The sequence below is a fragment of the Seriola dumerili genome, unplaced genomic scaffold (assembly GCF_002260705.1).
Source record: "Seriola dumerili isolate Sdu_G_001 unplaced genomic scaffold, Sdu_1.0 BDQW01000088.1, whole genome shotgun sequence".
NCBI lineage: Eukaryota > Metazoa > Chordata > Actinopteri > Carangiformes > Carangidae > Seriola > Seriola dumerili.
The window spans coordinates 6,963,388-7,107,566 of NW_019174343.1; the positions used below are offsets into that span (position 1 = coordinate 6,963,388).

The 144,179-nt window shown below is 40.5% G+C and overlaps 4 protein-coding genes and 1 non-coding gene across 5 annotated transcripts; 4 read left to right on the forward strand and 1 right to left on the reverse strand.

Moving 5' to 3' along the window:
- The first annotated feature begins 1,845 nt into the window (after positions 1-1,845).
- Positions 1,846-89,725, forward strand: LOC111221456 (inositol 1,4,5-trisphosphate receptor type 1-like). The gene is made up of 61 exons (XM_022744810.1): positions 1,846-1,894; positions 2,953-3,066; positions 7,223-7,293; positions 17,091-17,206; positions 17,328-17,414; positions 18,281-18,439; positions 20,395-20,493; positions 20,680-20,763; positions 20,939-21,085; positions 21,220-21,324; positions 21,528-21,572; positions 22,225-22,379; positions 24,813-24,912; positions 24,992-25,152; positions 25,354-25,495; positions 25,586-25,744; positions 25,837-26,009; positions 26,440-26,559; positions 27,110-27,301; positions 27,656-27,907; positions 28,002-28,143; positions 28,234-28,387; positions 29,134-29,327; positions 29,419-29,557; positions 29,665-29,719; positions 29,820-29,985; positions 30,131-30,298; positions 30,408-30,479; positions 30,565-30,702; positions 30,814-30,939; positions 31,077-31,277; positions 31,462-31,713; positions 33,017-33,142; positions 33,316-33,444; positions 34,510-34,630; positions 34,732-34,916; positions 37,040-37,188; positions 37,748-37,859; positions 39,580-39,615; positions 45,905-45,940; positions 46,966-47,013; positions 47,859-47,988; positions 50,590-50,774; positions 58,398-58,581; positions 58,904-59,166; positions 59,844-60,044; positions 61,270-61,380; positions 61,965-62,060; positions 62,132-62,266; positions 62,784-62,891; positions 63,233-63,425; positions 67,094-67,216; positions 74,159-74,334; positions 74,854-75,018; positions 75,353-75,542; positions 75,897-75,989; positions 77,021-77,169; positions 78,347-78,512; positions 79,603-79,763; positions 86,768-86,929; positions 88,430-89,725. The coding sequence occupies exons 2-61, from the start codon at positions 2,975-2,977 to the stop codon at positions 88,514-88,516; spliced, it is 8,286 nt and encodes a 2,761-aa protein (XP_022600531.1). The 5' UTR covers positions 1,846-1,894; positions 2,953-2,974; the 3' UTR covers positions 88,517-89,725.
- Positions 89,726-92,183: 2,458 nt separating this feature from the next.
- Positions 92,184-95,093, forward strand: LOC111221937 (class E basic helix-loop-helix protein 40-like). Its single transcript, XM_022745533.1, has 5 exons — positions 92,184-92,577; positions 92,699-92,759; positions 92,856-92,963; positions 93,318-93,441; positions 93,600-95,093. Exons 1-5 carry the CDS (start codon positions 92,501-92,503, stop codon positions 94,460-94,462), a joined length of 1,233 nt encoding a protein of 410 aa, XP_022601254.1. The 5' UTR covers positions 92,184-92,500; the 3' UTR covers positions 94,463-95,093.
- A 6,560-nt stretch (positions 95,094-101,653) lies between these two features.
- On the forward strand, positions 101,654-105,000 carry naaa (N-acylethanolamine acid amidase). The gene is made up of 11 exons (XM_022745288.1): positions 101,654-101,894; positions 102,411-102,575; positions 102,710-102,833; positions 103,036-103,126; positions 103,218-103,303; positions 103,384-103,556; positions 103,634-103,696; positions 103,778-103,844; positions 103,946-103,974; positions 104,298-104,367; positions 104,490-105,000. The coding sequence occupies exons 1-11, from the start codon at positions 101,719-101,721 to the stop codon at positions 104,508-104,510; spliced, it is 1,065 nt and encodes a 354-aa protein (XP_022601009.1). The 5' UTR covers positions 101,654-101,718; the 3' UTR covers positions 104,511-105,000.
- A 6,802-nt stretch (positions 105,001-111,802) lies between these two features.
- Positions 111,803-111,874, reverse strand: trnat-cgu. The gene has a single exon. It is a non-coding gene; the product is annotated as a tRNA-Thr (tRNA).
- Positions 111,875-113,609: 1,735 nt separating this feature from the next.
- On the forward strand, positions 113,610-120,106 carry LOC111221898 (ADP-ribosylation factor-like protein 8B). Its single transcript, XM_022745490.1, has 7 exons — positions 113,610-113,811; positions 115,267-115,347; positions 115,560-115,633; positions 115,925-116,018; positions 116,482-116,549; positions 116,895-116,965; positions 118,121-120,106. The coding sequence occupies exons 1-7, from the start codon at positions 113,689-113,691 to the stop codon at positions 118,168-118,170; spliced, it is 561 nt and encodes a 186-aa protein (XP_022601211.1). The 5' UTR covers positions 113,610-113,688; the 3' UTR covers positions 118,171-120,106.
- Positions 120,107-144,179: the final 24,073 nt, after the last annotated feature.

Genomic DNA, 144,179 nt, shown 5'->3' on the forward strand with positions numbered 1-144,179 from the left:
ATTTGCAATATAATTTAATAATGATGACTAATTCCAATTCAAAACAGAGGAGAGTGTGAGGCAGTACAGAAAGTGTCGTTACATGCATATTAAGTGTTTTTTCCCCCCTCCTGCATCATACCAGAGCTAGATTTTATGTCAATACCAGAAATATTGATCATTAAAACATGAATCAAAGCGTAGATGTTTTTGGCCTCAGGCTTCTGTATAACGTTACAATCTGCAGCCATTTATATCTTAAAGAGCTACCTGTGCCCTGTGCAAGCAGATTGGGAAAGCAGAAAATAAAGAGAAGCACTCTTAACATTTGTGTATCCCCACTTACTCCACTCTTATTATCCCTGTGCATCCTGTAGCTAAGAAACCAAATTAACAGCTCATCAGTGGTTGATGCCACTGGGCCCATTTTAGGGATGAAAGTGCTCATTCTCTTCCTGTCTATCTCCGTCTCTCATTCACATTGCAATTAAGTATGAATAATCAAGCTTTTACACATATCAAATAACCATCTACTGCATGTGGGCTTTAATGGAGAAACTGAAAGTGTGCTTCTTCACTGTTTTGGAGGAATTACCAGGATCATTGTTAGGATGGTCTGCCTATTCTCTATTTTATGCCAAGTTATTGGTGAGTTTTGTACCGTACAATGCTTCTGAATAGTTCAGTGTATGGAAGAGTCTGTTCCAATTCCTGTAACTGAAAATGTCACACTGTGATTTTAATGGGTCAACTGCTTATAAACCAGATCACTCAAAGTTGTGAGACTAAGATTTCCAAAGTTTGTGTTACAAACTTGGAAACTCGATGGTCCATGGGCCAAAACCACAGGATGTTATCTGTCTATGTGAATATGGTTCAAAGACCTGCTAATATTTAAAAGTAAAGTAAAAGAAAAAGAAAACACATATATACAAACATGGCATCACATAAACAGACTCCAAATGTGTGTCATCATTACAAACCCAGGTACCTGACTGCCAGTAGCGGAGTCAGTGTTTCTGACAGGAGACTGCACACACAACTGATGTCTTTATCTCATGTCCTTTCACACTTTGACACGCACAGCAAGACCCCCTCTTTGTGAGGCAGTGTGCGTGCTTCTGTTTTTGACATTATATACATCAAATAATGTAGACATTGACAAAAACCTCCAGTCAGATGGATTTTATCATTCAGAGTCATGTTCAAAACAGTCCACAACATGTGACATGTCTGAAGCAGCTATTTGTACATAGGAGTAGACAGACAAGCAGCACATGATCTTGCTGTGATGGGAGTTTCTATTCTATTCTATTGTGATGGAAAGAATTGATTGTCAGATCCCATTTGATCAGTGAGATGATTGATGAGTCAAATAAAAATGAAGAATATTATTTAATTATTTCTAGGATTTTATTAGTCAGCCACTTGCAAATAAATTGATCATTGATGATAAAGGTATTAAATGCAATTAAATATAACAGTTGAAGAAAGTACATAATAATAATCATAATCATAATCATAATAATAAATCATGAACCATAAAAATTTCTTTTACTGTCATGAAAATACAGTTTCTTTGAACTGGAGTTTCAGTTTCACATTATGACAACTCCACGGCAGTTTAAACGCCTAAAGAACTACATTACCCAGAGAGCTCTGCTGCAGTATAAATAGCAACGAAAGGGGCGTTCCCTCAGTGACATGTGGAGGAGGTAAGAAGCGGATTGTTGCCGAGGACGCATTCAGCTGTCAGAGATAACGCCGCTCAGCCTGCTCTTACCTGGAGTTTGACTACCATGGACTTAACCGAGGATAGCGCTGTGGAAATTATCCTGTGCTGACCCACTTCTCCACACATATCTTTCTCTCACTCTCTCTCTCTGTCTGTGACGCCTTCTTTCATTTCTGCCAGGTAAAGTCCTTATCTGTCTGTATTGTTCATTTTGTCACAGAGCTGCAAGCATCCCTGTCAAGGAAGTAGCCCACGCGCTCATTTGTTGCTGTTTTGCTGTAGCTCGTGCGATAAGAAAAAAAGAAGGAGAGGAAAAAATGAGACGACATGACATTTAATTTTGCAAGACGAAATGTTTGTGTCCCGTTTAGATTTCAGAAAATTGTTAAAATACGTCACAAAACGTACAAATTACTTTAAATATTCTGCCATTAGTCTCTGCAGAATAATGCAAACTAAAAACTTTATAGTGTATGTTTCTCAGTTGTATGGAGTTGTGTGGGACATCTGAGTCTGGGAAAATTTACCCATCATAGGCACCAATCAATATTAGTCTATAGAAGTAAACGTATGTCTAATTGAACATGCCATACTTTATGATTTTCTCATTTTCTTTTGATGCTGCAAAGCTACATACTGTGAGTTTGGTTGAGAACAACATCTATGTCAACAGAAAAGGGACAGACCACATAGATCACCTGACCTCTATAAGTGGTGTTGGCTCCTGTCACCCAGGCTTACATATGCTCTCTACCTGGTAACAGACTAAAGAATGGTGACCTTAATTCAAAACTGGCTTGACACAGCTAACAGCTTTTCTTTGTTATCACTTGCATAAGCTGTAAAGTTAAGCAGTTTAACAACTCTACCCATTGGTGGTATTTATGTCTTTCAAATTCATCCTATAAATTTTATTCATGATCTCTCAGTAGGAGGTGCTTTGAGGATGGGCAAAAAAAAAAATGGTCTGGAACCAAATGACGACAAAGTCCAGCAATAGCGAAGTCATTATCATAAAAGTAATAGTTCCCATGTATGATCACAGCTAACAGCTATTGACAAGCCATTAAAAGATATATTCTGCAAAAAGCCAATGTTCAGTATAGTGACTTTTATGGTATAAAGAATATGTCAAAGTGTCTGGTGAATCATCTGTGATTGTTTCAGATAATCTATAATGATTCGATTGGGCCCTGCTTTATGATGCTTTAATGACCTGTGTTATCCATCTTTTACAGGTGTAATCAACCCTGAGCGACCATGTCGGACAAGATGTCTAGTTTCCTCCATATTGGGGACATTTGTTCCCTCTATGCAGAGGGCTCCACCAGTGGATTTATCAGCACTTTAGGGTAAGTCTGCTTTTTGTATGAGGGTTTTCATGACCTTTTCACTACATCCACTTTCCCATCTGCCTCATGTTGAACAATCCCAGGTGAGGTTGGTAGATAGATGGAGCCTCAGACAATATTGTCCTATAGTACAATAGAATACACAACTATAACTCAGAACAGGCTACCAAAAAACACAGTAACACATGTAATGATTTATATGGTTGCCGTTTTAAGCCAAAGAGTTGGTTGAACAAATGGGGTAGTATAATGGATGGATTCATATAGTGGATGGATGTAATGCATCTGTTTGGTTGGTGGCAGTTATCATCAACGTTAGCATCACTCCTTTGTTTCTCCACATTTTATGGTGAATAATAAGTCACCTGATTTCAGTGAAACAGGAAACTAGGTCTTTAAAAAAATAACTTAATTTGAACAATGTAGGTAAACATAGTAGGGTTATACAGAGGCAGAGATGCACCCGAAGTAAAGGTTGATCTAGAGAGGTAAATGGAAGATTAGATCTGCAAACACAGTCACCAAAATCCACCCCCCATGAAATGTATCTGGACTATCGTCTCCATTTTCTCTTCATTACTAGCATTGTTAAGCCTTTGTCAGTGGTTACCGTGAACTAAAGATTTAGTTTTTCCCACAATAATAAGCACAACTAATTGGCATTGTTGTAATTTTGTTGCATAATTTCACACCTTGCTTTTGAGGGTATAAGGACAGAGGGTGTCCTCCGTTGTATAGGTTGTACAATTTGTGAATCTGGGCTACATAAATAAAACTGACTGAACTTGACCTCTTAACACTATGTTGTATTTTTTAAGGAGCTATTTGTAAATTTTGCTGTTGCTATATAGCTAGCATTAGCATTAACAGCTGTTATCAGTCTAGAAGAAATGTTGCGGGTTCAACATCAAACTTAAGCCCTTTACTCACCAAGAGTCTCCAGCAGTGAAAAGCAGCCCCAATGTTAATTCTTGTTTCTAAGCTGTCTTTTCTTCTACTGAAGTTAGCATGCTAACCAGCTAGCCCCGTTCTGTCTCCACACTTTCTGATGGCGAGTCATGGTAGCCTCCAATCTGACTTGAAAAAGTAGCAGATGGCGTATTATAACATCTTTTCTTGTAAACGCAGCGAGGGCTGAAGCTCTCAGCAAGACTGGAACGCTACTGTTGTTTTGCTTCTATTTCTATCACTTCTTCTACTGAAGTTAGTATGCTAACCAGCTAGCCCTGGCCTGGTCGGCCCATCTCGTCACTTTCTGATGCCGAGTTACTGTTACGTCCAGGCTGCCCTGAAGAAGGGGCGCTGCTCAGAGGGCGTATTCTAACGCCTTGTCTTGTAAACGCAACAATGGCTGCAGCACTTGGCAAGACTGGTAAGTAAACAGCTGTTAATGCTACTGTTGGCTATGTAGCGATAGCAAAACTTACAAATAGCTCCTTTAAGTTTCATTGCTTGTCTTGTAAATGCAACAATGGCCACTCCTGGCAGGAAACCACGTTTGGTGGCAAAGAAAACTTACAGAGCCCCTTTTAATGTATCTTACAGTAAGAAAAGCATAGTGGGAACAATACAGCTCCATATATGGGGTATGCTTTCCCCTGCATTAACTCTTTTAAATAGAAGCCTGTACAAGAGAATCAGATGAGGCTTGTTTGTCGAGTCTCAAAGACAGTGACTCAGGGATATACAGGTATGTACCTCTTGAATGGTCTATGGTCAGTCAGTCAATGGGATGACTGATTGCAGTCAAATGTAAATTTCCTCTTAATCTGATGGGTTTTCTCTTATGCATGTAGAGCAGTGTTGTGAGTCACTTTTAATAACAGTGTCTGCCACATGTTATGAATTTTAAGACCAAGGTAGTCTTATTTGAGAAGTGGTAGGTCCAGTAGAATTTCTCTCCTTATATGTCCTTGATATTCTGTAATTCTGGCTTCAAATTACCCTGTCTCTTCATGCTACATGCTGAACACCATTTATTTAAGCACTTGACATCTTTCCTCCTCCCTAATCGTAGGCAACGAGTTAAAAATGCATCTCATTATGTGCGCAAATCTTGACGTACAGTTGACAGTCACATAAATAACAAAAGGCCAAAAGAAGACGAAGAGGAAGAGAGGGTGAGGGTGAAGAGAGCGTTGATGTGAATGTCCTTATCCACCATATCTGACATTAGATTTCTGTAGAGATGGACTTTATTCTTTTGCATCACGCCTGTCTCTCTCCTCTGCTTCCTTTCTATTTTCTACCCCGGGGTGTTTTTTGTTTTTTTTATCCCACTGTGGAAATGAGCACAGCAATCTGTGTTGTCCTCTCCTTTTTAATTGCTGCAATCTTCCTCCTCTTGCCGTGTCACTATTCTATTTGCCAGTCACCAGAGGCTGTGCCGAGCCCTCCTCCTTGCCACCTCTCAGAAACCATGCTTTCACAGTTTAGTGTTCTACGTCACCCACCATGGCAACAAATGTGTGCACAGCTTTGAAGACTGGCGGCCTGGCAGAGCTCATTTGTCAAATTTACCATCTCACACACACACGCACACACAGGAGAAGAGCTTAGAGGACGTAACTATAAATAGCATTATTGTATTGTATCAGGTGTTTGTTGTCGGTATACTGAATGTGACCCCTGACAGATGCCTGAAACCACCTGGACCACTGCTAGCTCAGAGAGGGTGGCAGCTTGACAGCAACATCTTGCTAGGAGGCTGGGATACAGGCATGAAGCCGTCTCCCATAATGCAAGAGGAGGTCTTTCCTTGACCTTGGATAACAATGACCCTTGAAACTCCTGCTCTTATTGGAACTTGGCCCATCAGTGCATCAGTGTGATCAAGGCTATGGTTCCTAATTCCTCTGGAAGAGAATCTCACACCATGTGCTTTCTTCCCTCATCATGACAGTGCTCATGCGGTGCAGTGTATACTGCATGAGCTATAAAAAGATGCAACTGACTGGACCAGCCAGAGCATCCTACTGACGCTTTGTATTTGTGCTGATCTACTATCTCATAGTATTCCCTGGGGTTTCCCTAGATTTCCTGTGTATTATATTGCTACCAAGTTCAAAAAAGTTTCACCAACATCCTGTGAACGTTGTTTGGAAACATTGCATGACAAGTTGGAGTAATAGTGCTACAGCAGAGTATAATGAGGCAGCACAGGTGATGCATTCTTCAGAATAAGCCGTGGTTCCCCTCTTGGTAAAATGATAGTACAATCTATCACTAGTGCCCCAGTTCAGAAATCTATGTTGTTATTCTCTCATTCCTTGGTTGATAGCTGCTGTACACCAAATATTTCCCTTCATAATGCTCCGTGATTATTAATTTGTTGTGTTTGTTCTGTTCATTTTAAGCCTCAGCTAGCTATGTTATCGTTGCCTTTTTTTAAGCGTGGTGGATTGTACTCTCTGGCTGAAGAGATTTACACAGTTTTGGCTGCATGATATTAGACCAACACTTTGAACTCAGGCCTGAGCACAAGATTCTCCCTGTGTCTTCAGCGTGATGTTTGCTGTCAGTACGATGAGATATGTCTTTATCATGCAATTCATGTGTTTCAAATGACCTGACATCTCTGATTAAATCAAACAGTTTCTATGTGTCAGTCGGCCTTTTTCACGCAGCAGGAAAAGCACAGATGTTACTAATACTGTAAACGGTGGCTCTGTTCCATTTAATTGTCACAGTTAGCCAGGCAGTGAGTGAGAGGAGAGATTCACAATGACAGGACCCTGGAACTGGCACATTTAAATAATGTAATTAATTACACCTGTGATTTTGCTACCACGGCATGTCAAAGTGCCCGCTGTGAAAAAGCTTCTGGGGCAGAGTAATGTCTGTTTAAATGTCTGGAATTGGACACTGATAGAAAATAAATACAGAACTTACAATTTCTTAATAAAAAGCAGATGATTGTATTAGACTTTAGACAGTTTGAGGCAGTTTGGGATTTTGGGTACACAAGCTGCATTAGTTGGCAAAATAATGCAGATTGGGTGTCGGTTTCTAATAGCTAAATTATTACCTTCATTATGATGGGGTTAGGGTTAGGGTTAGGGTGGTAATACCATTGTCATTGTTTTGGGTTTAAGGTCTATTTAAGTTGCATGTGTCATGAATATTTAACTCATCATGATAATGGCTGTCTCCCCAGGCTTGTGGATGACCGTTGTGTGGTACAACCAGACACAGGTGACCTCAACAACCCACCCAAGAAATTCAGAGGTAAGGCCTCAAAATCACTTGTTTGAAAGTACAATGTTTGATTCCCTTGATGTGCAGTAAGTGTCTGCTGCTGCTAGTTGCGGCCATTGCTGCCTATTGCTGCCAAGATGCTTTTGAAAAGGATATGTTTAATCTCAGTGATGTTTTGTCTGGTTAAATAAAGCTTTGGCCACATATAAAGAAATGCTGCATAAATGTGCAAGACCAGATAAGGCAGACATACTGTAGATCAGTGACATTATTTTCTGCTATAGGAACATAATACAAGTATTGCATTAGTATTTGATAAAAAATGATCCAAACCATGGCTACCCAGGTAGAGAGGATAGGTACTGGCTTGTGTGACTCTTTGCAGTATGCAGCTGTATGTCTTGCACTTTGTTTTGTTTACTGAGTTTTTTGGCCGAACTTATTGTTTTGTGTAATTTTTTGCTTTATAAATGTTGGTTAAATGATTCTCTTTTAGGTTGTTTGGAACATAGTTTGTGTTGAATGAGTACATGTGAATTTGTAATTTTCTCCTTTTGCTGTTAGATCTTTACTAAAAAGCCATTTATTTAAAAGATGTGGAGTAAGTGGCTGTGTTGGGTAAGAGTCTCCTTTTGCCTTCAGAACAGCCTGAATTCTTTGAGGCACTTTTTGTTAAAAAGGTGTTTGAAATGCTCTGTGGAGGATTTCCTTCATGCTGGTTCAAAGTTGTTGGTTCAGCAGTGCTAAGTGCTTGCATATTTTAAACCTCCTCCATCCTCCATCAAAAGGTGCTTTTACTCAGTTTAAATTCAGAGGCTGGATTAAAATAAAGTCACTCTTGCGTTCCTTAAAAGCGTGTTGAGATGGTGATGGTTCTATTGTGTGGTTTGTAGCATCTGTTTGAAAAAGGTTTGACTGTAGTTATGATCACCTGGTTAGCAACCGTGTCTACGGGTGTTGTTGCATTCAGATATGCTCAATGGTAACAAAAGGCCTAAGGCACACCATCATACGACCAGCAGGAGTTTTTATGACAAATTCTGACATGAGCGTGTCACTACAGAAATGGACTATCATCTAACCAGAGGCCAACAAGTGTAGCTAAGTGTATTTTCACATTGGCTGCCAGGTCTGCTGGCAAGTTCCTTAGCGAGGTCTTTAGTAAATGAATTAAGAGTGAAATGACGCAATTGCCAATTCAGATCCATCAACTTGGAACAGTGTTCCTTCCAAATTGATTAAATTCAATTGAGCGTTTTTATATATGGGAAGCCTCGTAGGACCTTATCTAACATTTCCCTGTCACTGACATAATTGATGCTCTCTTGTGTCATCCTTGAGTGATGATAAGCAGGAAGAGGATAAAGCACACACACACAAACACAAACACAGTTAGAGGGGGACTCACTGTAGATGTAGATGACTGTATTCTCTATGATTCGTTTACTATCCATAAATGTGAACATTAGTTAATTTTAGTCACAACCTGAATTGAATCTCTGAATCAGAACTCTGCAGTATGAAGCCATTTATGACTGAAAATTCAGATAACTGTAGCAAAATCAATTGGCTATTTGGTTTAAGAAGGCCAATAAAGAGAAGAGAAGCCATTTTTTGACAGCGTGGTCTCTCACATAGTTTGTTTATATCAGTGGGATATATATCAACACCAATGCAATGCATTAATCAGGATAAATCTTTAATAACAAGTGAACAGAACTGAGAATCTGAAAATGTTATCATTAGAACCCTGTAATGAAATACAGTTGTAAAACAGCTTCTGTACCCCGCAGCAAGAAACAGCAGAGCCCCCCAACTGTGTGTTTACATTTTAACTGCTTTCGATAAAGGAGGAAATTTTATTTTATGGCCCACAGAGGGCAGACCTTTTTAGATTGATTTATCTCTTCTAGTCTGGAAAAACTCACAGTCATGTTGTCCAGACACAAGTAATACCCTTCTACCTTCTAGCCTTGTGTTGCTGGATCTCAGGATGAAAGGTTTCTGTCAGGTGCAGTTAAGCACCAGCCCCATGACTGCAACCTGCCACTAAATCTTAACATCTAATAACAGGCTTTAACCTGCAGCATGAACATGATGTTAACATGATGACAACACAGAATAGCTAGTAGCCATGTGGCTTAAAATACAATATCTTTTTTTGTGAAGACCAGGAGCATTTGTATTGTTGATTTGTTTCAGCTTCTCTCACTATTTAAACTACGGCTGAACGATATGCAGCAAAGATCATACTGCAATTATTTTGGAAGATTATGCGATAGCGACGAGTCAAGATTTTAGTGGGAATGCTAATTTTTGCATTTAGTTTTCACTGACAAAAAAATATAAAAATGATAATGGAGTAATTTTTGTTGGGTCTTTTACCAAACAAGTACCTTTATCAAAAAAATTGCAGCTCCTGCAATTTGGATATTGCAACATATTGCGATTTCTATAATATTTCAATTAATTGTTCAGCCCTAAACTAAACTATTATACAAGTTGTAGAGGAGGTCACCGTTGTATGCCTCTGAAATGAGACCAGCCATTGAAAGAATGTTTCATTTAAACAACAGTCCGAAAGAGGTGCTCTCAAGACTGTTTAGTGTATCTCAAGAAAAAAGCAAGAATTTTTTAGGCACTTCTTCTTCTGTCCATCTTCTGTTCCATATTGTGACTCCTGAAATTTATATGTGACTCCTTTTAAGGTGTGTAGATGCAGGTAAATATCATCAGCCAGTAAATTTTATACAGGTATAAAGACATGATTGATGGCGACTATACCATGTAGACACTGCCTTAGCATACAGTAGGTGAAGGGGAGGATAGCAAAAACAACCTTTTTGAAATGTAAGTTTTGAGCTGTTGCTGACACTGTAGCAGAAACATGCTGAACTGAATGGTAATTTCTTTTTAATTTTAGGGTATAAAATGTCGTTTTCTAGTGTTTTTATTGGATCACAGTGTATTCTAACTTGTTTCTAACACACTTTCAATGTATTGTGGTCCAATACAATAGCACCACAAAATATGGCCTCAAAAAGTACCACAGAGTTGATTCAATAGAGAAATAATAAGTACAAGTCTGAGTAATAGCTATAATTTATGCAGGCTTTTGTTGATTGCAGAGCCATTGTACTGCATCACATTAAATAGCACAGGTGCTTCTGATTTTATGTGTATATCTAGAAATAGTGATTTGCAGTGAGGCAGTTGTTCTATTGATTGTTCTCTATCCAACATTGTTTATTGGACAGTGCGTCTGGGTGTGCCTTGTTGATATGATTTTGCAGTTCCAGTAATTATGCATTAGTTGTTTCACAGCAGGTGCAGAGTGTGGCTGTTTATCAGAAGCAGGATTATTACACATGGATTTTTCTGAGAACTGAAACAACTCTTACATGTCTGCCAGACCAAGAGACAACCTTGATGTTTGAACAGCACAGTGTGCCCTGCTGGAGCTTGATAAAGGCATGACCAATAAAGGCTTATTCAACAATGTCAGAGTGAGTTCATCATGTAAAGTAAGAAGAATCCCTTTCTCCAGTCAAAGTGATGGTCTGCCTCACAGAAGCCACAGTTTAAAACAAATTAAAACAGGAGCAACTTGAAGGTATAGCACTGTGGAGCAGTGTCTTTACCTCTTAAGTAACTGAGTCACCATTGCACACTCCACGGCAAAGGCGGGTCCTATTAAGGTTCATACAAGGGTGTATTTTACATATCAACCCAGAAGTGCTCAAGCCGCTTCAATTATAGTGGTACCTCGAGAGTTACCACCAAGAGTGGATTGTGTGTTTATGACACACACAAAGTAAATATTACATCCTGAGCTGAAACCTGCATTAAGAAAGGGGCGTGTTAGATGTAATTAACCAATTATAAGTGATGGACAAAAACAAGTGTGCAGATTCTATTTATTTATATCTATATGGATATAATAATAAGACAAATGAATGACTTAAGGCCTAAAATTGTAAATTTGAATTTGATGTAATCCAGTTTACGATGAGAGTAGACATTGTGCCCACTGTATGAATGGCTAATTTAAGAAAGAGTTAATGGCCTCCCTATGAGATGACCTCTGTGTGTGCTGCGTGGTATTTGACAACCCTCTACATGCTGTGTAGGTTTGTCATATGCTCTTTCACATCTGTCACTCTTCTTCTGTGTTTGCATTTGCTGACTATTCTACTATAGACAAACTAAATAATTAAGAATTTTTTTTTGACCGATGCTCGAACACAGGGGATTTGGCTTCGTGAACCTTTGTAAGTTGCCTCATGTTTCTTTGAAAACAGCAGACACATGATGGTAATTTACATTTTGTTTTAATAATGTAATTGTCATTACAATACTACGGATATCAACCCTTTTTCCATTACATGTTCACAGTAGTGTGTCTATATTTTATATAACTGGCTCACTGTAGTAAGGTATGTAATTGTGACTCTGCCTTTTTTCCAGTGAAACCAATTAGCAGATAAGGCTAATAGAGTAAATTTTCATCTAAGTCAGTATTGTTTTACTATATATATATATATATATATATATATATATATACACACACACACATATTCTCTACCACAACTGATGCTCTAACAGTCCAATTGCAGGTTTATTCATTGTGTTATATGCTGTTATGCTACATGCTGTACTAGCTTTGCATTCAACAGTGTTTGTGCCACTCTCCTGTGCCAGCAAGTGGTGTATAAACTGAGTGGTTAACAGATAGGTAACTGTATTTTATGGATTTAAACATGCCACCGCCTTTCCAGTTGAGGATGCAAAGAAACAACTTCACTTGTCAGTTTCTAACCGAGCTATTCAAATTATATTCAAAGCTGCGGTTTAACACCACAGAACTGCAGTAACAGCAGAGTGACACTGGCCAAACTGACCTAGCATATAATTCACAATTGCAATAGCAAAAGTAGACCATCTTAAGTAGGCAGCAATAAATAATTAAAACTGCATCGTGCCACATGTTTCACTTTTATTTTATTTTGAAAATTCTTTTATTTAAAAACATAGTTTTCACATTACATATACCGGTAATGGCACGTTTAGATGTGTACAAGAGTCAAGTCAGTATAATAAAGATTTAAAGGTATTGTAAGGTTGTAGACCCTCTCTCTTATTAATACCAGTGTTAGACAGAGGCAGAGTGTACCGGGACTAAATCCTAACGTCCCTGTTGAGTATTAATAGCACACTTAAGCTATTTAAAAAGTCTGTATTGTACTGTACTGTAGCACAGCATGTTAAATCTGAATGAAATGATGTAATGTGTATTGAATCTTGGCAGTGATACAGCTCTGGGTTCACAGATACCTTGTTAGCCAAGCTTACAGATTGTCACTTGTGTTGGTGCTATGTGCTGCGTATCTTGTTGTGTGCGTGACTCTGTATGTACTGTATTGTGTGAAAATTGAAGAGATTGTTTTGTGCAAAGGGATGGAAAATTAAAGCTTTTTATTTAAGCAATATTCAATTAATCATTAAAGGCTCATAAAATATAAAATAGGGATAATTTCTTTGGTATAAAGTAGTTCCAATGAAAACTGTTGACACTGTGTTCTGTGGATTATCCAGGACATTGTCTCTAGTAAATTGTTGCTAAATATTTTAATGTGGTGTGTTGCACTGTGGTGGTGGTGGTGGTGGCAGAAATCTTAAAACCACGTTTTTAATTTTGGTGAAGTGGCCCTTAAATGAGGTCACCCAGTAAGTAAATGTACATAAATCTGTCATAAATTAGATAATACAAAATAATAACATCACTCAGAATTACTGCTCTAGCTGGCAAACAGAATTCAAAAGATTAAATATATATATACATTTTTCACAATTAGCAGGTTTTTCAAGACGACACAAATTACTGAGGTGCAACCCATTCTTATATCAACCAAAACAAATGACTGTCTATCAGGTGGAAAACCAAAATGAGCTTCCCTGTCTTCCACATGATGGACTACATGCTTTTTATATAAAAATATGTTTGTTCTTAGTAATTCCTTGCTGGTAAAGTTTGTCAGAGATGCTTAGGAGTAAACTTCACATCACAGCTTCATACATCGTCTCAGACTGGACCCAGTTAACAAAGCCAGCTATGAATACATCAGCATCATGAAGATGAAAACTATTTGAAGTTTTCAGCTTTATTTGTATTAGGGATTGATTTAACGGTACAGTTCATCCAAACTACAAAATTGAATAAATAAACAAATCTCTGCTCTAAGTCATGTAGATAGCTCCGTTGTTTACAGAGATTTCGAATTCTTTTTCACAGTTAAAAGAAAAAGAAAAACAAAGAAGTTGCAGTCAGTAACAAATCATCTTAGGACATGTATAAACAGGAGTCTTACAAGAACCATGTCTGTCAACTGTTGTCTACACCTCATTGCTAATGAGTAGTTAGGTCTTATAAAGAAATCAGAGCGTGGCTGAGTAGAAGTTTTTCATCACAAAGTTAGCGAAGAAGGAAATGGAAAGTAAATCAGGTGTGAAAAAACAGCTACCATGAGGCTGGTGTTTTGTTTCATAGGGGAAGTAACTGTTAGAGTGAGAAGCCTGGGAGCCAGTCAGTACATTTACATTCACATTTGGCAGATGCTTTTTATCCAAAGTGACTTACAAGTGAGGAAGTAGATTACAACAAAAAGCCACTGACTGACACAGGATAGAGTGGTTGTGGCCAATGGCAGAACAGGAGGTGGGTATGTACAAAACAACGCACCTGCCGTCTTGCAAGCTTGAAAGGGTCAGGCTTGGGTGGAAGCTTGAAAATATTTTTCAGAACATTGAGAATTATTTTTTCTTTTTTGCATAATTGCACAGTCTGCCTTGCTGCCGAGTCCAACCCTCATGTCACTGTTTCGCTTACTGTACATTGTACCTTGGCATGTGAGAAATAAAACTTATAAAGCTGTTTAGTGGCAGCATCACTTATACCTGAAACATAAAACACAATAATATAGTCATGTATTATTAACAACAAAAACATCTGAAACAGAAAATACAACAATATATTATTATATTGTTTTATATTAATTTATATCTTTATTTATCTACCTTTATTTAATTCATTTACCACTACCTGTACAATAAACACTCATCACTGACAGGTGAGTCTCACTCAGCTGTAATATTCACCTGTTTAAAATGTGACACAACAAACTGTGGGATTGTAAGGAGAAAGTAGTGTACACGTTGTTGAAGCTACTTTCTCCACTCCATGGCAGACATTTTTCAAGTCAGTATATATATGACATCATTTTCACACACATAAATAAAATGAAGGACAGTGAGTATAGTGCACTGCACTCAGTCACAGCCCTTTGCTACCTTCTAGCTGCTCAGTTAATTAGTTAAATATGCACCATTAGTGAAATGGTGTCAGAAGTTTTTGAGCAACAGTACACAGTCAAAATATTGTAGAGTACACATAGAAAAAAAAATGAATGGGAGCAAAAGACAAAATTTTATTTGTCACTGTTGCGCAGTAACAGTGACAAATAACTCAGCACAGCAGCATAGTTGTTATTATTATGTGTTTCCCCTGCTGGATCGTGTGTGTTTTTATTTGTATTTTTATTAAATTGGGTGAGCCATAAAATAAATTTATACCCATAGTTGTTGTAAAAAATATTATGAACATTTATTCTCTGTGCTATTTAACAAATAATTCATTAACCTACATTTCCCCCTCATCCTTTATCCCCTGGTCAGTGGTGTACACTCATACCCCAAATACCTCATTCCCCTCATTTATTTATTTTTGCCTTATTTATTGTCTTCTTTTCTCCTTAACCCCATTTGCTCATTGCTACCAGGCAGATGTTCTCCCAGTGCCCCATTTTCTCCATAAGACCTTGGGCTTCTCTTTTCTTGTCCTCCTTCTTTCACCCTGTGCCCCTTGAGGTCTAATCCCTGGACACTCTTGTGTTGGCTGCATTTTTGACAGACGATGCCAAAGTGGCTATTTTTACCCTGGTTATGGCCCATCAGGTCCCATGTTCCAGTTAACATATACTTACACTGTGTGTGTATGAAGCTGCTGAATACAAATTAATGAAAAATATTCATATCCTGTATGTAGTGATTCTTAGTAGCCCTGATTCCATCTACATCGTTCTCTTCCCGTTGAAACAGATAATATAGAGCCCCAAAAAGAGGTCATATGTGCGTATATCAGTCTTTCTGGCAGATATGTGTTATATGTGTGAAATGAGGTGTGTGGTTTTGGCAGGAAGTCTGGACTGACTGTGTGTAGTATGTCTGTGCATCAACAGTGCATATCAGCTGGCCCAGTAGCTGCCGTTGTTAACCCACAAAGTTTTTGTTTCATCAGTGATGTTGCCATTGTTAATCTTCTCTTATCTCTATAATTATTTTGTATTAATATGTTTTGTCATTTATAATTAGTATAACAACATTAAGTCATGATTAAGAATCAACATTAATACATTTACATGTTTGCAAACTGACTAGTTAGTAGGAACAGAAATAAGTTTAGCATGAAAAAGGGAAAAAAAATACTCTTGTCCAATTCAGCTCCTTGGACCAAGATTCTTTTGGGTCCCCTGGAGGAAAGCTGACTGCTCTGCTTGTTTGGTATTCCACGCTTATGATCTCTGACGCTGTTACAACCAGATCTGCACCATTTCATATCATATATTCTCATTGTAGGGCAGAGAAGAATAATGTTTCCCACAAAATTTTGGAGGAAGTAAGCACTAGAGGAACGCCCACAGAATACCCTGTACGGAGAATGATTGAGCTTTTTGTAGTAAATTTAAAAGCAGCATTTCTATTGGATTTTAGTTTCTTGTGTGCAGGTGGAAATTTTTACCTAATAGTGAGCAGGTACATGGATATACAATATAGTAAATTTCAAGGCAATCTGGCCTGTAGTTGTCAGAACTGACCAACTATCTGACCAACACTGTAAGCCATACAGCCTGCTGATGATTTATAATAATAATAAATATTGTACAACAAAAGTATAATCAGTGCCATCACTAATATTGATATAATATTGGACAAAGTGGATTATGTAGAGCCTGACGAGTGGCAGGTTGAGTACTATTATTGCCTGAAGCTTCAGGTTAACTAGCTAATCAAGGCTTGCCCAGTTTTGTTTTCATCAGAATTTGTTTTACTGTTTTACTCTTATAAAAGTTCTCATTTTGTTACAGTTGAGGTAAAACTAGTGGCCTTCTAGCGGTAGTTAAAAGTGATTTTTATATCTGTTTTCCAATTTTCTGTTTTCCCAAATTTTGGATGTGGTCTTTTGAGCTGCACCTCTATATGAGCCATATGTAAGTCTTGCTATTACTACATAGCCAGCGTTAGCATTAGCAGCTGTTTACTTTCCAGTCTTGCTGAGAGCTTCAGCCATTGCTGACAACAAGGCAAAAATAGTAATATGCCATCTGAGCAGTGCTACTTTTTCAGAGCAGCCTGGACGTTACAGTGACTCGGTATCAGAAAGCTATGAGATGGGCTTACTGTGCCAGGGCTAGCTGGTTAGCATGCTAACTTCAGTAGATGAAAAGAAGTGATAGAAATGGAAGCAAAACAATAGAAGCTTTCCACCTCTGGAGACAGCTCTTGGTGTGGAGGAATAAAGGAATAATTTGATGCTGAGCTCATAATATTTCTTCTGTACTGAGAAGTAAACAGCTGCTAATGCTAACAGTGGTTATGTAGCAATAGCAAAACTTACAAATAGCTCCTTTAAGATGGGCTCTGTAGAAATAAGCATTAATATTATATGATGAGGTTTGGATTTTGACTTTTCTCTTCTTGTCTCCTTTCCCCAGACTGCCTTTTCAAACTGTGTCCTATGAACAGATACTCAGCACAGAAACAGTTCTGGAAGGCGGCAAAACCTGGAGGCAACAGCACCACTGACACAGTCCTCCTTAACAAACTCCATGTAAAACTAATACCATTCTTTCCAGAGATATTAAATAATTAGTATGTGGAAACACATACTATGCTGTATGATTGCTGTATGATTGCTTTCTGGAGCATCTCTGTGCCTTTTTCTATGTTAGCATGCCGCTGACCTGGAGAAGAAGCAGAATGAGTCTGAAAACCGCAAGCTGCTGGGAACAGTCATCCAGTATGGAAATGTCATTCAGGTGCGTTAAGGAACCCGTTAGATAAGGTGCTTTGGTTAACAGAACTGTTGCAGTATTTAACACCATGTATGACACTGTGTGCTTGATAATACTGACTGTAATTCCGTTTTAATGAGCCAGTTTTAAATAATTGCTACAGCACAAAGGTGTGCTATGAGCTTATCTTGTTTTGGTCATTGATCACAGGAGTGGTTTGCACACAGGTATTAGATCATCTGAAACTCAGAATGGTCGTGCATTCCTGCTATGTGACATGCACCAGGATAATGGCACATATACTGTAGAAAGTTCAAGTTGTCATTCCAGTAATAAAGTGAACATTAATTGGTTCCTGTCTTACTGTAGGAAATAATTTTACACATATATTTAAGAGAATGTCTTTGCAAAGGTGGTCTTAATCCATAAGATACTGTATAAGCTTCATGAAGTCTACTCTTCTGTCTAAACTCACTGGTTTTAACAAGATATATCATGTTGTAGGATGAAGTTGAGCATTAAGTTAGGTAAACTGTGGGCCTCAAAAATCTTTAGAGCTTATATGATTATAGGAAAGTTGGTAATAGATTATTTTGGACATGTCTGGGGACTGTTGATTAAATGGGTGAACAGCAGAGGTCATGAGAAGCATTTAGATAGAAAGTTTCGAGTACTTGAATAATTTAGAGAAGACATAAAGATACCAAACAGTTCCAGGGATGCATATTTTCACTGAAGTGTTCCCTTGGGTCTTGCTGTGCCAGCCTGTGACATATTTCCGTCTTTGTTTATTTGAATTACTCTAACTCTTTCCACTGTCAGCATTATGACACTGATAGTAGCTGTGTGCCTTTGGAACCATGTAAGTCAAACTCTTGTTTTGCCAACAGTTGCTGCACTTGAAAAGCAACAAATACCTGACAGTGAACAAGCGCCTACCTGCGCTGTTGGAGAAAAATGCCATGAGAGTTACTCTGGACTCGGCGGGAAACGAGGGATCCTGGTTCTACATCCAGCCCTTCTACAAGCTGCGATCCCTGGGAGACAGTGTGGGTAGAGGGGGGTGTTGTGGGATTCAAATTAATTGTGCTCTTCAGGAGAAATTAAGCATGTATTTTTAGACTTTCAACAGGGTTTGAAAACAGAAGTCACATGGACTGGCAATTAGCTTGGTTTTATAAGACGAGGTGAATTTTAGATGAAATATAAATGAGACAAATAATAATAATGGGCACCAATTCAGGCTACAGTTTACCCTTCCTTATGTTGTGTAAGCCTCAAGTAAGCCCTCTTGAACTGTCCTTTTAAGTACAGATAGATAAGATACAGTGCATTCACAGTGTCAACAGTGTATTTTGAGATGCTTGAATTCATTTGGCACATGTTGTATTACCTGCCCAACAAGGCAAGAGAATATAAAACACATGCACAAAACATGACGGGGTATCTAGAATTTCCGTGAATTGTAGATATGAAAAACCCTGAACGATGTGTTTGCATCATGAGTTTCCTTGCAGATTGCAGGGTTAGTTTCATAAATAATGTTTGGTAACTAAGGCATTAGGATGAAGATCCTCATATCAGTTGTAGCAAAGTATAGTCTCATAAGAGGTTTATGTTGATTGATAATTAATAACAATAAATAAATGATCTTTATTGAGTAGGATATACATAACCTCTGCTCATCATGCTGCAGTTTGTGCTTGTGGCTAATGTAAATTGACAGAGTTTAAGTTGGCTAAGTGGCTAATGAGGTTATATTTTATCAATTGCCATCGGAAAACTTGCCATCTGCGTTTGATCCGTCTTAACTATTAAGGAATAAGTGGCAGCCCCAGTGCAGAGCTTGGTGACAGAATGATTCTGTGACCAGTGTCTGGGTCAAAGGCAGAGGTAGTAGAGAGGCAATAGGCTGTGTAATGACTTTGTGAAAACATGAAGATTTTCCCCCAGGGTCCAAGTGTGCACTGTTTCTTAGCTGGAATAATTACACAGAGTAGAATTTGGCTTGTGTTGCTTGTATTTGAAGCCAATACGAGATTAAGATTAGGGCTGACTCCAAACTGCTCCTCACATCCAAAAGTAATATACTTGAGATTCTTGCCTGTACACTGTGGATCTCTTGAAGAGTTCATCTTAAAATGTTGTGCATACAGCGGTGTGAGCAAGCACTAATAAATCATTGATGATTTTTTTTATTCATTGTTGCTGCTTAGACCGCCACATATTTGTTTGTGGTTGGTGCATGATGCTCAGGGTCAGGGCAACACTGTCAATGATTCTGTCTGAGCCAGTTGTTCACACACAATATGGTCCACTACTCCCCCTAGTGTCCATCTAGAGACTAGCATGATCCAGTGTTCCCAGATCTCCCACACCTTCATGTTATGTTCATCTTGTGAGGAAAGGTAATAGCAGTTTTGAAGAATGATGGCTGATATCTTGGGAAGTGACATACTTACTGGTTGGAATTTAAATGTAGTGCTCAATCCCACACAGTTTCCCCTTAGAGCAGCAGTATTTCACTGGATGAGTCTGTATTTAAATGTTAATTGGAAGGACACTTATGTTGTTGTTATGTTGTTCACGCTAACATGCTTAAATAGCACTTGTACCCCTTTACTTGATCTCCTTGCACTTATTTTTAGTAATAATAATAATGATGATGATAATAAAGATACATTTTATTTATCGGCACCTTTCAAGGTACTCAAGGACACTTTACAATACACAGTAATAGAAATGAAATAGCAAGTACAATGCATACAATACAAAATAAATTACAATAAATATAATTGCATAAAGTAAATGATTGTATTGAATGCTAGTGTTGGAGTTAAACAGAATAGGCAAGTTTGAAGAGATGTGTGTACTAAATGGATGTAGTACTTAGTAGTTCCACGAGGTCTCCTACTGCACTGAAGCTTTAGTAATGTCCCTCACTGATAAGTGGCTTTGGATAAAAGTGTGTAAATGTAAATGTTTATATTTATTCCACCTGCAGGTGGTGATTGGAGATAAAGTGGTTCTTAACCCTGTGAATGCGGGACAGCCTCTACATGCCAGCAGCCACCAGCTGGTTGACAACCCAGGATGCAATGAGGTACATGAACACTTACAGGGCTGTACAGTAAATAAGACAACGGATGGGTTGCACATTTGCTTCATTAAAGTGGAAGATGAAATGTTGGTTTAACAGCCTACATTATTGACAGGACATAACAAAATCCAAGGTGAAATGACATTTCTTAACCTTTAGTTTTTTTTTTCTGTCTCCTCTGTCTATCAGGTTAATTCTGTAAATTGCAACACGAGTTGGAAAGTTGTTCTGTTCATGAAATGGAGTGACAACAAAGAAACAATACTCAAAGGGGTAGGTACCCTCATATTTTTATAGAACATCAATTTATAACATACAATTTTCACATATATTTGCATATACCTTAATTATCTGGCTACAAAGACGTTAAAGAAATTAAAACACATTAAAGATGGTAAAAACATACGTTGTGAAACATAGGTTTATGTGTGTGTGTGTGTAATTGCAGGGTGACGTAGTGCGGTTGTTCCATGCAGAGCAGGAGAAGTTCCTCACATGTGACGATCACAGGAAGAAGCAGTATGTTTTCCTTAGAACCACCGGCCGGCAGTCTGCCACCTCTGCCACCAGCAGCAAAGCACTGTGGGAAGTAGAGGTTAGCACAACATGTTCTTCAGATAAACCCTAATTATGTTTTTGAAGTTTATGCCATCGTGCTTTTACTAAGTATAGTTAATGCAAGCCAGGATTAATTCATGGCTTCTTTTCCATGTCTTATATCACTACCAGGTGGTCCACCATGACCCATGTAGGGGAGGTGCAGGCTACTGGAACAGCCTGTTCAGGTTTAAACACTTGGCCACAGGATGTTACTTGGCTGCCGAGATGGGTGAGGTGTGTGTCAACTTCTCTCACCTTATCTGATATCGATATAATTCCTGACTCGTGCGTACAGTTCATGGGCTCTCATATGTGTCTGACATAGCAGCATGACTTTTAGTTTAAATCAGCTGAATACTCTGACAGGGTTGGTCTAGAGCCATGAGCTGTAGACGTACAGGGATGTTAGATATGTAACATGTGGGTGTGTTTCCCAGGTGAACCCAGACTTTGAGGAGGAGAATGCTGAGCAGCGGTCCTCGGTAAGTCAGTCTGATCTTCTTCCATCTGAGTGTGTAGCATCGTCACGCTATCGATCTAATCTGTTCTCTTCTGTGGTGGATCTTTGCTTTCTGCTCTAGGTGGTGGACTTCACACCCTTTAATTTCCAGGTACCATCATGTAATCTTTATTTGGCTGCAGTAAACTAGCCCAAGCGCCTGTCATTGTCTTCTTGTGTCTGCTGCTTTATTGTCCACTTTATCTTTTGGCACCCTCAATTTCCAATAACTTAACTAACTTTCATTTTGGTTGCGTGTGACCTCCTTTTAGTAGCAGTAGATTACCACAGGGTGCCACCATGCAATCACCTCATCTGATCCATGTCTCACAATAAATCACCACTAGGTGGCAGTGTTGTACAAACCAATACCGACCTAATCTGAGCTTTTGTGTGCAGTTGTAGTTTTCAACTATGTGCTAACAAGGCCCAATGGTCTGTAGTGATGACTGAAGCTGAGCTCTGATTTGTATAACATGAGTCAGGAGGAAGAACTGATAAGTGGGGGCTGGTAGTGTGTACCCCCCTGCCTCATCATGGTTTGGGATCAATAATGTATCTATCACTGGTCTCGAGTCATTCACTGTATGTAGCCAGTGCTCTGCGCCCTCTCACTGCACGTTTTCCTGCTGCAGCTGGATGCAGATAATGAAGCACTGCGTGGTCGTCTGCGAGCTCCGCAGGAGAAAATCATGTACACCCTGGTGCCAGTTCCCGACGGCATGGATATATCCTCCATCTTTGAGCTGGATCCCACCACACTGAGAGGCGGGGACTCTATGGTGCCCAGGTATAATACACGTAAACACAACCATGCATATGGAACTCCTAACTCCCACATAATATTCAGATATCACAGAGGAAGTACGTGACCTATGTGACAAACATGATCTTCTTCCTTCTGCTACAACTGCACATAGTGGTTTGTGTGTGTACAATGCTCAAGGCTGATAAATACCTGAACCATTAGTGTGCAAAGAGACAGCAGGAAAGTGTCAGTGACCCCTCAAAGGGAAACTTGTTTCTGCTCTTTAATGGAAAAATAACATCAGGTATATTGGAAAATATTGGGGGCAAATGGGTGGAATGACAAATAACTCACCACCACATTGTCTAATCTGACAGACCACAGTGATGTCAAGACTATCACAAATCAAACAGTGGCAATGGTAAAGTTTTGACTCATGTGTAGAGCTGAAGGGGAATTTGGAACATCAGTAGGTAGGGATTTTTTGAAGTGATGAGAGTCTGTTTTGCAACTATGGACAAAACCTTTGGTCTCTGATGTCGAGAACCACAAATAGCAGGAGAGAGGAGACGGCGAGATTGTCTTGTGTGTTAATGTGAATTTCCTCGTGCTGGTCACAGTGAGATGGTACAAACATGAGCCAAGGAAAGTCCCTGCATGGCATGAGACAGGAAACCATTGTACTAAAGAGACATGGATAGAAAATCCTTGAACCAGATGTGTAAACAATGCGTATGTCTTCACACATCATCTAGCAGATAAATGCATTATCAGGAAATCCGCTCAGTGCTCCTACTACGTACTTAATTATGAGATATTTCATATACTTGCGGGTAAAAGCAGGGTCTTTGTAACGCTGCGTGGGCTTACCCGTGTCCCTGCTGTATACTTTCAGGTTCACTCTATAATAAGCCTCTGATTTGTTCCTTTATTCTTGTTGACAGTATTGTGTGAGAGGGAAAGTAAGTTCTAAAATTACAACAGCGTATTTGTCCCTGTCACTGCACATCAGATAAGAACAGAACCTCTCCCCCTCGTGTCAAAGCCCCTATTGTGTCATATCGTCAGGTGCGTGCCTGTAAGCTGCAGGCTACTGGTGCTAGCCCCTCCCACTCCTACCTGAAATAACCCCATCCATCAGACTTTAGCCAGGGCACTAATTAATGCCTGGAAGAACCGGTACACAAAGGTAAGCCTGTTAGCTTTAGTGGGCGGTTATGTAATACCTGCCATGAATATGGCTACTGTCTGATGTCTGTGCTGAGGGCCTGACAAGCAATACACACCTGCTCACACACACACACACACACACACATACACACACACACGGAGCAGGCCAGATGCTTTGAGAATGAAGGACGGACGTAATTGGCTCAGTCTTTACTACATGTAAATTTTTAGTGTTAAATGGAGAGATGATACTGTACAGGTCACTGCTGGCTAATCTGTAGTCATGCCACTCACTCTGCTGATGATGGCCATTTTAAGCAGTATCTTCCCTACCCAGGCAGTTTGTTTACATACCTACATACTTCACTTGTTACTTCTGAGAGAAACGGATACACTAATATACACTGATGTACCACTTTATTCACCTGTATCATATATACAATGTGCCATAAGTCCTGTCTTTATGACGCACATAATCTTCTGTTTGTGCTGACGTTGTTTCACAGAGGTGTTGATTTATGAGAATTTTATTATCATTTATGAGGCCTTAAGAATTGGTGGTGGATGACAGGTTGTGTTATTATAATCTGCCACTTTCATGTATGTAAATGGGGGTATTCATCATGCTTGTGTTGAAAATACTGCAAATCAAGTGAATGTTATGAAGTTGGTTAAATGATATCATCCTCAACCTCATCAAAACACATACTGACACTACTACTGCTGCTGGTAAAAAAATAATAAAAAAATATATATATAAAAATTAAAGTTTCCTTCTTTCCTCTAGTTCAACTTTTTATGCACATCAGTATATTTTAACTATGACAATAGAGACAAAATGTCATAGAATCATTAAAATTGAAATGTTTTATTCCCTTGGGAACATAAATATCTTCAAATGTCTTAGGAACTGGACCAACAGACTGTGAGATGTGTTCTGTGCTAAAGTTTATATTTTTAGAGGAAATGAAAAGAGTTCATCTGAGCCTCCTTTCACTTGTCTCCTGATTACTTCCCCACAAACACAGGTGTAAATGGTGCTAAGACAAAGCTCTGGTTATCTGAACAAATTATTTGAAAAAGGAAGCAATCAGTTTCTCACTAAAGGATAACGTAGACTCTGAGTCATGTCCAGTAGCCAAGAGTTAAAACAAATCCAAAGTAGTTACCCATCAGAAAAGACACTTTGATGAGACCAGTGGCTGTTGATGGCCATTCGTGTTTTTAAAGTGCTTTGACACTTTTCCTGCTCCAGCTTGATTTTATTGTTCTGCCATCTCAGACACTTTCCACTTTTACTTCTAGGAGCTCCTACGTCAGGCTAAGACACTTGTGCACTAACACGTGGGTCCACAGCACCAACAACCCCATCGACAAGGAGGAGGAGAAACCTGTTATGTTACGGGTGAGTAGCCGATGACCGGGGTCAAGATGTGTAGCACAGCCAAGGTTCTCTGAACACTAAAAACTATTGATATTTCCAGATTGGAACATCGGCAGTAAAAGAAGACAAGGAAGCTTTCGCCATTGTACCAGTGCCGCCAGCAGAAGTGCGTGATTTAGACTTTGCTAATGATGCAAGTAAAGTGTTGGCATCTATTGCTGGCAAGCTGGAAAAGGGTACCATAACACAAAATGAAAGGAGGTATGTAGGGGGAAATATCCACAGCAGACTTTTTTAATTCTTAATGATTATTTGTTTTGTATATAGTATTTCATGTTAAGTGTATATATTTCTTTGTAAATATCTAACGGAAGGAAAATCACTGAAAGAGCTGCTGAATTTCTGTTATTGAAGTACTCTGTAATGTTTTACCGAGATGTTTTGACTTGTGCACTTCTCCAGGTTTGTGACAAAGCTTCTTGAAGATCTAGTTTTCTTCGTGGTGGACATCCCCAACAGTGGGCAGGATGTTTTGGAGATCATGGTTAACAAACCCAACAGAGAAAGACAGAAACTCATGAGAGAGCAGAATATCCTTAAACAGGTTGGTTTTAAACTCCCGGAGACTGTAACTGTTTTGCAAGTTTGTGTTTAACCACATGTTGGGTGTTAAAATTTTCCATTTCCATTGCAGATTTTCAAACTTCTCCAAGCCCCCTTCACAGATAGTGGCGATGGCCCCATGCTTCGATTGGAAGAACTTGGAGACCAGCGCCATGCTCCTTTCAGACATATTTGCAGGCTGTGCTACAGAGTGTTGCGCCATTCCCAGCAGGATTACAGGAAGAACCAGGTGGGTGGACACAACAGCACCACTCTGACCCTGACACTTAATGAGTTTTTCTTTGTAATAACTATTTTCGTCTTCTTTCTGTTTTATTACAGGAATACATAGCCAAACAATTCCGCTTCATGCAGAAGCAGATAGGATATGACGTGTTAGCAGAGGACACAATAACAGCTCTGCTACACAACAACCGGAAGCTGCTGGAGAAACACATCACTGCTGCAGAGATAGACACATTTGTCACTCTAGTGAGGAAGAACCGGGAGCCGAGGTGAGGCTCACAGGACGGGACAGGCCCCTGCTGGTATCATAAAACGGGCGGTTGTCAGTTTGGGTCAGATGTGTTTGTATAACATCTCCTAAGGAATTTAAATCTATGTAAATATATTCAAATTTGTGCAGAGGGGTACAAGTGTAACTGCTTGTGACTGACCTTGGCGTGGCAGGCTATTTGCAGTTGGTGTGTGATTCTGCTGTCTTGTCAAGAGTTTTCAATAATATGTGAATCAGGCTGATCCAGAAGGTTGAATAAAGGAGGCCTTCACATAGTGTTAGAGAAGTGGAGTGCACATTAGTATTTCCATGTACTTTTTTTAACCTTTACTTTACTTACCTGACTTCAGACTGTCGTATAATCTCTTAACTCTTATCCCTATAATAGTGTCTATATAAATATTTCATGTTTTGTGATCTGTACCCAGGTTTCTTGATTACCTGTCAGATCTCTGCGTGTCCATGAACAAGTCCATCCCTGTGACACAGGAGCTAATTTGCAATGCAGTGCTGGACCCTACCAATGGTGACATCCTCATTGAAACCAAGTGAGCTCCTCATTTTTGTCAAAGGTCCCATATTGTATAAAGTGAGATTTCCATGGCTTTTTGATTATAAAGCAGGTCTAGGTTCTATGTTGATACTGTGAAAGTATCAAAGCGCTCAGTCCACAGAGAAATACACGCAGTCTGAAACTGAGCCTTAAAACAAACTGTCAGGACTTCTGTAACTTTGTGATGTCACACTCAACCATTCCTCAAGCCCTGCCCACCTGGACCCTCCGTCCAACCTTGTAGGATTCACCTGAAATCTGCTATATTTTTATTCAAACACTCAGAAAACAGGCAGCCAATTTGAAGAGAAGCTCAGAGCCTCCTTTCTTCTGATTGGCTCACCAATCTGTCGTTACAAGAGATCCAGAGAGAAGCCTGAGAGAGGAGATGTAAAACTACACTGTGAAACCATAAATATATCTTCTTATGGATCAACACAAATAAAACATCAGCAAAGTGTTAAATATGGGACCTTTAAGTATCACGGTTTTAGCTGCTAAGCTGAAATGAGCTGTTTTGCCGTAACTTTTGAGCTGTTACCCAGGTTGGTCCTGTCGAGGTTTGAGGTTGAGACGACAACAAATGGAGAGAACCCAGTGGAGGCAGAGGATGAGGAGGAGGTGTGGCTGTTCTGGAAAGACAACTGTAAGGAAATCCGGAGTAAGAGCGTCAGGGAGTTGGCCCAGGATGCAAAAGAGGGCCAGAAAGAGGATCAGGAGGTGGTCAGCTACTACAGGTGAGATGTCTTTAGCTATACACATATGAATATATTGTATATATGCTGTTGTAAAATCATATTAGACTGATTTTAACATTAATCTGAAGGGGAATGTTTTTCAAAGTAAGCTTGTATAGTGCATTACAATCCAAAACAACTACATGTCTGGTCATAAAGTGTAATTTTGAAATATTGCACATTTAAAGTTTGACTTGTACCTGATGGAACTATGACCTTTTTTTGAGAAAATAAAATAATAACACCACACAGGCACAAAGTAATATTCAAGAATAATGAATATGACCATAACTAATTTCTGATTAAAAAGACAAAGCTCTAATAATTCCGAACTCGCATGATATTTCCTCTCAGGTGCCAACTGAACCTCTTTGCCCGGATGTGTCTGGATCGTCAGTACCTGGCCATCAACAAGATTTCCGGTCAGCTGGATGTGGATCTGATCCTGCGCTCTATGTCTGATGAGGACCTGCCATTTGACCTGCGGGCCTCTTTTTGCCGCCTGATGCTGCACATGCATGTGGACCGTGACCCTCAAGAGCAGGTTACGCCCGTCAAATATGCTCGTCTTTGGTCTGAGATTCCCTCCAAAATCGCTATTGATGAGTGAGTTCATCTCTGGAATTTAATTGACTTGTATTTCCCTTGTGAAGATGTCATCTCTTAGACGTGTTTCTCCTTTAATTGTATAATTACGCAGCTATGACAACGATGGTACCACCAGAGATGAGATCAAAGAGCGGTTCTGCCTCACAATGGATTTTGTAGAGAACTACCTGAGAGAAGTGGTGTCGCAGAACATTCCCTTCTCTGACAAGGAGAAAAACAAGCTCACCTTTGAGGTACTGCCTCTTTGTGGATAGTATGAACTGAATTGGTCACATTGGTTTAATTACATAATAAATCATGGTTTTGACTTCTCTTGTCTGTAGGTAGTGAACCTGGCAAGGAACCTCATATACTTTGGTTTCTACAACTTCAGCGACCTGCTTCGACTGACAAAGATCTTACTGAACATTTTAGACTGTGTGCATGTCAGCACCATATACCCCATCAATAAGATTGAGAAGGGAGAGGAAAGCAAAGGTAAACATCCATTTTCATGTGTTGTCACTTTCTTTCCCTTAGTCTCTGACTTTTCTTGCAGAGACATATCATTGAGTGACCGTAAAAACTGGTTAACTGGTAGCAATGAATCACAACTAAATCTTCATAGATGTGTTTTAAAAAGCAAAATGTCAAGAAACTGAATCTGACACCGAGATTCCAGTGTGGTAAAGTTCTGTAAAAGATCATTCCACACGAATATCCACCATTCCTATGAATTTAAATGTTATGCTGGTAACACACTGCCTGCACTCCGTGTGCGTGGCAGCTGCGTCACTGCTACTGCCAGCTTTATCTTTCTACATAGAGTTTGCCTTGGATAATGACATCAGCTGGTTACTCGAATGTTCTCGAATGAAATTCATTTCTAATTTATTTTTGACAGAATATGTCACTATAATGCCACTGTCTCCACATGCAGTTGCTATTTATATTTTTTTTATGTCAGTGTCATTTTCAGATTCAGCCTAGACATAGACAACTATAGTGAAAGGTGTCAATCTTATGTAATGTTGCTCGTATAATGTCAATAGGTGTTTTCCATGTCTATTTTTGCTGGGAACCGCGTGTGTCACATATTACAAATTGGCGGGATGCAGGAAGTCTGTCCGTTCAAGCCCGTTAACAATGGGTGCTGAAATGATAACCGACGTTCTGTAGCCGTCAAGCACATACCACGCAGCCAGTGTGTTCCCAGCCTTTACTCCTTGGTTTATTTGCTATAGGTGGCAGCAATGTGATGAAGTCCATCCATGGAGTCGGGGAGCTCATGACCCAGGTAGTGCTGCGAGGGGGCGGCTTGTTGCCCACCACACCAACTCATCAGCCAGAGGGAGACGTGGTGAAAACCCAGACTGAACCAGAGAGAGAAGACATCATGGTCATGGACACAAAGCTTAAGATCATTGAGATTCTACAGGTAGCGGTGCACAGGAACACTGCTTCTTCCTCAAACCCAAACACTGAGCCCTTTTGTCTGAGTTGTACCATTTTTTTCTGTTTTCCTTCAGTTTATTTTGAATGTGCGGCTCGACTACAGGATCTCCTGCCTGCTCTGTATTTTCAAACGTGAATTTGATGAGAACAACCCACAGGGAGACAACACTGCCAGTCAGAATGGAACCAATAATGTCACAGGTCAGATGCCAGGTATGGATCCACATGGTTTTATTACTTACACATTTTGACCCATATGAATACTAACATTGATTTATTTGAAGTTTATTTATTCTGAAAACTGCTTTGACTGACTCTAGGAAATCTTGACTTTGAGAACATTGAGGAACAGGCAGAGGGGATCTTTGGAGGAAGGTAATCCTGCTAATCTTCGCTAATCTTTACAAAAGCCTTTTTTGAAGCAAGATGAAGGAAGATGAAAGTTTATGTAATTTTTGTTCCACTGTCTTCACAGTGAGGAGAACACTCCACTAGATCTGGATGACCATGGTGGTCGTACCTTCCTAAGGGTCCTGCTGCACCTGACCATGCATGACTACCCTCCTCTGGTGTCTGGAGCACTTCACCTGCTCTTTAGACACTTCAGCCAGAGACAGGAGGTCCTCATGGCCTTCAAACAAGTACGCCCCACCACTCTTCAACACTCCCTTTTAATATCTGACTATGCACACATTTATATTTAAGTGCAGGACTAGAAACCTAAAAAGGTATGGATTTCTTACCTGAAGTTTGTACATATATACATCTCCCTTCACTTCATGTTAGGTCCAGCTGCTGGTGACAAGTCAGGATGTGGACAACTACAAGCAGATCAAGTCAGATCTCGACCAGCTGAGGTCCATTGTGGAGAAGTCTGAACTGTGGGTGTACAAGAGGCAAGGAGAGGATGGGATGGACGGAGATGGACCTTCAGAGTCTGACAACAAAAAGAAGGTACAGTGTATGATAACCTGAAAACATGACAACTCATGAAAAGGCCTCAGTATAGATCGTAGTGGAGTAATGCTATAAAACTTCTTCTCTTCTGCTTCTTGTTTTGCAGGGAGATTCACTCTGTTCTGACAAAAAGAAGACAGAGAGCACCAGCAGTTACAACTACAGGGTTGTAAAAGAGGTATGATCATACGTTTATTAATCTTGTACGTTCATGTTTGTGACCTGTTATCTGTCATTAAAATCCTCCTGCTGTTTGTCTTCAGATCCTGCTGCGCCTCAGTAAGCTGTGTGTCCAGGAGGGGAGCTCAGGGAAGAAGAGTAAGAAACAGCAGCAGAGGCTGCTGAGGAACATGGGAGCTCACAGCGTGGTGCTGGAGCTCCTGCAGATCCCCTACGAGAAGGTGCCACATCACATGCAAAATAATTAGGATTTACACTTTTACACATTTACATTTTCCCCATTCATTTAACCTAAATGAAAAACAAGTCTCGCTCCGTGTTGTCTGCATTAGGGTGAGGATGTGCGAATGCAGGAGATCATGAAACTGGCTCACGAGTTTCTGCAGAATTTCTGCGCAGGGAATCAGCAGAACCAGGCTCTTCTCCACAAGCACATCAACTTGTTTCTTAATCCAGGGGTGAGTAGCACAGGGTTACTCTGAGTGATTGTTTTCTACAGTTGTTACAGTTCTGTTTTCACAATGCTATGTGAAATGTGAAACTCACACATCATTACTAATTTTGACAGATTTTCCTTTTGCTCTCTCTCTTCCAGATCTTAGAGGCAGTCACCATGCAGCACATCTTCATGAATAACTTCCAGCTGTGCAGTGAGATCAACGAGCGTGTGGTCCAACACTTTGTCCACTGCACTGAGACTCATGGTCGTCACGTCCAGTATCTGAAGTTCCTGCAGACCATAGTGAAGGCTGAGAACAAGTTCATTAAGAAATGTCAGGACATTGTCATGGCTGAGGTCTGTTCTATGATCTTTATTAGAAAAAACAAGTTAGTATTGATAGTAACACCACGGTCATTGAATTAAAGCAGAAAGAGAGAGAGAGAAATGTTAGTCACACTAATAGATAGAGAAGGTACTGGTGGAAGTGATTTACTGTAACACTGACTAGACGTCTTGTTACTGTGATGTCCCCACTCAGCTGGTGAACTCAGGCGAGGATGTCCTGGTCTTCTACAACGATCGTGCCTCCTTTCAAACACTAGTCCAAATGATGCGCTCGGAGCGGGACCGCATGGATGAAAACAGCCCTCTGATGTACCACATCCACCTGGTGGAACTGCTGGCTGTCTGCACTGAGGGCAAGAATGTGTACACAGAGATCAAGTGTAACTCCCTGCTGCCCCTGGATGATATTGTGCGGGTCGTCACCCATGAAGACTGCATCCCTGAGGTGTGAATTAAGAGTTTTATTTATCTATTTTAAAGTCAAATACATTATTTACATATATTCTGCATTTTTTTGCACTTAAACAATGTTCAGTATCTTGTTCAGTATCTTGAAAGTTGAAATGAGGTTAAAGTGCAGGTTTTCAACTTTGAAATGATCAGCTGTTGTCATCAGTGTTATCATTACTAACAAAATAGGTCACGCTATGTGTGGTATTTGCGTTTGGATTACGTAGCTTTCATATCTGAACAACGAATAACATAGTAGACCTGTACTGGAAAACAGGAGAGCTTCACTTGTTAAGATGAAACCCTTTTGACATTTGAACAGATCAATAGGGCATAAATGCATTAAAGCCATGAACAGAAGAAGACACTTTCCATGCAGTGTTCGCCGCAAGTTACAAAATATTGTATATAGTAGAGTATTTTTTATGGCACATATTAGGCCTGGAATCAGTATGTGTTTCAAATGACAGTTTCATATCACTGAGGATAACCAGACACATATACTTAACAAATACATATCTACAGAATTCATTGACTAACTCCTGTTGGCAGTAGATGTCTGTCTAACATCTACAGTAGGGCTGAACAATTCATCAAAAGTGCAATATCAAATCACAGAGCTGCAAATTTTTGATAAAAGTAAAATGTGTCACAACATACCATAAATGAACCATTGTGGTGTTACAGAGATGCCCCGGGCCTACTTATCATATTCTCCAGACGTAAAGGAACATGCTTGTTTGGTACAAGCCCCAACAAAAATCACATCATCATTTTTATTTTTTTTCAGTGAAAGTGAAATGCAAAAACAATCATTCAAACTGAAATTGTGACTCATATCACAATCACAATATCTGCCAAAAAATTCCCAATTGATTTTTTTGCATATCGTTCAGCCCTATTCTACGGTCATATTCTTTGTTTCTGACATGTTGTATCAAAAGAAAGAAATTGTTGCATCAAACAAAGTCCTTCCCCACAAGACAATGATCTTTTCCATCGCTGAACCAGGTTTCAGTAGACTCCAGCAGCCTGCACACACTCCAGGTGCAGCAGAGGCAAGCAGTATGAGTTGCATCATGGTGTTCAGTAAGCATAGACTAAAACTACATCACCTGCACCTTATGAAAACAAAAAGGGGTTCTCAACTTGAAGTAAGGAGATGTGCCTGTCAAAACACTTTGGAGTTGACACATGTTGCTTGTGTGCATGCTGTGTGCCAGATATATTTACAGTTGGTGTTTTGACAGCACATTTCTGTCCATGGATCTCCAGTGTGTTTGTTTGCGTTCTGGCAGGTTAAGATCGCCTATATCAACTTCCTCAACCACTGCTATGTCGACACAGAGGTGGAGATGAAGGAGATTTATACTTCCAACCATATGTGGAAGCTGTTTGAGAACTTCCTGGTGGACATTTGTAGGGTAAGCCACAGTGTATCTGACAAGTGTGATCAATAAAGGGAAAATGCTGATGTTATGTCACACTGATTATGTCAACGCAGCATGGAGCGAACATATGTTACCTGTCGCCCACACGCAGGAAGTGTGATCCAGTGGCTGTGCGTCATGCTGATATCTTCTCTGTCCCTGCCTAGGTGTGCAACAACACCAGCGACAGGAAGCATGCGGATACCATGCTTGAGCGTTATGTAACAGAGACAGTCATGAGCATTGTCACATGTTTCTTCAGCTCTCCTTTCTCTGACCAGAGCACAAGCCTGCAGGTAATCTGGACTGTGGAGTATTAACATTCGCAATGCATATTACAAACAGTCTTGCAGTTGTCTATAAATCATGTTATATACTTGAGTTTAGCTGTTTGAAATAGAGGAACCCTGCTCACACACATGTATATACTACAAAATACATTCTTCCCTTTGCGTAGATGGCTCGCCATATGTATGTAAGTAACGGTGACTCTCCCCCACATTTGTTTCCCAACCTTTGGGTGTGTTAGTTCTCAGCAGGCTCTGAATGTTACAACGTATCTTCACTGTGTGGGTTTCCACATTTTTATAGCTTAGTCAGCACACAGACTCTGTTGTTCCTAGATCTGTGGGTGTGTTGCACAAGGTTTTGCTGGGACATGGTGCAGATGATGCACTGTTTCATCTTGGTCACTCCGTTTCTTAGACCTCAGTGTAGCGGTGTCCTGTTGCCCACGACTTTCCTTGTAAATCCTGACCACTACCCTAAGTAGATTGCCAAATCCCTTGTGCAGCAACTTTGTGGTGTAGTTTTACAGAACTTTCTGGAGTTGTTTTGTTTGCAGTTGGCTCCAGTAGAAGTTGTTGATTTTTTTTTCTTAATGTAATCATTTTACACATTCTGAGAATTCTGCTTGCTGACATTTTACCAAATATATGATGACATCAAGACCCTCTTTCTCTTGCAACAGGCCGCCATTCTTGGAAAGATAACTGAGGTATTTATTGTACTTTAGGGCTGTGGCCAGCTGTTAGATTGCTCTTTCATCGTGGTGGTAGAAATCAGTTGTGCTCTCTGTTAAACCCTGGTTTGGATTGTTATGTTGGGAGTACACATGATTATACACAGCTGGCCTTCTGGACCTGAAGCTGTAGACCCTTCCACCATAGGTGCCATAGTATCCTTGCACTGACATGTTTAGCACAAATGGGGTTTTGAGTCCAACCTAGTGAGGGAACACAATAGTCCCTCAATGGTTGTTCAATTCTCATTCACCGTTTTCCTGCTGCTCCTTTCTTTACCTTCTTTATCTTGTTTTTTTTGTTTTTTTTTTTACTTATTTGTTTTTTCGTGTATTACAGACTCGTCAGCCAGTGTTCGTACAACTGCTTCAGGGAGTGTTCAGAGTATACCACTGTAACTGGCTGAACCCTGTTCAGAAGGCCTCGGTGGAGGCTTGCATTAAAGTGCTCTCAGACGTGGGTAAGATACTGTTCCCACCACCAACGTCTAGCATTACATTAGAAAGAGCATTGTGGCACACGTTAAAAACATGAAATATCTATCTTCTTCCCTCTACCCAGCAAAAAGCAGAGCCATCGCTATCCCAGTTGACCTGGACAGTCAGGTGAACAACTTGTTTGTCAAGTCCAATAATGTTGTGCAGAAGAGCATCCTCAACTGGAGACTGTCGGCTAAGAACACCTTCAGACGAGATTCCGGCCTGACGACCTCCAAAGACTACAGAAACATCATTGAGAGGCTGCAGGTTGGTAGCAAGACATGCTCTATTTTGTTCCTTATTCTTCACAATTTCAGTGTTATCATTTCAATTATTTAAAAATATAGTAATTTTAATTGATTTAAACCATATCATCTAACAGTGATCCCTCAAACAGGAAGGTGGTGCCATGGCAAATATCAAGAGGAAACACATATATTATAAAGCAGTTTGATGGTAAAAGCAACCAAAAACCGCAAAGCAGCAAAAAAGTGAAAACACGGGTTAAATAAAACATTGGTAAAATGATCTAGTTGGTTGAAAATCAGCTTGATTATTGAAATGTTCTTGATTCCTTGAATTGTATCTAAAGACAGTCAGGTTATAGAGGAGAACAGGAAGCAGTGAGCTATTATAAAGAGGACCAGTGACACATGTAATAGCAGAGTGGTACAAGACAACAAGTTCTTTCAGTAGTGACAAGGTGTTGATTTGTGCCATAGTCAGTCTAACAAAAAGGAATAAAGAAGGTGCAAAAACTCGAAACCACCAAATGAACAGTGAGCATGTGCAACAATTGTTGTTGTATTGATTGGCTAGATGACGAGCTACTGCAGTAGCCCTGTGCCTATGCTAACTGATCATCTTAAAATACAAAAAATACAATATGAACAGCAATCTTTCATTAAATAACTGTGTTTGACAGTTTACATTCTGTCTCTTCTCATGGATTGAAAGCATATGAAAAAAAAAATCACCTTTTCCTCAATCTCAATTTATTGCTAAAAATCAAATGTGTGAAGCAAAGAAATCAGAGGGAATTACAGTGAAACATCTTAATCATCGTATGTTTTATTGTATAGATCAGATCTGGTTTGTGAGACGTGTTTTTCAGTGATGTAGCCGTCTGGTGTATCTGACCCACATATATCTCTTAGACCGCGGGAGAAGAACAGTTCATTTCCTCTTCCTCTTTGGGACTACTTGGCAGGAAAAGGGGAACAATAAGCTATGACACCCACAAAAGCTATGTGTACATTTATTATCAAGTCATGCTACATGATGAGGAGTAATGCAAATATCCAAACTTTAGGGACCTGTGAATACAAGTGTGATCCAAATGCCATGGCAGAAAAAAAGTGACAATTAGAATTAGCTCATTCTGCCTTTACTTGCATACTGCAAGTATAAAAATGTGGTGTGTGTGATCAGCGTGGGGCCAGTCAAGACTCCCCACTGTTATCATTAACTGTTGTCAGTGCCAAGAGTGATGTAATGCTTTTGGTAACTGTGTCGCAAACAAATACTGTAGAACTGTGGTTCCTAATTGCATCCTGGAATTAAGTGTTTTTTAGTGATAGGCCAAGCTGTTACACCCTGTTTTCTTGTAACAAATGACTCAGTTTGAAGCGGAAGTTCTGAATTTCTGACCTATTTCACGAGGCCAACCTCGTCACCGACCCAAGAGGGATTTATGTGACTCCCAAACATGGTTTCCTTTCCATGTTTTTTCTCTCCTTTATTTAGAGAAAAGAATTTCTCAATATCTCTGCTTCAGTGCTATTCATGGTCTACTATGTTTTTTTTTTTTTTACATGCACATGTTTTTTTTCCACTTAACAGCCCACACATCTCATACTATCATCACTACTAGACTATCAGTCTTCATGATGCAACTTCACTATTTGCATCTTTTCACACTAATTATCACCAGACGTGACAGGAAGTGCGCAGAGAAGTGGGACGTGGTTGTGCGCCATACATATGGTTTGATTTGTTTATGCACACAATACGTAGTGTACCGGATTTGTAATCTTCTGCTTTCTCTTCCATTATTTCATAAACCAATAACACAGATGTTTTGATATCAGCCACAGCTGGATTTCTTGGATGAAATAATTCAAGTGGATGCATGTACAATAGATACTGACAGATAAAAGTCTGAGGGAGGAAGTCTGTACATTTAAATGAAAAATTCAGGAGTAATAAATATTCAAGACCACGATTTCATTAGACATGTAAACGTGGAGATTAATCATCTGAGAGGATCTTGTTTTAACCGTTGACAGGAAGTCAGTGAACTCTTCAAAGAGCATGCTTCAGTCTTTTGTAGTAAAACCACAGTTTCAGATCATTTCTAACCTCTGGCTGTGTGTCACTATGCTCTGTAGGACATAGTGTCAGCGCTGGAGGACCGCCTGAGGCCGCTGGTACAAGCTGAGCTCTCGGTGCTAGTGGACGTCCTGCACCGTCCGGAGTTGCTCTTCCCTGAGAACACGGATGCTCGCAAGAAATGTGAAAGTGGAGGTTTCATATCAAAGTGAGTCCGAACCTCCAGCCACCAAGATCAGAGCTGAGTTAACAGACACCTCAGATAATACGTAGTTATGGTTAGTGGTGGAGATGAGACAGCCTGTTGAACTGCAAGTGTGCATACTAGTGTTATTGTAGTGCATATTGTAGCACAGCAATCAGCTTGAGATAGATCTGCCATAGATGTGAATCTGGAAGCTTTTTTGTAGAGGATACACTAGGTACATGTTCACACACTCACAAAAAGACCACAAATAAATTTGGTGTTCTCACTTTGGTGAGCTCACTGCGCTCTTTACAGTCCTCTGTGCACTGCCAGGATGTGTAGGAGTAGTTTTCCAAATTCACAGCTGAATAACCCCTACTTCACGTCTGCTGCCAGGCCCTTCTCCTCCAAATCTGTTGTTTTAGGCTTAGAGAAGATCATTCTGTGAAGGAAATAAGCCAGAATTATTTGGTGCGATTATCATGGGTATGCTCTGTAGTGGTGTGAGGTGATTTGGAAAGCTGCAGCTGCCATCAATCCATGTTTATGTGCTCACTTTTCCTTTTCTTCCCCTGACCAGACTGATCAAACACACCAAGCAGCTGCTGGAGGAGAATGAGGAGCGTCTGTGCATCAAAGTGCTGCAGACATTGAGGGAAATGATGACAAAAGACCGGGGCTATGGGGAGAAGGTGTGTACCTTTCTGTGTTTCCTGTTTCTCATCATCTGCGTGTAGACATGCCCAAGATTCACCCACACATGATAAAACACTTTGCTCACATCTCGGGATGCAGCGTTCCTGTCCCACTTCAGCAAACTTACTGGAAGACATTAGATGAAAAAGCAATAGAATCAAATAATAGGCTGAGGTCTCTTTGGTGGCGTCTGGAGCCTGAACAGCACAATGAACAGAAATGATCCATATGTACTGTGTGTCCTCACGTCTTTTATTTGTAACCCAGGGCAGTTTGTGATTTCTCACTGTCATGTCTAATTTTCAGGTTTCACACAAACTAATTAAGAACAAATTCACTCATTGCTTTCTCTCAAAAACACTTACTATCGAACAGCAAGTCCAAATGATCAAAGTAATGAATGTTCACATTATTAACACTATTAACAACATGCATGCTCCAACTCTCACTCAGCTACTTTACACAACATTCATTGGCTCTTGTACTAATCTCCAATTAATCACTTCAACTCTTGTCAGCTTGTTTTTCCAGTATGAGGCTAAATCAACAACAGCACTGAGGCTTCACTGGTTGAAACAGAGTCAACAAAGTCAAACCACAAACTAAACAAACTCAACAAGTGCCAAAAATTTGTGTCGGTAATGTTGCAAGAAAAAGTGCAGAGCTATGGCAAAAGGCACAGGAGAAGAAGAATGTTAATACTAAACATGGAGGTCAACAGTGTAGACTTCAAAATATTTAAACAAAAAAAAGTGTTTTGGTGGGAAACACTTAATGAAATATGCATGTGCTTGTTTACAAAAAGTCATGTACGATTGGACCAGGAGCTGCATCTATGACTGCTGTGACTGTGTGGTTTAGGCAGCTCTGTTGTTTTCTGAACGCCTGTTGTCTGTCTGTCGGCTTGGACTCAGCCCACTCTTGTCTTTGTTATGACAGCAAACTGAATACAAACAAAGGTTTTCTGTAGGGTGTTGGGGAGGTTGAAAAGACTTTAAGTATTTTCCCCTCGGACTCTTTCATGTTTTATTGTGTAACAACATTTAACCACAATTGATGAAATTGGGATTTTGTTTTATGCTGATCAGCAGGAAGAAGACTCTTAAATGTCAAAGTGGAAAAAAAAACAGTGTGCAATCAAGATGTGACAGGTTATTTTAGGTTAAATACATCTGCATTTGCGAGCTCCAATCAGGGAAAGGGCACAAGGAAAAGGCTTTGAACATGTCTGCAAGTAAAGTAATGTAAATTACAGGTTGTTGCTGTAATAAATTCACTACCGAAAAAGGTCACAGTGATGAGGAGGGAGACCAATACAACAACTGTTATTGTTGCAGCTTTAGCTGAAGGGAAAGATTTCAGCAGGTGTTTGCCAACAGGTATGAAGGAATATGTGTAAATGTTAAAACCTGAAATAAGTTATTTTAACATTAAAATCTTTTTCTGTTGATCAGTGTCAGACGAGCTCAATATCGTCTGTGATCTCAATGTTGTAAAACGATGAAACATGAAGGTGGGAGGGTGTTTTTACTATTACTAATTTGTTCTGGTTTTGAGTTTTATCATGCTGTCCTTTCACTGTTTCACTGTATGTATGTGTGTGTGTGTGTGTGTGTGTGTTTGCGACGAGCTTTACATTTGCACACTTGTGACCGAGCTTTACCTTACTAATCGAGCTCTACTAACTCTCTGCCCCCTATACTTCTTCTCTTGCAGCTGATTGCCTTTGATGATGAAATGGATGTGGCTGAGGTTGATCATTTTACTTACTACTGTGATGTACATTTGATTTGTCTCCAACTAACAGCATAGATGTGCTTGTGCTGCGAGTAGATCACATTCTCACCTGTGACGCCTGTCGGCAGCTCAGTCCATCCCTCCCTGTCGCGTGCCTGTTGAGAGTCGCTCCTGAGCTCCATGTTAAAATGTAGCATAGAGCTAGCATGTCATGCAATATGCTTATCTGTGGTGCTTGTACGTGGTCGTGTACTTACTTCAAGGAAGAAATGGGATTGTAGAAGAAGACTCATTTACTGAATACATTCTGTGTATGCAGGCGAACATTAACATTAACATTACGGCATTTTACCACTGCAAACCGATTTTAATTGTACAGTTGTTACTCCTTTGTTGCAGCTTTATTTGAAAGTCTGTTTGCAACAGACCAGTCATCTGTAACAGCAGCTTTACGCAGCTACGATTGCTCATCACAAATGATATGGGACTTTTGGGCCATGGAATTTCCATTGAGGGAGATTTTTATTTTTCTTCTTTTTTTCTCTCTCTCTCTTTTTCATTTAAATCACATCACGTTGGAATCTTTTTAAACGTCATACTCCTGTTACATTCAGGAGATTTGTACCTTTTAAGTCACACCTTCTAATTTTTCATAATTAATTACTTCTTCATCTCGACCTACAGATCAGAAAATAGATCAATAAAATTAGAGGAGGAGAAAACCGTAATAGGAAATGTAGTGTACACTGAGATAGAAATACCTGTAGACTTTAATACAAAATCCTAATTTTTGGCAATTAATCATTTCAAATTAAAAACTTTAATTTTTCTAGAGATATAGGAATGTTTGAGGCTGTAGTTTGTGGTATTGTTACTTTGAATTGCAGTACTTTAAATTGTAAAGTGTTTCTAATAGATAGATACTATATTCATCCACTTGGGGAAATTCAGTTGTCCAACGGCTCGTACATATGCAGTTTAGATTTAAAAAAAAAAAGCAATGGATAAAGCATGGGTTAAAGATGGGTTAACAAAGATTGGGTGCATGTGAGAATATTTTCTGTTCCAAAGGAGGACAAAATATACGAAATATCTCGTACAACACAGATTGGATTTTTAATACTTTATAGTATACAGTTACTTTCCAACATGATGGTTTTCAAAGTGTCCTCCATTTTTCCTATTTATTATTTATTTATTTATTCATGGTCCTAAAGTTTGATTTAAATCATGTTAAATAATAACACTCATCATGTGTAACTTAGCCCCAGTAAAACACACAAATTTGCAGTGTTCCCATCTATGACTCTGCCAGTTGTAACATCACACTAAATCAACACATCAGCAACTTGGTAGTGTCAATAAAAGCTTAGCGTGGTATTTATTAGGGTTAATGTGTTACACTACATTACATCACAGAGCTCTTTCTTTCTTTCTTTCCTAATGATGGATGGTGGTGAGAGAGTGTATTCTTCCTCCAGGCCATTTGTCACCATTACAAGAGCAGGTGTGAGTGTATATATATATATATATAGCCAGGGATATTCCATCTAACAGATAGTTAATAGCACAGGGGGCCAGGCAGACTGCATTGCAAAAATATGTGTGTGGTCATGACCTGTGGCCTTAAGGAAATGAATAAAATTGGTGTCTCATTTCTGTTTGTGATAGTGAGTGGACCTCACGGGGATTACAGTATGGGTGTAACTACAGAGGAACCGTATCACTGACATTGCTGACTGAACTCTTAAGACGGGACGTAACCTACACAGATCTGTTTATATTTACCAGCTCCCAGTAGACACTGTCTGAGTTTTAGAGTACTGTAATAACCACAGGACCACACGTTGATCTCCTCTCATCTGGACTACTGCAGTTCTCTTTATTCAGACCTGTAGTCCGCCCACAGACCTTTATCTTACTCAACGTAGCCACTGGTCTTTTGGCCATTTCTAAGAGACAGGAACACACTGGCCTTGTACTTGTCTCTCTCCACTGGCTGCCTGTGAACTTTAGAATCTAATTTAAGACTTTATTGATCCCAGGTACATTTTCAATATATTAGTTCCTTATGTACTAAAGCACAGCCTGAGGTCCTGTCAGGGTCTCTGGGTTGTTTCAACACCTCTTTTGATTACCAGGGGCGACTGAGCCATTGTGGTCTGAGCTCCTGACCTGAGCTGCTCAGTATAGAATCTTTTTCATGGTGCCCTGTGCCATTTTACTCTTCTTTTTTTTTACTTAGCTTTTTTTGCTTTCATTTTATGTTTTTCTTTTTTATTGCTTTGTTCTTTAAACTGCTGTTTTTATTCAAAATTTTATTACAACATTTACTTAGTTGTTTTATATAGCCATGCAATAGAAAGGCTCAACTCAAGGTTCACTTCCTAGTTTTTTTGTGGAACTTTCAACGAGTTTAGCGTTAAACAAGCACCTTTTAGAGAGTAGTTTGACAAAACAGTCTCAAGTCAAGGTCCACTTTCTAAGTTTTATGTCCTAAAGGTGCTATGGATAAAATCATGTCAGCAGATTCATCTCCAGAGCAAGTGAGCAAACTCCGTCCATTGATGAGTGCTTTGTGATATGGTTGAAAGCTTTGGAAAAATCTAGTGAGTGGGTCTTGAGTTGGGATTGTTTTACGAACTTTACTCAGCTCAGCACGTGCTGATATTTTCGGTCTGTGCAGTGGTTTCTCTTGAAATCAGTAAATTTGTCAGAACTGAAAGTACACATTGTCAGAGCAGGAGAATCTGTGGCACCAGGAAAATAACTGTAGAGTGAAAAACAGGCGCGAGTTACTCAATCAAGGTGGTGGTGAGTGCGAGGGAAGTGAACAATGACCTGGGGAAATGGAGAAATTGTTGGAAAGGGTCTTTCCAGAGTTGCCAGGAAGCAACATGCTCTCATTTTCTCTGTTGTGTCTCTCTTATGTTCCCTCCTTCCCTCCCTCCTCATACATGCCGCCTGGTACTGTAGCAATGGAAATCCCCGGCTTCCACAAAAGCCGAGCTGTTCTTCTCAGAGACCAGCGCTTTGTTTCATCGACTCCTCCCATATGCAGCATCTCAAGAATGCACACATACTCCCTTAACGCCCAGCACTTGCTGTGTGTCACTCATTCACGCACACACGCTCATGTTAACAGCAGCGTGTAGTCCCCTGACCGATGGTTGGCAACATGTGTGTGTAGATATCATTTAGATGGAAGACAGACAGGCCAAAACCTCAACTTCCCCTTAGCAGCAGCAAAGATAAACTGCCATGATAGCTGTTATGTAACCCCCGCTGCTGCTTTCTGACCTACCACAACACCCACCCAAAGGTCTCTAGGAATCAGCGCAGCTGTCAGTTTCACTACTGTTTGACAGACCCCATCATACTTCTAGTTGCCGCATGCCAAGTCTGTGGGCTGGATTTTGCATAGCCAGACAGAGTGATGAGAGAGCGGGATAAAGCGGAGTGACGGTTCACCCATTAGCAGAGGTTATCTCAGTCTTCCAGAAATAGAAACGTGATAAAATGTGAGCCGGGGGAAAAAAAACAAGACATGACCAGCCTGCCACCCTCCTTGTCGGGCCTGATCATATCATCTGCTGCATGTGTTTGTGTTTCCACAAAACACACATGTGCATGTGAACTTCTTTTGTTTGTGAGACTACGAGAGGTTAAAGGGCTCAGATGGAGATGAAGTCTCTTGTCTTTTTCTGGTGATGTAATACAGTTTGCTGAGGACGGTGGCTGCGTATGTAACCCATACATGAAGTGTTATATAAGGGGCTGTTTCTATGCAGGGAGAGTGTGGTGGTCTGTCTATCGATTTGAGAGTGCGTGAACGTGTCACTCAAGCTCCGTATGTTCTGCCAGCCCATCATAATCTCCTCATTATCCTGACTAATGACTATTTGTTTAGCTAAACATTCGCTGTGTCGATTGCTGTGTTTTTTCTTCTCATGCATTTTTCCAGCCACACCTTTTCCAGCAATTACTTTTTTGTCCATTTCACTTTCACTTTCTGGTCCACTAGTGTGCAACTTATCCAAGCTGCCACTCCTATCACTACCTCTGCCAATTTACCTCAGATAGACTCCTCTTGTCCTCATGAATCCTCCTGCCTCTGCTCCTCTGGGTTAAGTCAGGAGACTCCTGGCTGCTGTTTTTCTTCTCCGTCAACAGGGGGAGCTGCTGATGTTCCTCAGCAATGCACAGCACTGTCCCTGTTTCCTTAACTTAATGCTGCACGATTCTTGGGCTCCCGCCAGCTCTCAGGCAGCAGTTACATAAGAGCCAACAATTTTCTTTTTTCTTTTTTTTTTTTCCTCCTCTGTTTTCCTGGAATGTTAAACTCTCCACTGATGTGTGACCTTCAGTGGTAATTGGCAATAAAAGTGCAGCAGAGATACCTTTCAGGAGACAGTAGCAGTGGTGCACCTCCATCTAGGCAACGCAGGGTGGACAGAGGAAGGGGGGAGGGGGTGGGGAGCATGGGAAAGTTGAGGTTTTGGGGTTGGGGGGCAGTGAGTATGCACTTCAGCCAAAGTTAACACCTGCTAATTGTTTGTGGTCTGCCTCTGTTACAGGGCAGAGGGCCAGTTTTATATTGTCAGCAGAGTGTTTTACAAAAACCGCCCTTCTGGCGTTTTCCCTGAAGACTCGTTTTCTTTCATTATGAACAGTCAATTTCCTTTATGACTTCTCAGCGCGATGAGGTATATCAGTGCTCACTGTGTATGCCCGTTTTGGGATATGGATTAAGGCTCTTAGCTATGTTATTCTAAACTGTATGATTGCTGGCAGCGACTCAAGAAAGGAGCCGCATCTACGGAGGAGTGTATAGATTTGCTCGTCAGTGAGATCAAATAACCTCAACCGTCTCTGTGTCCACAAATGCCCTGAATCTCACTGTGTTTGTTTTTTCTGGCATTGCTTCTGTGGAAATTTTATCACACGTTCTGGGAAGTAAAACAAGAGGAGCCAATTCTGACAATTATGGGGTCAAGGCACCCAGCTGATGCATTTTTTTTTTTTTGTACACAAGAAAATTACAGGCGAGCTGTTGACAGTAGTTGATGCTGCAAATTAGGTCAGATCACACATATGGCGTTTATTATGTTCCATCAACAGAAACAGTGTTCGTTTTTGAGCTGAATTAGCGGTAGATGTTGAATCTAGCTTCAGTGACGTTTGATGCATCACCATTTTTCAGTGGAAATTGCTATGTTGACTTAAAAGGAGGCCCGGTACTGGGAAATTCCAATTAATCAGCAAAGACCAACATGTCTGGGTCATAGAGGGAGACGAGTGCCCGTGTTACAGCAGGTTGCACGTAGTTAGTTTCTCCTAGCTGCTGCCCGCTGTGCAGTTTCAGTTGTTTTTGTCAGTTTAGTTTTGTAAACAGCTGTAATTTGAAGGCCTCTCAGCTCTGTATCATCAAATTCTACTTTATTTTGTTTTAAATTAAATTTTATAAAATTTGAATTTTGTTTTTTTTTTTTAATTTATTTAATAATTTAAATCTGTTTTATTTTTATTATTTTACTTTGCTCAGATTTTATAAATGAACTGCTATTAGCTACAGCAGCAAACGACAAAGTTTAATGTTGATGTATTTGTTTATTTTTTCTATTTAACCCACTTTCTGCTGAATTGTTAAACCTGTTTTGTCAGTTCCATCAGATTAGAAAATGACAATGAGTTGTTCTTATGACCATCCCTGCTCAGTTGTATAGTTGTACAATTTAGGTGCTTCTTAATCAGATTCTGGGGAATTTTTTTTACTACTGTTGCATCATTTAAGATGTTTGTTACATTCCAGCAGCAAAAGTATTTCTCTGTGTGATACCACCAGGTGAAAAATCTGCTGGATTACAAAGAATAATTCTCACATGGCCTTTATATTAACCAACATGTATGTGCATATCGGTACTCGGATTAGTATGCATATCTTACCATTCTTGGCATGAATGCAATGTCATGTAGGAGATAGGCAACAACACTTTGCAGCAGGAGGTTAAAAAGGAACCACAGAATGCTAAACACAGTGTAGCATCATAGACAGTGGTCTATAGTGTGGTGAAAGCATAGCTACTTTTTTTTTTTTTTTTTTTTTTTTTTTTTTGTACACAGAGCTTCTGCTTTCTTGCTTCAGTAGGTTACTGCTACACACCATCCATGCTGCACCATAAGGCTAGCTCTGTGAAAACACATAAACATGAGACACACATTGTAATGAAATACTCTCCTACATACTGCTACTAATTCTGCATCTTCTAACTCTGACTAACACCAGCCTTTTATTTCCAATCAGCTGGCACCTCCGCCCGAGCCTGAAGTCCCTGCTGAGGTGTGTTTCAGACCCATATTAGCCTGCTCCCCACTAATATGGGTCACTGCTGATCAGAGATCATCTGTCATGTTTATATACTAACTGTCCCATTACACTTGTGCTTGGTGACTGACATCTATTCATCTAAATAGATAAGAGTCACAACCCATTCCCATGTGTTTCCTTTTTCAAGGACCCCCCCTTGTGCGTATTGCTCCCTCTGTGGAAATGATGCTACATGTCGGCCCCTGTATGTGCTCCGCCTCCCACCTGTTTGCTCATCCTTCCCTCCCTCCCTTCAGCTTTCCTTCCACCTCTTCGTTTTTTGAGCAAAGTGTCCAATTTCCTGATAGCGTGTTGGGGCACGGTGGGGTGTGTGTGGCGGGTGGGGTGGGGGGGGTTTGATGTCATGGTTGAGGTGTTTTTTTCCATGCCAGATTGCTGCTTATAGTGTGTGTCAGTAGCTCACGGCTCCATTATGTAACCTGGACAGAGCTTTTTTTTGTTTTTCTCTCCTCATTCTCATGGCTTGTGTTTCTCCCCCATCGGCAGTTTGTCATTCTCTTATGTAAATAATTCAGGCACTTTTGCCACTGTGACTGTAAAGTAATGAGGGATTCACCACATGCCAAAGAGTACAGTGTTTGAAATGTCCCACACTGAGCATCTGAGTTTTTATAAGCAGAAGAAAAACTAGATGTTGACATAAAATTTAGGTGTTTGAGATCGGAGATCGGAACTTTTTCTTAATAATTAACTCTATGTAGATACATAGGATCTTTTAGAGGGAATGTCAGTCCTCCCCTGCAACAGCCTTGCATGATTTTGACTTGACCTCGCATCTCCTCACTCACTTCCTTCTTAACTGCATGAGCTAATTTACACCCAATTTTCTTGCATGCTGGTGAAGTAACTAATTTGCACTGTATTAACACCCTGTTTTGTTTTCTAATTTCTTTTCCAAATTTCCCTTTGGACCTTTTTTCTTTATTTTTTTTGTTTTCTTATTTTATTGCTTTTTGCTAACTCACCTCACCTTTAAGGAGCTCGATCCCAACCAGCCACAGAAGCAACTGGAGGATCACAGGAGGGTAGGTACTGAGTTTGGTATTGGTGATCGACAACTGACTGAGCGACTGTCATGAGGCCCTCGCAGTCACACTGCTTCCCCAGCATGGCACTTACTCACTCCCTCCCCTGTCAGTTATGTGATATGTAACATGTGAGGCAGATCAACAGATGGACATTAACTTTGGGCGTTCATCTCGTCTTTGATGGCCTGTGACGTATTTGGCCCAGAGGGAGCATGTAGGTCACTGTGCTGCACTGATTTACACCAAACCAACATGGGGCAACACTGAATGTCAGCATATGTTGTGGTGGGAGAGGGCACAGTGTGGCCTTTGAACATCACTGGTGGAGATCAGAGGGCAAAGATCAAATAGGAAGTCATTCCACAGGGGACATCTTATTATGGTTAGACTTCAAGGCTATGGCTTTTTTTTTTTTTTGTGAATTTATTGTTAATTATTATTTAGACAAAAATTCTGTACAACTGCGGTAATTTATAGATTTATTTAATTCCCTTGATCAGCTCAAAATAATGTGAAAAACACAGGGAAGAGCTCTCAAATGGAGCAAATGTAATTTGAATAGATGATCAAGTATTCAAAAATTAATTTGAACAGTTTTTTTTTTTGTTTGTTTTTTTTTATACATGCAATTTTGTAACTTTTCACAGCCTTCCATTTTGTATTTTCTGTTGTGAGATGTCAAACTATTAGTGTGATTAAGAGTACTCTGGCATTAATGTTGTAATCTTGTACTGTACTACATTAGCACAGCCACACTGACTTTGGGTTCCAGCTCCGTTTTTCTGTGACATGGTGAAGCTGTAACTGGACTCAGTCTCCTAACATCTGATTTTCACTGATAGGGAGAAGCTCTGCGGCAGATCTTGGTTAATCGATACTATGGGAATGTCAAACCTGGCCAGAGGAGAGATAGCCTCACAACCTTCAGCAACGGCCCACTCACTCCTGGAGCGCAGGGAAAATCACCTACAGGTGTGTGTGTGTGTGTGTGTGATTGTGTGTGTGTGAACAGTACAGTATCTCATGTTTATAGGGTTTGCTTATAAAGATAAAGGGTTAGATATCGAAATGATTTCCTCTGGGGAACTGGGTTATTGCAGTGCTAAGCCAAGCATGCAGCTCAAAAAATTAAACATTAAAATAGTTTAGTTTATAGGTTTCAGCTACTTTAGGGAGTCTGGAACAGATTAGTTATTTTGACCGTTCGTGAAAGAAATTGCTTAATGGTCCCATATTGTAAACTTTTCCAGTGTTTGATTTGAAGTTTTGATATCATAAGAAGATATATTTGTGGTTTTAGGAACCAAAAACCAATTCAATGTAGATTTACATCTCTGTCAGGCTTCTCTCTAGTAACAACAGGTTGTCGAGCCAATCAGGAGAGAGGAGGCTCTGAACTTTCCTGAGTGATCAAAAAAAAAAAAAATAGCAGATTTCAGGTAAACATTCAGACAAACCAAATCCTGCAAGGTCAGACAGTGGGTCAGGCCGGGCCGTGCTTGGGGCATGGCTGACGGCAGTGACTGTATAGTTGACATCACAGAGTTACAGAAGTCCTGACGGCTGGTTTTAAGGCTCAGTTTGTGAAAACAGGCTGTGTGCATTTCTCTGTGGACTGAGCGCTTTGATACTTTCACAGTATTAATATAGAACCTCGACCTGTAAGTCTCACGTTATACAATATGGGATCTTTAAGTAAAGTTCGATAAGGGGAATGATGTTCTTTATGATAAATTTGTCAGAATTAAGATTTTATCAGCATGAATATAGTCTGTGTCTGGGTAAAAATTAGGTTAAAATTTTAAAATCATCATAGGAATATTCACAGAAAAGTGTTTACAGATTATACGGAAGTTCCACTGAGGCCAGAAACATTTGTTTCTGTTTGTGTTTCATTACACAGATTACAAAGAAATAGTCATAGTGACACAAGTCAGTGACAGTTTCCACTATTTATCAGTGAACATGAGTTGTTTTCCTGTGGGTCGAGATCGCCCATCAGGACCACACTGTTAGTCCACAGCAGTATGCTTCTTGTGCATTAGGTTCATTTACAGAAGACCGCACATTTGCTCAGAAAACAGTCGTGATTACAAACAAATGATCTCTCCATCATTCCAACTCAATCTCTGCAAATTGGACAGATTGTTCATAAATGACATTTATTCATTCCAGCGAGTTGCTCCGTGTCTCTCATCACAGAAATGACTCATCGTTCATCTCTCATGCTTCAGAGCAGAGAGAAAAAAAAATGAGATCTTATTCACAGCCTTGTGCTCCCTTTAAGCCCTTGGACCTCGGCTCTGCCACTGAGCATACCGGCTCTCTCCTCGGCATAACGTAGGCCGTGTTGTTGCCAGGCGACCAGAGAGCCAAGCGCTGTCTAGAATAGGATGTGTTGTTGATTCAGTGGCTCGCCCAGCCAGAGATGGCTCTGATGGGTGCTGTTATCTCACCACCACTGCTTCACTGGCTGGCTGTGGTAGCCAGCAGCAGCAGCGGTAGCAGTTAAAGAGTGTCCATGGATTAAAGTCACGCCTCATGTTGTATTGTTCATTTCTGTGCAGTGGCTGGATGGATAGAAAATATACCTGTGTCTTATTCTAGGCTTCACAAATATCATGTGGTCTCTTCATTAAAGTTTCATGTGACAGTAGCATCTCTCTGATTATTATTTGTGTAAAAATAAATAATCCTTGTGAATATAGGTGCAGTGTATGGGTTGTCCTTCCGTCTCAGTTTTAGTGGGTTTGATTCATATAGGGGAGATGGCAGATGTCATTACCGTTGACTACAGTTGTATATTTTTTGGTTGCTTTTTGATATTGGTCACATATGGGCATCAAAATGAGAAAATTTTACACAGTGGCTTTAAAGGTACTTTACAGTCTTTACATTGCTCATTTGATTAATTTTCCTCACTAATCAGTCGGAATTACTGCCGTTTCACTTTTTGCATCTTTTCAATTCTGTGTTGGTTCATGTTGTTCACTTTCTTGTCTGAATTTTTTTTTTTTTTTTTTTTTTTTTTTTTTTTAGGTTTGTTTGTGATGTTATCAGCCATTTTCAGTTGACTTGGTAGCTGCGGTAGTAGTTGCAAGGGGCAGCTAACTTGATGATTCTCACATGGATCACATGTGGACCTAAATCAAGTTGTACATTTCTATCTCATCCACACTTGTCTACATTTTTTGTCACTTTTTCCTACATGTAGCTATTGTAGCTAGCTATGTAAATAAATGACTTCCCCATTCTTAATTCTGTCTACTATGATCGGTTGATTAGGACAATTCATGTGTCTGGATCCTGACTAGCAAGGTGTGTGTTTAGAGTAACCCTGAGTATTAATGCTCAGTATCCTTTTCTCTTTGTTGGCTAATCTAGCTTAGCATCTTCCTGCAACTGAAATACTGTACTTATTTATTACATGTATTTATTACATTATTACTGAAGTATATATGTATTTAATAATGGAAAATGATAATATGTTTTTACCCATGTTCTATTATGTAACCTGCCTGAAATCTGAATAAACCTGTGTTAATGATAATGATTTCATGTCTTTGACCACAGTTGTCAGCTCCGGGGTCGGAGGTCGAGGGGAGCTGAGTTTGGCTGAGGTCCAGTGCCACCTGGACAAAGAGGGGGCTTCTGATCTGGTCATTGACCTCATCATGAATGCTACCAGCGACAGGATCTTCCAGGAGAGCATATTGTTAGCCATCGCACTGCTGGAAGGTGGAAACACGGTCATCCAGGTGAGTGGGGGTCACTGGGTTCAAGAGTACACAGTGCAAACAGGGCAGTGGAGGGTGGGTGTGAAGTGTTAATGAGGTCCCAGCACTCACACGTTTTTCCTGCAAATGAATGGAACTACTAAAGGCATTCCCCTCAGAGAGGCATGAGCAGAATCTCAACAAGGAGATGTTATCTTAGGAGTTCAACGCTGTGGTGTCAAGAATTTTAGTTATTGCCCTGGAGCTGCGCTGCTGTCAACAGAACAAAATGAAGTGACCGAGAATGACTTCAAATGGGAAAAGGAAAGATACTCAGCTCTAGGTGCAGCATCCGGGGTGCGTTGTGAAAGTGAGACTTCACAGTTGGGTACAGAAAGCATCCTGGCATGTTTGTTGTGCTTATTGACATTTTTGAGTCGGGGGGGGGGGGTAGATAGTGAGAGGACAAAAGGAAGTCAGAAAGGAAGAGGAACAGTAGTCCGCTGGGAGAGGTCCAAGCTGTGCAGCCAAACACGTCATCGTCTCCCCACAGCCAGCCAGGGGTTGCTATGGCAACGCTAACTCTTTGCGAACCTCACAGCAGGCAGGTTGAGAGTGGAGAGAGCTGCTGTGTTTGCAACTGCATTATTTCGGCTTTGCAAGGTGCCGTGTGTGTGTGTGTGTGTGTGTGTGTGTGTGTGTGTGTGTGTGTGTGTGTGTGTGTGTGTGTGTGTGTATGTATGTATGTATGTACTAGACCAAGTCTTTTGTGACCAAGTGTGTGACTTTGTGCTGCTTGTAGGCTGTCTAGCAGTGTATTCTGGTTTTGAGGTTTGTGTGTGTGTGCTCTTGTGTGTTGTCTTGCATAAACAGGCCCGTTGCATAATAGGCTCCTATTTGCATAGTGTTGTTACCTGACAAGGCCTGACTTCCCAGAGTGTACACAAAGGCACTCACATGACTCCTGTTACATAAGCTGCTGCCTGCCTCCCTGCCTGGGCGGATGACGCCCTGAGCCCCGGGCCTCCTGACATTCCAACTGGACTCTTAACTGGGTCATGCCATGATGTTGAGGGCACTAGAGGGCAATAAAAGGGACAACCCCTCAGATGCCTCAGGGGAGATCAATAGATTCCAGCAGCTCTCTGGTGCTACCTGAGGAAACGCTACTCCCCACTGCTTCTCTCAGGAAAGAGAGGACTTATTGACTTCGCTGCCATTTCGTGTGCTGATTGACCTTTTTGAGGTCAGGGTGCAGTGACGAAGCTCTATTCCCTGCTGAGTAGCCTGGGGCGTGCGTTTTGCACTGGGTGTGGAGGGTTTTTTTTTTTGTTTGTTTTGTGCACCCCAGGCAGTTGTAAATGTTTGCAAAGTTTTTTCTTCTGTTAGAGTCACATTGATGAATGTTAATGTTATATATTTATATATTGTAATATAAGAGAGTGCTTAGGTTGCAAATTGGAGCCATTAGTTGCGTTATTGTAAATTATAGGGAAATTGCACCAAAGTTATTTGTGACACAGCAAATATCTGAATGTCTGCATCTGACTCTGCAGATTTCCTTTGCTGCTAGAAAAGAACCTCAAAGTGAACTTGATAAGAAGAGCAGTAAATGGCATAAAGAAGAACGAGGCACAATTATACAGAAGCTTCTTGTTTCAGAATTTAAAGTTAGGTGTTTTTCTCTTCCTTTGGCATGACACGGGGACAAGTGAGCTTTGTTGAAGGCTCATGTATGGTCCAGAGAGAATTTTCAACATATCAGCAGATGCATCACATTTCCCTGTCTTACATAACGATGGGTTGCCTGCCCCCTTTTCAGGACAGAAGGGTTCTTGTTGTCTAAATGAAAAGCAGGACAAAAACATGCCCACAGATTTCTCCAAGCAGTGTGTTTGTTTGTTTTTGAGGTAATCCAGGGTCGTAGCCTAGCCAACTAAATTTCTAGGGGAAAAAAGCAAGTATAAGAGAGGGAGATGGAGAGCTGTTGGTTTGCTTCAGAATGAATTCATCCAGGGCCCACAGCTAGACTTGATATGGCAGTGCTGGGGGACAGGGTAAATGTGTTAGTGAATACAAAAAGATATAAATAAACTATTTATGAATAAACTATTTAAAAACGCTCTTGGATTAGCTGTGAAATGCATCATCACAAAGCTAAAAACCGTTTTTGTTTTTTTTCTGAGCTCATGAAAAGCAGACTATTAAGAGATATGTGGTTCTCACAGGACGGTGCCGCTGCAAACATGATGATTTTATAGATTATGATGCATTGCTGCAGATTAAACCACCCAGCAGTGTATATAGACCTTAAACATGTACAGCAGGAAAATGCAACATACACATTAATGCAACAGTAATATTAATAACAAAAACATCATATATAAAACTATAAACTATAAAACACTGACAGGGAACATTTTCCATTTAGCTGATAATACTTACAAAGGTTTGGAATGAAGGGCTTTTATTTTCACAGTGCGGTATTAGTACTTTTAGTAAGTGATTATTCTTCTTCCACCACTGCTCAGGACACAGCCTTTCCCTGGCTTTAGTCTTGCATCATGTGCAAGAGTAATACAATGAAGAAGAGACTTCGTCATGACGCCACATGCTGGAACATCAGGTGAAGAATATTAAAGGCTCATGAACTGAGTTGAAGGATTCAGGCCTTTCTTGTTTATCCCCTTCAAATCTTAATAATTGCATTTGTAAGGGTTGGCTGGTCACATCCTCTACAGCCACAAACACGTTGTTCAAAGACTAACAGAGACTTGGGTTTCTCTCACACATCCACTTGTCACAAGTTTGTTCGTTTACCTGTAAAAACCCTCTTCATTAAGCAAAGCAGCTACAGTCACAGTGATATCTGGATCTGTTAGTACAGGCCAAAAAACTGGAAATCTCACCAAGCATCAGTCATTGAGTCATTAGGGCCTGTCTCGCCTTGCAGAGATACGATACCTTTGAACAGTAAAGATCAGACTGCGTCTCATGCATTCGTACCCACCGTTGGGTGAACAAGAAATGTTTTTGATGCAATCTCTGCACTTGCTTTAAATGTAAAGGCTTTTTTTGTAATTGCTTATCTAGGCATCTTCCCATGCTCTGAAAATGATTCACTAGTGGTGTGCTCAACACATCATATCTCGTATGCAAGCATCTTCGAAAGGGTGCAACTATCGTGTATGTTTAGTATGTTAAAATACGAAAATAAAGCCTGTAGTATGGTGACAGTGTTTTAATTCTGGCTTTAAGAAAGAGAAATCTGGCATCAGTGACGCTCTACTTATAGAACACAGTGCACGCATGTCAAACATTAATTATTGACCTACATAACTTTCCATAAATAACGTCAGCCTGTGAAGAACATCATGGACTACATAAAATGTTGTGCGACACGTATGCTCACATCCTCCAGGTTGTTGTTCGGCGATACTGTGGCACTGCGAATGTAACTCAAGCCAGACACGTAGCTCACATAATGTATCATAGCATAAAACGACACTCTTGCACACTCCGTCTGTACGCCCCATTAGCGCACGCACACACACACACACACACACACACACACACACACACACACACACACACACTCCGGGATATACTTAGAGGCTAGAAAGCTTATTCCAAAAACAGCCCTAAGAGAGAAAGTGTGTGTTATGTAAGAGAAGAAGTGTAGAAGCTCCACTCCTCCCAGCCCCACCGTCCATCCATCTACTCAATGCCGCCTCCATGACCTCAGATCCTTAACTGTCACAGGAGCAAACAGGTGCCACAGCTCTTACTCAATAGGCTTGTTGTGACATGCCGCCACTCTCAGCCCCTTCCGAGCATGGTTTACCCCCACCCTCTCACCCCACCACTTCTGCTCGTTTCAAGTTCACTTTACAGCTACCTCTTGGAAAGCTTTAAAAAGATTCTGCAAAGTGAGTTTCCAGGCATCAGCGTCATCGACATACCAGTTCTCCTCTAACTACAGAGTGGGCAGGGGATTCTCCTTTTAAATCCCAGTTTATAGTTTATGGAAGTTTAATTAGCTCAGTCCTGCTCTCTGCAGCTTATGTTGTTGTTGAAGTCGCTGGATTCACTTTAGACTTTGTTTGGCTAGCTGCCTGTGCAGCATCTTGAGGACACGAATGTCACTTTCATTTCAGCCTCCTATCTTGTCGTAACTTCAAAGAGCAGATCTCCTTAGTTACCAGCTGGGCGGTGGTAGAGCACGCCACCGAAACTCTCCAATAAGCACAGAGATGGCTTTGTCACTCACCAAGGTGTCAGGCTGGAAAGGTGGGAGATGGATAAAAAGAAAGAGAGAGCTGGTGGTATAAACAGGCGTTACATAACTGGCCCGTGTTGATGCCAGGAGCCGGGGTGGCAGCTGAAGGGGAAGGGAAAGAGAAGTAGGAGCGCAAAATAATCAGGAAGGAGGTCTCGCTGTGCCGCCATGTTGAATCTGTAGAATAAGAGAGTCGACCTAAAACCTACTGTGCTCAACCTGACTGACAGCGGCAGGATCAACACAGCTCCCAGGAGGCTTAATGGCTCTGTCGCGGGACACGTAGCAGGCTAAACCGCCTCGCAGGAAAAGCTGAGGCTGACTGGCTGACTGACCATTTTCTTTAAAGAATGACTCAGCGGTCAGTGGGGGGAAGTGGGGGCTAGATTTGGTTCAAAGTGGTCTTTAAAATTGTGTTTTCCTTATGTGACATAGGGCATCTGTGAATTCAGACTTTTCACATAACATTATCTCTTGCCAGCTCCGACAGGAAGTGGAGTCATATTTTAAACAAATACAAATACAGCATGGTAATGTGGCTGGGCCTCTACTATTACTCACTGACTATTGACCAAGTATTTTATTCATTTATTTGATTCAGGCCTGTCGAGTAAATTACCTATAAGACGTGTTTCCTGGGCATTTCCAATCTTTTTTTTGGAGTTTTGATCAATAAGAAGATAAAATTTGTGGTTTTAAGAACCAAAAATCATCTCAATATAGTTTTACATCTCCTCTCTCAGGCTTCTCTCTGGAGCTCTAGTAACAACAGGTTGGTGAGCCAATCAGAAGAGTGGAGGTTCAGAGCCTCTGATTGGCTGACTGTTTTCTGAGTGATTGAATTAAAAAAAATCAGATTTCAGGTAAACACTCAGAGAAACTGAATCCTGCAAGTTTGAATGGTGGGTCCAGGTGGGGCTTGGGGCATGGCTGAGAGCGGTGACTGCTTTGTTGTGACATCACAACGTTACAGAAGTCGTGACGACTCATTTTAAGGCACAGTCTCTGAATACAGGCTGTGTGCATTTCTCTGTGGACTGAGCGCTTTGATACTTTCACAGTATTAGTATAGAACCTAGACCTGCTTTATAATCAAACAACACATGGACATCTACCTTTATACTATACGGAACCTTTAAGTTCATTTTCTTGATAGAATTGGCTATATTATTTTATACTCGTGATGCAATACCTGTGCTCCTTACTTTTAGAAATAAGTATACATTTTTTAAAGGTTTTATAGAAAATTAAAACCCTTAAGAAATCAAACTTCCTAAAGAATATATGTTTTCTAAACAACTCTGCCTAAATGAAGTACAGTCAAATTGACAAAAGTGTGATTTAAACCATCAGCATAAAGTTATTCCCATTGCATCAGTTTTTATGGCCAAAGTCATGAGGCCTGTTTGATATTGTAATCTTGTAAAACTGCTGTCCTGGAGCTGGTGTCTGGAGAAGTCGGCCTGCTTGCATAAGTCTGATTCGTAATCAGATCACTATCAATGAATGACCCTCTCTCTTGTCAACAACATGATGTTAACAGCTTGAAAAACAAGCAGGAACAAACTGTTGCATAAAACAGAGGAGGAAAAACAACTTAGGTTTGTTAATGCATTAAGTGTTCTGCGTCTCTCAGGATTCAAGTCATGTGACTGCAGAGATTTTCACTAAGTAGGTTTCACAGTTTTCATATTTTTTCAAAAGTTTTCCATGCAGGTAAAGTCACATCTGTGCCGTGCGATGCACTTGCATTTTGTACCACTATCAACATGTCTTTCCCCACTCTCACAAACTTGAGCTAACAAAGTTGAGCTAAACCTGGAAAGAGTCTTATGTAACAGGCTTTCAAAACTGTCCCAGAATCTATGTATGTGATAACTCCTGCTTGCATTGAACCCCTGCACCCCCTCCTGCCTCACACACCACACACTCACTCCGTGCCGTTCTGGCACTGAAAAGTAGGGCAGGGTTTTCCTCTCTCCCTCTCCCTTTCCCTCTTTCCACTGCTCGCCCTCCGTGGGCTGATGTAACAGTGTTAGAGCCAAGGCGCTGTGTGCCCTCACTGTAACCACTCAGCTGATTACAGGTCTTATGTAAGGAGGGATTATCGAGAGGAAAATGGGACAGAACATATGAGCCTGTTGAAGAAAAACAACAGCTACATGCACACAGGGCCCTTTGTGTAGTTCCTATAGGCAGAACATTTCCTTTCTTAGCTTCACTTCACAAACCTCTTACTCATGCTGGAGCAAACTTTCAATGTTGCACAGTTGAAAAGCTCAGAAAAGAAGAAATGTGTGTGGTCTGTTGCAGTCACAAAAATGTGAATTTTTTTTCATTGCAGCACGAGTTAGCCCAATTCTGTGAACGTGTTTCTGCAGCAGTGTGTGTGTGTGTGTGTGTGTGTGTGTGTGTGTGTGTGTACTTACCAGCAGGTGTAAATGTGTTGTGTTGGCATGCCTTTGTGTTTATGCACATGCACACTCGTACAGTAGATGCATGTACAGCAGGATGTGGGACTGTTTGCAAGTTAATCCCAAAGCTTTTCTCTTTGTTTTTGCTGTTGATTGTCCATTTGTAAGTGTTAACACCCAGTCCTCAGGGTGCCAGAACTGTGTTGTGCCTGGGGGGGGGGGGGGGGGGGTCAGAGAGCAGATGGTGTAAAATCAGGTGAGCACGATGAGGCCTTACAGCATGTTTTCCTGCCACCGTGAGAGAAGGCTTATGTAACTGCATCTAACCAAACCTCTGGCTCTCAGCGCTGTGCAGAAACTTTAAGAGAGGCAATAAGATAATGATAAGAAGTAGCCAGTAAGAGGTTACTAAATGACAAATGGCCTCTGACATTGAAGATCTTGTTCTCTGATCACTGTGAATTTTGAAAAGCAACATTGCTGGTACATTTGCTGGTGTTAAGTTGAAAGTCAACCACCTTGAGTCAGCATTTTGGCAGAAAATTTGTTCGTAAAAATTAGAAAGTGGTGAGTAAACTGAACAAGTAACCATTCTCTGAAACAGTGGTTCTCAAACTTTTTCACATCAAGGACCCTAAACTGACACAAATTAGACCACATTTGATCATATTTTGTCCCATGGTCCCCGTCTGGTGAGATTTTTGCTTTTATGATGTTTTATTACAGATAGTGTTTGAAACCCATGACCAAAACAGTCGTACATTCTGTCATTTTGTTACTTATGGATGGAATTATAGTGAAAAAAAATGATTTCCCTTTTTGCTGGGGACCTCCAGGAACCCCCTCAAGGACCCCTGGGGATGTCCAGACCACACTTTGAGACCCACTGAACTAAAACACAGTGTAAGACTTGAATATAGCTGAAAGTGAACACGTGCATTGTCCTCTTTCCTCTCCTTGTTTCCCTTTCAGCGGTCCTTCTTCCAACGTTTAACAGGCGACAACAAGTCTGAGAAATTCTTCAAGGTGTTTTACGAGCGCATGAAGCTGGCCCAGCAGGAGATCAAAGCCACCGTAACTGTCAATACGAGCGACCTGGGCAGCAAGAAAAAGGATGAGGAGCCACCAGACAAAGACACACCAGCACGCAAGAAAGGTCAGGAGTCAGGAGTTTAGGTCACCAACATCATATTCTTAAGGGAATCACACCTGACACTGTTGACCTCTGTGTACTAAAGGCCTGTTGTATTGAAACAGCAAAGCCACCTCATTTATTCAGATTATTTATTCTTGTGCATTCTCTCTCATTTAATACAGTATTAAGTCATAAAATCTTCTTCTTTATTAAAAAAAATCTCAATGCATGTGACTTAATGACGCTACAAGAATTTATGACTTTTCAAATGAACATTGTTTATAAGACTGTGTCTTATCTGCAATGGCCTGTGTTTGACTCACTCTCCTGTACCTGTGGTTAGTCAAAGATGTGCCAGTGGTAGCAGTGGTGACCGAGGAGGTGAAGGAGCAGCTGGTGGAGGCCTCCGCTGTCACCAAGAAGGCCTTCACCACCTACCGCCGCGAGGCTGAAGCCGAAGAGCACCAGGCGGCCGCCGATGGCACTCCCGTCCCGACCACTGATAAGAGCCAGGAGGAAGGCGAGATGAGCGTCATCATCACCATCATGCAGCCCATCTTGCGCCTCATGCAGCTGCTCTGCGAGAACCATAACAGAGACCTGCAGGTCAGCCAGTGCACCAGTTTGTTACCCCCCCTCCTCCTCCTCCTTCTCCTCCTCATGACATGCTAACATTTCCTGAGCTGTGTTCTAAATTTCAATCACCACACTCACTTATACAGAAACGAAACCATGTTGAAAATAGGCATCAGTTGCAGAACTTCCTGATGCAGCTGTTTCCATATCTGGGGTGACTTGGTCTGGTTTCACTATGAGGAGTGTGTTAGTGTTTAGTAATGGCTAGCCCCCACCAGCCCAGACAGAAGACTTCCTTCTTGCACTGATTCTGTTTACACCCAGAACTGAGGCAGGCCTTCATTAACTGATAGCTGGCTCAGTGCTGAATCATTCTGTCTCTCCCATCCTGACCCAGCGTGGGTGCCAGATATTGATTTACTGCTAGCCATGCAGCACAGATGATCAATTCACTGAGATGTTTCTGCCTGTTTCTTCCAAACACGTCACAGCAGTAATTGTGTGTATAAGCTTGCATGCTTAAAAAGAAGAAGAACAAAAGTAGAACGAGCCACCAGATTCCCTGAGTAGAAGCTGAAAGGAGCCTCAATCGTAACAGAAACGTAGCCATGCTGACGAAGATATATCACAATGCCCAATAGTCATATGAGTCTTCACAAAGACAGATATGCCTAACAAGACTTTATTTTATCTCCATCCATCTCCAGAACTTTCTGCGCAACCAGAACAATAAGAACAACTATAATCTGGTGTGTGAGACTCTCCAGTTCCTGGACTGTATTTGTGGCAGTACAACAGGAGGACTGGGGCTGCTGGGGCTTTACATCAACGAGAAGAACGTAGGACTCATCAACCAGACTGTGGAGAGCCTGACTGAGTACTGCCAAGGTCCCTGTCATGAGAACCAGGTGATACATGTGCACACAGATCATGATTGTGTTCATATAGATGGTCAAATATGGATTTCTTCTAACACTTTATCAGATTAGCTTCTGTTTATGTCACAGTGACCTTTTCATTTTAGTAATCAGACATGTGGTTTTGTTTGGGTGGTACTGAATTAGTCCTGAGCATTTCACTTATCATGCCCAGCACTCACTCACACCGCGCTGAAGCTACGCTGCCGACTGGAATGACTAAATAAGCAACTAGCTAACTGCAGTAGCTGTTTGAAATGATTTCAGTTCCTTCAAACAGCACTTGAAGGGCGTCTGCCAGACTAAACAAAGCTCTTTGTTCATATCTACTGAGAGGGACGAGATTAGGAATTATTTCTGTTCACGTTTTGCTTGTGTGGTATTAAGTATCTTTAAATGGTAGCAGCATACTACTTGGATGCCACTGGCTATTGTGTAGTTTTGGGGTGTGGCACATGATTTCAAAATAAACAGTACTTACAAAGCCAATTCTCATAAAATCTGAACAATAATTACAAAATGTGACCCACCCCTTCAGCACATGACTGCGCCGGCTTGGTAAACTAAAGGGAATTTGACCAGTATGGGGCACCACACAAGAAGAAATATTTAACTGTCTGCCAGATTCAAATCTATCTATTCAAATCTGTTATGAAGTTTTAAGTCATGTTGATCACGGCTGCTGTTAACTACAACTGAAAAACACCACTTTATCACCTGGTCTTCTTAAAACTCAGCTTGTATTTTGCTGTTGTTCAGCCACCACTTTGAGGATTGTTTGATGACTGGCCAACATGAGGCGCTGGACAAGAGGCCATGAATTTCCAGTCAGCACTCAATAGATAAACGCAGCATATTGTATTTCTCTCCTCTCATCATTTGAAGTGTATTTATAATTTTGTAACTATTTTTGCAATATGTTTTATGCAGCATTTTGGACTTCAATGACAAACATGTGGCAGAGCAGCTCTCGGTCTACCTAAACACCTCTGACTGTTGAAAGCATCTGTATTGTGATTTAAGTTTGTTAAAGATAATGTTGGTATTTTTGGATCAGTATGAATTGTGATTAAAAATAATGGGATTTTGACTTCTAGATTAATTGATTACTGATTGTATTTATCTGCTTTAACTGCTGTTAACTACTGGTTAAAACTGGTAATGCTCCTGTTCAGTTCTGTACCATCATTTATTTTAAATTTCCTTTGTACCTCAGAACTGCATCGCCACTCATGAGTGCAACGGTATTGACATCATCATTGCTCTCATCCTCAATGACATCAACCCCCTTGGCAAGAAAAGGATGGATCTGGTGCTGGAACTCAAAGTGAGTGGTTATTGGTTTCATCGCTGAAGAGGGAAAAAAAAAATACTTCAACATAGATGTAGTGTTACATAACAGGTTTGGCTTTGGTCTCTCCTTTTCTGATTGTTGGTGTATTGGTGTATTTTTCTTATTCCTCCGGAAAACTTTTCTCACGTTGACGAGGCACTGAGGTATTTCTGTAAAAATTAAAAAGACTAAAATTAGTGAGAGTTTTAAAACATAAACATCAGACTTTCCATTCAAATCCACACAGAGAAATAAAGTTAATAAAAACATTTTTTTTTAAAAGTTGTTGTACCAGTTACATAACAATTGTGATCAGAGTCACACCTAAGTGTTTATGAGCTATTTGAGTTCCTGGACTTGAGACATCTTTGTCTAGAGATTATCATTGCAGGAAATCACTGACTGAAGGAAATCTTGAAAATATGGTGCAAAGTAAGAATATTCATGTTTGGATTTCCCCCCTTAATGGTTGTTGATTTTCCACCTGCGTTCAGACTGCAATGCTGAACATCAGGTGGAGAAAATGGACCTGAGTTGATTGTTTGCACTTTTATCTGTGCTCTCTCATCCTTCTGTAGAATAATGCCTCCAAGCTTCTTCTCGCAATCATGGAGAGTCGCCATGACAGCGAGAACGCAGAGAGGATACTGTACAACATGAGGCCTAAAGAGCTGGTGCGTATGGCATCATTCAAATCATCACATTAGCCTAAGTGGATGTTATCTCACAGTCTGTATTCTTGCAGGTGGAGGTGATAAAAAAGGCCTACATGCAGGGGGAGATAGAGGTGGAGGAGCCACCAGAGGGTGAGGACGGAGAGGAGGAGCACTCTGCATCTCCACGCAACGTCGGTCATAATATCTACATCTTGGCACATCAAGTAAGCCATCAGCAGAGACAGTCACAGCCTTGAGTAAATGCTGTAACACATATACATTATATAGTACATGACCATAGGATATTCAATGGCTTTACCGTTACTGTACCTCTCTGTCATTTCCCGTGGTTGCTGAAGACATGTGATACCCGCCATTACACACTCATCTCCTCTTTCTCAGCCCTCAGGCTGTGCGCAGCTCAATAGCAGAGTGTCTGCTCAAACCTTGATTTAGGTTAACAACAACAATTAAAGTTACGTATCAGTCACTGCCGGTCCACACCCTGCAGTCTTGTGGTTGAACGGGTGGAACATTGTGCATCCAGAGAAAGAATAAATGGCATGTAATGTTCCCAGCTGCTAAATACCGGTAATGTTACCTCAGTGCTGCATCATGTTGAGCTCATACAAGGATACATTTAAGGCAAACCTGTATGAAAATCAAAGAAATAATCTTTGAGATGACCGTGAGTGTGTGTGTGTGTGTGTGTGTGTGTGTGTGTGTTTGTTGTCGTTCCAGTTAGCCCGTCACAACAAGGAGCTACAGGCTATGTTGAAGCCAGGGGGGACGTATGGAGAAGGGGACGAGGCCCTCGAGTTCTATGCCAAACACACAGCTCAGATTGAGGTCAGTTGTTATGTACATGTCTGACGTACGCTGTGGTTGACATCTATTTTAGCAGAATGTTTTGGTAATGAAATTGTCTGGAGGCGTGTGGTACTTTTTTAATTGGCACGCTTTTGAATGTCATCGTGTACACTTACAGAATGACGAGCACCTTTGGCATGTTTGCACATTTTTGTCTGTGCGCTCCAAGTTGTTGGTTCGGTAACCCTTTTATTTAATATCGAAAGGTACAGTTTTCTAAAAGTTCCCAGTCAGATCATTTGATGACTAATGAATGAATGTTTATTAAGCCACAGCAGTGACGGGGAGTGTGTGTGATTCAGTGCTGTGGTTGTGTCCAGATTGTCCGACTAGATCGCACCATGGAGCAAATAGTCTTTCCTGTGCCCAACATCTGCGAGTTCCTCACCCAAGAGTCCAAGCTGCGTGTTTATTACACCACAGAGCGGGACGAGCAGGGCAGCAAGATCAATGACTTCTTCTTGCGCTCTGAGGACCTCTTCAATGAGATGAACTGGCAGAAGAAGCTGCGAGGTACTCAAGAGGCTACTGGTAACACAAACACCGTTCCCTGTGCGTCTTTCTCCTCAACTCTTTATCTTGTAGTGCTTGGTTTACACGCTTTCCTCCTGCATCTCTCCAGGTCCCTGTGAGCCCCCCCTGAGTAGAATAAAGATACTAAAGCCCCTTTCCCACGTACTTGCCTTTAATGTTGGCATCATTTGTGAGCAAGAACCAGAGACAAAATTTCCTTACAACTCTGTTAATTCCCAAACTCTTCCTCCACATGTGTATTTTGATCAAAAGTCATGACATGCAGCACAATAAAGAGCTCAGTTGAGATTTCAGTATTAAAACCAGCAGGAAATATAAAGTATTGAGCTTCTCCTTTGATGGTATTTCTGTGGTGTCTGACATGTTTACAACACCAAAAGCACCATGGACGACCAGCTGCAAATTAAAAACACAGCCACACAGAGCCTGGCACAAAGATATTACACAACAAACATAACAGATGTTACAGGTCTAGACTGTAACTCTCAGTTCTGCCAACCACAAAACTCTCAGGTATTAGATGATTGATTTATTCACAGGGAAACAAAGTGTTCTCTTAAAATGTCTTCCTCCTTCAGATTGCTGCTATTCTTGGCAAGAAAAAAAAACTTATCACTCTGTCATGGTCATGTCTTTTCCAAAGAAGCTCAACACATTTTTTTGTATACCATAATAAATGGTAAACAAAGCCCACTGCCTCACACTGATGATTGAACTGGTTCCGTGTGTGAAAGGGGGCTGCGCTCTGCTCCTGGAGGGATGGAAGTGGGGAGAGCATGTAAACTTTGATAAGTAGCTTATTTGAATTACAATATAGTGTAAGTAAGTTAATAATAAGCTAAGATGGACTAACAATATACAGTATGTTCTACAAAGTTGTAAATGCATGTTTTCAAGCCAGGAGAGAGTGATGCCTGATGTCTTTACTGTGAAAATGAAACATGTTTCCTGTATCCTATTTGTCCATATATTTTGTGTGGAGATTAGTGTGTCAGGTTCTTGTATTTTGGAAACAGCCGAGAACAGAGAAAAGTAAAGGCAAAAGATGACCCTCACACAAGTGTAGAAAGCTATGGATGGAGTTTGAAGCCCGTCCTCTGTCTGTCTGAATTAGTATTTTTATATATTTCTGCTTCATTAAAAGCAAAAAATTGGACGGGAAACTCCAAACGGGCAGGACAGATGTGACATGAGATAAAGACCCTTGGCTTGACACACACTCTGGAGGTTGTGTTTACTTCTTGCATCGTGGCCAACTGAGTTAGCAGGATGCTCCAAGTCTGCCTCATCTTAATGGGATTAATGAGTCGAGCTGATTTACCTGGCTGTCGGTTTGAGGTCATGCTCAGTCACACATCCTTTACTTCTGACATGGCACAACCTCACTGGCGACTTATCAAGGTTGGGTGGCGGACACAGGTTAGCTTCAGAGTCAGCAGGTATTGGATCAGGAAGAGAAAATCAAGTCAGTAGAAACTGTTCACAGGTGACCCAGAAATATTGATATGTGAAATATTCAAATGAAAACTCTTCATTTTAAACTTTTATTTTTACTAATGTGAAACACTTTTAGTCTTAAAGGCCAGAACACTATTTTGGGTTTCAGTTCCCCGTAGACCCCCTCACTGATTCTCTGCAATGAAGTGACCGCTCTCTTTGTTTGGTTTAGCCGCGTGTTGTGGCCTGTCCCATGGTCAGCCCTGAGGGAAGATGGTTTGTCTATAATGTGAAAACACGTGACGACAACCACCTCTCTCCTATCTAAATGAATCAGCACAGCTGGAGACCATATTGTTCCGCTGGTGCTAACCACTTGTCATGAATATCGTGACTGTTGCTAAAAGCCCCCACCCACAGTTCTTCTTTCTCTGATGAACTGCCGAGCTCAAAATAGTGTTGGTCATGCATGTATGCATGCAAATTTGTGTGTTTTTACTCTCCTAAAAGTAGAAAATCATTTAATGTGTGTGAAATGTGCCTGACAGTTGGTTTTGTGTACTTAAATCGGTTTAAGTTTGGTCTGATTTTACCCTTCAAAGATGGTCCTTTGATTGCAGTTATGGTGCTTAAAATGGCACTTAAAACATCACAGGCCCCTTTTGATGTTTCACCCCAAATTTAGTACATTTTTGAGATTACCAAAATAACCTAATTTTGGCGTGTTCAGTATTAAAGTCTGGTCATAAAAGAGACATAACAGAAAAGTTTTATTGCTGTGAAGACATGACAGATTTTTGCCAATGAGTTACTTATTTAAAACCAAGCACAAAACAAAATCTGTCGCCACAGGGTATCTCAGTATCTCAACCCATTATCCAAGGCATGACATCCAAATTGGACGATTCCTCACCTCCCAATTTATATCCAGTGCCATTGCAGGGACTAGCATGCCCTTCTGAAGTGGAATGTAAAGATGTGGAGGTTGGGACGATAACTAATTGATATAGTTGATGAACCTTAAAGGTCCCATATTTTACACTTTTCCTGTGTTTTATTTGAAGTGTTGATCCATTAGAAGATACAGTATATTTGTGGTGTTAAGAACCAAAAACCAATTCAATGTAGATTTACATCTTTGTCAGGCTTCTCTCTAGTAACAACAGGTTGTCGAGCCAATCAGGAGAGAGGAGGCTCTGATCCTTCCTGAGTGATCAAAAAAAAAAAAAAAAAAGCAGATTTCAGGTAAACACTCAGACAAACCAAATCCTGCAAGGTTGGACAGTGGGTTAGGCCGGGCCGTGCTTGGGGCATGGCTGACGGCAGTGACTGTATAGTTGACATCACAGAGTTACAGAAGTCCTGACGGCCCTTTTTAAGGCTCAGTTTCTGAATACAGAAACAGAAATGTGTGCATTTCTCTGTGGACTGAGCGCTTTGATAATTTCACAATATTAATATAGAACCTAGACCTGCTTTATAATCAAAAGACATGGACATCTCACTTTATACGATATAGGACCTTTAAACAAACCTTAATCCTAGTTTATTTGCAATAACCATCATCTTTCCCTAAAATTAACCATGCCATAGTTACAATGTTCAGATATAGCAAAAAGTTAGAATTTTAAAAACATTGGCCCTGGACATCAACATTTGCTGTCACTGAATACCAGTGTTATCTCGGTACGTTCCAAAGTGATTCATCCTTATCTTTGTTGACTACAGTTAATTGGAGATGACATTCATATCACCAAAACTACCCAGATAGTGAAATAAATCCGGCCCATATGCTTGTTTTCTTGTTTTCTGGCCAACTATACACCCAGTTCCACAGCCCGAATCTGGCCCATATACAGTATGATTGTAAGAAGCTACTTCCACATCTGGACCAATTCTGATGCACACACAGAACATTTTCCGGCTGTCTGTCAATATTGGCGGATAACAGCCAGAATCTTCCCAGATGTGGAAGTATATGGGCCAGACTCCGGCCGAGGGACCAGGCATATGTTGGTGTGAAATACAGGTCGGTCACTGTGTGTTTTACTTGAAGTGAACTGAAGTGCTCTGTGAAATTGTTTAATAAATTGTGTTTGGTATATAGCACAGGTACTGTAGAATTGTCTGCATGATGTTAGGCTGCTGCAGTGCTCTCTCTCTGTGGCACAGTGACCTGTATTAATTTGCTTCTGCACCCTGACCTCCAGCCCAGCCCATCCTGTACTGGTGCTCCAGGAACATGTCATTCTGGAGCAGCATCTCTTTCAACCTGGCTGTGCTCATGAACCTGCTTGTGGCCTTCTTCTACCCTCTGGAGGGAGTCCGAGGAGGTCAGTCACCTTCAGTCTCTTCTTTCCTTTCTCTCTCCTTTGGTGTTTTAACACCAGCTGAACTGGCTGGTGAAATGTGCCCTGATTTTGATCGTGTGTGTGTGTGTGTGTGTGTGTGTGTGTGTGTGTGTGTGTGTGTGTGTGTGTGCGCATGCTCTGTGGTTTTCACTATGAATTTGATTATTACAGCATAGGAAATGGGAGTGAATGGCACAAACATCATCTGTTCAGGGAAGGCCCTGGGGCAGGATGGATATAGTACATACCGTTCATTACCAGAAGCCTGTGTGCCAACAATGATTAATAAAAGAAACTGGGTCATGACTCGTTGACCTCTTATTTTAAAGTATGGAAGGCTAGCGTTACACCCTGCAGGTGCAGCTCTTTGCCTCCAGGTAAAAAGAAACATTCAGCGGTTCAGTGCAGATAACTACCTCAGGCAAACAGTAGAGTTAAGGCCAACATGAACTCTCTCAGAAGTTCTGCCTAGATCAGTCTGATAGCAGCGAAAAGCTTCTTTCTCATATTTGTAGAGGAAGAGATATTTTGTCTGCTAGTTTGTCTAAGAAACCAATAAATTGACAGCCACACCCACTGTCCTCAATAATTGCCAGAAGTGAAAATGGGCAGAGCTCTATCACAGTAAGTTGCTGGGTTTCTTTTGCAGTTTGTTTTTTCTTTTTTTTCTTTTCTTTTTTTTTTTTGAGAAGTCGACAAAACACATTGTGAATGGTCAGTGTTTCTATTGAGTGATGTTCTGTGAATAAAGCTGAGTTTTCTCCTTTCGCGATATTATTCCAATTAAACGATAACGGATTTCCAGCATCTGCCTCTCTGTTGGAAGAAAGTTAAGGGGGGGAAAGTTGCATTGTGGGTATCATAGGCTCCTGGTTTTGACAAGGGAGAAGAACGTGTGCAATAGAAAAAACAATGTCTCTGGTTCTGCTGCGTCAGTTTTTAATGCTTTTTTTTTTTTTAAACTGTCCATTGTGAGTTTAACAGCATTATAGTGCAAACTGCCAAACTGATGGATTCGTCTTCTCCTTACTCTGACAACAACTTCAGACCCACTTTAAGCCTGTGTGGAAAAAGATGAAAGTCCAAAGCAATCAGGGACAACACAAGTTTTTCGGTTTGAGAACTGACCACAGAGCATGATCTGCATTCAGGAGAACATTTGCTTTCCCACTGGACAACCACCCCCCCCCACCCCCCTCCTGAAATGGCTTGAGCATTTACATCCCAGCATTTGCAATCATACATGTATTTATAGCATTTGGCACTGGATCAGATCACACATGGAAGGTGCAGTATTAATGTAAAGTATGCACAGGACTTTAAAGAACACTGTGTGCTCCTGTGCCTGTGGTTTGGGTGTAGCCTCACACCTCCCTAACCAAAGTGAGTTTCACCACAGTGGAGGTGTGAAGAGAATGTAATCCTAGCTGAAGATCTGGATCTGCATGTCACAAAAGGCCAGGACGGATTTGTTCTTAATTAGGTCCTGACCCGATTATTGATACCGTACCTTTTTCTGAGCTTGACACTAACCCACGACTTAACATGTTGTCAGATTTCAAGTCTCATTCTCATGCTGGTTTTGGTTTGAGTAGTCTTCCTCTCCATGTATCACTTCTGGTAATTAAGTCAGTGTCCGTGTGTGTTTGTGTGTGTGTGTGTGTACAGTCTTACGTAAACACTGCGGCTCCCTTTAAGGCCGGATTCTCGAACAGGAAACATAATACCATATCACTGACTGTGGAGCATGACATACCGTATTGACATGTACTTGATAAGAGACAAATATACATACAGCAAAAGGTCAGATGTCAGACCTCTTACTTTACTCTCATCTAATCCATAACATTGCATTCTTTATTTAATCTCTTCATTTCTTTATGGTTTTTGTCTGTCTGTGGTACAAGAGAGGAGTGGGTCAGTGTCAACAAGTGAAACAAACATTTAAATTTGGCCACCGCTTATACAGAGCAGATTTAATAATAGACGCTAGACCTGATTTTATTGGCCGATATTGGCCAACAAATATATAAAATATATATACATATTTGTTCTCATGTTTTTTTATTTATAGTTATTTATTTCCACAGTTATTTAATTCCCAGTGAAAATTTCCATTTCAGTGCACTGATGTCATTTTGGACAATACAGTTTATGGTTAAACTGTAAAATATCCGGCTTTCATTACATATCTTTTTCACAATTGTCTGCTCCATTCATTTCACTGCAGATGCTGTCATTCATTGCTTAATATTCAACTTAATATTCCCAGTTGCCTGCCAGTGTTTCAGTATCCAGTATGTGACGCTAACAGGGAGTAAGCCTGGACCCAGCTGTTTCCTACCAATAGAAGTTATTTTGATGACCTGTTTCTGACTTGTAAATGGCGTCAGCATTCAAGTCGTATTTAGCAGTATATCTGACTTGTCGTTTAATGATACGGAAATGAAAAACATATAGATGCCTCGTGTCAGTCAAAGTTGTTCGATTGGGGTGATGAAACCCTGAAGTTTATAGATTTAGTGTGATTGTTCAGTGCACAGTATTTTCAATGACTGATTCTGCATTCATACAAGCAGCAACTGAGTTGTTTGATGATGTAAATTCATAAAAGTCATAAACATTGGAACCTTTCCTCTCTCTACCATCCATCCCATATGACAGGAACATCTATCAGACTGCATAATTAAACTGAACAACTATGGAAATCAAGTCTATAATCATTAGTTTGAATATGATTATCATTATACATAAAAAAAAAAAATTGCCATCCCTGAACAGGGACATTTCGAGGAGCTAAGTCCAGACCATCTGGAGCTAAGGTCAGGGTGTGTGCGTGAGTGGAGCGCACACAACCTTGAGTGCTCCTGCGTGACAAATGTGAATATGTGGCCTTGAAAACTTTGCATCTCTTAAGCCTAGCTTGATTGAAGAATCACTGCTTGTATGCTGCTGTTTGGTGCCGCTACAGTATTACCATTTCAAAACCATCAATAGAGAACTGTGATGAATTTCATAACTGTTATTTGATGTATGCATTAATTGGCCCACCATTTACATGGATCAAAGGCAAAACTTTGTCTTTTTACTTCATTTTAAGTCTAGTTAAATTTCTCTTAACTATCTTTACAGTGACATTTAAATCAAGTTTGCCAATTTGTCTCAACTTAAACTTAAAAGCAAGAGTTCATCAAGGTCAAAAAATGCTAAAACTGAGAGATGAAGACCTTTGATATTTAGTTATATAACAATCATACCTTTTACACTACATGTGGAATATGACAGCCGTGTGGCACACTCTCAAGCTAAGGAGGAAAATGCTGTCTTCTGCTTTGTTCCTATTGTCTGGATGTTGGAGGAAGTGGCCCCTAACCTGACTCCTGAGCTCCAGGCAGCTTCTGCAACCCGGAGCCAGAGCCTGTTTTTCTACTATACATCTCTACATTACAGTGTGTGGGTGGTAAAGACACACATCGCAACTTCTGGACTTCATGTCTGCTTTCACATCTACAGTAGAGAAGCATGGCTAAACTTAGGGTCAAACTTTAAGCTGCTGCTGAACTATTACATCTGTGAGCTGTTGTGATCCGTTTTTGAAAACAGTGGCGGTTTCATTTACAGAAATGAAAAGGCTGTGAAACAGACAGATCTTTCTTTTCATATGGAAAACCTATAAGCATATAAATATGAGCTGTGTTTCACTCACCTGTTCACCACTCATTCCCTCCTTCCTCTACAACAGACAGTCAGTAGTTTAGGTGAGTAGTAAATTGTGATTTTGGAAACTTGTCTTCAATTTGCATCGTCACTTGTTGCACATCTGTAAATCTGCAGAACATCTGTGTGCATCTTTAAAATGTGATGGTTTGCATCAGGTGACTGTCGCTTTTTTTTTCATTCCATAGGCCTTTTTAACAGCAGCTTGTCATAGTAGGAAGGACACAGGTGTTACTGTGAACATAAGGATGGTTCTTAACATTGCTGGAGATGACCAGCAGCAGATATCACAGTAGTTAGGGCCTGGGGCGCTGTCGCTAGTGGGACTTTTGTTGATACTTCACCTTTTGTTGTTACTACTGCTGTCTGAGCCCGACAGCTGAGCAGAAGCAGCACTGATTGCACGCCGCACCAGTAGAGTGCGTGCCGTCCATTCCAAAACCAGACTGCAGAGGACTGACTGCGCTTGTATACAAGAGGATGTTACGCATCCCCGCCCACTCCCTTATCTCTCTACATCCACACACAGGCAGCAGCAGCAGCGAGGGGTGGCGGTGATCAGGAATTAAATTATTTACATTATTTACATTTCGTAATGACTAACTATAGATTATTTTCCTCTGTCAGAAAGATTAGGTGGTAATCAAAAAACATTCCCAGCTAAGACCTGATGCTGACAACGTCGATGTCACTGAAGCATTTTAGAATGCGTAATCTCAAATATAGTTCACATGCATAAGGAACAGAAAGGCAAACACTCTGCGACAGTGTTGTCTATAGAAAATGAACAGATTTTTTCTTTACCCTCAATGACGAAGAAAACAACTCTTCAACTTCTTTGTTGGATCTACATATTTGACCTTGTTCCAGACACCATATTAACCCCTGGTCGGTCAGGGTCTGTCATGTGCGCTGAACTTAACTTGGGAAAAGTTGTCTGGTGCTGGGTCACATGGTGTGACAGATTACTTCAGATATATGATATTCATTCAAAGGGAAATGTCTCAGTGATAAGCATTTCCTGCACGACCGGAGGTTTTTCACAGACAAAGAATAAAGTGACAGACCTGAACATGTTTTTATGGGCAGTTTCAGTTTTCTGTTTGTTTTACTGTCTCTTATTGCTTTTCCCTTTTTCTCTCAGTTCTCCTTGAGGGCAGTATTTGTGGGGATGTGAAAAGCCGCAGCCATTAAGGCCTTCATTGTTCCCGTGTAGAGTAGCAGAGAGAAGACGCACATTGTGATTCGCATAAACTTTCAATTGTTCTGTCTGGGGTCAAACGGCGAGGTCCCTTTTGTTTGAACTTCCTCACAGCGGTGTAGAAGAGACAAAAAAAGAGGTTGTTAGCTTAGCTCGAGAAACTCCATGCGGTTTTCTATGTCAAAGGTCTTATGAGAGCTTAGCAGTTCATTCCAGGACGTGCCAATCAGTGCAAGAAGGGTTAAATGATGTTAGCTTCAAACTGAAGGCCGTTATCAAGTGAAAACATCTTAACCACTGCTAAGTTGCTCAACGCTGAATATTTGATGTCGCAGTGTTTCCTGGATTCACACAAGATGCTTAGGCATCTGGTATTATTCAAGCCACCCGCTGAAACCTTGAATAAACCAAACTTTATTTTTGTTTTATGAAAGGCATTTATTACCGGTTTGACACTAAGAGACAGTTTTATAGCTTTAAAGCTATGCTTAATGTGCAGAATGTATAAGCAACTTCAACACTGTACAAAACATTAAACATTATTGTATGGACTGCACATATCACTCATGTTTCCTCTGAGTGGTTTATTTGAAGAGAAACTGTGGTCGGGGAAATCTTGAATAACTCCAGGCTGCACACTTTCTGTAGGTTAATGTCAGGTGGATGTTTGTGTGAGACCAGGTACTGAAAGCTTTAACCAGTAGTAGTCAAAGAGCTAGAGCCTCCCTCTGTCAGACGCTCCACTGTCAGTCAGCTTCCTGCCAACAATAACAGATATGCGCATATGTGAAGTAAAACCAGCAGCAAACATCGGGCTGTATGTGAATATACTTTGGCTGAGTGTAATATACTTTGGCTGAGTGTAAGTTGTTTAGTGTAAGTCTCTCTATCTTCTACCTGCAGAGTAAGCAGAGACGTGAGAGAGAGATGAATGCTCTGAGACTGTAGGTGTGTGACGTCCAAGCTGCTGTGTCTAGGTTGGCTGCCAAGTCTGAGCACCCGGGCAGCCTGTTACAACTCAGTACCCAGGACCATCCCTGATGAATTCAGATAGAGCCAAGTGTATTTTTAGCCAAGCGGGAGTTATGTAATGAGTACCTGTCATGTGATCTGCACACGGAGGGGCGAGAAGACGCAGGCCTCAGAACGGAGGGCACAGAGGGAGACGTTAAACGTGGTCTTCTTGGAAATAAATAAATGCATGTGTGTGTGTGTTAACACAGAGGAATTAGATTAACGTTAACAAAGTGAATCAGCCTTTCTGCCACTGGCTGGTGAGGACTTGGCTCTGAGCTGGTCCCTGCTGAGCTCATGTTAATGCTTTGCTGACCCACAGTGATTGATGTGGAATATAAAACTGTTGTGTAAAACACAGCTGACCTCATGCAACGAGTCAAAGAGCTCTGCTGATAGTACACACTTCCAAAACCACTGGGTCCATGAGTGAAAAGATATCTTTGTCCAGGTGACACATGGTGCCAATCAATAAATCAATCACAAATGATAGATAAGCCCACTTCAGTGTCTTCACGTGGTCATTTTACTTCTACTTCAATGTGATGTGTAATTACACACATGTCTTTGTACAATAGCTGTGACCTCAAAGGTAGAGAAGCAGGAGAAATTAAAACTTTTGAAAAAATGTGTCCCTGACAAACATTCTTGTCATACAAATTTCCAAAGCACATTTATAAATGAATAGATATCAGAGGAAGCGTCACTGACAAGAACGTGCAGGCTCAGCATACTTCAGCTGCACCAACAAAACTGTGCATTCATGTTGATGTCACTAATCTTTATGAATATGCAAACACGATAAATAGGAGTGATGAAAGATGAAAAAAGTAGTTAGTTGGTATTTTTTTAATTTTTTGTTTAAGTGTAGTGTGCTGTTGAGGCGGTATGGCCCTGAGTAACCGAATTGTTGACATACTAAAAACACAGTTGGCTCACATCATTGATGATTAAATGGAGCCTTTCCCTAATGTGACCCCCTTCATCCTCAGGTACCCTGGAGCCTCATCTGTCTGCCCTGCTGTGGATGGCCATGCTGGTGTCTCTGGCTATAGTCATCATCTTGCCTCAGCCTCACGGCATCCGGGCGCTCATCGCCTCCACCATCCTGCGCTTGATCTTCTCTGTAGGCCTGGAGCCCACGTTGCTCCTGCTGGGGGGTTTCAACGTAAGTGTGTGTCAGTGTCAGTTGTGCTAAATTACCCAGTAGATGGTTAACTTGAATTTCCCTTGGCACAGGGCGTAAGTTATATGCCAAACATCAGACTTACTAATACAGGAGTCACATGTACACAGTGCAGTGTCTCTCTCTTTCCCCTCTGATAGGTTTTTAATGATAGATGTATCCAGCTGTGGTTCAGCTAGCTCCATAAATAGTCCTGTTGCTTATGCTTTGTCCTCCCTGACCACCACCCCTGTAACCCTGCACACACTGGTCTAACACTTGAGGTAGCATTATAGCTGCTAATACAAATGTCACTCATAGCTGTGAGGTGTTGATGCATAGACCTGGGAGATTCCACACTGCGCTGGTGGTGAACCACATCCACTTTATTTTTAGTATTGTAGTACAATGGCTATCTTCGAATCTTACCCAATGACAAAAATACTACTGTTACTATTGATGCTACTGAGTTAAACTTACTCTCTGACTGTGTATCATCTCTATGTGTCCATTGCTCTTCAGTTATGTAATAAGGTCATCTTCCTGATGAGCTTCGTTGGGAACCGAGGAACCTTCACGCGAGGCTACAAAGCCATGATCATGGACGTGGAGTTCCTGTACCACCTGCTCTACCTGATTATCTGCTCCCTGGGGGTCTTTGTCCACGTCTTCTTTTACAGCTTGCTAGTACGTGAGCACGCACGCAAACCATATAATCTTAACCCCGTACACACGTGGGCATTGACACCCAAGGTAGCGGTATGCTAAACACAATGTCTGACCTTTTTTCATTATTTTGTACATGAGAGATAAATGGTATTTAGATGTTTAGAAAGGTACATGTTCTCTACCAACTCAAGGAGATCTGAATAAAGGAACAGATCCAAACAAAACACTATGGCCTTTGTTTGCCCACGTGTTCATATTTACACACGCACACCTCTCTCTCTCTCTCTCTCTCTCTCTCTCTCTCTCTCTCTCTCTCTCATGAGTCTCTCCTCTGAATCCTTCCTCTTTCCAGCTCTTTGATCTGGTTTACCGAGAAGAGACCTTGCTGAACGTAATAAAGAGTGTGACCCGCAATGGCCGCTCCATTGTTCTGACAGCCGTGCTGGCTCTTATCCTCGTCTACCTCTTCTCCATTGTGGGTTATATCTTCTTCAAAGACGATTTCATTTTGGCTGTCGACAGAATACCCAACAAAACACTAGGTATGTGGAAATGCCTTATCCAGGTAAACATAAACTACTTACCCTGTACCCGAACAGTCAAGAGACTAAAATGTGCAGTATTTTTCTGGAGCACAAACACACACACAAAAAACACACACACACTGGATGCCTGTGAAAATACATGAAGTCAAAGTAAAGCCGAGATTACAAAAAGTGTGTTTCCTGTCTTTGCTTTGATTGTGTTCACCTTGCTTTTAGCATCATCTACAATTTGTGCATATAAAAGATGTCGCTATTAACATGCACTGTGAAAAAAATATATGCTTCTCTCACAAAGGTGTAACATGTGCAGATTGTTCAGCTGCATAATGTTTTGTGTTCCCATTTGAATAGAGCATGGAGCCAGTATGGTGGGAGAGCTCTTCTCTGGTGGAGTGTGTCAGAAAGAAAACAGAGAAAACTGCACAGCAGAGGCTGTAATGGATGGTAGGTTAACAGAAGTGAGTGTGTGGTGTGTGTGTGTGTGTGTGTGTGTGTGTGTGTGTGTGTGTGTGTGTGTGTGTGTGTGTGTGTGTGTGTGTGTGTGTGTGAGTGAGTGAGACTGGGGTGGAGTTTGGGCGACAGGGTCGAAGGGTTCTTTTAAGTTTGAATCCACATGTTGATGCATGTCTCTTAACAGATTCCCAAGTGTTTGTGAGCTTATGTGTGCGCCTGCCTGTATGTGTGTGAGTATGTAAAGGTCTTTAGGTCCTCGGAGACATATGACTCAGAAGAGATTCGTCCCACTGAGCTGTAAATCTGGGCGGCATGGTCATAGGATTTAACCGGGCTGGGCCAATTCGGGGCTTTCAGGGAAGCCGGGTGAAACACTGGAGGTTTAGACTCCTTGTTTGTGTCTCAGGGGACCAAGCTTAAGACCTGATGTAGGGGCCCAGTGTTAAAAGGTCAAGGTTTAATTACCATCAGGTACAAGTAGGTCGATGGGTCCACTCAGTGATGGCGCATGGGTTGGGGGGGGGGCTTCTCACTGCAACCAACGAGTTCTCGCAAACCGACTGACCTTGTTGGGAAAAGCCTCCAATCAAAGATGAACACAAGCGCCACCTTAAAATTGATCAGCCAACCATGTCGAATCCTGCCTGACCTCGTCTAGGCTTCCCTATCCATCACCACCAGGCTGGCTAATTATGGTAGTCTGGTGACTTGTGTGAGTGCGTGGATGGTTTTGAGAAATTTCCCAGTCTTGTTATGTTCTCTAATGGGGCTGATTCAGTCAACCAGTAATATGTAATAGAGTATGAAATGAGGGTTCAATAGGTTGCATATAGTGTTGGTAGTATATTAGATCTTCTGTTTTGAGTCAAACTGTTTTCTCATTAGCCTCTTTTCCAAGAAGTTAAATTTAAAAGCATGATGAGCAGGTGATAGTGTAGCGGCGCAGCTGACAGATCAGACAAAGCTTTGAATTCAGCCTACACAGGAAATGACTATCTGACAGTATTGCTATGTCTCTATAGCTTCCCTTGCCATCCAGCCGTCAGCGGTGGTGATCGAGGACAAGGAGCGAGCATGTGACTCCTTGCTCATGTGCATTGTGACAGTATTGAGTCACGGCCTCAGGAGTGGAGGAGGTGTCGGGGACGTCCTGCGGAAACCATCCAAAGAGGTGCAAAGAACAGGAGTGCAGAAGTCGAGTATATATTTAGAGTAAATTAGAACCCAGTATCACTAACATGTCCAAAAAAAATAGATTATAGTAAACTTTTGGACATCTTTCCAAACTCTTATACTGAAAACAACAAAATGCAATACACACCAAAATGTTTACTCCATCCCCCTCCCACACAGATAAAGATTCAATTAAGTTGAATTAAATTAAAGTGAATGGAGAAAAGTGATGTGAGATCTAATAAAGGCATTTTTTCATTTAATGTGCCCATAAGAGGATCACCATAATGTGTATTTAATTTTCTCTAACTTCAAAAGGTAATTACATATTTACCCCAATCAGAAAAAAATAGAATTGTCAGCCCATCACTTATCAGATGAATGAGGTGCTTTGTGAGGACAGAGAGCAGTGAGGGCTTCAGTGTATCTAAGGTGACTGTCTGCTACAGAAAGCTACGATGTGCTGGCGGGTCAGAGGGGTTGCACAGAGGACTTTCATAACCCCAAACATGCCAGAAAAAGCATTAATGGTACTTATCCAGGATGAAAACAAGCTACCGCAACATGTGTTAGATTTGCAGCATTGACCCATAGAATCAGGGCATGACTTGTAAACCTTATGTAAACCTCAGTTAGCTTAGCATTCATGTGGATTCTCTGTATTGTTTTCAGTCGTGTGAGGTTGTGTTTAACACCCGATGACTTGGATAGTACCCTGCATGCAAAGAAGGGGCACTATGAGTCACTCAAATGTGTTATCCTAGTGACAGCTGCAAATTACATATAAGTGGGGTCCATATTTACATAAACATAATATCAATTACATACTTGTACTTTTTAAAAACTTGAAATCCGATCTATTTCTTGACATCTTACAGCTGAAATGATAGTTTTAAATCTTGGAAATCTTGACTAAACATTATTAATAAATAGATAGATATTACTATTATCACTGACTCGTTGCTTACTGACTATGATAATTATCCAATGATTTAAATCCAATTTGCACATGAGAAAATAAATTCAGTGAGTGGCATTTGTTACCATTAGGAAAAGCAAACTTGTAAACCTTCCTCTTTGAATAATTGAGTCAAATTTCATTGGGGTGAAGATTCAACCTCTGTGTGACATCAGCGTATGAGCTCATGTTGATAGTTTTCCCCTTCGTTCAACAGGAGCCTCTTTTTGCAGCCCGAGTGATCTACGATCTGCTCTTCTTCTTCATGGTTATTATCATTGTTCTCAACCTCATCTTTGGTGTCATCATCGACACGTTTGCTGACCTGAGGAGTGAGAAGCAGAAGAAAGAGGAAATCCTGAAGACGACGTGTTTTATTTGCGGTGAGAGATTAACCAAAGATACATTTTCAGTTCTGTGAGTTAAAATCCAACTTTTTGAAGACCATTCAATTGCTGAGTTGTTTTTTTTTTTTTTTTCCACTGTTCTGTTGTACTGACTGAGAGAGACTGACTCTATTGTTTGTGAACATTATGGGTATGTGACTCATGACCTTTGACACATCTTTTCCTGTCCTTTTCCCATCATCTCTGTATAGTAGTCAAACTCCCTTCTTAGAATTTAATACAGCGGAAATGTCTTGCAGTTCCATCTGAGTCGAAGCTGCAATCGATACTTGCCACACCGCTGTACAGCATTGGAGTTGCAGTAAAATCAGCAGGTGTGAATGCTGAGGCTTGCAGATGATGATGAAATCAAGACAAATCAAGAGAGTGGTCTGCTGCTGTGCCTGCTCTTGTATGAGCGTGTGACTGCTGTGATGCAGCTTCACATCAGGGCTCTGTGCAAAATGGGGGCTGTTTTTCTGGGTAGTATAAACAATGAAACGCCTCCTCTTCCCAGAATGAATGGTTAGTCACGGCAGGTGCTGCTGTGGAGGAGGAGTGTTTCTTCCTGTTGCCATACGGGTCTTGACCATGTTAGACTGTACGCTTACTCAAACACTGGCCTCATCCATCACCAAGCAGTCACTTACTGGTGTTACATGAGGCTACTTGTGGTTATTTCTACTGCTTCATGTTGAGCAACCACATTAAGGGTTATTTCTCTTTTGCAAATGCAATGCAACAATGTGTATAGATTACAGTGATTTGAGGTGATAAACAATAGCTGAACATTTTTAGCAAATCGCACCTTTGACATTTTTGTCTGCCCATTCTCTTGTGACCCATTTCCTCTTGCTTTTTTAGTCAGTCATTCTCATTTAGGTCACAAGAACTATTATGTCATGTAGCAACCAAACGTGCAATTCTTCATTCTTCCAAAGAAATGAGAGCGCTGTGTTAATTGTGTGTGTGTGTGTGTGTGTGTGTGTGTGTGTGTGTGTGTGTGTGTGTGGTGGGTTCGTGTGTGTGCGTGCGTGCGTGTGTGTGTGTGTGTCCTGTGTGTGGGGTTGTATTGTTTCATCCTCAGGTTTGGAGAGAGACAAGTTTGACAACAAGACAGTTACCTTTGAAGAACACATCAAAGTTGAGCACAACATGTGGCACTACCTGTTCTTCATCGTTCTGGTGAAGGTCAAGGATTCGACAGAGTACACTGGCCCGGAGAGCTATGTAGCTGAAATGATCAGGGTAAGGATGTTGTCATGAATGTCCATTTTGCTTTTGAAACTGTTCAAAAGTCCTGCAAACAAGCAAAACATTCGAATCCACACTGCAGGACTTATTATAGGTAAACTGAGAGATGGAATGCATAAAAACACTTGAGTTATATAAATCATCAATCCAGTCTCAGAGATAGCACATGCACAAGTACAGCTGTAGTCTTCACAGAAGTCAACCGTCACTCCTGAATAACACTGTTTAAGCTCTTTGTGTCTCTAGCAGTCAGGTTTATATGGCCTTGGACAGAGTTGATTACTGCAGCCTTTTTGTTTCTCTTCACAGCAAAAAGCAGCATCTTTTTTTTTCTTTTTCTTCTTTTTCTTCTTTTTCTTCTTCTTCTTCTTCTTTTTTCACCTCATCTGCCCCAGAGTACCAGGACTGCATTATGTAATCCCTGCCTCTGTGACCTTGAATCCCTCCAAAGTATTATCACATCAGTCAGCTTTGAGAATGAGGAATTAACATTCAAACAGAGTCTGCCACTGGCATAAAATGTGTTAATCCTCCGAAGCAGCCATTCCTTGCTTTAATCATTAAACACACACACACACACACACACACACACACACTCGAACGCACACAGATCTCACCCTGCATATCACTTCATGGTAGGCACTCAGGCAGACCTGGACTCAGCCTCATGAGTTTTGTTAAGCAGCAAAAAATATTTTTTTTTTACATGTTGAATTAAAAACTTAGCAGCAATGGAAACTGGTAAAAATCAAAGCAATGAAGGTTTATATGATCATTAAAAATGATAAAATCTCAACAGGGTTTGGCATTAGAAGTACAAAACGAGGGCATCAGACACACACACACACACACACACACACACACACACACACACACACACACACACACACACACACGTCCAATTCTGATTTGCCTTTTCTCTGTACGTCACAACTGATTCAACCAGACCATCTCTGAGGAGATTAGCCATTAAAAAAATTTAAACCATAAAGAAACCTTATTGTTTTGATTGTTGAATCACAATCGTAGCCTCTGAGCAATTAGAAAGCTTTTTAACTGCCAAAGGAAAGCCCCTTCTTCTGAAGTGGTTGCTTCCCTGACGCACTTGTGCTGCTGCTGTCAGTTTCTGACACAGTTTCTCATTAGGTGCCATTCAAGCCCACTTCACTGCCTTTTGCCTTGATCTGCTGCTGCACTCAGTCTTGTGAGGAACCACCTGATTCGGGATTAACCCCCATTGTCTCTCCCATTAACCTTGCACCCTGCTGGGCCAAAATGAGTTTGTCATGGGTGCATTCTGAGCAGCAGGCTTTAGGGGCAGACTGAGCAGAGAAGGCACACATGGTGCGAAAGACCCCGATGACCCATCAGCTGACCCAGTCATCTTTAACATTAACTCTCAGCCTCACATGCAAGTGTTTGATACGGGGGCCTCCGTGTCGTGTTGTCCTGAGTTGTGCACAAAGACAGCAGTGTTCACAGAGCTTCTCTCCTCTCACATATTTTTTACATCATTCATGGAGATTATGTTTTGTCCTAAACAATCGTGTTAAATGCAAGGAATATATTTTTCCACACTATTTTTCTTAATTTATTTTATTTTATCTTTTTTTGGGGGTGGGGCAGTTTGCCTTTATTTGATAGTAACAGTGGAGATACAGACACCAAAAACAGAGAGAGACAGTGAGAGAGGTGGCGGTAGTTTTTTTTTTTTATTATTCAAGGTACACGTCAAAATTCAGTGTACAATTTGTATTTAACTGAATTAAAGTGGCATTTGATCTGCAAACTTGGCAGACATTTTCCCAGTCTGTCTTTGTACCATGAAAATGTACCTACAGTAATACTAGTGCAGAGAAAAAAATAACATTTATACTATACTACTATACTTATTACTGTGTGTTTATGTATTTTGCCCATCTTAATGAAAATACTTAACATACCTATCTTTCTGTCTATCAAGGCAATATTTGCTAACACATCTCTAATCTAATGTAGCAGGGATCCTTACTGTTTGTGTCAAGAGGCCACAGCTTATTATTTTTGACCTTAAAGTTTACTTACTGTGTTATATTCTGTAGTTATATAGCCCAGTTGGGTTTGTTGTATTTGACTTGCTGAACTTATATGTATTTACATATTTTTTTGACCCAGACTATTGTAGAATAGTGTTGAGTGGTTTTAGTTATAAAATCATGACTTAAAAGCATGATTTGTACGTCCAGTTTCCTCCGTCTGCACTGCCTCTTTCCCACTGTGTTTCAATTTTTTTGATGCTGCAATAACATGAAAGAAGCAACAGGACAGAAGGGGGTGTAGAAGTCAGACTACTCTGACAATGACTGGGACTGACGTCAATGGTGGAGGGCTCTGGGTGAAGTGTCACATCTTAGGTGCAAAAAGATGATGCTTGGCTCTCAGTCGTTGCCCTGATTCTTACTGCGTCCAACACTGAAAAATGCCTCAGCTCTGTGAGCCGATTAGAAACACCTGTAGCCACAATCATTCAAAACAGCTATTATTTGATTATATCAAAAACTGCATGAACAATATCCGTCTGTGGCATTTATTTGCATATTTGTAGACTGAGGGGGCTGTCAGCTTGTCAGGTGGCTTGTGGCATGACTGTGACGTTTTCTGTTGCTGTTTTAACCACACAGCATCCTGTTTCTCTGTCATGGCCCGTGCGGTTTTAATAATGAAAAATGTACTTCCGTCATTTCCATTGAACCAGCGTGATGTAGAGAGTCTTAAGCCGTGGCTACACTTCTCAGTTTACTGGAAGTGCTTTCATTTGTAAACACTGGGGATGGAAAGAGGGCAGGGCTGCTGGTGACAAAGTCGTCAAACAAACACACGTGTGCCTCTGGCCAGCAGACAGGATCCAAAATGGGGAAATGACCTCTGTCACATTTAGTTTTTTTTTTTTTTTTTTTTTTTGACAGCATATGAGCAGAAATGAGTGTTGGTGAAAATATTCTTAGAAATATTTACCTGCTAGGAAAATTAAAGCACTGTTATGATAGAAACTGCACATTCTTACTCACTTTCACACATAATATTGCAAAGGATATAAAGATTATTAAGATAAGTAAGTATATTGAGTAAAGCTGGAGCTGTGTTCACATACAGTGTGTGTGTGTTGGGGGAGGAGGCAGGTGAAGTAGGTAAACACAGCCTCTTGTCTCTTTGCATTCAGGAAGCGGAACTTGCTCACAACAGTCTTCTATTCCTTTCAGAATGAGTGAATGCTGCTCATTAGCATAGTGTTGTGTGATTCCCCTCGGGCTACTGTCTGACCCAGGACTGGTTTGTGGTTTGGACAGCCACCTCACTCGCCCATATGTCTCCAAATCAACCACTGAAACCTCGGGACTTTTCCAGCCCAGTTCTTCGGCACTGCTCTGTTTCGAGACAGTGACCTCAGCAGCTACGCAACATCCTCCCTTTTTCATTCATGCTGCATCAGTACTGATGGTTGTGCTCATTGAGGTCACATGGCCGTGGCATGAGTGTGTGAGATGTGTGTTTAGGTTGTTGAGAATAAACATACGCTACAAAGAACACCTCAGTTTGTGATAAACAGCCCCAGGTAAAAAAAAAGAAGAAGTTTTGATCAACAAAACAATGAAAAGCCTGTAAACTGTTCAGGGGGGCTTTTTCTTGCTGCAATGGAAGTAAATGAAGCCTTGAACATTAATGCAACAATTCCTGAAAACCTCTGTGTGTAGAAAAGGAAATGCATTATTAGGACAGTACTGTACTGCAAGAAGTAGTACTGTATATTTCTGTATATATATCAGAATGGTGGGGAAAAAGGAAGACGGACTTGTTGGTCAGGGGTTCATCCTACAGCGAGATAATGAGCCAAAACATTAGAGGAAAAGTACAAGACATGATGGAAGAGCAGCACAGTCTCCAGACTGTGTGGAGCTGGTTTGGTATGAACTGGACAGAAGGTGAAAGCAAAGCAAAAAAAAAGTGTAACACATTAGTGGGAACTTCTGCAACAGTGTTCATACTAACACGTGTTTCTAAAACTTTTGACTGGTTGTGTAGATGTGTTCACGTGACTTTGGCTTATTTGAAGTAGTTCAGTCAGCACACAATAACAATGGCATGTGTTGGTTAAGTGCTGGAGAAGATAGAAGCATGAAAAAATGTAGCCGAGTGACCCTCAGCCATGTTTGAACACAACAAGCCCTGAGGTGGGTTCATGTCTCTGTCACTGTTGCATGTATACACTTACATTGTAACAGAGTCACTAAAATAAATTTTTTCATATTATACATACCCTTAACACTTATTTATGATAATTCTATTAACCAGTACCACTTGTATTTTCTAATACCTTTTTAAAAAACGTTATTACTTTTCCTTAAAGTTATAATCCTTAAGATTTCAGTCCCGGTTAATTTGTTGACACATGGTTGCTGCTGCCCTCAGACAGCAAACACTTGATGAGCAGCTACATTGTCAGACACACATCAGGAGATCAACTGATGTGTCTTTTTATAGTTCAGCCAAACAACATGTTGTTTAAATGAGGAAATCAGTCAACTGATCCACTGACAAATAACGATTGTTTTTTTCAAAGCATTTTTTTGATACACAAAAAACCTCTGTGCCAAATACATTGCATTTCCTGTGACTGCACACAATAAAAGCTGCCCAGTGTTTCAAAGTTGAATGCTTTTCATTTTGCATTGGCATTGGTTATAACTTTAAACAGCCTCGCTACAGTGTTGAGATAGCGAACAGTAAAAAGTAATGATACATGCTGCATCTTTCTTATGAATCCCTGGTTTGTATAAAGGCAATTTGAATCCAACACAGGGAATTGCAGCCAATGAAAACTACTATATAAAGGTGTAATTACATCATGTAAAAGTATTGAAGTTTCTCTCCAGACATGTTTTAAACTATGTGAAAATAATCTGCTATGATTTAATATTTTGTTTAACATGGATTTCCCCACATAAAAAGTGAAAAAAAAATTTGAAAACCTGGACTGGAAGCACATCTATGCTTCCACACTTCCTCATTGAGAAATTCTGGATCAGGCTTTGTGCCCCACCCACCACCGCCGCTTGTGCTAGGTTGACAGGTGAAAGAGCAGAGAGTATCAATATGATTAGCAGAGGAAACATCACAGAGACTTTCAGCCACATGTTTGAGCCTCAGTCAGACTCAGACAGTTTGATGAGTTTGTTGTGCTCCAAAATCAAGAACTAGAAGAAGTATCGGAGCAATAAGCGTAATGGTTTGTTAGCTTGTAACTGGCCGTGGCAGATATAATGTTAGTGTCTGTGCTAATGTAAACTTGTACAATTACGCGCTAACTGTTGAAAGAGCAGTGTATCAAGATGTTTAGCGGAGGAAACATCAGAGAGACTCAACCACATGTTTGAGCCTCAGTCAGACGCAGACTCAGATGAGGAGTCTTTTGTGACAAAAATCAGATACTAGCAGACGTATCAGAACAGTTAGCGTAGTTAGGATCTTTTATTTGTTTATGTCGTTTGTTAGCTTGTAACTGGCAGTGGCTGACACAGTGCTAGTGGTTGTGCTAATGCAAACTCTCTCTGTATTGACAAGATTTTGTGTTTATTTTGCCCTGCCCCCGCAGGTTGACAGGATTGGTTCCTTAGGTATGTGACATATGAAACCCTGGTGGTCTGAATCCAAGATTTTAATCGGTTGACTGCAGTTCCAAGGAGAAAATACTGAGTCATGGCAATGACTGCTGATTTCGCCCATGATATGTCTTCTGTTATATAAAAAACAACATATGGACATGTTAACACGGTAAATTTTTCATTGGAAAAGGTCTTTAAATGGCTATTGCTGAAAAAAGTGTCAACCATATATAGTATCAAAAACATGCATATGATTTTGTCAAAATCTTAAGGACTATACTTTAAGGTTTTTTATTGCTTAATTATTTTATGAAACATAGAAACTCCAACTAGAAATCATACCTTTTTGAATAATCACCTCACACACATCTCACAGTTAATAGAGACTCATCAGTGTATTCTGATTTCCATCACCTGCATTTAACAAAAATTGTGCACACAGTATGTCAAACTTCAACACCTCAGCCCTCAGCTGCAAATGTGTCAAATAACGGGTTCAGATTGGCAAACAACGTATCAAAGAATCTGCTCTTGAAATACCTTTTTAGGATAATAGCGCCTTTCATTTTGACTTTGCAACAGTTTGTTACTTCAGAAACATGAAAGAACTGATAAAATCTACACTTTGAATCTTAGTGTTTCTTGAGTGCTGCTGACACCTGTGTGCCACGAGTACGTGTCAAAGGTCTCTTTCATACCAGGAGATATTGTATAGTAACTTCTTCTCAGGAGAAATCACTGCCACAGCCAATATTTCAACGGTGTACTCTACAGTGTAACCCTCCACCCCGCTGCTCCTGTGAGTCACTGTCTGTGGCTCTCAGGAGCATTCAAGAGTTGTGTGTTTATCTCAATGTTACATGTGAGGCCATGTGTGTATAATCAAATGAGAAAGTTCCTCCAACTTCGTTTAGAGATTTTTCTTCAGTTCGTCACTTTTTTCATGCGCATGGTAAGACTAGACGTGATGGAAACATATCACCGATAAGTGAACTGCCTGTTGCAAGTGATTTCAAGAATGCCCTCATACCCCATGTGATTCTAATATGGAAAGTCCCTCATGATTAGTTTGAATCCGCTTTTATAGTAGGCTTCAAATCACTGCATACAGCCAGAGAGACAAAACAGGGCTTATGATGAAAAACACAAATCAAATTGGGCTTGGCAGTCGTACACACTTGGTGCTATAAGTGTTTTAATGTGTGAAGCAAGATAAAAATGATACTAGTTTATTTAAGTAATTATATTAAGAACAAAAAAATTAAAGCAGATTTAAGAAAGTGCCAAAATGGATGTAATAAATCAGTTTCATTGTGTTTTGATGTAATAGCCCTAACCATCCAGATTTGTCTTTACCAGGAACACAACTTGGACTGGTTCCCACGGATGCGGGCCATGTCCCTGGTCAGCAGCGATGCAGACGGGGAGCAGAACGAGATCAGAAACCTGCAGGAGAAACTGGAGTCCACCATGAAATTGGTGTCCAACCTCTCGGGCCAGCTGACTGAGCTCAAAGAACAGGTTGGTTGAACTGAAGCGAAACGCTGACAGAGACAAAGACTTTGAAGGATCTGACTTCATCATGGCGAAACCATGAAAAGCAAGAGAGGTTTCTCTATAGCTGTGGACAGCAGGCGTTGCTCGGGGTTTGTTTGTTTGCTGCTAGTTGCCCTTTAGATGCAGAGCTTACTAAATGCAAAAGGTGATGAGTCATAGTTCACAACACGGCTCATGAGCCTGTCAGCCAGATTTTATTTTCATCATTGAGCAACAACCTATCTTTAGTTGCTATGGACCTAATTATTGACCTTTTGACTAAGATTGGAGTTTTTTTGTTATCTAGTTATTGAGTTGTTTGTTTACCAGATAAAGTCTTTCTCAATATTTAGCGGAGCACAGAATCATACATTTTCCTTTAAGATAATTATTTTTGAGTAGACTGAAGTAAAGACCATTTCTGCAGTGATTAAGATTTAAATGCTACTAAGTTGTGGAAGAATATATTCTACTGATATTGCATTTAACAGCAGCAAAAATTGCACAATGGCTGCAATCCACTGTTTCTAGTAAACACAATTGTAAGAAATGTCTTTACCCTTGAAATGAGAACTATCTGTGAGGAAGTGAATGTTACCGAGACATTTTGACCCAGACAGGGGGGGAAATGATTATTGTGTTCCTGAAATCCGCGAAGGACATCGTAACATTTCACACTTCACATTTCACCTTTCACTCCAGATTCAATGTTTGCATCGCCTGCTCTGACTTATTTTATTCAGAAACGGCTCAAAGAGGTTTGGTTCAGATGCGTAAAAGGTTCATTCATTTGAATTCTCTTTTTCAGGAGGAAATTTAATTCAGAGTAAAACACAAGCTGAAAAGTTGTGCTACAAGTCGCCTCTGTTTTGTGTCAATCCAAAGCAATTCCAAAATTGCAGTGTATAAAATGCCAGCATTCTGCTCCTGAGTTTGAACTGTCAGCCTAATGTGTTTTAATGATATTTTTCTCTACTACATCCCTCTACGCAGAATTATATCTCCTGCAACACTCATTACAAGACCACTTGGTCGTCTCACTTTTAATGTTGTTGTGTTTCAGTGTTGAGGTGCAAATCACTACATTATGTTAATTAAAGTTAATTCTTCGCAGAAAACCCATTCTTGTTCCTGTTGGTATAAAGGTTAACACCTGTGTTATGACTCATGTGCTTTGCTTGATCTCTGAAATTTCTTTTGACTGAGTTTCAGTATTAGTAGCATGTATTCTGTTGCTTTCGTCAGAAGACGCACTAATGTGAGCGACAAGGCCGGCAGGATTTCGGAAGAACATGTTTCAGTTCAGCAGTGTGCAGCGTCTGTGCAGCATTTGTCAGTTTCTGTAAAGTGATATGAAAGAATGAATCAATGAAGATCATATAGACCAGAGAGGCTGTCAGCATATACAGTTGAAGATGTGTGAACCATCAGAGGTGCAAGGTGGAATGATTTTTTAAAAAGAAATCTCTTGTCTGTGGTCTTCAGATGACAGAACAGAGGAAGCAGAAGCAGCGGATTGGCCTGTTGGGACACCCTCAACACATGAACGTCAACCCCCAGCAGCCGGCATAAGGTCAACTTACGTGGCTCTGAAGCAGTTCAGCATCGACCGTGTGTCTGGACGGGGCGTGCAGTCTCTCAGAGGCTGCACATCACGTATACTGCACTGAGTGTGCGCTTAACTTATAACGGTAGGGAAACACTGTAACATAGGTAGTCATAAGACGATGTGTAGCTCTATCCCACGCACATGTTACTCCAAACAGTAACATTCACCCACCTCATTCTGTTCAGCTCAGTTGGAATTTGTGCCAAATGTTTTCTATGTAGAAATAAATTGGATTTCTCAACACATGGCCTTTACTGGTTGAACTTGAAACATGATGGAGCTGACTGGACAGGAGGAATTAGACTCATTTGTTTTTCATTGTTTATTTTATTTTAATGTTTTCTATTTATATTTCTGGCATAATGAGCAGTATTAAATGTCTTATTTTTGTATGTTGTGCAATATATTAACTTAAATATGCAACCTCATTGGTGTGTGGATTTAAGTTCCATCAGTCATGTCTTACTTAAAAGCGTGGGCCAACATTTTTGTTTGTACTTAACCGTCACTGGATAAAATAGGGAGTTGCTGGTTGTCTTTACTTACGCAAATATAGAAAATATTCAATAAGCGGGTCTTCTCAATTTTACCTTTCTTTTATTTCTTGAAAATGTGCATACTTCTTGAGTGTCAACTGCACTTGATAGAGATAGTATATTGTGTGAGGGCAATATATGCAGATAGTTTTCTTTCACCTGTGTAAATCCAGTGGTGTCATATCTCACTGCTAACTTATTTTATGATAAATTTGCTTTCTTATTTAATTTTGTTCTAAAGGACATTTAGAATGTTTGACCTGTGTGTCAAATATACTGTATAATTCCACTCATGCTTTTACAATTTGCTCAGGAGTTGCGTAACTTTTACTTTAATAAACATCATTCGCATAATTTCTCATGTTTTGCAGCAAACATGTTCCATTTGTGCCTGTTGTCCCCATTTAAAGTCTGCTTGTGCAGAGTCACTAACTTTTCTGCTCATGCTCACTAAAATGTATTGGTTCGTTTTCATGCTACTTTTAGAATTCTCTCTTTTTTTTTTGGATTACTGTGTGTACATAAAGTTTGTTGCTTACCTTTGCTTTTGTATAGAAAAAGAGATGGAGAAAAAAAACTGTTACTCAAAATGAATGTTAAGATTAATTAAAAATCTAACCACTGTCAATTTGTATATTAAAGTAGAATTATTTATTAAAATTGATGTAATTATCCTTTACTTCCTGTGCTGTTTGTTTATTGTTGCAGTGCTATTTCAAGATTATTATCAGAAAATCTCCATACAAAGTAAACCATTAGTATGTTTGCATTTATACACCCTCATACACTGAGTACACTCATACACACACTCAGTGATCAGTGCATCTAAAATGACTGTGTGTGATTTCTGTTAATACTGGTGTAGTACTATTTTCAGTTAAGTAGCTATATAAGCCATAAACCATAATAATATATATGCCATAATATATGCAGACATTATAAATACACATTATACTTGGCAGGAAGGAAAATCAGGTTCAGTGTGCATACCGTAAGTGACTTTCAGTTACAATTATAAATACCAATGCTGAAAATATACAGAATCTTCCACACGAGCCAAATGCACTTATTTAAGCCAGTGTTTTCCAGTTCATAAATTCAACTAAGCCATGTCCTGCGTTAATCTTTCATCTTTCAGAAAAATGATCTGTCATCAGGAAACCTGTATGTCTGAAACCAACAAACATATGCTATTCAGCTTACATAGGCCCCATTTATACTTTAATAATAAAAATCCAATTTTTTTTTTTACATTTTGTTGATAATACCTAAGTGAATGTTTTAATTGAAGAGTTTCACTTTTAATAGAACATAATTTAGCAATTTAAACATAGTTTTACTTAAATACTTCTTCCATCACTGAACTCTTGGGATAAATATTTCAGATGCAGGTCTCTGGCTTGTCTTGCAGCAACACCATTGTAATGTTAATTTAGGTCAACATGTTACATTCGCATTTATTATTACCTATTAAGAAAGAAAGAAAGAAACTTTATGGTAGTCATCTCTTTGGTCTGATAAAAAAAAAACGTGGGAAAAGCAAGGCCGCTCACTGTAATTTTTTCTGTGACAGTTTCATTTTATCCACCGTCTTATCAGTATCTAGAACAAGTGTTGACAGAAACCCCTTTCCCGCTCCTTCGTTTCCGGCCTGGCGCTCCGTTGTTTTGAAGCTGTTTCTATCTATAGTCTCTGGCTGCTTCGGGACGTCGGCGGGTGGAACCGACCGACCAGTCGGGCACTCTCGTTTGTCTGCGCGCGTGACGTCACCGGCAAGGATCTGCTCCCCGGCTCCCTCCAGACCATGAGGAGCGCAACGTGACATCCCGTTAGGTACAAGCAGGCTTAACGGTATCAGTACAGCAGCCGGTATAAAAAAAAAAAACAAAAAAAAACGTTCCGCTTCAGTGACAGTGTCATCCCACCGCCGGTGCACGTGCCGCGCAGCAAGTTGGTACAGTATGAAATTACACGGTGTACACACTGAGCGCGTGACACATGCCAGGGCACGGAATGGGAATATTAGAAGTAACTCCCTCATCGACGGCAATGAAAGACTTCAGTTAATTAACGTAACTGTAATGTTTGCTTCTATTATTATTATGTCATGATGTGTTTCGCCTGCAGGCTATTATATAATATAGACTTATATATATTATATACATATGTGTGTGTGTGTGTGTGTGTGTGTGTGTGTGTGTGTGTGTGTGTGTGTGTGTGTAAACTTTGTAAAATACACACACCACAGATAGATGTAAAATATACCAATATACCATACACACACACACACACACACACACCACACACACACACACACACACACACATATATATATATATATTATATACTATATATAATTACAAACGTGTAAACGCAAATAATTACATAATTGTTAATATATAAATAAACATTGTTTACAAATGTTTATAGCAGAGCAATTATTATTATTTTATTGTTATTGTTATTGTTATGATTGTTTTATTGGCTAGTTGTTCTGTCATTCACTTAATAAAAACGATTTCTGGGCTAGTGTGCCTATTACTCTATAGCAATAGGCAGTAATAGGTTTTTTTTCTTCCTGTGACACAGGATTGACTTTCTGACTTTTTACCGCTCGACTTAAAATCACAACATTGCTCTGTATGAACATACAGCTCTTTAGCTAATAGCTGTAGAAACATAATCTATCTTTTTATTATTGTGGTTCGTCTCTCCAGAGGCTACAGTGTTTTCAGTTATTATTGTACAGTGTAATATAGAGTCTGCCATATTTGCAGTTTTACTGCCAAACTGATAACGGGCGAACTGTTGCTCTACTTTCTGTCTCGTAAACACGGTCCGTTCTGCAAACAAGAGCATGGTGGTACACGGGACTCGGCCCCAGTGGAGGAGTACTACAGAAATGGGTTGTACTCGAGCAGCAGGGAGGGGGGAGGAGGTGTGTGTGTGTGCGCGCGCGTGTGTGTGTGTCGGTGTGTGAGTGTGTGCGCGTGCGCGCGTGCGCGAGGCGTGGGGAGGGTGAGGAGTTGAAAGCGCCGTCCAACACGTGAGGCTCATGTGACGGAGTCGAGTCTGTGTCTCTTGCCGAGAGACGTGCCTGTAGTCACAGGGTTTATTTAACACGTAGTCAAAACCCACCTCAGCGCTCACACATTCAGCCGGGCGTGGAGCCTCCCTAGACATACATAGACTACTACCGAGTCCGGACCTCAGGGTGACAACGCTGCACCGTGCTCAACTCCAGCTCACAGCGGGGACACAAATACACTGGATAATAGGAGATACTTTTTGATTCGTTTATTTTTATTTTTGTGAGACTTTTTCTCGTTTTGAGGCGCGATTGCAGAAACACGTTTGGAACGATTTGAAGGCTTTTTGAAGTTATTTATTCGGGTTTTGCAGTTAAACGACATGGAGAGGATTACTAGTGCGCAACCACCTCCCTGTGTACCAAAACACCCATCACTGGATATAGCAGACATGCCGGGGTAAAAGGAAAATTTTGTTTTGTTGTCTACTATTCTTTTCTGTTCTATTCTACGACATAAAGCACTTTATACTGAACCCTAACCAAATTTAAGACTAACTAATTTTGTCTTTTCTCCAAAGAAATTTTCCCATCTATGTGTACAAACCCAGGAGGGGCATGAAGCGCGGGGATGAAAGCAAGGTAAATAGATGAAAGTTAAAATGCACAATATTCTTGCATGTACCAGTTCAAACTGAGCAGCGTGGATTTCACTGACAACATTTCAACCCTCTCCAGGAGACATACAAGTTGCCACACCGACTGATCGAAAAGAAAAGACGTGACAGAATCAACGAATGCATTGCCCAGCTGAAGGATTTGTTGCCAGAACATCTTAAGCTTACAGTGAGTATTATCTTCTACATATGGCAGGTCTGTGAACAGCCAGAGAATCTGAGACGCCACATGGTTTTGCTGTTTGCTCCAGACTTTGGATTAAGTTCAGGATTCTCAAAAAATAAAGTTTTGGATTTTAGGAGGAGAGAAGAAATGAATAAATGTTGATATATTTTTATTAAATTTTGTAATTTTATTGTTTAAATTCTAACAATATTTTAGATTTTAATTTATCATTGAGAAATATGTGTGTGTACGTGGATTGCATGACTTCCCGGGTGTGCGAGGCATGTCCTCTGTTCAGCTGCAGAATGTGTTACATAAGAAAGATCAACATGCTTATCGAAGGTCTTCCTGTTTTAGACGCTGGGTCATTTGGAGAAAGCTGTGGTGCTGGAACTCACTCTCAAGCATGTGAAAGCCCTGAGTTCTCTCCTGGAGCAACAGCAGCAGAAAATTATCGCTCTGCAGAAGGACCTGCAAATAAGTAAGTTTGATGTTGTGTTGTAGACGTGAAACATAAACAGATGTTTTACACGAGGCATCAACAGACTGGGCCGTCTGTAATCTGCTGCACTCATCAGAACTTATTGCAGTAAAACTGCAGAGAAAATGATTTTTAACTCTGTGTTTTTAAACTACCAGGTGATCATGGAGGTGATGGTCCGGAGAACAGCGAGGAGATGTTCCGCTCCGGCTTTCACTTGTGTGCAAAAGAGGTCCTCCACTATCTGGCCAGCCAAGAAAGCAGCAGGGACCTGAGCCCTTCCAATGTTATCAGCCACATCCATAAAGTAGCAGCTGAGGTCCTGCAGCATCAAAGCAGCCTACACCCAGAAGAGTCCATCCCTCAAGCTTCAGAGAAACTGGAGAAACCCGCTGGACAGCCCCTGAGGGCTTCTGAGGGCCCCGCTAAGAACTGTGTTCCTGTTATTCAAAGGACTTACCCCCATGGGACAGGGGAGCAAAGCGGCAGTGACACAGACACTGACAGCGGGTATGGGGGAGAACACGACAAGCGTGATCCCAAAACCCAGTGGTCAGAAAGACATGCGAGGGAGGGGGAGCTCAAGCATTCCCTGTCTGAGCGCACTGCCGGCGCCATCAAGCAGGAGGGTGATGAGCCTCGAGCCAAGAAGTCAAGGTCTGACTCCTCAGAGGATGAGATCCTCTCCGCTCACGGGGCAGGAGGCTCTGGCAGCTACATCAGCTTCTCATCCAACCAGCCCCCGTTTTGCCTCCCCTTCTACCTCATACCCCCCGCCGCTGCAGCGGCCGCAGCGTATCTGCCCATGCTGGAGAAATGCTGGTACCCCGGGGGCATGCCAGTTATGTACCCAGGCATGAGTGGCTCTACAGTGAGCTTGCCCTCAGAGACTCTTCCCTCATCCCTGGTGATGTCTCCAAGAGCAGGGTCTCCGGTTCCCCACCATACCGCCATGGACTCCCCTGCTCTTCACAAAGCTTTAAAGCAGGTCCCCCCTTTGAACTTGGAAACCAAAGACTAAACAGACGTGTTTCTGTTGGAAGCTTGCCCTCCGAATGTTGAACTGGGTTAGATGGTTGGCCCGCTGAAAAGACTTAAAACAAACAAACGCACTGGTCTCCCTACAAACCACAGCCATTGTTTGTCCCATCAGAACACTGACCCCAGCAAAGAACCCCAAACAGTCACCACCATATATCATCAGCTTCTATCACTTTGAAATGGGACTTTTGGGGGAAAACCTGCAGTGTCCATGCAAAGGCTCATATATTACCTTTTGCATGGTTGGGAAGATGGTCAGTTTAAAGGCGATGAGTCTTTTTTGTTTTGTTTTTTAGCATGGTCCGCGTTCTCCGTGCTCATTGTTGAATGTCAGAGGTAAACCCAGAATGTAAGGCGCAGATCCCCCCAACCCCACCTCCCTCAAAAAAATGATTTGGACCTACTTTTTTGCACACACACCAGTCTGTAATGAATGTAAAGATTGAACAAAAGCCCCTTGTAGATGCTGCTCTAATTGTTTTTACCTGCTGTAGATCTGTGAACGGAGGATCTACCTTCAGTGTTTGTCGCTCCTGTAACTGCAACGAAAACATTGTTTAGACTAGAATGTTACCAAAAAACAAAAAAAAAAAATGTTTGGCTCACAACAAGAGACATTTACTTCTTTCACCCTTCAGTTACTTTGGAGCTAAATGAACACAAGTGTTTGTGATGTTCAAAGAATTCAGGGCGTTGTCGTGCGAGGTGTGTCACTCATGTCTGTTGAGGAGTGAAGTGGCCATACGTGCTTTTACGATTTAATTTGTGAGTCATGACTATTTGTGCATCTAGATGGAGATCCTGTGAAGTAATGTCTTGTAATAATTTTTGTTTATACTACTCATACATCTCTATTTTTGATACGTGACCCGCTGAGTGTATTTGCATCGCTACCAGAGGAAGGTTGACATAGTGTTTCGCTGTATGCCAATAGAACGTGTACAGTATATCGCATCGTGCTCAGCCAGATTTGCATCTTGCCCAAAAATTCCCGGTCAAGTTAAGGCCTGATCTTAGCTCATGCTGTTGCCTTTACTCGTTTAACGCAGACACAACGACGGCAGGTGTTTAAATGTATTTGCTTTAAATGTTGTGTCTGTGGCAAAGAGAGTGAATGTAAAGTTCAAACAAAAATAATAGTTTTGTATAGAAAGAGGTACTTGGGATTTTTATTTTGAAATGTAACACAAGGTTGTTTGTTGTACATATTTTGTATATAAAGTATTATTGATATATATTAAAATATTAATAAAGCTTTCCTCCCGTGGAATTTGTTTTTCACTGCCTGATGGCTTAAACGTGTTGTAGCCAGCCAACCTGACAGCTCCTCATAACAACACATACTTACATAACACTTACATAACCCATAAAACAGCAGTGCCTCTGTAAATCAATAGCATGTCTTAGATTACAGGCTGTAAACAATTCAACTTCTAAAGCATTTCTAAGGATTTATGTGGAGTGAACTTTGGCTAAAACTCACATTTATAAATTTATTTCACTATTTTTATTTATTTTTTATTAGTGCTACTTTTAGCTTGTCACAACTGGGGTAAGCGAAGAAGTGATTTTATTTATTAAATACTGTCATGAGTGTAAGATACACTGATGAAAACTGAACTTCAGTTCATTCACCTGAGATAAATTATTCTTTCTTCAAAAATGTAGACATAACCTACAGATTCACTGAATTTTACTTCATCGTGGTTTAGTGTGGTTTAGAAATTTCTCTCCCATACACATACAGTTGGTGTACTGATATGGTTTGTCTACTGTATGACAGCAAAGTGTTCTGGGTAGGAGCAGAAAGTGTCTGGCAACTTGAGAACACCACAGTGGATGGAAACGGTATTTGAGGTTGTGGGGGCAAGAACTGTAAGTCTTTGATTTACTTTCATATTTAATGATATGGATGATCAGTCTGCCTTAACCTTCTGTTGCTTGTTTGTGAGATGTTTCCTGGGTGGTAACACTGCTGTAGTTGTAGTAATAGTGAAAACAAAAAGGCATATGTCATGCACCGCTTACCACCCACCATGCCTCCCTGAGAAATGTAGAAATGACAGTTTTTCTTTTCTTGTAATCACAACAGTATTTTGTAATTTGGTCTGCAGATCAGTGAAACAATTCCAACATGGTATTTATCTTGAGGTTTTATTTTCATCAGGCCTCCTGACAGTCCTGATGAGCTCCAATATGTAGCACTGGCACCATCTTGTGGACTTTCACTGCTCCTAGCTGTCATTTAAAAACCAGTGGGCCTGGTCTATGAGATTACAACTGATAAGATGTTGCCTTCAGGGATCCCAACTGGGAAAATGCCAGTAACAGCTTAAAGCTACTCATAATATTGTCAGTATTTTAGTCCCAAATATGTTTATGGAGTTTTGATCTTTTTTTGTGAACACGGCAATAACAAAGAGCTCAGCACAACACTGGTCTTCACCAGTGGCTCTCAAACTGAGGGGCAGGCCCTTTTGGGAGGGGGCAGGGAGCCACCGCAGGAGGGGCGTGGATGACAGGGGGGAAAAAAATGGAGTGAAACCAAGTTGAATGAATATGACTTACATAGGGAAATTAAACAGACAAGAGTTTGCTGATGTTATCGCAATGACCTTTATTTCACTAAAATTCAACATGGACTCTTTTGTATTCGTTGTCTCCCCTGTCAACATTAATGAATGATAAAAATTGTGGGGGGGGTGGGGGTGCAAACTTCCTGGCGTCTGAAGGGGGACATCACAGGACAAGTTCGAGAACCATGGGTAAAGACAATTAATATGAATAATAGTGACATTTAGAAATTTTAAATGGAAAAGCATGCACAATGCATAGGTTCTTTAAAAACAATGAAAAATAAAAGCAAGGTACAAATGGCACAAACTTGAAGGTGTTGAAGCCAGCTTTATTATTTTTGCTTCACTCTCACCACACCCATCAATCTTGTTTCCACCTGCAGCAACCAGTTGTTTTTAGCGAAAAACGACATGTGTGGTGATGGGCTACACACCAAACAGACAAAGTTAACACAGTGGAGCCAGATATTTCTCTCATGAACTGGTGGAACCAGACCAGAACTTAAAAGGAGTTACAATATTGGAGTTACATTTGTGAGGTGGACAGAAACACCACTCCAAATGGATGCTAATGTTGCTTGTATCAGCTAGATGTATCTATATAAATAAGCCGCTCAGAGGTTACAAGTTTACAGACTCATAAACTTCATATGATAAAAACATGGCAATGGTATTTTTACAGCTTGTTTCTGCTGCCCCCAAGTGATGAGTAATGTAGGTTTAAATCCCACATGAGCGCAAAGATTACCGACATGACGCATGATATTGTTTGTTCTTTGTCATCTTCACTTGGTTCTCAGTGTTATCTGAATGTATCTTCTACTAACTGGCAGGATGTGGTCTTGCTGGAGCCTCCCTGCTTGAAGTGGCTACCATGATGGCTCTTGCAGAAAACAGTGACCCCAGTGTAAAAGAGGCAGCGAAAAACATTGTCATGAGATAAAGACTGACTTCCAAGAAGGAACACACCATACAAATGCGATAGCATCAAAAGGATGACCTTGTTATTGAGAAGCAGGCAAATAAATCTCTGACTAAAACTGGGTGTCACCAAGGTCATAATGGTTTGGGATAACTGTGGAACTAATGAGTGTGGACATGGCCTCCATGGTGACTGCTGGTGAGAACAGTGTGTGCACTGTGAATGAGGCAGCGGGGAGAATTGTCATTGCTGTGAGGCTGATTTCTCATAAGGCTCAAAATACTTAGTGAGTGCTCATCAAAGAAATGGATGACCCTAAGGGGGAACGTCCAAAAACATCCATTAATCCAGACGCAGGACTAGCTGAGGACAAGAAGCACTCAGAGGAACCTGATGCGGAAGCTCCTGTCAACACCCCAATACAATGAGTTATATCATGTCATACAGTACAGTGTTAGGATTAAAGCTTTTCTCACGCTCATTCCCTGCGTTCTCCTCCATTTCCCCTTTCCTTGTGTGTTTGTTCGTTCCTGGTTTTGTCTTTCTCCCTGCCTGTGTGTGTGTGTGTGTGTGTGTGTGTGTGTATATGTGTGTCTCTGCTGGGTGTGGCTTCCTAGTCCTGGTTCCCACCAATTTACTTGAGCACCTGCAACTCATCAGCCAATCAACTCTACAACTTGCTGCAGTATTTAAACACCGGCTCTAACCTTTCAGTGTCTGCCAGGTTGTTCAGTCTCCCTCATGGTACAGATGCTGCGTCCTCCTCTCTGAACTATCAAGTTTAGTTTCCCAGTATCACTTTTTGTTTGACTAACTTTGGTTTCCCTGTGCTTCATATTCTTTGCTCCGTGCTCAGCCCAGTCCAGCCTCACCCAGCCAAAATACCTTTGCAAGTTTCCAGTTGGGACCTGCTTCCCTGTTCCACTCCGTCTGCCTGTGATCCATCTGTGTCACCCAAGCGTCAGCCTGGATCCCAGCCCCTAATCATCTCCAATCACAATAAAACTACCTTGCAACTGTTACCTGTTGCCTGGTCTGTGTTCTGCATTTTGGGTCTGAAACAATCTGGCCACTATGGACCCAGCAGACACGGCTTTAGACTATTCCGCCCTTCAAAAAGCAATCACTAATCAAGGAGTATTACTGTCACAGCATGGCCAGTTCCTCCAGACTCTCTCGGAAAATAACTGAGCCATGGTTAACCAGATAACCAATCTCTCCAAGTCACCATGCTCAATGCTTTGTTCTTTCCGCCAGCCTCATCTGCCCAGCCAGCTCCATAGACACCTGCTCCAGTATCTCCACCGCCAAGTGAGTCCTATGCCACAAATCCCGAACCATTCTCAAAGCAGTGCACCATGTTTTTTTTAGCAACGGCCCCTTACTTTTCCGTCAAACTCGTCAAAGGTACAGTATGTGATTTTTAAGAGGGAGAGCTTGGGCTTGGGAAAAGGCTGTGTATGCAAATCAGTCTGGATTCATCATGTCATTTGACAAGTTTGTGTCGAGGATGAAAGCAGTTTTTGATCACCCGGACTTTCGGGGGAATGCATCTAACCAGCTGTAAAGTCTTCAGCAGGGAATTGAGAGCTTTAAGTTAATGCACAGATATTGAGCCTAACTTGACTGATATTAATACATTTGATGCATATAAAATATATTTTGATTGCTTTTACACTAATTACCCTTAAACTGATATTTAATTTGTAATTGCCCACATTCTGGCCAGGACTTGTACCATTAATATGAAGCACCAAGAAATGAACCTTTTCTACTTTGCTGGAATGGTTCAGTGTTCCTTGAAGCTTCATCTCACCATCACTACATAGTATCAAATTATAATTATAACAACAAAATGTTACTTATAACAACTAATACTTTCAAACAACATTGTATTACACACGCAAAATGAGCTTTTCATGAAGGCATTACAGTACACATTCATGCCATGTTGCAACCTACAAAAAAAATCCACATTTTGGGGATTTTTGTTTTTTAATCCAAAGAATTACAATTTTCTAGTCATCAAAAACAGCATCACATGGCGTGTGTGTGTGTGTGTGTGTGTGTGTGTGTGTGTGTCCTCATGAGGGGCTGCAGCTGGATACTAAGTGCCCTTATGGATCACAGAACTGTCCATGGGCAGTGTATTAACATACAACAAATTATTAAATACTGTACATATTGTACATGTTTTTTTGACCTTCAGTAACAACTCTAAACAGCCTGCCTGCAGACATTTTTCACTTATTGGCCATATAACTGGCCGAACTGCATTTTATTCAAACTACTGACGGTTTCCTCAGTGTGTGGGGTGGCACAGGTTCCCGGCAGGCAATCTTTCAGGAAGCACTCAGAGAATGAAGGTCATTTGTCCAACTCATACCTTTGTGTACTATGCCTATTGGAAGTTGAGCACATAGCTACTGGATAATCAACCTCTTATACTATACAGGGGTCATTGACCTGGAAATGCACACCATCCGATCATAATTCTTCTCATGCAGAAAGATAAATTTGCAATATATATGTATTTTGTGCATTATACAGAAGTAAAGATAAATAGGAATATTTTGTAAAACGTAAAATAGCACTATTTTGACTAGAATGAATGCCCATATAAGATTTAGATAGAGAACGGAAATAAAGTGAAATACAATCCAGTGTTATTTGTATTTGCTTTGTATGCATGCTTTCACTGTGTCATAATTAAATGACAAAGTCATGTTAAATGATAATTGTTTTGTGAATGAATTGCTTTCCATTGTAATATTAATCTCCATTCCACACTGAAGAGGTGTATTACATTTCAGTGTTGTCCATCAGAGGGCATCATAGACCTGACAAACCTACATACAAAGCAGCTGTTGTTAGTTTTCTTGAGGAGATGAGAGGAAGCTTTTGCTTTCTACAAATTTCATCGCCCATATCAAAAGCCCACTTATGGTGAGACTGCATGTTTGCAGGAATGTCATGGCAGGGTGTCAACAACATGTCATATCAAGTCATATCAAAAATAGTTCCTCTTTCAACTTCAGTTCCTCTGATTTCAGTGAATGACTTCCTTTGTCATTCTCTATGTATTTTGTATGTATATGCATATATATATATAGCTGGTTAATAATTGTAAGCCTTGAGTCAAAAGTACAATATTTAACTCTAAACTAGTTTGAAGGACATAAAATGGAAATATTCAGGAAATATTCCTAGAAATTGTACTTTGCAGTACTTGAGAAAATGAGTCACTTCCCACAACTGCTACCACTACTACCACTACCAATACTTTTACTATTTCCACTTATCATAATTGTCCTACTACTACTACTACTACTACTACTACTACTACTACTACTACTACTAATAATAATAATAAAGATACCACTACTGGGCTACTTCTACTTCTATTTGAACTATGACAATAATAAAATGATTGTTATTGGTATTATCAACTCACCATTGTACTTTTAGTGCCTCACTTGTGGAACTTAATTCGTATGCAGAATGAACTGAGAGTAAAGGTGCATATTGGTAAGATAAAAAAAACTTTTAAAAGTTAAAACCAATTGGTTTACGAAGCTACGAGTTTGTGTGAAGTGATCAGCGTATCGACCGGATTTTATTATGAAAATCTCGGAACGGAAGTCTCAGTTTTGTGCTTTGTTTACAGCTCCATACCAGCAGAGGAACTCCGCTGTCACCAGCGCCAGGCTCTGGATCTCTCGGACTTGGCCGGTCAAGATGGTGCGGGGTGCGGTGGTGCTGCTCGGTCTCGTGCTGGTAGTGCTGTGCCAAGCAGAGTTCGCTCCACCTACAGTGAATATCAGCTTGGATGAAGATCCAGAAGTGCGATGGGCGCCTCTGCTGAAAGTCTTCGACGTAGACTACCTGAAGAAAGCCGGCGCAGAGGTCATTGAGTAAGTTTTCCAGAAGCTCTGTTTGACTACCATGTAGTTAATTATACCGTTGAAGTAATGATAGTGAGTTTATCTTTCTTTAAAGTGCTCTATTACCCTGAAATGCTGTTTACCAGATGTGCAGAGGTTAGCAATTAGTTATGAGTAGTGCACAGCTAATGTATTGAAGTAGTATACTGGTGATTCATAAAATAAGGTTGTCAGGATAGAATTATGAAAATTCTTGGGTAACTAACAGACCAAAGATGACATGGTTTTACTGTCTAATACATTTTCATCTGTGGTAAACAAGAAGAGGTTGAACTATGTTCATGTAGCTGAAAAATATAATTCTAATAGAGAGCCAACAAGCTAACATAATATTAACTTATGCCAGCCTTTAACGAGTAGTTAAATAAACTTCTGGACTAATGGACTTCTGGACTTTGTTACTGTGTTAATCTTCCAATATTTGCTGACAGTGATTGTTCACAGACATGTTTTTATTTATTGTTTTTGTTTGTTTGTTTTTGTCAGCACTACAGTTCCAAAATGGGTTCATCATGCAATTGCACCAATTGTTGCGGCCTTGGAAAAGTACATTCCTCAGCCTTATGCAGGGGAGATCCGTGGCATGGCTTCAAACCTGGGAGGAAGCATTTCAGATGTCATCATGCTTAACTTTGCCTATGAAATATCTGCGTACGTATGATTTTAAATCTACTTACAACTTCGTAGTTGAAACACAAGTACTATGCAGAGGCCCACAGTTTCTATATCGCAGAATTAATGTGAAAGTCCACTCATGCATGCAATCAAACTCTATGCATTCCTAGATTTTGCACTAGCATCATAGCTCAGGACAAAAACGGGAGCGTGTACCACGGCAGGAACCTTGATTATCCGCATCCTGTTCTGAGGAATCTGACTGTGAACATAGTTTTCCTCAAGAATGGAGAGGTACAGTATGTACTCCAAACATTACAAAATTGAATAGCAGGCAGTTGCACCTCCTCGAACTATACATAGAAAACAGCTAAGAATAATTTATGCAGAAACAAACATCAGTCTGTAAACTTTGGCAGGTGCACAATGGAAGTTCCACAATACAATATGATTTTCCTTTCTTTTCTTTTTTTAATTTGTTGAAACTGCCATTCAGGTGGCCTACCGTGGAACCTCTTTTGCTGGCTATGTAGGACTGTGGACAGGACAGAGTCCTAACAAGTTTACTGTCTCTGGTGACCAGAGAGGTAAGACCGTGCTTCCTCTCAGCTGTCATGTTTGTCCAGATAGGCTGCATTAGTCTGATTTTATTGGTTCTCTTTTGTTTGTGATCATCAGGAAGTGAACACCTGTGGAACTGGTGGAAGAATGTGGTGTCCGCTTTCCTCCTTAAGAGATCCCCAGTCAGCTGGCTGGTCAGGGAGGTGGGCATATTATGGAAATGAGTATAATGAGGGACTTTACTGTATGAGGAAATGAAACTTACTGTGTGTAATCTATGCAGACTCTGGAGGAAGCGCAGGACTTTCAAGAGGCAGTGATGCGTCTGTCTAAAATCCCCATCATCACTGGGGTGTATTACATTGTGGGCGGGGTGCGAGCAGGGGAAGGGGTCGTCATCACCAGAGACCGAGCAGGCCCTGCTGATATCTGGCCACTGGATCCTGTGAATGGGGGGTAGGCAAAATAAAGGATCTGAGTTTGAGTCTGATTATGCAACTGAATCCAAATATAAAATTGTGTTCCTCTTTTAGATGGTACAGAGTGGAGACGAACTATGACCACTGGCTTCCTCCTCCAGCCAGGGATCAGCGAAGGTGAGTCATCTCGTAGGATGAATGCATCCACAGTATTGTTGGTACTGTTATTACACTCTTGTTATGCGTTTCATTTCTTAGAGACGCAGCCAACAAAGCACTAAATGCTACTGGCCAAGATCACATAAACATGGATACACTTTATCAGGCAAGTATGAACCAAAGTACACGCGATATTGGAAAATCTATAATGCACATTGTGAAAGTCAGAGACAATGTATGGATTTGTAACAGGGTGTTGTCCTCCAGGTTTTGTCGCTGTATCCGGTGTGTAATGGGTAAGAAAGATGTTATCTGTTGATTATACTCAAATGTTTTTATTTAAGGATTCATGTGACTGTTCTTGTTGCTGAAATGGGGAAGTTGTGTGCATACCAGCTTCAGTTCCCTTTGCTTACTCCTCAGCAATAATGTCAATAGGCCCTTGTTTGACACTTTACTTAAGCACATAGCAAGTAGCATATAGAACAGCAATAGCTGGGTGTTTAAAATTTTGAGTGCGTGCCAGACAGCTCTTTTTAAGAAACACTGGCTTGTTTTAATAAGGTTCCTTCTGTTGCATCATATTTGATCGAATACTACTGTCTTGATACTCTCCCAGAATTACTGTTTACACAACAACAATGAGTGCGGCAGCTCCTGAGCAGTACAACACACTTGTCAGGCCACAGGTAATTATATTACGTCTAAAATGTATATATTTGTTTGTTTGTACTCCTTCAATCACTTTGTCATAGAATAATAAGCAATGAAGTGATGACTCTCTCACTCACACTTTCTATTCTCTCTCAAGGGCTGCCCTGATACTGACTGAACTGACTGCAGTCAACAACGCACTGATTTTTGCTGCATTATCCTTGTGCATCTGAACTTCACAACATGGTTACATGCAGAGTCATAATCATGTGGAGATGATATAATTGAGATTAGAGAGGAATTCCATAAATGCATTTTTAGGGGTGACTGCTTTTCTGCCTCTAATCAAAGAAAAAAAAATCGCTGCGATAATTTTTGTCACCTTCTGTACGTGCAAATTACATATCAAGCTTTTCAATACTGAAATTATTGTGATCTTCTGGAGTGAAGTGAGGAGCATTTCTGGTGTATGAAAAACACACTGGAATTCAGCACAAGTTGAAATATCCTCAGGGCAGAGTGGGGTTAATTTATCCCTGTGATTTATACATCCGTCAGTTTTTAAATACAAGTAACCGAATCTCACCTCCAGGAATGTGACAAAAGCAGGTTGGGCACAAAATAGGGAAGGTGACGATGACAAGGAGGGAAGGAGGGAAGGAGCTCCGTTTGTGTATTTGTGCCATGCATTTTCTTGTTAAATGCAATTAATGAGCAATTGATACAAAGTTTTTTTTCTTTCTTATTTTTTCTTTTCTTATTTTGAATGTGGTGTGCTAATGCAGTGTATTTTAATACTCATAATATTTTTTACATCAAGTAGAAGTTGAGAAAGGAATAATGTCTTCATGCAGTTTTACAGAAATTAACATGTTCAAATTAAATATTTTTTCTTTGCTAACTAAAACTTGCCTTTTGTCTCAAAATACAACTGAGAGGGGACTTATTTTAAAGTTTACACTTGAGATCACACCTCTGGGAGTCACATGATGCTACCTAGCCAAGCAAACATCTTTAATTTATCCATTCATTTGACTTTAAAAACAATGCTAAAACAGACTTTTGCCCATCACTTTTAAAATATCTTGCCTACTGATGAGGGTTGGACCTCTGACTGACACACAAGATTGACACCAAGATAAATAATTCAGCTGGACACAACAAAGCAATTAGCAGCAACACTGAAAATGGCTCCATGAACTAACACTGCAAATGTTTCAGGATCAGGCACCTCTGTAGCATGTTTAATGCATTGCTTACAGAGATTACAGACAAACCAAACTCATGAAAAAATTGCCTCTAAAATAGCTAAACTCCAAACCAACACAAGCACATGATTTGCTCCCACTGTGAACAGAGGTTCCTCTTTCCAGGCTGTTTTGAACTTGATGACCATTTCGTTCTCTTCCATGGAGCGATAGCTCTCATCAAACCACTGAAAAGAGGTGGGGAGGGCCCCAGTGTATGGGTCCCTGCAGGTTTGTGTTTCTTCTTCTTGTGCTTAAAGTTATAATATGTAACTTTTCCATATTAAAATATCTAAAAATTACTAGACTTGTTCTATATTTTCTAATTTGTGTAAAGACAGCAACAGTTATAATTAAAAGTGTGTTTCTTTGCGTAGACTTAAAGAGGGTCAAAAAGTAACAGGATATAAATGAAGGATTTAGAATAAGTTAAATAATAAGAGAAGAGAGAGGGAACAGGCTTTAAGGGATGAAGAGGATCAGAACAAGAAAGAGGAGGAGGCCCCCCCCATGAAAGCCACGACCTGGACGACGTCTTTCCAGAGTCGGCGGGAGGGATTTTTCTGTGCCAGGTGAGTCAGAAGCTCTTCAAGGTGAGTGCAGAGACTGTATGATGGCAGCATCGATGACTCTGTCCTGGAGAACAGTTACTATCTCCAGGTCCTTCATGACAGCTTTGCAGACTCTTTATGTATTTCATGTTTGGATTAATGCCTTCTACAGCAGGTGTTTAGTGTGTCTCACCCACTACTCCTGGCTCAGCCTCTGGATGGCAAGACATTTTGTCAAGAGTTTGACTGTCAGCACAGTGACAAACAGATGGAGCTGGTCCTCATATAGTGCTTCACTGGGAGCTGAAGGGCCAGATCCAGTTTTTTCTTCTGGGCTCTGATTGTCCTCAGAGTCCTCTCCAAGTTTTGGGATATTTTCCTCAAGTAGAAGCTCAGATACAATGTTCTCAGGGTGTTCCATGTCTCTACACTGGTTCTCTCTCTCTCTCTTTCTCTCTCTCTCTCTCTCTCTCTCTCTCACACAGATGTGAAGAGTTGTGTTCTTACATTACGACAAATTTTTCCAATAATTTTCAAACGAGATGAATCCGTGATCTTAATCATGGCAATAGTCAGTTTCATTTGGTCAACGGTCAATGACGTCATACCCCCTTTGCACATTGTCAGTGTTGTGTTTGTGTGTGTCAGAAGTCAACAAAATGTATTTGGTAATTTTTCGTATTTTTAACCAGATGAAGGATATTAGTAATCGGACATCTGGATCTTGAGTTATCAGAGGAAAAAGCCAACCAAATGTTAATGTACGTGAACGTTTGGTTACCAGGGTAACCCCGGTTCTCTTTCAAATCTTGCTCAGTATCTCACTGTGGGATGCGCCCTCTGGCGTGACCAATCACGGAAGCTCCACTACCACCAGGTATGTCAGGGGACAGACCAATCATCTGAGCTGCATGATACAGCCCGTCCCCCTTTATAACCACCTGCAGCCCCCACACAGCATTCTCAAGTGTATTTATTCTACATGCAAGCAGTGCAATGAGATACCTCACTCAGTTTTCAGAAAACCGGGGTTACACTCTTAACCAAAAATTCTCTTTCAAACCTCGGTATCTCACTATGGTTGACATGGCCCATTAGATTGCATGCTCCGAAGCCCAAAATACCTCGATCCAGAAGATCTAGCATACAAATTAAGATGAACCAACACTCAGGCCGGAGTGCGCCGATGAAAGCACTGTCACATTTATTGCATCATTACTCAGTCGCTAGCAAGATAGAGTCTTCCCTCTGTGACAATGTGCACACAACACGAAGAGCTGGTTACTGCTCATAAACCCCTCAGTTCTGTCCGAATAGGCCCACAAGGCCCAAACGGGACAAAGTGTATTGAGCCACCTATCACTCTCCTGGGCAAAGGGTAGGGGGTGAAAAAAATCCCGCATCCTCAGCAATCCCCGAGGAACGATGAAAATCACCGAAGCCATCAGCCCTGTCAGACACAGACAAGCCCTCAGCGAGACCAGATTCCCCCTCGGAAACAGTGAGGTGGTGATGAAATGTCTGCATCCGACAGAAAAGCAGAAAATCTCAAAACAAAACTGAATTTATCTTGAGACCCAAATATTCTATATTCTGAGTGGGTAACAGCATGCTCTTGGCATGATTGACACTGAAACCCAAGCCGGTAAGGCAGGGTAATAATGCATGAGTTTCCCTCTCCACTTCCTCCTTACCATGTCTAAAATTTACTGCATTCAGTAATTCAATTAATTTAACATTTAGTAATTTAATTTAGTGAGGGCTCCAGACTAAACTTTTCCACTGGTAGCACTGGTGCTCCTAAACGAGTATATTTCTTCTGTATATAAATGGTCTGTACCTCTGAATGTATTAAGTATTCTGAGCATGTTGAGTACTGGGTGTTTTGCAAATTTTAGGCCACAAGAGTGCAGAGCGCACAAACCTGATGTGCCAGTAACAATTGGAAGTAAAATGATATCCTTTATTACCTGCCAAAATTATTAAGCTGTAGGCTACATAAAGCTGATAACTTATGAAATCAAGAACTGATTTTACTTTTCTTTATTATAATAACTGTGTTGAGGCCACATTTGCATTGCAACAGAACCAATTTATATGTATGCTGCAATGATGAATCCAGAACATAAAGGTTGGGACTGGTAGTGCAGTGTTTCCCATACATAGATACACATTGCTCTTTTTTTTACTATTTCATATGGTTAAAGTCTTATGTCATTGTAGAGCTGTGCGCAGTGCATAGATTTACTCAGCCCCTCCTTGCCCCGCTCCCTCTTGCTCACAAACACATTGACAACAGACCTGTCTGTCATAGTCGTACTGGCCATCAGGTAGTGGGCCATGAAAAAAATCCATACAGCGTTTACCACCCCTGTTTGTCTATTTATCAACCTTCTCTGTCATTCAGGGTTGCAGAGCATGCAGTGTGCGTGTGCCAGGAATAAGCTTAAAACTTTTTACTTTTTACATGTGTAGCAGACATAGTGTACAGTACAGGCCATCAATGGTCACCACATGCTTATGATATATTGTAACACTTTTGTATTTGCAATACAACAACAAAAACCTTACCGCATCCTTCCCTGGGCAGCCGCCATCAGTGTCGGCCAATCAGTGCCCCCCTCACCTGTAACAATGGTAGTGGCATCAAGCACCTGCTCTGTGTGCTCCTCCAATTTTGGCTTTTTGAAAAACCTCACCATGGACATTTGTTTCGCCTTTGCTAGGTTAACTGTTGGTCACCACCAGGCTACTTGTTTTATGCTAATAACATTAGCTAGAAAACAACTAATGTGGCACACTCTTGCCAAAACAACCAACTGCAGTTCATGTGATTTAAAGTACAAAGAATTTTTATTGGTAAATAACCGCTACATGTCCATAAGTGATGAGCTTGGCTAATGTAGTATTATTTGCCTTCAAAAAAAATGATGGAACTAGGGAAGCAATGTGGAAAATATTTGTCTGTAAGGATATTTCAGAGGAACACTGATTGGTCTGCTTGATATTAGTCAGTTAGATGCAGAATTTATGCCCAACGTAATTTTTCAGCATCTTTCTTACTCTAGGCTACAGTGCAGATGAAATCATCAGTCAATGCTATATGGAGCTGCTGTCATGAGTGGGATCAGCCATGTTGCAAAAGAAGGTAGGCAAGGATATACCACGTATCCACTGCTATGGCCACCAGCTGCACATGGCAGTGGTCCATGCAATGCAAGGAGAGCCATGTGCAAAATTTGTTTTAGATATATCGGGATCACTGCACTCCTTTTTTCACTGTCACTATGCTTCACAAAGCTATGATGTCCCCTCCCTCAAACGCCTGCTGGAGAGTAGGTGGACAAGTCACCATGATGTGGCCAAGTGCCTTAGAATCAGGATACAATTGTCAGTATCCTTTCAGTCGTTTTGGAGGACAGTGCAGCAGCTGCATGAGGCATCAGGTGTGTTGATGATGCTTCCTCCTAAAAGTGTTTGGTGCTTCTGACCTTTCAGGCTCTGATGAAGATGAGAGATGATGGGTCATTAACCAGTTTAAGATGACCCTGCTCCAACAGATATAAGAAAGAGGAGAATGAGCTTACAGCTTGCAGGTAGTGTTGTTCTGACCACTGTAGGCCACACTCAAGACTTTGTGACTCCTAGTCAGTCTCTGAAGAGAGCTTTTCTCAGGTTTTTGGACAGTCATTGTAGAGATGGAGACCAGGTTCTCCAGGAGCAATCTTGATCTCATACTAGCAGTGAATTGCCTTCTTCCTCAGTCTCGCTCTTTTCTGGATGTTGCCATGTTGAGTATGTATGCAGTCGCAGACTTTATATGACATTTTTGTAGCCAGCAATTATTCAAGGCAGTCATAATGAAATGCAGTATGTTTTTATATTTTCATAGGCTGTACAGTTACATATGCCACATAGAATAATGGATTGTTGTGTGATAATTATACAATACGAATACATCTGTGTGTAATTGTTGCTGAAACTCTGTAAATAAATATACAATTTATTTGGTTTTTTAAATTTTTTTGGTTTACCACCAAATTTTGCTTATTACATTATTCCCTTGTAAGATGTGACTTGTAAGACTTTACCTTTTCTTTCTTTATTTTTCCAGAGATGTGGATGTTGGCATTCCTCTTTGGTGTCTCCAACTGAAGATCAAACAGATTCCCATTAGAGCAAACCAGATCAGTGCTGGGAAAGAGTATGACTGGAGCTGTCAGAACTTTTAGCAGGGCAAATTTTGACCCAGAGTCGAAAATGGATGTCGTGTTTGTAGTTGCTGAGGGAGTTGGAGAAGGTGCTGTAGATGGGGCATTCTGCACTCTGCTCATGAGACAACTCCAGAGCAGTTCAAAGGTTCAAAGGTTGAACCTGTGTGTGTTCCAAGGTCCAGAAGAATGAAGGCCTTTGGAACAAAAAAATATATCTTTGTAGTGGCTGCTTACCTTATAATTACTTTTACCTAACAATGACTCAGCATTTTCAGGTCTAATTGGCTGATTACACATGTGTCAGTTTCAGCCTCTTCCTGTTAAATGGATTACTTTTACGCAATTTTTGGCAGTTAGTTTTTTTGGCCCCTTTTCTTCATTTTAACGCTTGATATGTATGTACATGTGTTATATGTTGAAACACTCATGAGCTACTATGAACAAACTGTGATGTGAACTTGCTGCTTCTGTGTGGTGTGGATGTCATTGTCACGATCTGCCCTGTTCCTGCTGTGTTTTTCCTGTTTCCCCTCGAGCTCCCATTGCGTTCCCTAGTTTGGATTACATGACTTTGGATTTTTTTTATGGTTTTCATGTCCCTGCCTGATATTTTTGTCAAATTAATCTTCGAACACTACCTGCCAGTCTTTCTGTCTGCATTTGGGTCCAAGCGTCTTAAATTATAACAGTTACACTGGTTGTGATACGTGGTAGACATTGTCAACTCACTCAGGACTGTTGTGGAGAGCGGCATGCAATGTAAGATGAGGCCATCTTGGACAATACCAACCACCCTCTCCACAACATTCTGGCAGGTCAGAGAAGCAGCCGCCGCCAACGTCTCGTCTCGCTGCGCTGCAGAACAGAGAGGTTCAGGAGATGCTTTGTCCCCACTGCCATCAGGCTGTATAACACCTCAGCCAAAGGCAGTGGCTCATGACTTGTACTATTGTGCACCAGAACTATTATTGTTTATTACTATTACTATTGAGCTGCTGGACATTTGAATTTTTTTTTCATTCTGATTGAAGTTTTCGACTGTTTACATGGGATGTGATTTAATATGTTCTGGTGTTTACGAGCACCAAGACTTTTAATCAGAACAGCTGTGTGACATGAGCAAAAGTGATGTATACCTACGTGGAGAAATGAATTTTCCGATGTATTAAGTCAAGACAGTGGGCACACACAGAAAGAATGCAGCCAGAATGTAAATTGTTAAATTGTTTACTTGGTACAAATGAGGAAAAAAAAGCAAAAGCTCCATTTTTATATTAATTTGCATATTTTTTATTATATCATGCTCATCATGGTGTCCATGTCCAGAGAAATAATCACATTACATGTACTCATTTGGCAGATGCTTTGATCCAAGCGATTTAGAAGTTCCTAAAGGCAACAGTCTTTAACCCTGTGAAACGATCTAGCAAGATCTTTAACACCTAAGGTATATTTTAAAGGCATGGATGGGGATTGAACCCATGATCTCTGGTTTACGAGACCAACGCCTTACCACTTGGCCACCACGCCTCCATAGCTTGGTGTGTACGGCCATCATAATTTGCACTGTGGATGAATGAGCAGAGGAAAAAGGTGGATTTAGAGCAGTGTGTGGAAGAATTTGACGTAACGTCAGGTGAGTGCAACAGTTGACTGACTGTTGTGACTCACCGTATATTACAATACAATACAGCTCAACAGCACCACACACTACAGCCTCCAAAATGATCATACAGTTGAGTCAACAACTTCAATAATTTTAATTAAAAAATCAATATTATAAGGGAAGATTTATTGTCAGGCTGTTGTATAAGACTGCATTAGTTTTAGCTAGATAAACTGCCACCTCAATGTATATTTTATTATCCATTGAATGCACAGGCTGCAAAATGCCTGACTGGAAATTATTGGTTGCTTTCAGTGCAGTTCTCACCTGGAACAGCATTGGAATACCATGCATACACCTGTATATATGCCTGGTAGCCTAAAGATGTTCTTTCCTTTAATAGCTTTATCATATAATCATCATTATCACCATGCAGCATTGTTAACCCCTCCCCTTCCTCCTGTTAAAAATTTAACACAGTAATGTTTACTCAGAGGACATTTTAACGGACTTATTTTGTACTTTCATCTGACTACATTTTTACACAAGTACTTCTACTTCTACTTGAGATAAATTTGAGTTGAAGTACATTCTTCATTACACCTCATACCAGTTATCCTTAACTGTCAAGTGGTTTTGGCTTACTGAAAATCTTGCAAGTCATTGTTTCTTCTTATGTGATGACAAGTCCTTTCTAGTCCAAATAATTCTCCTATTTCACTTCTCTGGCTGTCTTCACCAACTACAGCCTGTTACATTTCTACAGTGTTGATACATCAAAGACATGAAAGGATCTTTAAATTGTGGGACATAAACACACACACACGTTTCTATTTCTGCCATTTTTGTCATTGACATAATGAATTCCTTATTACCTTACCCTAACCCTGAATGTATTCATAATTTTTGGCCTTTAACTTAGTTGTATCTGTGTGTTTTAATGTTGTTCAGTTTATCTTATTGTAAAGGACCAGATATATATAGTATGTGAATCCAAGCTGAACAAAATTGTTAGCTTGCAGATGTAGCTATGTTTCTCATAATCAAAGATAATAATTACACAATGAAGTTGAAAAAGTTATTAAGGCTTGCAAATCAAATATTTTTTAACTACAAATAATCATTAATGCAATGAAAAATAACAAAAGCTTTTGGAGCTTATGGCAGATAAAATTTGTGAATGTGATGGTCACTGGGTAAAAATTATAAGCCAGTGAATGACAGACAGATAACACTACTTAGGCTTATTGAAAGATGTATTGTAATGATCCTATTGGCACATGTGCCTCTCTGCCTTTAATGCCGTTAAAACCACAAACAGCTTTTATGGCCTAATTAGGCTACTATTGTAACAATTTGATTGATTTGAAATTTATTGTAAAAAAGAATTGATCTTGACTGCTTTGGAACTTGGGATGTGGGAATGCATAAAAATCATATAGAGTATAATAGTGCAAAAGCTGAAAAGCGTTATGGACCAGTGTAATGATGTTGAATTTCCTTTGTTCTTAATCTAAACCATGGATGCATAATGAACACTTTGTGATCTTGTCAGTCAGGTTCCGCAGTCGCTGTGCGCGCTCCCGTGAGGTTCATGCACTCCTAACAGGCAGAACCAGCAGCAACACTTGTCAGTAGATCACATGATATGACAAAGCAGCTAGCTACTTCCTGTGTAGACTGTTAGCAAGTTCACATCCAGACGGCCGCAGCGACTGCGACTGCTGTGTCATCCAAGATGCTGGCCCTCATAAACAGGCTTTTGGACTGGTTCAGGTCCCTCTTCTGGAAAGAGGAGATGGAGCTTACATTAGTGGGACTTCAGTACTCCGGGAAAACCACATTCGTCAACGTGATTGCGGTAAGTTGCCAGCAACTCAGTGTGGGCCCAGGCTACAACCTGGAAGAGGTGGTGGACGAAGCTTTCTTTGGATATGTTACACATTTATAGGTTGTTCTATAAATTTAGTGACATGACAGTTTTGGGGCCTTACAAATGGCACATGTTGCTGCAGTACTACATTGCTAACGATTTCGCTCAGCCGTTGTTTGGCTAGCTAAATGACGAAGTAGTTGGTATGACTGTGCGCTTACTTATGAAAGCGGTCATGTGAACGGACTCGTCAGTGTAATCGCTGCTGGTGTGTCAACATCAGCGATATGTTAACAACACGGACCACAACTACATTTTGTAAACAGCCTGTCTTGTCTACGTCATCCAACTGGGTGTGAAGGAGCTTACGAGGCCTGGAGCCATCATGGCTACAGGCTGCCACCTGTATATATCATCAGTATAGACTTTAAAGGAAAAAAAAGCTTTCGTGGAATATCCCATTGTATGCAAGCCAGTATAGCTGAGTTCAGCATTGGCTTCAGCCCCTGTTTAATATTTACACATTATATATTTTCTGATACTTCTTTATTGGAGCTGTTTGTTGTGATGTCTCGCTTGCTTAGCCTGCCAGCGCTTTGGCGTGGTAAGGGTTATACTATTTAGCCCAGTTTTGTTTATGTCTGTGTTTCTAGGTGATAGGCCACACTGTACTCTTCAGAAGAAGTGAAGTTGCAAGCCACAGTACTGTAGACTTCCCCCTTCCTGGATTCATCACAATAATACACACTTATTCCAGGCTCTGTTGTGGTCATGTCAGGTGATCTGCAATTAGGTTTGAACAAAGCTTCCTTCTCCTTCACACAGGCTGCTCGACTAGGCCCAGGCCGTATATAAGCCACGCAACTGAGCCTGTTAAAGTTATATAGCATATTTGAATTAAAAAATCATCATGTTATTTATTACTAAGACTAGGTAGTGCTTATATATGCAGTATAGATTGGCTTTACAGTTGAGTATCACATTTTAAGGATAAATGTCTGTTTTTATTTTTATGGCACTTTGAGCTTCTGTGATGTTTGGTTCCAGCCCAGGCCGGCTGTAAAGAGCTTGATTGAAAGCTAATTTATGCTGATGCATAGATGGTATCATTTCAACATGATGCATGGAGTAAAAGGGCAAGTGTTAAGATTCAGCTACAGTCCTCAAGCAGCTAATATTACCCCTGTAATCAAATCATTTCCTTAAATTTATTATGACCGCGTGCACAGAAATGATTCGCAACCTCCAGGCTTTTCATGTGACTTCTGAATCTGTTGAAACTAAATATATGTCAGCAGAATTTTATTTGAAACTCTTGACAATAGACTATCAGTCAGTTAGTCACTTTCAATGTGAATTACCTCACTTGGTGTGTCTTTTCACAATTTAACATTAAGTATTCACCAACATGCCACCATTTGTCCTTGCGTTTGTCTCATACAGTCGGGCCAGTTCAGTGAAGACATGATTCCCACAGTCGGTTTCAACATGCGGAAGGTCACTAAAGGAAATGTGACAATAAAGGTAGGCTAACCAGCTAAAGTGTCCAGCTGGATGCTTTCACCCTTCACTCAAAATCAATTTTATACTGGACCAGTGCCCGTGTAGAGTTGTGTACTCTGCACTGGAGAGCATTAATGGTGCAATGATTGGAACAAAATGTTACCCAGGCCCTCTTTTTTTTTTTTTCGCTTCGCTTATGACTGTATTGTTGATTTTGTGCTTTTGTGCTTTAGATTTGGGACATAGGTGGACAGCCCCGCTTCAGAAGCATGTGGGAGCGCTACTGTAGAGGAGTCAATGCAATTGTGTAAGTTTGTGGACGCTCTAGAGTACAGCGCATGGCCTTTGTGGCTGGAAACCTGAAAAAAATTATATATAAATGCATAATAAAATGTTATTCATCATGTTAATGTTTGGTTTGGTTCAGGTATTATCATTTATTATGTCTCATGTAATAGTGTCATTACATAGTTCTCTTTTGTAGATGTTATGTTTCACTTTAAATATTTGAATAAAGTGTTTGAGGAAGGTGTTTTATTTTGGCGTAGGGAAACGAGTGCTACCAAATTTAAAGTAGTATTTTTGTTTTCCTTTGCAGTTACATGGTGGATGCAGCAGATCGAGAGAAGATAGAAGCTTCCAGAAATGAACTGCACAACCTTTTAGACAAACCACAACTACAGGGAATTCCTGTAAGAGACCGCTTATAATTTTTGAACAAAAAGCTCATGATTTTTCAGACGCACCTTGGTTTATCACTGTGATTTCTGTTATCTTATCACAGCCAGTGATTAAAGTCATAATGAGTAATCGCTGCAGCTAATGGCTTGCAGTGACTCAGCGTTGATGGCCTTACACTCGACAGTCATTTGAACCCAAGCCAAGATTTTTAAATTAGTTTTCAATATCGAAGCTGACAGCATAATTGACTTGACAGGGTATGACGTGCTGAATCGATAGGGCTCCAGCTGCTGTGACTTGACACCACACACAGGCTGTTTATTTTGTCCTAACAGTAAGGATTCTGTGAAGGGTCGTGAAGGACATGTGGTTGATAGATGTCCTTTAGATTGGCTGATCAAACTGTGCTATAACACCGATATATTGCTGTGCTGGACATTGATCAGCTCTTCCTCTCTTTTTCTCATTTTTCAGGTTCTAGTATTGGGCAACAAACGAGACTTGCCCAGCGCACTTGACGAGAAGCAGCTCATTGAAAAAATGTGAGGCACTCTGAATATTGTATTTCTGCTGATAATCCAGCAATAACATCAGGAAAAGGATTTGTGATGTAACCAAAAGCTAACATGCGAAACATCATGTGGTCTTTTCTGTCACTGGTTTGTTTATCAGACTTACACACAAAATTAGTAGATGATAAATCTACAAATTATGATTTTATGCATTTCCAATGAATTAAACTTACATAATATGGCCAAAATAAGGTGGATAGGGGTATCCACATACTTGTGTTATATCATACATCAATCAAGGATTTTATGCTTTGAAAAATAAGCATTTTATTTCTTGACATTTGAAGATGTGATTTTAATCTTTTCCGTTTGCAGGAACCTATCTGCCATTCAGGACCGAGAGATCTGCTGCTACTCTGTCTCCTGCAAAGAGAAAGACAACATAGGTAAACATCTGAGGGCTAGTTCATCAAGCAAGATTACCAGTCAAGACAGGAAATTCTGTTTAATTAATGAGGTTTAATTAAATCTAACTTCAGTTAGCATAAAAACTCATTTCCCTTGGCTAGCCTGGTTCGGGGCTTAGCTTCACCTCAGACTTAGAGAGTTTCACTCTGGCAGATTGATCATAATTGCTGGTTAATTGCTGCAGTCAATTTGTGGTACATGTCAAAGTCGACTTATCAGTCAGATAAGTCAGACTAGTCAGTTTTGTCACTGTCACATGGGCTGCACTTGTTGCATTCTTCAAATCTGAGCTGATACATTTTAAAGTATAAAGTGTCTGATTCATATTGCATTCGACATGTGCTTTTCAGGGCACTGCAATTAAGATAAAGCTAATAATCTGTTGTGACTCATCAATGTAGCCTCAATGTAAGAAGCATTTTCACCATTTGTTCTCTCTTTAAATGCCACTTAGATAAAAATACAAATCTGTGTCTTACAGCAACTCTGAAGTTATTTTATAGTATTTTCACCATATGGGTCCCGATACTTTTCTTTCTTTACAGTCCAACTGATACAGAACTGAAGTTTCTAGAAACTGCTAATCATTTTATTTTATGTCTATAAAATAAATAACCTGGAGTCCTGTTTGAAGCCTCAGTTTAGTTTAATGTCACGTTGCAACTTGGACATTCATTTCCAGCATTTCGGTCAATCAGTCAAACAAGTCAAAATGCCTTACTGACAAGCTAATAATAAGACGGCATGAAAATGTATACAGTAAAACAGTATGAGACTAACGCACGTGAGAAATAAAACTGAAAAGTAATAATGAAACCAATAGAATAGATTTTAAAAAACAGTAAAACAGATAAAGGATAATAACTAAATAGATAAGAGGGAGGAGAACACTGAAAACATGACAATAACATAAACACTGTCCATAAAACATTTATGATCCAATTACTCGCATTGGACTTGAACCTGAAATGACGCGACAACAGCAAAGCTAATAGAGTCCAGCAGGATGAAGCGAAACACCCTCTGATCAGAGTTTAAATGGTTCTACATCAAACCTCATGGGTACAAATGTTTAGTAATAATTTCTTGCTGAAGTCATAAAAATGTCTTACAAACGTATTTCCTCCCTGCAGATATCACACTGCAGTGGCTCATCCAGCATTCAAAGTCCCGGAGAAGCTGAAAGTGAAGCCCTCCCCAGTCGCAGCTCTGGCCTCAGCCCTCTAACGGTCATGGGTCCTTGACAGTCATCCCTTCCACTGCCTCTGTGAAGTAATCCAGCTCTCTCTCTCTCTGCTCACTACCGTCACCACCTGCATCACCCAGTACACTACCATAGATGTGTAGCCCCTGTACAGCACTACCGCCACCCCCAACTATCTGGAGTCTTGAAAAGTTGTCTCAGTACTGTGCTAGAAGGTGGATTGTCCATACCCATCATGCCTTATCGCCTGTCATTATGGACATGCTCTATGTCTGTGTACATCATGGGAGTTTTTTTTTTTTTTTTTTGGCTTCTGTTTTCTTCGACACAGGAATCTAATGATGTTGCAGTGTACTGTTCCCCAACTAGGATGGAGCTCCTCTAATCCCACAATCAAAACATCCGTTTTGTTGCCTGTCAACATTTCGTGTTTACGTGACATCGTGTGATTGTAGTTTTTAACAGTTATTTGCCAAATGACAATGGTTGCTTTGCGCTAATGCCTTCAATTCCTGTTAAACTCTTAGCAATGTAGCCTGCATTTTTATTTGCCGGCATATGGAAGTATCTATTTTATTAAGTGACTTAAATTAAAGTTTACACATAACAAGATCAATGGAAGGCGAGACTGTGAGCGGTTGTTGTATCTGAGGCAAAAATCCTAAGATACGTCAGCAGATTTTTAAGTGCCTTTGGCTCAGTGAGTGTCCCAATCAGACAGTTATTGCCCAATGCAACTTCTAACCTATTATAAAAAAAAACAAAAAAACACTTGGTTCAGACACAGCTAAAATCCCTTGATTACACTTAACACCACCTCTAGACAATCTCATTTTATGTTTTCTAATCACATAAACACATTATGACGTCTGAGAAAAGACAGCACTGTACTAACAATGAAAAATGAGGAATGAAGTAATGGATGACTTGGGATGTGAGGTGAATATGAAAATGTTACATTTTGTTTGGTATACTTTTGAATGCTGTTTCATTTGCAGCCTGCAAATCTTTTATGTAGCTTGAAATGTGGGCTGACTTTTGCTTGCAGTTCTCAGGTTGTTATGGGATTTTTTTTTTATTTTTTTGTTTTAATTGTCTGAACATAGTATGGGTGTGCTGAAGTATCTGTTTCATAATCCCTATTTTGTTCGGGTTGGATAGCAGAAAGCCAGTGTTAGTCACGGGGACTGAGATGACAGAGAGGAGAAGACAGTCCATTAGTTGAAAGCGTTGGATGTTTGATGTCATCCATGCCTTGCCACACCCTTGGCTTAATGCTGATGTCTTCTTGTGAAAGCCTTAGCAGTCCAAAGACAAAGCCGGCTCCTCTAAAAGCGACGTATTGATTGACTCGTCATTTCCTTTCAGCGACAAGACAATGATTTCTCCCAGTTTCAACCACTGTATATTAATTTGTCCCTTGCCTGGCCAGTGCATCTTGATCTGTTAATTTTTTTTTTTCTTTTTCTGCGTGTGTGTGTGTGTGTGTGCGCGCCATCCAATGGGAGTGTGTTATCCCTTCTGCTACAATACTATATGTAGGCCTACCTGGCTCCTGCATTTCACTGTAATGTTTGTTCCACATATCCATCACCTACTCTCTGTTATCTCACATGTTGTACTGTGTCTGTTGGTGATCGTTGTTATCCTAAATGTCGATTGTTGGGACCACAGCAGCAGTGAGGGGCTGTATAATTGGGTGACTGAGTGGGTAATTTGGGGAAAGCTTTGTTACCTGTGTAATAATATAGCCTATTTGCAATTTGTATGTGCATGTGCTGAACTTAATCACATTCAATTGCAGACTTTGTAAATAAGAAGTTAGCATTTTTATTCCAACAAATGCTCCTGTAGATGTAATGCATTCTTTCCCTGTGATTGCTAATAAATTTGTTTTTATTTTTAAGGATCTCAAGCACTGCATCCAAATTCCTTGGTAAGTTGTCAGTTTAAGTTTTCACCACTAGGTGGAGGCAGAGGACTTTCAAAGGATAGTGGTAAAAGGGCTTTAACATCAGTTTTACCTGAAGTTCTCTTTGGGTGAATCATGAACCTGCTTTCCTCTTTATGTGTATACATGGTGGTTATTATAGGGCATGTGTCTGTACAGGTGTGGAGAAGTTTTTTTTTTTTTTTTTAAAGGGTTTAGAATTGCACTATGTTTCTTACACTGCGGTTCTCACTAGAAACTTCACAACACCTCCATCTACAATGGAGCCCATGAAAAGAAACCTCCATGCACCCGCAATACACTTGATTCTCATAATTTTTGTCACCGAAAGCCAGAGACCACCTTTGTGGATAGATAAGGTTCTGTATTTTCCATTAAGCAGATATTGTTACTCACAGATCCCATAATAGATGATTAACACCTCTTAGTGTTTCTTGGCAGAGAAATTATTCTTAGAAATGAAAAAGAAACACTCTGCTAATGTTAAAGCAAGTGCAGGGAGTGTGCTGCAAACTAGGGGGCAATAAAGCAAACTTGTGTTCACACAGCTGGACCTGCAGAGCTGTCGGAGAGGCAGCCCGTGCCATTAAAGCAGGAACACCTTAATTAATCTCATTTCTTAAACCCAGCGTTTAATGAACAGCTGCTGGCATTTATTGTATGCCAGGGAGGTAGTTAGAGCGTGTGGACAGATCTAGGTGTTACCCGATGAGTTCCATGGGTCAGCGGAGAATGTTGCATGTCTGTGTCCGTATGGGAATTATATGTATGTGCGCGTGGGTCCTTGAGTGTGTGTGTGGTTTACAACTGCAATAACCGCAAAGGGATTAAGTGTTGGTTACAAACCTGCCTCAAGGATTTATGTAGAGAGGTCACGGAGATGACCCAAAAGCGCGACGTACTATTAATGTAGTTACACTCCATTACCAATGCACTCATGTAATACAACGTGTTTTGCACCAACCACCTGTCACATAGGCACTATTTGCATTTCTCAAGGGTCCCAACTCTTCGCTCTGTCCCATAAATGACCATTCATCAGCCAAAATTACAACAGCTGCTATAAATTGAATTAGGGAATATTTCTCCAGACATGATTCACTCTCTCATAGCTTTCACTCTATTTAACTGCTGTAGCACTGAGCTTAAAAAATCCTCCCTGAAAGGCTTGATGGACGTCTTAAATAATGTAGATGCAAGTCAACTTTCAACAGAGCCGCTAATCATAATACAATCGCAATCACATCTACATATAATGATCCATAACGTTTGAGCTTATGCTAAATGAATACAGTAAAGCACCAGTTCAGCTTCCCGTCTGTAAAACGCCGCCCTGCCTAACGCACAAAAACTGTTTCAGATTGAAGCTGCTGTCACTTGTACAGACTGGTTCGCTTCTGCCTCTGCAGCCCTGGACAGTCTCACTCAACATTCAGTGAAGGAAGCCTGCACTTCACTTTCTCTCAATTGTCCAGCAGCACTGTAACAAGCGAATACATTGCACCTGGTTTATGCAACCTCATAAACTTGTTTCTTTCACACAGCCTGTGCAGAGGTCACACTGTTATCTGTGTAAATCACAGAAGACATTTTTTTTTTTTACAGTATGAAAATGTTTGTCTGTCCAATCAATTTTTTTTCTAACTGACATATGGTCTTATATGGTGTATTCATCTGGGTTTATTTAACATGCATAAGTAACTACTGTACTGCTCCCATCCAGAAAGGTCTGCAATAATATTTAGTCCAGCATTTAGACATATAAGTCATAATCTTTACGATATACAGCATTTGCAGCACACCCACGAAGCATCTCACTGAATCCCCAAGCTGCGAACATGTGGCTGTAAAGGTGAAGGTCATTTCATGTCTGATTTACAGCACCTGCATCGGTATGAGATTTAAGCAGCAGGACATTAAATAAAGGGGTAGTGACAACCTGACATGGTGGAATCTCAAATGACGCATGAGAGGAGTTGCTTTTTCCATAATTTTTTTTTTTTTTGCTGTTTTCACTAAATATGCAACTCAAAACAAAATAAATAAATACACTTAAATTCATATGAATGGCATGTTGGGTAAGTCTGTGAGAGACCCCATTCCTCTTTGATTGGACACACCAACACATTCACATGACTTCATATTGTCCTAGGCAGTCAGTTGTTTATTTACAGCAGTTTGCCAGTAACTCCTCTTTTTTTCATATGACAGAGATGACATCAGAGCACTGCTGTCTTTAGCTTTGCTAACTGTGGGGTAATTTGTCCTGGGATCTTAAAGCCTCTGTTTTATGAGACGTAAATAAGTTGTTCCAAAGTTGTTAAACCATAGTTTTGGGATTAGATGTTTGGAGCTCCAGCAAACGACAGGCATCTGCAAACACCTCATTCAGGTCCCTGTGTGGACCATAATTTGGCGCTAATCACTATGTATGGAATGTCACATGATTCATACAGATCTGCATGGCACATATCAACATCAGTTACTGCTCTACACCCTGTAAAAGACAGATGGTTACATGCATCTACACCCTGTAATAGTCCAGCTTAATGGGGCTCTGTAGACGAACACATTCCTAAACGGGTTTACCCCGACCATTCATTCACATTTATTGGTGCAGATGCACTAGTGAGTGTTTGACCTAATGTAATTTTCAGTTCAACTGTTTCCTAAATTTATTTAGAAATGGAATTTGATTAGTACATTTATTCCCATCACATGACGTTGTTTATATCTTTACATGTGTGTATTTCATCCTTTTTTAAAACAAGTAACAACAATTTGACAACAATTTGCTTAGAGATAATATTTTTAGCCATGCTAGTCCACTGGTTGGTCCAGAATGAAATATCTCAACAACTATGGGATGGTTTGCCATGAATTGCCATGAATTGTTACAGATATCCGGATACATTTAGAGAATGTAACTGTATGGCTTTGGTGATCACTGACTTTTCCTCTAGCACCACCATGAGGTTTACATTACTGGATTTTGACTTAAATATCTGTTGGTTGGATTGCCATGACTGTGGTACATTAATTAATTTCCCCGTTTGAATGAAATGTAATCACTCGGTTGGTCCTTTAGCTTTTATCATGTCAGAATTTCAATCAGTCCGTTATTGGTTATGGCCACATGCTTGAGTGCTGATTAGCAAATGTTACACGCTAACACACTAAACTAAGATGTGAACCATTTTGAACATGTTAGCACACTGATGTTAGCATTTGGCTAACAGTGGTGAACCCAAATATAGCTAGCATGGTTGCACTGTAGACTTTTGTTAGTTAATAACAATATAATGTTTCTTAGAAATGATCATTAGTGTTAAGTGAATAGTCTTTTCCATTGGTTTTGTCAACGTAGCGCCAATTTAGCAAAGTAAAATATCCTGATATTGGTTTAGTTTTAGTGGTTGTAAGCCACAACAGAAAACCACTGGTTGAGTGGCAAAAGAGAAAGTTATTTTTTATTTGATGTAAACTATGACTTTCTCCTCTTTTTCTGTGATTGTGGGAGTGCAGAAAAGCTGCTGAGACCTCCAAATGCAATAATTCCATTCCCACTCAGTGAGAGTAATCTTTCAGGTCCATTCTGTTATCCGGCGTCCTCTCAGATAGCCAGCTCCCCTGTGAACGCTTTCATACTCTCACCTCCCTGCCTCTGCTCCGACACTCTCCCCTCCTCAGATTCCATTAAAAATCATAACTTCAGCTCCTGGGGCTCTGATCAAATAGGGTGGCTAATGCATTTTTCCTGCGTTTTGATTTTTTTTCCCAATGTACCTCATATTTACATATAGATTGAGTATTTATCAGTCTGCATTTTAAGGCAGATTCACTGTAGTCCACTTTATTAAACCATGTTGGATTTATGTATATTTAATGAAAAGTTGATGTAGGGAGTGTAATTCTTTGAACAAGGGAGTATACTTGGTATGTGGTGTCGAATAGTAATGCAGGGGCTGTGAACAACCGAACTAGTAAGTTTTGAAATTTCTTTGCTATGGTTTGGCCAGTTTTGTTTTATGTGTAAGACTTCTGCCCTCAGTAGCTCCACAAACGCTGTTCCACCAACATCATGTGATGAAGAATATGAAATATCAATTTGCAGTTTCTTTATCCTGCTGTTTAAACAGATGGAAGTGAGAAAGGTAATTAGCCATACCTACATAAGTCATACAAGCTGCAGCACGTTATGATCCATTTTACCTCATGTTATCTGCCATCTCTCTTACACAGGGATCCCAACCACTCAGCTAGAATCTGGAGGAACATACCTTACTTACTACCTACTTACCAATTACTCCATTTAAAAGTAATTACATCACATTTCTAATTACTCAACAGAAAAAGTGAATTAAAACATTATTTGTTATTTATTACTCAGTAAAAGTTAATTTAAAGATGCCTTTAAAGTTCAAGTTTGTCATTTTTATAGTTTAAACAAAGACCAAAGCCTTCACACCCGCACATCTCATCTCATCTCCTGTCTACTGAACACAAAAACCAAACTGATATCAATGAGAAGACAGTTACCAAACTGACCCCATGAACATGTCAAAGTAAGGAAGTGTCACTAACATTAGTAATATGATTAGTGTTATTTAAAAATTATACAGTTCTCAAAATACTTGTTACTGAAAAAAATAGTAATCACATTACTTTATATCAGTCTGTTGAAGATGAAGCAAGAACCATGAGGCAGTTAGCTTAGCTTAGCATAAAGACTGGCAATATGGGGAAAACTAGGAAAGCTAGTCTGGCTCTGAGGGTAGCTGGTTCCCCTCTATTTCCAGTCTTTATGCTGAGATAAGATAACTGGCTGCAATAGCCTCATATTCAAAACCAGACATAAGAGTGATACCAGTGTTGACGGTGTATTTGTTGGTCCGTGCACACAATTTTTTGTCTTTTTATGTTGTGTGAACTAACTTGATTATTAGTGCAACCCTGTCAACTGAGTGTAATTAGACTGGATTATTCATTAACATACAAACTGGGCCCCGGGAGGCCTTTAAACTACACAAGACAATTGTGAAGAAAGAAAAAACAACATGTCACTAAAATGTGTCTTTTCTGATAAATGTTGTCCAAAGCCCCACAAAGGATGTCCTCACTGTGCGCTCACAGCCTTGCTTGCTGGAGGCTTGAGGAATCTGCTGCTCTTTGTTTGCGTGCAGCATCAGGTATGAGTATGTTAAGAGGACTTCACAGGGGCCGTGTGAGTCCTTTATCCTTCAGTCCCCGTGGCTTTGGGTTGTCAATGACTGAAAACCCTGTGGATTGTGAATAGAGAGGCTGACAGGACAAATGGTTCACTGCAGGCTGGAATGCTGGAAAAAAGATGATTAACAATAGGGACAAAATAATGTAGGGTAAAAAGTGTAGCAACCTAAAGGTACAGGCCATTTTCATTGTGTAAGGTTTAGTTTGGTATTTTATACCTAAACCTATAGGTGCAGGTTTCCTTTTGCGCTTTCAGACCTAACACAGAGAGAACATTTTTATTTTCATGTTTGTCTTCCTCTGAGTGATGAGTCTGACTTCCAGAAAGAGTTAAGCATCATCCTCACTCCTGATGAGACTTTGGATTCAGTTCAACGAGAGGGACAGATGTTCCCCCGGGCCAGATGAACTGGAAACCCTGTGACAGCTGGATTCAGACCAGGTAACCTGCCTTTGATATCGACAGAACCTTTCCTCTGCAGGTAGCTGGCCTTGGCAGACAATACAAGGCCAATCAGATGGAAGAACAGCCTTTACCTTGGTCTGATCGCCTGCCAGGGCACCTTCTGCAACTTTCCCAGAGTCACAGCAGACGCAGGACAATCATATAGTTATCCTTGATGCACGCCACATTACATACGCAGCAATGACGGAGTTAGCATGCCTCCAGATGAAAAGTGATTTGTGAAGAGGCCTCCAGTATGTGAAGTCATTTTGAGAGGACGGCTGTGATCTGCTGCTCTTCTTCTGGCTTGATCCTCTTGACTGCATTTGTTTGAATCTTTTTCTCAGTCACTTTTTTTTTTTTTTTTTTATTACAGGAGGGAAATATCCGCACGCTGTCTCTTGAGCAACATGATTTACTCTTGCTCATACTGTACAAGCAACAGTTTTTCCCTGTGGGTTTGTGCTCCATTATAAACTGCTAGAGGGGCTGAGGTTTTGCTGATGAGAAACAGCTGTAGCCTGAGCTACCTCAGTCACCGGAATAGGAAAAATAGTATTTGGGCAACTTTTAACCACCTGCCTGAACATACACACTTTTTAGCAACAAGCAGCCTGCTGAGAGAAACAGAAAAGTGTGCTGTATGACGGTGAAGTCTTACTAATACGCACTTGATATGACGTTTTCCTTCCTATAACACGTTCATGTTTTCCACACTGTACTCTGTGTGTGAGTTTAATAGATTGTCCATTTTAATTACACTGACTTGCCTGCAGTGATTTTGTGGCAGTTTTGCTTTAGCGTGTTGTCGTTGAGACTTTTCCAAAGCAAACTTTCCAGTCATTAATTCCGTTGCCGTGTTTTGTGTGAATGATCGCCTATCCGACAACCTCTGTGTGTTATGGTCTAATTAGAGAAGTGTTTGAACACGATCTGACGAGGAAAAGTGTTTGGATACACAGGAAAGGAGATGAGGCATGGAAATCACAGCTGAGGAAAGACTTACATTCTTTAACATAGTTAGTATGTCCTTCACACTCACTCTGCTGCCAAGTTAAAAGCATTTCTGAGAGCATGATTAAAGGTTACTTATAGAGCAACATCGTATGCATGTCTTTGAGCAGAGGGTTTCTCTGTAAAGAAGGACTGGAATGCCATTGTTTACAGGTATGTTGTTCCCTGACTCTGAAATGAGGACAAGTTGCTATTTCTGGTGGAGCCTCCTCTGAAGGTGACAGTAAATAGAGATTGGTGGTAAACAATAACCATGGTGTCCTAGGATACACAAGGCAGGGTCTCGGTGAAAGGGCTTAAGCGTTGATGCCAGTTCTACCAGAGAGGTCAAGACTACCTGTAACTTCACAACCACCCAAGATTTCTGACTTAGCTTCTTGCTAAAGGAACAGTGTGACATTTCAGGAAATATGCTACTTCACTTTCTTGCAGAAAATTAGATGAGAAGATTGATACAACTTGAGTGACTGTTAACTTCGTAGCTACAACTAACAGCTTGTTAGCTTATCATAAAGACTGGAAACTGGGAAACAGCTAGCCAGGCTCTGTCCAAAGGTAACAAAATCCACCCACCGGCACCTCAAACTCTCACTAATTAACAAGTTATATCTCATTTACGTATAGGAAGCAAAGTGTAAAATTTGTTGTTTTACACATGAGTAGGGAAGCCATTGGAGCTGGCTGAGAAATAGTTTAGACTGTAACCACCCATAATGCCACAACATGTCCTTTTTACACCTCTTTTTTTTAATGGATTTAACAAACACAAACTTTAAGAATAGTGAACTACCTTTGGACAGAGCCAGGCTCCCTGTTTCTTCTTGTTGCCAGTCTTTATGCTAAGCCTAGCACACTGGCTGCTAAGTGTAGCTTCATATTTAGTTTGCTAGCTTCAACAGAGAGATTCAAGAGTGGTATCGATCTGCTCATGAAACTGTGCATCAAAGCAAAAAAGGGTATTTATGGTGCACTGCAACTTAAGAAAACAGTACGTAAATTCAGAAAGCCTCATCAATTTGACAACGTGCACTGCAAATACACACAACACAACTAATTTCAGAAACACGCAAATACTCACTCAAACACACTGCCAGTAGCACAAACGACGGAAGTGTTTCCAGGGGACATAAAAAAGTGACAAACCTGACAAGGACACACTTGTTGTTCAATGCTTTTAAGTCACAAAGCACAACCATCGTTGTCTGTGCTACTTGCAGTGCGTTTCTGTATTTGCAGTGTTTTGAGCTCTCAGGGCCAACGTAGCCAATTCCTAAAATATTCCTTCAGTAATGATACAAAAACAGTTCAGTATCATTTTTCAATGACAGACTTAGTGACACAAACCAGATGCCAGTGTCAGGGTCATTTAAACAGCCAGAGGACGTCCAGCTCATACCTCAATAACTTATCAGAAACATTAACCAGTCACTGTGTACACTGAGGCAAACAATGAGATCATTTCTTGGAAAGCTTCCTCACTGGCTCAAAAATATAATACATTGCTTTTGAAATTTGAATATATTTTATGTATGCATAATGATCTGACGCTTGGAAAATATTAATAGTATCTTCCACCAGAATCGAGCCATATTAAGCTCGGTTCACAAACCTCCTGCTCCACTCTTGTCACGTGCCAACTCCAAGAGGCTAATTCTGGGTAAACAGAAGAGGGAAATTGTTATTTGTTCATGTGAAATTGGTTGTATTTTCTTTGGAGCAATACACAGACAAGTTTCTGGCTTGAGACCACGATACAAAGCTGTGTGGGTATACAGAGAGCGGAGAGAAAGAGAGAGGCTGTCCATGCAGAGGATGTAGTGAAGAGGCTTTTCCAGTGAAGATGTTTGCACTGAATAATTACATTTACAGTACTGTGTTGTTGGCTATTTCTAATTTTAAAAGGTGTTTTTTTTTGTGCATCCTTTCCTTTTTTTCCCCTGCAGCTTTTATTTGAAATCACGGCCTCCTTTCCTGTCTGAGTGTTTGTAGCATGTTGTATCCACACAGGCTTTTTTAAAAGGACTTGGAGAGGAGATGGTATTTTCTTTCATTTCCCCGTGACACTGGCTTTGTCTGCTGTTGACGTGTGGAATGTATTGTGTGACATTTGCAGTTTTCCATGGCTTATTGCTTTCTCATTATGGTATGAGGGTTCTCTAGTGTTGGCCTGCCATCTGCGGCTGTGGTGGTCTTCTCAGCTAGAGACATGTCATGTCCCTGCCATTGTCAACCATCGTCTCCATCCTTTCATCTAGAGTCGTGGCACCTCTACTTCTTAACAGGCTACGTGTCACACACTCCCACTAATCTCTATGCAATGCGTGATTCCTCCAGAGAGGGTTCACAGCCATCTTTGTTCCTCCCTCCACTGCCTCTCAAGAGCAAGAGGCTCTGTGCATTCCTGCAGCGGCTGGTCACTGAGTTGTTTCCATTGAGGCGGGAGAGCATGGGTCCAGCTCTCTGTCTCCGGACTGATGGATGGCCTGTCTGACTTTATCTGAGCAGGACGGACGCTGCGTTGGCTGGGTCCCAGAGATTGTCACTCCTGACTGCTTTATCAGGGTCTGACTTATAGAGCTGTCATCCTCTCAGAGCAAGGTTCCCAGGCACCTCGTCCAGCCATTCCCCCCTCCTGTCTGTCATGCTGCCACCCACGGACCTTGGCCTGCCTGCCTGCATGCCTGCCTGCCTGCCTGCCTGCCTGCTTGCCTGCTTGACTGGCCTGACGCCTGCCTTCCACCCACCCAGGGACAGATACATTAACAAACTTGTCTTGATTCATCAGCTCCACCCTTGGCAGCCTGTTGTAGGAGCCTCTCTTTTGCCAAGTGGTATTAACTCCAGATGAGGCATGGATGCTCTCATTTTAGATATAGATAGGCTCTGAGTGTCGATAATCGATGCTTTCACAAGACGTCCACTTGTGTCATATCTTCCTCATCTTGTTCATACTCAAACGACATAACTTTCAAACACATTTTAATAGCGCGACTGATATGTCTCTTTATCTGTGATTCACACTATGAGTCCTGAATGAAAAAAAGAGAAAAAGATGGCAATTTTTCAAACATCCTCTCAAAGGCTGAGCCCATGTTTGAGCTTGCCATGAAACCACAACGGAGTTCCTTCCTTATTCTCACTTTGATGAGCCATTGGAGAGCTTGGGGGGAAGCCAAGTGAAGTCTGGGGCCTCTTGCACATTCTGATGTTTTGTTTCAAACAGAGCAGCTTTTGTTCAACTGTCAGAGAGGGAACGATCCACAGTGTGTCGGAGTGTGTTTAGTAACCACAAACACACGGCATGTGTTTATTTTTCTTATTTAATTTTTACCAAAGTTATATAGACGCTGTTGGATATGTGTTTCATACTGTTTCCATGGGTATCCTCAATCAAAGAGTTATGGGATTGTGTGTGTGTGTGTGTGTGTGTGTGTGTGTGTGCGCGCGCGCGCGCTTGCGCTTGTGTGTATCTGATAAGTATCATATTAAGGTGAAAGGGTTAACATCAGGATGGCTTCTGGGACGTGCCAGAAGTTGAAAGATCAGATAGAAAATATATCATCTCCAGATCTCACCTCTGACTCCACTGTCAGTTGACAAAATATAACACCACGGGGAGGCTACACTTTCAAGACGGATCCAAAAATAACTGTGAAACGAATCAATATTGTCAGTGTTGTGCATCGGATAGCTGGAGCAGGCATGGCCATGTCATGAAATTAAATGTGTTTATGTCACTTTTTAGCCACGGCATGTGAAATGTTTCCATAACTATTGGATGGATTGTTGATGATTGTTTTTTTTAAATTTGTCCAGTTCTTTGAATTATGTCCAAATATCTAACTACTGACATATACACCCACAATGAACAAATATAGTGGTGTCCAGAGCATATACAGTGCTTTTTGCTATTAAAACCCACAACATATTGTGTTGCTGTACAGCGCTTCATTCATTGAAAATGATTGATACAGTATGTGTCCAAAATCTTAGCTTGCTTCCTTGTGTTTTTAATACTTAATGTTTCTGCGTCTGTTATCTAAGGATTTGTGAATGAGTGAACGAGGGAGCGATTTAACAGTTTTCCGCTTGACATGCAGAAATGTAATAAACGGTTAAACGTACAGCTTTGTCATTCATACCACTCTGCTCCTGGGGGACAGCAGCTCAGCGATCATCAGTACTTTGCATTACTGCTGATTGTGACCATCAAAAGGGAGACAACAGGGACTCGTTAGGGCCACTCAGCGTTTTTCCTACTGATGTCAGCTCATCAGAGCGCATTCAGAATAATTTCCCCAAGAGGCTCCCGTGCTGAGAGTGCAAATAACTGCAGGTTGTATGAGAGTGGAACTGTAATGGCAAAGACAAAGCTATTTTTCTACGACAAACTATGTCAGCTTCATCCATCCATAGTCATGGTCACAGGTGTATTAATCAGTCAAAGTGTGGCACAATGACGTTTCATATATCTAACTTGATGTGTGGACATCTGAGAGCGCAGATGTAAAAATTGCCTCTCACATCCAGTCCTGTTGCAGTATGTGGGTCAGTGGGCCGTTTCATTATCATACATTTATAGATACACTACGACCCTTACCTTCAGTTTGATACACAACACTGGACTGGATTTTGATCATCAGCAATCAAATATACCGGTAGGACTCCAGTAATAAACCTGTGTGTTGCGCTGAGAACGGGGTGCAGAATGGGGCCAGTGTGTCAGCCAGAGTCATTCCAGGCAAGCTGGAGTCTTTCCTGTAGCTCCAATCTGTGGCTCTGCTTTCCATCCAACCTGGATCATATGCCTTTAATAGTATGTAATCTCTTAAGGGGTGAGATTTATGTCCTCCCTCTCTAGAGTCGGGGGCCAGGGATACTTGGGAAGAATGAGCAAATGCTCCTGCAGGATGAAATGATCGACCTTCTGTAAATTTGTGTGAGAAACACTTAGAAAACAAGGCACCTACAGTCCTGCATCTCGTCTAGACAAGCACACAGTATTTAGGAAAGGGTTTAAAGAGAATATGATGAAATATGTGATCTTGATTTTCTTTTTTTTTCCTTTACTATTTTACTGTACGGCCCAAGTCCTCCAGATTATAAATATCGCTGTGCAGGTAGAAAAGGTAACAGATGTGGACAGCTTGGCCATGAGCCTGCGGCTTATATAACCGCTCTCAATAGCTGTATTGTGCCAGTTTGTTCCCTGTAATTGTTGCTGTGATGGTTCTGTGAAACTTGGTATTGTGTTAGATGATGGAATTTGTTTGGAGACAATGCACTTTTGTTGAACTTATGAAAGAGCAATATGTCCGTTGATGTATGATATCTCTCTTCAGTGGGTCGATATTGCTCATAATTTTGATAGACTGGCTAGTTCCACAATAAGCTGCTGTGTCACTGCCACCCCCAGGGCGCACAGGACATATTAGCTTTGGGAAATCAAGACCAAATGTAAACCAAGTGTAGAGTTTAATATCTTATTTATGAGACATGCAGGATTAAAAACTTCAAAAATTGCACTTGTCACGTTATTTAAATTTCAGTTGTGGTCAAACTCATTGGTGGAAAAGTGTAACTTACATGAGAAAAAGACTGCAGGCACAAGAAGTTTGTGAGGCCGATTTTGTGCTTTGAGCTGAACGCTAATGTCAGAATACTAACACGCTCAGAATGATGATGTTTGGCAGCCTATAATGTTTACCATGTAAATCACCATAGTTTAGTTTGTTAGCATGCTATTAAGCATTAAATGCAAAACGCAAGCTCATTACTTTTGCAATATCTGGTCATTAACAAAAATACTGGAAAGCCACAAATGTATGTATCAAATGTCACAACAAAGGACCAAAGCTCTGGACCGACTGACCGCTGCGCTCAAATAACAAATACTACAACACTTTTTTTCCCCTGAATTTGTTATATTGTAAAGGCGTTCCTGTTAAATTGTCTACTCCCTGTTGCTGCCACATGCTGATCAGCCTTTTTTCTTGTTGGCAGGATATCTCATCTGCACACTGGAGTATCTTTCTTTGATCAGACTAGGGTCCATTTTCTCCACAGAACAAACGAAACACTTAACATACTAATCCAAGCCAGCCTGTTGAGTTTAATCAGGTGAATGCTACTTGTAATCTGAGTTGACAGCCCATACACATCACTGCAGGCAAATGTCTGGACCTGTAACATTAACTTGGATATTCTGCATCAATTTGTCCTCAATGGTGCTTCCCTGTGAAATTCTAGCCTTTCTTGATTAGAGCTGATACATTAATCAAGGATGGCTTTATCTTGTGAAAGCAGCACAGTCCTGATGAGCAAAATGGTTACTGGATTAATGGTGTAGGCAATAGTATTTATAAGCCTGTGATGCCTTTGATGTCTCACTTAATGCAAACGTCATGATGAAGGGCTTACATCTATCACCCTTGGGCTGATGAGTTTATTTGGATGAAATACTTTATAGAAGCCACAGGTTAAGTTGCTGCAGGTGTTGTAAAATAAAGGTAAGAGGCTTTGTTATAATTTTGACTTAATTATGTATCGTTTGTTTTCAATTACTGTAATGGAATTGGTATTGTGTTAGATGATGGAACTGGAATTACTGTATTAGTATGGTACTGTTACTTGCACTTTATGGTGATTACTTAAATTTAATTAAATTAAATCCACTTTTATTAACAACACACTGAAAACTAAAATGTGGAAGGTAATCAACTGCAATAAAGTACAGTATATAAAGTAATCTGTCTTTCAGTATAGTCCTAAGAAAAGTATTGAGGTCTGTATAATCCTGGCCATTATAATTCAGAAGTTGTTAGCCATAATGGATTTGTAATGTGTACATGTATATGGAAAAAAAACCTTTATTAGTCTATTTTTTTTATCAGGCTGTGAGGGGATCAAAGTGTTTGTTTGTGTATTTGCCTGGAGCTCCGTTATGCCTTTATAAAAGTGGAGTGGTTCCTCATTCAGTTTACAGAGTTACAATATTAATCTCAATGAGCCAAGATGAAATCTTATATTCTCTTTTCATTGAGTAATAGTTTTAGTGTAAAAAAAAGAAAAGAAAAATCAATATGTAAACAGTCCTTACACAAGAAGACCATGATCAAAGCTATAATTCCATTCTTCTATGAAATTGGATTTTAGTTTTACAGTATATTGAAATGGCATCCAGGTGTTAGTTAGTGTTGACTCACAACTGTAATTTTAACTTCTTTTTTAAATTTCTGAAAATTGTGAAATCCAACTCCAGACTCAGAAAGCTCTAATTTCAGAGATACTGGTTTGCCCATGTTCTCATTATTTTACTTTAAACAAAAATTAAGCCCCCTCCTTCATGTTTATCATGTAAAAATATAATAATATTGTTATCTTGACAAAGAAATACTTAATCATAATGCAGTCCTAACTGTAAAGCATGACACACACCACCTGTTTGTGTATTTCTCTCCAGTAGCATCTTGTCACTGAGGTTACTGTCTGTTCTCAGATTTGACCTGATCTGACCTGGCTGAGTGCCCAGGCAGACAGTGCCACCTTCTGCCAAGGTGACCTGTCACCACAGGCTTTTACACAGGCTTGCCATGGGCCCAGGGGAGCTGTAAAAGTGTTAACACCGTGCTCACTCGGCGCACTGGTATTAGAGAAAGGCCTGGTTACAAGAATAGCCACCTGTTCCCTTCTGGTGTGGGATGACTGTCCCCAAAGACCCCCATTCCTACCACAGCCACCACAGATACACTCTGAGAGGAATGGCAAAGCAAAACAAACACACCACTGTGGTCTACAGTAGACCTCAATTTGTAGATTGCCACTCAAAGTAGGAATTTCAGTGCAGTTGGTCAGCCTCCAACAGAAAACCATTTGCATAATGTAGACAAAGAGACCTATTTTCTAAATCAATATTGATGAAAACTTTTTACTTTCTTTTTATTTATTTATTCAAACATAAAACATTTAAAGTTTGCTTAAGTTAACATGCCACAACGAACCCCTTGCCAAACCCATCCTTCAAACTGTCATCATTCAATCATGGCTTAGCTACTATAACCAGGCTCAGCAGGCCTGCCCAACTTTGCTTTCTTCACATATTGATAACTATAGTAAGAAAAAGACTGAAAGAGTTTGGAAGGATTGTATCTTCTTTTAAACCATTTTAAACCAGAATCTGAAGAGCACAAGTGTACTGAATGGTTAAGCTGTAATCGTTAGGGTGTCCAGCTAACTAGCTTACGACCTAGCATTAGCAGGGTAATATGTCCTGCTCTTTATTGGATTTGTGGACATTGGTTAGTCCTCAGCTTAAAAGTCATTTTTTTCTTGTAACATTTAAGATGAAAACTTACTGTTTGAAAATGCAAACAAGTATGAGCTAAGCAGATAAACAAGGTTATGTTAGACTGAATTAATAGTCTGGAACTAAAACTAGCTAGCTCTTCACTACAGTGCAACAACAACGCTAATCCTTTAGTATCAGCTGGTGAGAATATTTAGCTTTAGCCTTAGCTTTTTAGCACAATATCATATATGTGGTCATTAGGTGCATGTCTAAGTTTTTTGACATTGTAAAACGTGTCACCTGGAAACATTTAAAAGTCAACTGGAGACAGCATTTTCAACCAACTTGTCAAGCTAAAGTTGACTTAATTAACTAGCTAACTGATAAACAGAAAGCTTGACAGGCGTAGCAACAGTAACTAAGGGGGGTAGGCTTTGTGAGGACTCACTGCTGTCATACTCTCACAACTCAGCTTCACACCTGGCTGTCCCAATTGCAGTCAGACTAACTGCGCAAAAGCAGATAACGTTGAAGCCCTATACACATTAAGAGAAACCAGCTGGAATATTAGAGTTATCTCCGGCTGGCAAATACCTGAATGGCTGGTGTCACCCCCCCCCCTCCACACTCAAATAAACATACAAACGTGCTCATCATGTTTCATGTGGACAGCTGCGACAACATACAGATGTTGGCAGAACCTCTGGCTATTGAAGCTCCAATTTAATTGTTTCCATTTACTTAAAAAAAATAAAGATCGTGAACTGTGTTTATTTCATGCATGATGGCTGATTATAACATCGTTTGTGAGGAATGTATATTTAGATGACTGACTGGAGACAAGCAGGAGTTCCTGATTGTTCTTATGATTTATTATCTCAGTCTCTTAACTGTGTCATTAAGCTGTTTGTCAAATTCAATTATGGGTACAATATTCGGTAATTGCTACAGCTGTTTTTTCCCATTCACAGACATTTACAAGTCTAATAAATAATTAATCTGTGCATTTTTCATGGAAAGCAAAGTATTTAATCTTTCTGTCATCACTGCTGTTACTCATGCATGGGTCTCTCTGGAAAGTATTATTAAGTAGGAAATACAAACACATTTTCTAAGCTACCACACCCCTCTCTCCTGTTAAATTGGGAGCTTTTTTGCATTTCACCTTTTTAATTTATTATCATGTGCAGTATGAAAGTTTCTGTGCTTATCCACACCTAAAAGACTAATGAAAGACGATAGATATTTACCCTGTGTGCAGAAATCATTCAAAAGCATTGCAACCTTTTAACCCCAATATTGACAATTTGCTGACTTCAGATTGGCACCTTTTTATTCTGTGCCTATTCTGTGTTTTCTGAGTAAATAAAAAATGGATTCAAGGGCCTAAGTGTGAGGAAAAGGGTGCAGTCCCTTTTAGATCTCAGGGTCTGAAGCCAATGTCATCCTCACTGCAGCTGTTGGTGGAGGCCTTCCTTTATAGCCTATTACCTCACCATAACCGGGTTATGAAAATATCATCACTCTTTATGCATGTGCGTAAGGACAGTGGGTGGCGCTTCACTCGGTGCTAAATCGAGAGTAATGATGGGTCCTCATGGTCGCCACCAGCTCTTTATGTCGCTTATAGGAGTTAGAAAGCTTACAAAGAAACAGTGATGTGCAGGGGTGATTCTTTGTTTTGTGCAGTCTTTGTATTTTAATTTGTTTTTCAAATTAAAATGCCGAAGTACTAACAAACAATGTGTTTTTTTTTTATCTATATTTAATGTGCAGGCCCATTATGTAAGAATAAAATGTGCAATATTTCCCAAAGTTTCCATCTGTCACTTTGACACTTATTGAAAAGTTAATGTCACTCTCATTTTCTTCTCACCCTCTCATTTTCTTCATCATGTTGCAACTTGATGCCAAAATACTCCAGACCGCACTTTCAGAGACAACTTGTTTACTAAGGCAGAAAGTGTAGAGAGTGAGTCTCACAGGGGGTCCAAGTTGCTTTCTCTACACAGGTAATTATGTCAAAACAGATGATTTTTTTTTCAAAATTATCTTGCCAGTTTTCCAGCAGCTGTCGAGGGCAATTATAGTTCTTGAAAAGACAGAATGAGAGAGAAAAGGAGAGAAGGCGAAGGGCCCAGGAGTAATATTTAGACATAAAACAGAGAAGCGCATGACAGTTATGATATGTGCTTCATGAACAACTAGCATCCATTAGTTATAGTTCATCGTTTGAGTACTTCACTGCTTTTTTCCGAACCTGTTCTCTTGACTTGTCTCTGGCACGAGCCTTTGAAATCTTTTAAAATGCTCATGACCCTCACCTCCCTTACTAATGAATGTCAGTAACAGGCTCAATTAGTCTCAGTGTGCAGCACACAACTGTCCTGCACCTCAGCCTGAAATTATAGACCTACCTTCACTTTCTGGCCTCGAAGACTTTTACAGCAGCTTACACCACTTACACAACAGCAACAGATTTTTCTTTTTAGGTTTGCAACATGTTGGACCTCAGAGTTCAATAAAAGTAAGAGTTCAGTGTCAAACCTGTAATGCCTTGTCGGCAGCTTCCACATAAACAACATGAACAGGCACGTGGCCGCGCAGCATAGTTGAGCATAAATTAGACAGAGGTTGTGATCTGGGGCCCTGAAGCCTGTCAGACGTGGAAGTGAATGTGTGCTAGTGCAGAGGTGAGTAATAGACTGTCCAGAAGTGGAGAGAGAGAGAGGGGTCAGAGCAGGCAGGGGTGGGGGTCCAGCAACAGACAGAAACTCTCTCACCATGAGTGTCTATGGAGCGAGGAAAGGTAACCAGAGCAGGGGAAGAGTGAGAGTAAGTGGACCCAAGAGGCTGCCCTAGCATATCCATAATGTTCAGCGCTGTGGCTGCATGAACTAAGAATGTGTGTATGTGTGTGCGTGTGTATGTGGGCCTATTTTACTATATCCATGGGGTCCGAAAAGTGAGAGCCCACTATACTTGTAGGGTGCGACAGCTTTGTGGGGATTAAAATGCTGGGCTCGCAAGTTTGAAATTTGAAAGACTTGCTTTTAGGGTTGGAGTAAGAGTTAGGTTTGGCTTTGGCTTTGCATTAGACGTTCAGTTGTGATGGTTAAGATTAGGGTAAGGGGCCAGGAAATGCTTTATGCCGATGACAGATCTCCATGAATGTAGTAAAACAAGGGTGTGTGTGTGTGTGTGTGTGTGTGTGTGTGTGTGTGTGTGTGTGGGGTAACCAGTTAGTTGCACTTTAAGCTTGGTCATGAGAGGTCAGTCTGTTCTCATGTCAGGAGCACAGGGGGTTGTAGTGCCAGTGTTCTGGGCCTCTGTGCCTCTGCTTATTCTAAATATCATACAGTACTTGACACTTGACTTTTTTCAGTCTGAAAAACCTTTATCGATGTAATTTTTTGGAAGAAAATAAAAACTGAAAGTGTGTTTGTAACAGGAAATCAAGGGGGCCCAACCCAAATGTATTAGCTTGTTTGAATTTTACATTCACCTTGTAATGTACACAACAAAGATACAGCAGAGAAAATGGACTACCATCAAGAGGTGGCACATTAAAAACAGGTGGACGGAAATACATATATTGAATTCTAATCTTCAATTAGTGTGTCATCTGGTGACTCAGTGAAATTACTCAGTCACACAGTTTCTGCCAACTTGAGTCTTAGTTTCATAGTTTAGGCATTCATTTCCACTGGTTACGATAACACTGTGGTCAGTTAAAGGAATTGGTTGAAAGTGTCAGATTATGAGCAGTTATGAGCATTATGAGATAATGAATAAAAACATATTATCTGTAATAATCTTTCATTGCACAGGAAAATGTGTATGTGTACAACTATGCCAAGTACAGTAGGTCCAAATTGGACAATGAAGACCAGTCAGACCAGTCTATAAACTGTGATGGTTGTTCACAATTAACAGTTTGGGTCATGATTTTACTGTTTTGTTTTCACTAAAGTTGAGGTTTGTTTACAGCCTGCATGATCATCTCACTGCTCATGTTGCTTGAGGAGTCTGACTTTTTTTTTTTTTTTTTTAGCAACATCCTTGTTTTCAGATCTCAGCCAATAACCTTGTGACTATGATACCAATATTTTCAACAGCAAAACTACAAAATTAGGATCGAGTTGTAATAAACCTTCATTTTAAGTTGTTGAGTGTGCCAAGCTTGCAGTGAATGTCCAGTTTGCAGATGAGCAGCACTGAGGGACAAACTGAAATCAAGAGGTCTAGGAAGTAAGGACTGGAAATTGATTTTGCCTTGACAGTGGTACTTACTCCCTTTCGCGTGTTTGTTCAGCCTTGCGACTTTGTAGTGCATTTACAAGCACAAAAAGCTATAGGTTATAACACACTATAGAAAAGCGAAAACTTAGAAAGTCATAACAGGTTCTCTTTAATAGATATTAATTTTATTGTAACACTCTAACATTTTTAAGATTTTACTCTTTGCAATGACAAGGATATCTTAATAGACCCAGGCTGTAGTATTTCCAGTAGTAGTTCATATATAATACATGCTTGGGGAAGGGGGATTATCATAATTCAGTTAGTTGCCCGTAATCTTCGAAAGAAATACTAGTAGTAACCTACTTTAAGTCATTAGACAGATTGAGTTCCTTTTGAATATGAATCTGAACTTATATTTGCAGGCATGTGTCCTCATGTACAAAGTGAAATTAATGGAAACCCTACACACATGACTCACGAGCAAAAGCCAGTTACCACATACTGAAACAAAAACAGCTCAGTAAAAGGAGTGGGTGCAATAATAACACATGCCTGTATGAATCACCTCATTTAACCTGACTAACACAGTAAGAGTGTAACACTCAGATATACCGTATCTTAATGTCATAAATCTGATGAAATCTTTTACTGCAGCTTTCTGTGAAATATAAGTCAATAATTATAAGAGGTTTCAAGCTACTTCAGCCATGATTGTAGGTGAAAGAAAGTGAGTGATCTGACCTTGGGGCATTAATTCTTCCCCTCTCACCGGCATTTTACTGCTTACTGTACATCCATCACCTGCCCTCGGATCATTGTTGTTGCTTAAGAGTTGCATTACATGCTGGAGGTGCCTTGTTCTTTGTGACTGGCTTCACGTGGGGCCCTTTGTGCCACTTTGTCTCCCTAACTACCATGTGCAGGCAGTGACTGCAGCATTCCTTCTCTGCTGATGTTGATATCCTCTGCTTGTACCTGACAATCATTATGTCACCTGTGGCCTGAAGCAGCTAAAATGACACTATTCAACATGGCATAATGATAATATGACTCAGTGTTTCAAAAGACCACCCACTCAATAGAATCTGAGTGAGGAGCTTTTGAACAGCAGTATGTCAGCATCAGCAATCAGATTGTGGTTCTGGCTGTGATTTCTATGTCCCTCCACAATGCTGCATGGTATGCACCTTATGTCACTGACCACATGGAACTCAACCATGACAATGTGATGTTACCATGGTGGTCTTTACCAACTGTGTGTGTGTTATGTGAACAGAAGGATAATATTTTTAAAAGTATTTTCTAAGTTATACTTAGTTATATCATGATTTTGGCAGGACAGCGAGGCGCTAAAGAGCCTCTTGCTGCTTTTGTTGTGCCATTGTGAGAAACAGAATTTTACTAAATTGGATCCAGCATGTCACAGACCCATCCATCCAATTTGAATATTTGTCTGCTGCATTCACATAAAATGTTTGTTCTCATCATGATCAGACAAAACAGAAGATACACATCTTTTTCTCATGATTTCATCACAGTCCAGACTGATTAAACCTCTCTGCTTTGTTCACTTTCCCCTGGAGACAGAGGGGTTACATATTTTAGATCTTTGTGTGCATCTTGATTGCAAAGAGGGAGAATCTGGTCTTTCATCTTTTTGAACAATATGAAGCAGGCACTGGTGTCTGTGTTCAGACTGAGAGCTGAAATCAGCAGCGTCTCTGCAGTGGTATGACAGTTTGAGCCTCTCTGTTGAGTGTGTTTGTGTTTGTTTACCCTAAAATTTTATCTCTCTGTCTCATGCCATCCTTTCAGTCGAGTGTGTTGCATTACAAAGATCTGAGACCCTCACATCAGCTGATTAAATGTGTCATCACTTTAGAGTGGATACAGATAAAAGTCACAATAGTTAAAAAAAAAAAAGAAAAAAAAAGAACTATGAATTGTGCAACATTTGAGGGACGATCCTTGAATAGACGAACACAAACACAGAGCTTCATTTGATACAATTTTGTTCAGGCAGCCAGACGGTCCAGAAAAAGGTAATACTAGTGAGTGTAATGGCATTCTCAGATTATGATAATTCTGATGAATTAGGTAATAAAAACGTAATGACACTAATGAAATATTTATGTATCAGGCTAAAGATAAACTTGCTGCCATCGCTTGTTTTGCGACCATGGCAACCACAGCATGGAAACAATATAACGAAATGGTTAGCTGATTATTTGGTTTGGCAAAACCTGCTATATCAATCATGTTGTTATGCTAATCTCATTTCCTACATGTTAAACTACATCCTGCTTTGTTTAGCTCCGTGGTGAGAGTCTAATAGATGGGCAGCAGTAGATTGTGGAGCACAGACTAAAGTGCTCCAAGCACACTAGGTTGCTCAAAATGGCAATGCTAACATGCATTGATACTAAGCAGGTATAATGTTTACCATGTTTGTTATTTTAGAGGCTGATGAGAATGTCATTAGTTCTGCAGGTATTTGATCAAAGACCAAAATAGTGGACCTGATATTGGGGTTAGATGAAAATCATCATAGGTCATGGTCCTGTAGGAAAAAGATGACCAAAGTCAGTAGGATTTATCATGTGGGAGCTGTGCAAAATTTTGTGCCAATCCATCTTGTAGATGATGTATCTCACAGGTTAAGTGAAACCTTTGACCTCCTGGTGGCACTGGAAGAGTCAGGGGGATCACCAAGGTTATTAGAATGTATCCTCTAGGCAACATGGATGTCTCTACCAAATTTCACAATGATCCATCCAGTAGTTGTTGACATATTTTAGTTTTGTCCAAAGATGCCTACAGCCATGCATGAGGCTTGGCAATGTAATAATGTAATAACACTAATCTTCACTTCACCAGCCCCTCTGGAACCCTCTCAAAGTCCTCTATTCATCCAATTTTGAGAGTCAAGAGTCAAGTAGATGACGTTAAAGTAATATTACCAACACTTCTACAGAGTCCAGTTCATCATTTTCCATTTTATTTAGTGTGTGTGTATAATAACGCCTATAAACGACATATTTCTCTCCACACACCATAAAGTCAGCCTGAGTGAAAAGTGCCACACAGCACAAGGATAAAAAAAGAAAAAAAGCTCCAACAGTTGAGCAGCAGAGTGATCATAGGGACTCAGTAGGATCTAGTGGTGTATGAAATGTCATTTTGTCTGTCCCCTGTAACCTGTGATTACATACTACAGAGTGAGGCACTGAACAGGACCTGTTTTCATGACGACTTCTCCTGGAGGGGCACAGCAATTTTCCTTTATTAGGCCTAAGTTAGAGAGGAAGAAGGATTGTATTTCCATCACATGTGCCAGGCATGACTAACTCTAAGTCACTTAAAGAGCTTGTTTAGCTTGTGTACACAGTATGTACATGTACTGTATAGCATGCACAATCTTGCATATGCTGCATGTTAATTGCACACAGACCCAAAGCACTTGTGTTCTCTTTGAAGACCTAATTAGGGTTGTCTAAAAGAATCTGATCTGTGATACAAAACAAAAGCCACCCTGACCTTTTCAAACTGACAAGCTGTTTCAGCCACACCTTTTACTTTGAAAGGATGCCAGCATTTTCCTGCCATCTGACATGCATTAAATTACCCTGCATTATAACTGATATAATGGGACAAAAAGGGATCCTAACATAGAGAAAGGATGGATTTAAAACTGGATTTAACCCTTGACTTGGACCTTTCAATAAATTTGATTTTTTTTTATATCTCAAAGCTGTAAAAGGAATTTTTGAGAGGAGAGGAATTTCAATTTCCAGATTTTAAACCAACATATGAAACGATAGGCTTTCCACTCCTCCCAGCCCCCTGCTGGCTAGCTAATAGGCAAGGAGTGATTGAAAGGATGGAGTCATGCCTTCTGACTCTCAAACTTCTCCTTGTTAGGATGTGTGAGTTTCTGCTCAGTTCAGCTTTGAATTAGGAGAGCAATGGAATGTGAGTAGCAGTTTTCTTTTTTTGAGACATATAATCCTGTTTATCTTTGGCTGCAAAGCTTCGGACATTGCAGCTTTAATTTTTCCCTTGAAGAGAACTGTTAAAAAGTCTTATCTAGAGACGCCCCAAAGTGTCAGCTGTCTTCATGCCCTTTTTACCACTGACTGGTTCTTCCACTTTTCCTGTTTAGCACTTTTTCCATCCCACATGTCCCTTTGTTTCATTGCCTTATGGCGTCCTGCCTCCAGATGTCAGTCCCAGGAGGTTCAGGGGCTCCACACTCTGTTACCTGCTGACACTAATCTACACTGAAAGTCTCCAGCTGCTACAAGATCCAACAGCTAGCTGCAAAAAGCTTTTCAGGCCCCTCTGTACATCCATTTCTTTCCAACCGAGTGGACAAACACAAGACTAAGTGTTATATTCTTCTGTAATGTAGCTTACATGGCTGCAAATATGTCCTTGACGAGTCTCGAAAAATGTGCAGGGATGTTTTTTTCTTGCAATTTCAGGCTTTAAAACAGAGATGAGTCGTTAAAGAAATATCTTTATTCAAAGAAGTTGGAATTTACATTATATTAACTGGTTAAAAAGATAAATATGACATAAATTGAATGTCAGTTATTATTATCTGAGTGCAGTTAATGTCAGCTTCCTGCATGACACACACACCTTTAAATGCTGTTGCATAACAGGTGAGAAAAATGCAACAAGGGTCAAAGAGCAAAGACATTTGTTTGTCCACTTGGGACAGCTGACAGCCTGTTATGAAGAGACGACTCCTTGTCCCAAAAAGAAAATGGAAAAAAAAACCCTCAGTTGTAAACTTCCTACAACCCTTCAGA

Bases quoted from the DNA above. Each gene is read 5' to 3' on its own strand.
- LOC111221456 (XM_022744810.1), top strand. From the start codon at position 2,975: ATGTCGGACAAGATGTCTAGTTTCCTCCATATTGGGGACATTTGTTCC. The intron at 26,010-26,439 runs GTGAGGCTCACA...ATCTGTACCCAG, and splicing joins AGGAAGAACCGGGAGCCGAG to GTTTCTTGATTACCTGTCAG. The intron at 78,513-79,602 runs GTGAGAGATTAA...TTTCATCCTCAG, and splicing joins GACGACGTGTTTTATTTGCG to GTTTGGAGAGAGACAAGTTT.
- LOC111221937 (XM_022745533.1), top strand. From the start codon at position 92,501: ATGGAGAGGATTACTAGTGCGCAACCACCTCCCTGTGTACCAAAACAC. The intron at 92,578-92,698 runs GTAAAAGGAAAA...TTTTCTCCAAAG, and splicing joins GATATAGCAGACATGCCGGG to AAATTTTCCCATCTATGTGT. The intron at 92,760-92,855 runs GTAAATAGATGA...AACCCTCTCCAG, and splicing joins AGCGCGGGGATGAAAGCAAG to GAGACATACAAGTTGCCACA.
- naaa (XM_022745288.1), top strand. From the start codon at position 101,719: ATGGTGCGGGGTGCGGTGGTGCTGCTCGGTCTCGTGCTGGTAGTGCTG. The intron at 101,895-102,410 runs GTAAGTTTTCCA...TGTTTTTGTCAG, and splicing joins GCCGGCGCAGAGGTCATTGA to CACTACAGTTCCAAAATGGG. The intron at 104,368-104,489 runs GTAATTATATTA...TTCTCTCTCAAG, and splicing joins ACACACTTGTCAGGCCACAG to GGCTGCCCTGATACTGACTG.
- LOC111221898 (XM_022745490.1), top strand. From the start codon at position 113,689: ATGCTGGCCCTCATAAACAGGCTTTTGGACTGGTTCAGGTCCCTCTTC. The intron at 113,812-115,266 runs GTAAGTTGCCAG...TGTCTCATACAG, and splicing joins CATTCGTCAACGTGATTGCG to TCGGGCCAGTTCAGTGAAGA. The intron at 116,966-118,120 runs GTAAACATCTGA...TCCTCCCTGCAG, and splicing joins CAAAGAGAAAGACAACATAG to ATATCACACTGCAGTGGCTC.